Source organism: Schistocerca cancellata, chromosome 7 (genome assembly GCF_023864275.1).
Source record: "Schistocerca cancellata isolate TAMUIC-IGC-003103 chromosome 7, iqSchCanc2.1, whole genome shotgun sequence".
NCBI lineage: Eukaryota > Metazoa > Arthropoda > Insecta > Orthoptera > Acrididae > Schistocerca > Schistocerca cancellata.
In genome coordinates, this window is record NC_064632.1 from 2,056,342 (window position 1) to 2,200,520 (window position 144,179).

At 42.2% G+C, this 144,179-nt stretch overlaps 1 protein-coding gene across 1 annotated transcript; it reads right to left on the reverse strand.

The window, feature by feature from the left end:
• Window positions 1–36,456: 36,456 nt before the first annotated feature.
• Window positions 36,457–106,941, reverse strand: LOC126092464 (ARL14 effector protein). The gene is made up of 4 exons (XM_049908069.1): window positions 106,782–106,941; window positions 74,399–74,520; window positions 66,937–67,083; window positions 36,457–36,908 (listed from the first exon to the last, which is right to left on the reverse strand). Exons 1-4 carry the CDS (start codon window positions 106,878–106,880, stop codon window positions 36,833–36,835), a joined length of 444 nt encoding a protein of 147 aa, XP_049764026.1. The 5' UTR covers window positions 106,881–106,941; the 3' UTR covers window positions 36,457–36,832.
• Window positions 106,942–144,179: the final 37,238 nt, after the last annotated feature.

A 144,179-nucleotide genomic window follows, 5' to 3' on the forward strand; every position in this document is an offset into this window, starting at 1 on the left:
TGTTAGTGGGAAGTATCCAGATAACCCGGACGGTGTAACACTGTGCCAAGATGTGCTGGCCGTGCACCAAGGCATGTTTAGCCACAGGGTGATCCCCATTACCAACAAACACTGTCTGCATGTGTCCATTCATGCAAATGGACAGTTTGTTGCTGGTCATTCCCACATAGAACGCTTCACAGTGTAGACAGGTCAGTTGGTAAATCACATGGGTGCTTTCACACGTGGCTCTGCCTTTGATTGTGTACACCTTCTGGGTTACAGGCCTGGAGTAGGTGGTGGTGGGAGGGTGCATGGGACAGGTTTTACACCGGGGGCAGTTACAAGGGTAGGAGCCAGAGGGTAGGGAAGGTGGTTTGGGGATTTCATAGGGATGAACTAAGAGGTTACGAAGGTTAGGTGGACGGCGGAAAGACACTCTAGGTGGAGTGGGGAGGATTTCATGAACGATGGATCTCATTTCAGGGCAGGATTTGAGGAAGTCGTATCCCTGCTGGACAGCCACATTCAGAGTCTTATCCAGTCCCGGAAAGTATCCTGTCACAAGTGGGGCACTTTTGTGGTTCTTCTGTGGGGGGTTCTGGGTCCATCCGCATGAATGGACACAGGCAGACAGTGTTTGTTGGTAATGAGGATCACCCTGTGGCTAAACATGCCTCGGTGCACAGCCAGCACATCTTGGCACAGTGTTACACCGTCCGGGTTATCTGGATACTTCCCACTAACACCAACCTGTCAGAACTCCGGAGATGGGAACTTGCCCTTCAGCATATCCTGTCTTCTCGCTATCCGCCAGGCCTCAATCTCCGCTAATTTCTAATTTCAATTTGCCGCCGCTCATACCTCACCTGTCTTTCAACACCATCTTTGCCTCTGTACTTCCGCCTCGACTAATATCTCTGCCCAAACTCTTTGCCTTTACAAATGTCTGCTTGTGTCTGTGTATATGCGGATGGATATGTGTGTGTGTGCGAGTGTATACCTGTCCTTTTTTCCCTCTAAGGTAAGTCTTTCTGCTCCCGGGATTGGAATGACTCCTTACCCTCTCCCTTAAAACCCACATCCTTTCGTCTTTCCCTCTCCTTCCCTCTTTCCTGACGAAGCAACCATTTGTAGCGAAAGCTTGAATTTTGTGTGTGTGTTTGTGTGTCTATCGACCTGCCAGCGCTTTTGTTTGGTATGTCTCATCATCTTTCTTTTTAGATATACAATTAATACTAACAAAGAGATAGAGGGGCTGGCCAGTACTTACCTCAGCTCAGTACAGCCGATAGATACACACAAAACAAAACCGAAAATTTATGTTCCTAGCTTTCGGAACAAATGTTCCTTCATCAGGGAGGAGAGAGGGGAAAGAAAGGGAAGAAGGGAAAGGAGATTCAGTTACTCACAACCCAGGTTATGAAGCAACAGGGAAAGGAAAATAGGGAGGGTAGCAAGGATGGAGGCATGGTTGTCAGAGGGAAGCCAAAGATATTCTACTGTAAGTACTGTGCCAGCTTCAAACCAAAGAGGATGCATACTCCTCTCTACTTTACTTCTGTATGCATCCTCTTTGGTTTGAAGCTGGCACAGTACTTACAGTAGAATATCTTTGGCTTCCCTCTGACAACCATGCCTCCATCCTTGCTACCCTCCCTATTTTCCTTTCCCTGTTGCTTCATAACCTGGGTTGTGAGTAACTGAATCTCCTTTCCCTTCTTCCCTTTCTTTCCCCTCTCTCCTCCCTGATGAAGGAACATTTGTTCCGAAAGCTAGGAACATAAATTTTCGGTTTTGTTTTGTGTGTATCTATCGGCTGTACTGAGCTGAGGTAAGTACTGGCCAGCCCCTCTATCTCTTTGTTAGTATTTGTTTCACATCTCTATATGAGATTTTCCATTAATCATTTAGATATACAATTAATATGTTATCCGTATGCTAGGTTTGCAGAGACGCATAACAGCTACAAATATCTTGGTCCTGTCTACTTCAATAAATTACCTGAAAATGCCTACACAGTGCCAGTAAATAAATTTAAAACTAGTCTTTTGAGGTGGATCAGAAGTAAAGTAATTTACTCTGCTCAAGAGTCCCTTGAGTATGTGACAAATGACCCACTTTCCTTAAATAGCTGCAAACTATACATATGCCACACTGTGCAACTATTTTATTACTGTTTCATGTACTTATTGTTAATTATCTGTTTGATTATTTATTTGTCATTCACCGAACTATGTAGTTCATTTAACTTGTAATTGATCTGTTAGGAAACTTCTTGTTCTTATTGACATTTGCACTAATATGTATTGTATCCATCTTTTATTATTATATTGTACTTAATAACATTTGTCATGTCGAAGTTTATATTATTATTATTATTATTATTATTATTATTATTGTTGTTGTTATTGTGTTAACACTGACAACACCAATTGCATGTAAACATGCTCAGCGGTGCAATGAAACATTTGTGTTGTGTTGTATTGTATTGTATCCCTTTTATTTATTACATTATTTAGTACATCTCCTATGTCTTTCTCAAAATTTATCCAAGATTATAATTTTCACTACAATGTGTTCTGCAAACCCTCCCAATTTCTCACTTATATCTTTCTCAAGGGTTATTGGCCATGTGATAGGGAGATAAGTATACAGTATTTAATGCAACCACTGTCTGAAAGGATAGCTTTTAGGATTCCACATTAGACAAAATAATCCTTTTCCTTTTGATTCAACAAAGTAACTTTTCTGATAAGATACTATTTGACAAATTTAGATAAAACCTGAAATTCTCATTTGACTGTTGCAATGGACCAAACAAATCGACAGCCACCAGTTCCATTAATTCTGTGTTTTGTACACTGCACGAGTAGCCAACTTGTTTCGTTACTAACTTTAACCTTCTTACATGTCACAGGACTTAATGCTATTGTAGATTCTTTGGGACATGTGGCCAAATCAAACACTTTCTTTTCATTTTTCACGTCACTTCTTGGGACCTACATTATCATAACCAAGATGTACATAATCAGTTACCTTGTTTATGTGCTCTCTGGACCAGCAAATACTCTCCAGTGATCTGAAGTTTTATCAGTCCTCCTGAATAACACAGCTGCTGGAGTTAGCGGTCATGTGTGCATGAGGTGTGCTTGCTTTTGTGTTTCCCTTTCGCTGACGAATGCTGTGGCTGAAAGCTTAATGTAAGTGTGTGACTGTCTGCAACTTAACATGTCTTTTTTGCGGTAAGTAGCAATCTATCTTTTTCCTACATTGTTGATATCCTACCTGGAGTTTCCGTTTGATTTTGCGAATCAGTTTTTCTTCCATCCTACAACCCTGTGATGTTTTCCTTTGTTACTTCTCTCTATAAAATTATTCTTCTCAGTGTCCGTTCTTTTCTTCTTTCATGCATCTATTCACCGCCTTCCAAACCGCATCTATTTCAGAGCCACAGTGTATCAACGATCAACTGTGCACAACACAGGCTTTGCACCGTGTGAATAGTGGATGAAGCAACTGGTGCCCCACATTCTTTCCTCTGATAGTAATTATTGTATTTATTCCTATTGATCCCACTTCATCCCTCATCCTGATGCATTTTAACATTGTATTGTCCACACCTGCTCAAGTCACACAAATTTGTGATCATCAACCTAACCCCCCCCCCCCTTCCCCTTATTGCAAAACACATGCGCGAAAAAAGGAACTCTGTGTGTGTGTGTGTGTGTGTGTGTGTGTGTGTGTGTGTGTGTGTGTGTGTGTGTGTGTGTGTGTGTGCGCCCCCCCCCCCCCCCCCCCCCACATACACACATTGTTCCTTTTTCCCCACATTTCTGTATGTTCTTCACATATTTGTGCATACTTATACATGTTTTCATGCATTTTTGTGTATGTTTTTACTTCTCTCTGTGTTTCTGCATCTCCCTACATATTTTTGTGTGTCTTTCCTCTTATCCAGCTGCTCTCACAATCATCAACACCGATTTTGCTCATTTCTGTGTCATTGCCGTTTCCTTTACATCATTCCTGCCACAATGGACCCCTACTCCATATTTCTGCACCAGTGCAGAAAACTGTTCCTTTTCCTGGCTAAAACCCAGTCCCATATCCCATTTCTCAAATGCTGCCTAATCCATGGAATCCCCCCAAAAAGCCCAAACTCATTTCACCTCCATATTCTATTAACGTGGGACACATCTGAAATAATTCTGCAATACATTTCTCTGTTAGAGATTGTGTAGAAGATGACTATCACATACCTTACATTCAGAGTTTGATTTTCCATAAACCTGCCCCCTTTCTTTAGTAACAGGTCTTTTTTACCAGTATTCTTTGTTATATTCTTTACTCAAATTATTTACTTTCTTGCTCCCAGATCAGTTATATTGCCTAAATTTGGGCCCTTTATTGGAACCTGCCTGGCAACTGCCCTTCTTATTGAGATTCATTTCCATCAAACAAATTCATGTCCTCATGCTCCTCTACCTTCGTAACTAACTCTATTATTTACAGGGCCCATTTGACACACCTGACTTCATTTATACTGATTTATGCCACTGGGTCTACAATCAATGTTCCAATGGTCAATTCCCCCACTTTACACAAAAACTCCTATTTCTAGATTAGATTAGATTTACTTTCATTCCAATTGATCCGTAGTGAGGAGGTCCTCCAGGATGTGGAACATGTCAGAAAAACAACAATACATGACAAATATTTACAACTAAAACAAATAAGCTAATGTACCATTCCACAGGTCCCAAGTGTAATGATCGTCATTTTTTAATGAACACTAAGAGTCATTTTACAAATACTAATGCACTGAATTTAAAATAAAAAAGTTTTTTATTTATTTATAAGGTAATAAACATGTAATACAACTACTGTAATACTTATTTACAATGAACACATTACTGCACTGAAATTGTGCAGAAGTTATGTTGTAGCCTACTTATATACAAATCAGTTGGTTTTACTAAGAAATTCATCAATGGAGTACAAGGAGTTGGCCACCAATAAATCCTTTAGGCTTCTCTTAAACTGAATTTCATTGGTTGTTAAGCTTTTTATGGCTGCTGGCAAGTTATTGAGAATGTGTGTTCCTGAATAATGCACACCTTTTTGTACAAGACTAAGCGACTTTAAAGCCTTGTGAAGATTATTCTTATTTCTAGTATTGATTCCATGAATTGAGCTGTTGGTTTGAAAAAGTGATATATTTTTAATGACAAATTTCATTAAGGAATAAATATATTGGGAAGCTGTAGTTAGTATCCCTAGTTCCCTAAACAGGCTTCTGCAGGATGTTCTTAAGTTCACACCACATATAATTCTTACTGCACGTTTTTGTGCCCGGAAAACTTTAGCTTGGCTTGATGAATTACCCCAAAAAAGAATCCCATATGACATTATGGAATGAAAGTAAGCATAGTATGCCAGCTTTTTCATTTTTATATCCCCTATGTCTGACAAAATTCGCATTGCAAACAGAGATTTGTTAAGACGCTCCAGCAGTTCTCTGTGGTGTGCTCCTCCCAGTTGAATTTATTATCAAGCTGTAATCCCAAGAATTTAACACTATCCACTTCTTCTATCTTCTTGTCATCGTATGTTAGACATATACTCTTGGGACACCCCTTACAAGTTCTGAACTGCATGTAATGTGTTTTTTCAAAGTTTAGTGACAAAGAATTGGCTAGGAACCAGTGATTAATGTCCACAAATATTTTATTGGCTGATCTTTCTAAGACTACACTTGATTTGCTATTTATTGCAATGTTTGTATCATCGGCAAACAAAACAAACTTGGCATCTGGTAATGTTACTGATGAAAGGTCATTGATATACACAAGAAAAAGTAAGGGCCCCAAAATGGAACCTTGTGGGACCCCACATGTAATTAGTTCCCAGTTGGATGATGCCTGATAGCTTGATACATGTCTCTTTCCTAATAACACCCTTTGTTTCCTGCCAGAGATATAAGATTTGAACCATTTTGCAGCATTTCCTGTTACACTATAATATTCTAGTTTACTTAAAAGGATATTGTGATTTACACAGTCAAATGCCTTTGACAGTTCACAAAATATACCAGTTGCCTGCAATTTTTTGTCTAATGAATTAAGCACATTTTCACTGTAAGTGTAGATAGCCTTCTCAATATCAGAACCTTTTAGAAATCCAAACTGTGACTTTGACAGTATGTTATTTGAGATAAGATGGTTATAAAGAAGGCTGTACATTACTTTTTCGAAAATTTTTGAAAATGCTGGCAACAGTGAAATTGGACAGAAATTTGATGCTATTTCTTTATCTCCCTTCTTAAACAGTGGCTTAACTTCAGCATATTTCAGCCATTCAGGAAATATTCCACTGATAAACGACTGGTTACACAGATAGCTTAATATGTTACTTAGCTCAGAATCACATTCTTTAATTAACTTTGTTGATATTTCATCATACCCACTAGATGTTTTTGATTTTAAAGATTTTATGATGGACATTATTTCTGTTGGGGTAGTGAGGGTCAAATTCATATTATGGAAGTTACTTGAAATGTCTGATCTAAGGTAATCCATAGCAGCATCTACCGAACCTGACAACCCCATCTTTTCAGTAACAGTTATAAAATGTTTGTTAAAAAGTTCTGCAGCACTATACACATCTGTCACCAATGTGTCATTTACTCTTAATGCTATTTGTTCCTCTTCATGTCTGGTTCTACCGGTCTCCTCCTTCACTATATCCCATATTGTCTTTATTTTGTTATCTGATATGACTATCTTTTCCTTGTAATATGTTTGCTTTGACATCCGTATTACAGTCTTTAATATTTTGCGGTATTTCTTATAATGTGCTATAGCATCAACATTGGAAATGTTTCGGATTGACAGATACAGTTTTCTTTTTGTTTTACAAGATACCCCTATTCCTCGAGTAATCCATGACTTCTTTGTAGACTTTGCTCTAACCTTGGTAAGTTTTGGGGGAAAGCAGTGTTCAAATAAGGTAAGCACTTTATTAGCAAAAATGTTATATTTTTCATTCATGCCATGAGCACTGTAAACATCAGTCCAGTGAATGTCTCTGAGGAGTGTCCTAAAATAATCAATTTTTGGCTTACTGATTACCCTCTTGAGCTCAGATTTAACAGATTTTATATCCTGTTCAGTATTAACATTTAACAGAAGGAACTGCATGTCATGGTCTGAGAGGCCATTGACTATTGGTTTTGTAAATATCAACATATAACAATTGTTAATTGCAGGTAACTTTCCCAACAAGGTGTTAATAATGTCAGTATCAATAATCTGAAAGCTTTATTTCCTTTATCACATCATCACAACAGCCTTTCACATTTTAATCTGACTGCCTACTGTACCTGGGGTGCCCTGTTGAAAGCCTGCTTTACATCTTTCTGTTTCTCCTCTGAGCAATAACTTTCCAGAAAACTCTTGGTAATATCTTGGAATGTGTCAAATTTTTTCTAGCACATCTGATCCCCTCTCTATGCTATGCCTGTTTAATAAAGCCCCTACTTGTCCATGTTAGTCTATTTCTGCCCTCCTCCTGTCAATTTACTCCTCAGTCTATTCGTATAAGAAACAATGTAAATGACCTTTTACATCAAATTACAAGTTATTGAAATTTTTTCTCTGATGGCAATTACCTGAGCTCTGGCTCGAATTACTTCTCCTTGTGCCTTTCTTTGTAAGAGTTCTATTCTATGTTCCTCTTCTAATGTTATTTCTTTCAATTCTTCATTTCCAGTGCCCCTATATGTCATTCCTTAATATGATTTCTACAAAATTATGTAACTTCAGCTCTCCTTTGCCCACAAACATCTTCCTGGATTTTTACTTGATTACCTCAAGTTCATAACTGCTCAGACACAATCTATTTCTAATTAACTAGCAGTAAATTATTCTCTTACATTTTCAACACTCTCATTAACTTCTTCCTTAGACGTAGTAACTTTTTGTTCCAAAACCTGCTGATCCATTTCCAAATTTTTTAGTCACGTTTACATTTTTTTCTCCTGCTTTGAATACTGACACCAGGGAGCTTTAAATCTGGTTCAAATGGGTAAAGTAAGCTACTTTAATAGTCTTCCTTTATTAATATGGTAGTTTCACCTGTCACATTCTTTATCCAGGTTTCAAACCAATCTCTTGTTATTACCACTGATAGGACACTACCTTCACCTACCTTCTGTTTTACTTCTTGTTCAGCCTGCATTACGCACTTTTTGTATATTATTATAATGACCTTGACCATCTCTAATTTCCTACTTTGTTCCCCTGCTACACTTTCATGACATATAGAACAACTGTTCATTAAGTCCAGTCATTAAAAGGTCAGCACTTGTTACACAACTATTAGTGCTCAATGCATTCTTAGGACCAAATATAAAAATCCTGGCAACAGGGAGCCATTCTGATTCCTTACCTATTAATATTATTTCTGAATGATTTCTTTGGCTAATATACTTAAAAAATAGGTCACGGTTTACCATATTCACCTTTTAGATGGTATAAGATCACTTTAGCAAAGATCATCTCAATATTTATTTTGTAGAACAAATTCAATGACAGAAAAAAATGTGACACCAAGGAGTAGTTGTGCAACATAAACAAAAGTTGGTAGGCATGTTTCCACATCTGAAAGTGATACATATTTGAATTTTGCGCCAGTTGTGTACGAGTGTTGTTAGCAGTGCCACTATGAGGATGCAAATTTTGTTTGCAATAATCACCTTTGAGATTGGACACGGTGACTCGATGTTAGTCAAGAAGCCTTTAAGATGACAAAGACGCCATTATCAACACCCCACTGAGTTCGAACGAGGTCACGTAATAAGGCTACGACAAGCTGCATGTTCCTGGTGGGATATTGCACAAAGGATTGGCGGGAATGTAGCCACTGTGTTGACTGCTGGCAGTGGGTGGTCAGGGTAATGTACGGTCACAAGAAGATCAGGCTCCAGATTGCCACATGGCACTATTGGTAGGAAAGACCACTGTGTTCAGCGTATGACTGGTGCCCTTGACTGCACCTGCAGCATCAATCTGAGCAGCAGTTGGCACCACAGTGACACAACAAACTGCTACAAATCAATTACTTCAAGGTCATCTTGTGACGAAGCAAGCTGGGATATTTTTACTTCCCCTCTTGTTTTGCCAGCCTCCTTAAAATTCATTTTTTTTACTTTTAAATCATTACTATTAACATACTTGAATATAATCTGCATTTTCAAAAAAGAGAAAGGTTGGCTCTTAGTTTTAAAGAATATAACACCAGATCTAATTTTGTGCTTAGTTTTATGTATTTAATTGATTTTCTAGTTTATTTTGACTATGTCTAGTTAGTATTGTTTGTTATAGAGCGAAACCAGTAATTGTTTCGTAACTTAAATTCTATTGTTGACATATAACCAAATATAAATTCTGTAATAACTGTAAACATTTTTGAAGACGAAATATGACTAAGTATATATTCAGCTCTATTCGAAAACATGTTAGCAAAGCCAACCCTTAATTAATTCCCAAGTACTTTTCAGTTTTGTCAAAAGTATTGTTTGCATACTTATGTTTGTTAAGTTCACGATTTAAACAAATAATTCAACCTAACTCCTGTAGTAGAAGAAGCTGTTAAAAAGAACCAATTTTTTGATGTATTCAGTTGATTTAATGAGTTAAGTTTTAATTGCAATTTCTGTAAACAATGTGTAGTTTCAGCACATATTATTGTGATGATATATATGGCCCCGATTTTTGGTCACAAGATAGTCAGTCCATAGCAGAGTTTCAGTGAAATAAGTGTTACACCAATATGCCGTGTGCAAAAACAATGACATTGTCTGTTTCCATATGTACAGGGTGTTTCAAAAATGACCGGTATATTTGAAACGGCAATAAAAACTAAACGAGCAGCGATAGAAATACACCGTTTGTTGCAATATGCTTGGGACAACAGTACATTTTCAGGCGGACAAACTTTCGAAATTACAGTAGTTACAATTTTCAACAACAGATGGCGCTGCAAGTGATGTGAAAGATATAGAAGACAACGCAGTCTGTGGGTGCGCCATTCTGTACGTCGTCTTTCTGCTGTAAGCGTGTGCTGTTCACAACGTGCAAGTGTGCTGTAGACAACATGGTTTATTCCTTAGAACAGAGGATTTTTCTGGCTTTGGAATTCCACCGCCTAGAACACAGTGTTGTTGCAACAAGACGAAGTTTTCAACGGAGGTTTAATGTAACCAAAGGACCGAAAAGCGATACAATAAAGGATCTGTTTGAAATATTTCAACGGACCGGGAACGTGACGGATGAACGTGCTGGAAAGGTAGGGCGACCGCATACGGCAACCACAGAGGGCAATGCGCAGCTAGTGCAGCAGGTGATCCGACAGCGGCCTCGGGTTTCCGTTCGCCGTGTTGCAGCTGCGGTCCAAATGACGCCAACGTCCACGTATCGTCTCATGCGCCAGAGTTTACACCTCTATCCATACAAAATTCAAACGCGGCAACCCCTCAGCGCCGCTACCATTGCTGCACGAGAGACATTCGCTAACGATATAGTGCAGGATTGATGACGGCGATATGCATGTGGGCAGCATTTGGTTTACTGACGAAGCTTATTTTTACCTGGACGGCTTCGTCAATAAACAGAACTGGCGCATATGGGGAACCGAAAAGCCCCATGTTGCAGTCCCATCGTCCCTGCATCCTCAAAAAGTACTGGTCTGGGCCGCCATTTCTTCCAAAGGAATCATTGGCCCATTTTTCAGATCCGAAACGATTACTGCATCACGCTATCTGGACATTCTTCGTGAATTTGTGGCGGTACAAACTGCCTTAGACGACACTGTGAACACCTCGTGGTTTATGCAAGATGGTGCCCGGCCACATCGCACGGCCGACGTCTTTAATTTCCTGAATGAATATTTCGATGATCGTGTGGTTGCTTTGGGCTATCCGAAACATACAGGAGGCGGTGTGGATTGGCCTCCCTATTCGCCAGACATGAACCCCTGTGACTTCTTTCTGTGGGGACACTTGAAAGACCAGGTGTACCGCCAGAATCCAGAAACAATTGAACAGCTGAAGCAGTACATCTCATCTGCATGTGAAGCCATTCCGCCAGACACGTTGTCAAAGGTTTCGGGTAATTTCATTCAGAGACTACGCCATATTATTGCTACGCATGGTGGATATGTGGAAAATATCGTACTATAGAGTTTCCCAGACTGCAGCGCCATCATTTGTTGAAAATTGTAACTACTGTAATTTCGAAAGTTTGTCTGCCTGAAAATGTACTGTTGTCCCAAGCATATTGCAACAAACGGTGTATTTCTATCGCTGCTCGTTTAGTTTTTATTGCCGTTTCAAATATACCAGTCATTTTTGAAACACCCTGTATCTGTTTATGCTTCAAGAACTGTGAATTATGTGGTTATGTTTTTACTGCTCGTTGATGTTCAGAGTTTCAGGGAGAGCACAAGGGAACAATTGGCAAGAATGGGGGAAAGAAATACAGTAGAAGAAGAATGGGTAGCTTTGAGGGATGAAGTGGTGAAGGCAGCAGAGGATGAAGTAGGTAAAAAGGCGAGGGCTAGTAGAAATCCTTGGGTAACAGAAGAAATATTGAATTTGACAAAAGGAGAAAATATAAAAATGCAGTAAATGAAGCAGGCAAAAAGGAATACAAACGTCTCAAAAATGAGATCGACAGGAAGTGCAAAATGGCTAAGCAGGGATGGCTAGAGGACAAATGTAAGGATGTAGAGGCTTATCTCACTAGGGGTAAGATAGATACTGCCTACAGGAAAATTAAAGAGAACTTTGGAGAAAAGAGAGCCACTTGTCTGAATATCAAGAGCTCAGATGGAAACCCAGTTCTAAGCAAAGAAGGGAAAGCAGAAAGGTGGAAGGAGTATATAGACGGTCTATACATGGGTGATGTACTTGAGGACAATATTATGGAAATGGAAGAGGATGTAGATGAAGATGAAATGGGAGATATGATACTGCGTGAAGAGTTTGACAGAGCACTGAAAGACCTGAGTCGCAACAAAGCTCCCGGAGTAGACAACATTCCATTAGAACTACTGGCAACCTTGGGAGAGCCAGTCCTGACAAAACTCTACCATCTGGTGAGCAAGATGTTTGAGACAGGCGAAATACCCTCAGACTTCAAGAAGAATATAATAATCCCAATCCCAAAGAAAGCAGGTGTTGACAGATGTGAAAATTACCGAACTATCAGTTTAATAAGTCCAGGCTGCAAAATACTAACGCGAATTCTTTACAGACGAATGGAAAAACTGGTAGAAGCCGGCCTCGGGGAAGATCAGTTTGGATTCCGTAGAAATATCGGAACACGTGAGGCAATACTGACCCTACGACTAATCTTAGAAGCTAGATTAAGGAAAGGCAAACCTACGTTTCTAGCATTTGTAGACTTACAGAAAGTTTTTGACAATGTTGACTGGAATACTCTCTTTCAAATTATGAAGGTGACAGGGGTAAAATAAAGTCAGCGAAAAGCTATTTACAATTTGTACAGAAACCAGATGGCAGTTATAAGAGTCGAGGGACATGAAAGGGAAGCAGTGGTTGGGAAGGGAATGAGACAGGGTTGTAGCCTCTCCCCGATGTTATTCAATCTCTATATTGAGCAAGCAGTGAAGGAAACAAAAGAAAAATTCGGAGTAGGTATTAAAATCCATGGAGAAGTAATAAAAACTTTGAGGTTCGCCGATGACATTGTAATTCTGTCAGAGACAGCAAAGGACTTGGAAGAGCAGTTGAACGGAATGGATAGTGTCTTGAAAGGAGGATATAAGATGAACAGCAACAAAAGCAAAACGAGGATAATGGAATGTAGTCGAATTAAATCGGGTGATGCTGAGGGAATTAGATTAGGAAATGAGACACTTAAAGTAGTAAAGGAGTTTTGCTATTTGGGGAGCAAAATAACTGATGATGGTCGAAGTAGAGAGGATATAAAATGTAGACTGGCAATGGCAAGGAAAGCATTTCTGAAGAAGAGAAATTTGTTAACAGCGAGTATAGATTTAAGTGTCAGGAAGTCGTTTCTGAAAGTATTTGTATGGAGTGTAGCCATGTATGGAAGTGAAACATGGACGATAAATAGTTTGGACAAGAAGAGAATAGAAGCTTTCGAAATGTGGTGCTACAGAAGAATGCTGAAGATTAGATGGGTAGATCACATAGCTAATGAGGAAGTATTGAATAGGATTGGGGAGAAGAGAAGTTTGTGGCACAAATTGACTAGAAGAAGGGATCGGTTGGTAGGACATGTTCTGAGGCATCAAGGGATCACCAGTTTAGTATTGGAGGGCAGCGTGGAGGGTAAAAATCGTAGAGGGAGACCAAGAGATGAATACACTAAGCAGATTCAGAAGGATGTAGGTTGCAGTAGGTACTGGGAGATGAAGAAGCTTGCACAGGATAGAGTAGCATGGAGAGCTGCATCAAACCAGTCTCAGGACTGAAGACCACGACGACAACAACAACAACGATGTTCAACAGGAAACTATTGTAGCAGTACGTGGATGTTAACTTGCTAGCCATTAATGAGGCTTATCTAAAGTTAGAACAATAGTGCACTGGCCATATATAACCGTGTATTATTGGGGGGTTGTGAAAAGTGAATGTAAGATACTGAAATGCAACTGTGCATCTGTCAGCAACATCATTTACAGTAGACAGTACTGCATGTCCACCCCATATTTTTTCAGCCAGTATGTAGACATCCAGGACAATCAACAAAGAAATAACGCAGGCGGAATAGCTCACAATCTGGGAGCCACATGCCCTGTAGTGTGCTTTCCACTGAACCCAAACCGCTGCCATTTGTGACTTCTCATGTTGTCAAGAGAGAGACCACTGGAGGCCACTTGCACTTTCTGATGAAGGCTGGTTTTGGTTTTGTCTTGGTGCCAGCGATGGCCAGGTGTTTTAGGAGGAAGCCATCTGAGGACCTGCAACCAACCTGCCTGCCTGTGTGCTACACACACTGGAACTACAAATGGAGTTGTGGTCTGGGGTGCAATTTTGTATGACAGCAGGACGACTCTCATGGTTATCCCATGCAGCCTCACTGCAAATTTGTTTGACAGTCTGGTGATTCAACCTGTTGTGCTGTCATTCAAAAACAGCATTCCAGGGGATGTTTTCCAACAGGATAACACTCACCCATATGCCATTGTTGTAACTCACCATGCTGTGCAGACTATTGACATGACGCCTTGGCCTGCTCGATCACCAGATCTGTCTCCGATCGAGCATATATGGGACATCATTGGATAACAACTCCAGTGTCACCTACAACCAGCATTAACAGTCCCTGTACTGACCAACCCAGTGCAGCACGCACAGAAATTCATCTCACGAACTAACATCCGAAACCTATATGACATAATGTATGCGTGTTTGCATGCCTGCATTCAATATTTTGCAAGTTACACCAGTTATTCGTGTACCAGCATTTCACATTTGCAATAGCTCATCTCCTGCTTACATTAACCTGGGATCTTGCAATGTTAATCTCTTAAATATGTTACATAGACAAATATATTTCCAAAACTGCATTACTCTACATTAATTATTTTTTGGTGCTGTGATTTTTTTTCCTGTCAGTGTCTGTTTAAATTTTGTACACAATGTAACAGCATAATGACAGTCTGCACCCAACATTTCATAGTTATGGAGTACAGGATCTCTACATGGTATCTTTGGTATTACACCATTATATATCATGTGACTAAATGTTTCACGAATTATTCAACCAAGACGGCACATCTGAATGAAGTGCTACTTCTTCATAAATACAGGGTGTCCCACATAAAACCAGTACACCTCACATCTGAGATTCAAGCAACAAGGAACTAACCAAAAAAGAATAGATAACAGTAATATTACAAAGTCTTGTAGTTACCCATTTATAAGAGATGCTGGAAGTTGTAGCCATGGGCATTCAAGCATCGCTGACTTCCTATAAGATTACCAGCAACACACTGCAATTCTGATGATGTTAATTTCTCTAGTAACATTTTGTTAAGATTGTCTATTGTGCAAGGATTGTCAGCATACGCTTTTCCTTTTAGTGTGCCACATAAATAAAAATCACACTATCTTAAGTCTGGGGACTTTGGGACTACTGGCCTCTACTGACAAGTCCGTCTTCAGGGATAACATTGGCGATGTGGACCATACACTGGTTGGATGTATGAGTGGTTGCTCCATCTTGTTGGAATACTGCTTACAGCTTCTCTGCATCTGTTAAGTGAGCTTAGAAAGAATCAAATATCTCTAGTCATCTAGCATTGTTTAAGGTACAAATGAAAAATACGGGGCCACTAATGCACATGCCGGACAACGCACATGAAACACCTGTCTTCCCCAAGAGAAGAGGTTGTTTACGTAGAATATGTGGATTGTCGTGTGACTATTATCTGCAATCTTGGGAATTTATGTAACCTGACAAATGTAACCAAGCTTCATCCGATGTGTCAGATAATGACATGATTATCAGAGAGAACTGCCCAACCATAATTAACATAGTATTTTCAATATATTTGTGTAAATTACCATCTGGCAAAACAGTGACAGTTATAAGACAGTTCACTAATGACATAATATGGATGTCACATCAGCCTAGATGTACTTGACAATGGCAACAAATGGTGAAACAGTTTGTCGGAAATAAACATTAGTTATTATAAGCGTCTATTCTGGTGCATCGTACTAATAATCTTTTCCTTGATCCTCAAATTTCAACTCTTGCAGCACACTCACACAACAAGCTTTTAATTTCATATCTTTTAGTACATGATTTCATATCTTTTAGTACATGATAAGACAACGTACGAGGTACACCATCCTGCTGCAATAAACTCCTTACACAGCTTGTGGGGAATTCTTGTAATGTCCATGGGAATTCCGTCTATGGTTTCAGGGGTCTGCACTTTCTGAATGGATCGTACAGCCCACTATTCCTTGTACAGATCTTCAATAGTGCCGGTTATGCAGGTTTCCTACCAGGATATTTTGATTGAAACATTTCTTCATAATCCTTCATGGAGCCTGTCTTTTTGTAACACTCCATAATATAAATTCAATGTTGTAATGCAAACAGCTGCATTTCTGTAACAACTCATTAACACCAGCTTCTCACAACAGCTGATGCATGAACACACAGCTGCACTCAACTTTCTGATAAAATGGAGGGTACCCAACTTTTGAGACAGCACTGCCATTTCATAAGCAATTCGACTACAGGTGATTAAGCAGTACATGAGGCGTACTCATTTTATGTGGGACACCTTGTATTCCATGAATCATTAGTTACAGTGATTCCTAAAAAGACACATGTATCACAACAGTGAAAATATAGTACACATCTAACATTTGCCTCTAAAAACATTGTGCACTTAAAAAGACGTATTGTACGTAAAACAGGTGGCAAAATTGGGTTCATTGATACAAAAGGATGGAAAAATCAGCCTACAAAGGAGATTCTTCCAAATCACTCATGTGACCCATCCTTGAATATTGCTTAAGTATGTGGGACCCATACCAAATAGAACTAACAGAGGATATTGCACATATACAAAGACGGGCAGCATGAAAGGTTTGACCCAAAGGAGATTGTTCACAGGGATTCTGAAAAAAACTGACTGGGGGAGACATTTGAAGATAGTCACAAACAAACCCAAGAAAGCCTTCTTACAAAGTTTGAAGAACCAATTTTAAATGATGACTAAGTATACTACAACTGTCTACATATTACACATGTAGGGGTTGTGAGAACAAGACCAGACTAATTACAGCATGCACAGAGCCATTTAAACAGTCATTCTTCCCATGCTCCATGTATTAATGTAATGGGAAGAAACCCCGATAACCAGTAATGCAGCAGTTAAGTACCGTCTGCCATGCACTTCACAGTGGCAGTATGAATATAGATATAGATTCCTGTAACCTGCAGTATTAAGCAAAAAACTGTTCTAAACCTTCATTCCCATTTAAGGCACACACTTCGTTTACTGTAACAAGTCTTTTCTCCTATACTTTCAAAGTAACTTCTTTCAAACCACATATCAGTACACACAGAATATCTGTAAACCAGTATACACAACAAAATGCAATCTGTATCATAATAATGAAGAACTATGTCATACTAAAACTTTTAGAATGATACACCCTTACTTCAGCTTTATTCACTCATCTGTCCTCATGACAGTCAATCCCTTATTAACTGAAAAATTTCTCACTGCAATTAGTACAGCCACTCTTCTCATTCCAGCATTCAATTTTAGTAACATTATGTAGAGAACAAGTGGTTATTTTTAGGAAATATGGTGCAAAATTGTGATTTAGCGTGTTTCAGTGCGCGATGCGCCAGCCTCATGGCAGACGGCGGACGAAGGCCGGCCAGCGCGTTATGCAGGTGACACAGTTTTGCAACGAGCGTCGGTATGTGTGTACGTGCATGGCAGCCATCAACAGCCAGAACGCAGCATTAGCAGAATTATGCAGGCGCAGGCCACGTGTGGCGCGGTTGCGTTAACCAACTCATCGAGAATGTTTCATTAAACACGGCGCCGCGTAACAGGCAGATTCAGCAGCGGTCTGCACTTATTTAAGGGCATCAGAGGTGGGCGTTGGCATCGGTTTGACCGATTGGGCGTTCGGTCACTGTTAAGTCGTCGTCATCAGTGACGCTGTCCCCGAGGACCAGCCGGTGGAGGGCATTGCCGTTGCTGCACCGGCGACTCCCGGCGTCGCCACGAGCCGCCGCGTCGCCAGGGGGCGAGCTGGGCCGGGCCTCGTGCTGCTTACCTCCTACCGCCTGCGCAGCCGCTCACCGAGCACGGTGTTGCATTCCCCGAGCTGTGGGGATCAGCACGTCTCCACCACAACATGAGCGGTGGGGCTGAGCTACCTGAAAATGTATTGGAAGAACCAACAATAAAGAGGAAGATTGCTAAAAACAGCCGCTGCCTTCTACCCAGCCACGCCCTACAACCCCGACCATGTCACCTGCTCCGGTCATCCTATTACAATTATAAAATGACTCATTCCAAAACAGGCTTAAGATAAAATTCAATATTTCCTCAAAAATAATGCCTGTAGCCAAAAGCTACATGCAAGCATTATGCAGGGAGCATATAATTAACCATACTTCCCTAGCTGTGTGCTAATCTGATTTAATATGATAATTGTCACTTTTCATTCACAGGCAAAAAAAGCTTTAAATTTGTTGGTTTTTAACATTACGTAGTAATAGCTGTTATCCACTGCTTTGCTCAAATATCAGTATGTTTCATCATGATAAGTGATGGTGAGTAAGAAAGCTGGTAACTTTGTGAGATGTCTGTTATATAATGGTGTAGAGAAGTATGTTACAAATGTATGCAGTGCCAGTATGTAAATATATAATGAACGTGTTTCTATTATTTTGCTGTGTGTAGAGTCTGAGAGCATGCATTACATTTTATAATTATATTTAAAAAATGTCTCAATTTATTACATTTATGCAGTAGAAGAGCTTTTAGGTGTTTCTCTGCCTCATCTAGTACTGGATGTGAGATTTTGGCACCAGAGCAACACATACCATTTCTCCCTTCCATTTTAATGTGTTACAGTATCTACATTTTTGAACCCTCCTCCTATGATGACTAATTTATGATTAAGATAGTCAGTTAATAAATCATAATTGCATGCAGCCTCACCAAAAGCCTCCCACATTCCACAGGTGACATTCTGTTTGTCGTACAAACTGTAAAGTTGAGAGTCTTCAAGCATCTTGGGAGCTGTCAGAGATGTGTGACACTCAGGGCCTAAGATGTGATTGGATTGTGTCTGTTCTAATATCTCTGTAGCTCTTAAGCTACCTTATGCACTACATCCATGTTCTGGCAGACATTACATTGATCTAAGGTTTGTTGGATTTGTGCAACTTTCACAGTTTGAGGTTTCTTAGAACCAGGCGCTAAATTAGACTTGTGTTTGCGACGCTTATATTAATAGTTTTAAATATAGTTCTTAGGCTTACTGTCTGCTTTTATTGTTACACCTCCACCAAAACTCACAAGCTGCGTCAGGTGGTGCAGGAACTTAGTATCATGCACTACATGCACAAATACATTGGATTTGCACTGTCATAAAATAATCTATCAATACTAAGAGTCACCAACCACCACACCAGTGTTGTCTGCATGCCACTCATGTATACCATATTTTTAAAACAGGTACAACTTTGTAAAGCAGCCTATAGTCTTTCTCAGGGTTCAGGCTATCTCCTTACCAAATACCACTGTAATCAGTTCAGAGGTAGAGTCATGAAAACATAACAGACAGAGTTACTTTCTCTTTTATATTATTATTATGGAAATATGGATTGACACAGGTAGGGGACCTGTATAAGTATTCTATTGTAACCATTGCCCACAACTGTCGTCGCGTATCAGTAAAATGAAATGGGCTGGGAGACACTGGTTAGGCTGTTCAGGAGCTTGGTGTAAGTATTTTTCTCGGACACCACTTCAGTGATTTGCATGTCGATGATGATGATGGTAAGATGAGGACAATGCACACACCCAGATGCAAAAAGAAAAACTGGCATTTGTAGGTACTGAGTCTGGGAACCACGATCTGGAAACAGCAATGGTAACCACATGACCACGACCTGTCACTGAAATTAGAATGCAACAAAGAAATTATAAGAAATGATTGACACTTGGTGATTAAAATCTGATAGGTTTGTGACTGATATTAGTATGGAAGCATGGATTAAACATGTACAGAATTGTGTAAACATTATAATCGTTACATTGAATCATATTACTGAGAACATATCAAACAATAAAAGCATTTTCAGAAATATGATAGAGTTCGGAAGTCAAAGAGCAAGTAACTTTCTCAAAGACTAATTATTGTTCCATATTTTGCATTATATTCTTCAAATCAATAAATATGTTGTACTATACACTTTCTAAAGTAGCCTATATTTTTCCTCAATGTTCAAATTATTTCCATAACTTATTTTATCAAAATCGGTTCAGCAGTTTAGTTGTGAAAGTTTAACAGAGAGAGTTACTTATGCATTTATAATAATAGTCTGTATTTACCAGTTGTATTGTAGCAAAGCTTACATTATCAAGTACTGTAGTTAACTGTTTTGTAGCAGATTGTGACTGCAATAAATGATATGGAGGGCTTCAAGAGCTGTTTTTCCAGCAGTCAGGACAACGATGGCTTTCCCCCCTGGACACTGTGTGTTCAATGGGATGGCAAGGGCTACAATTGAATGTTGTGAGGAGAAGTTAGCTGCAGCAAGACAGACGGTGCACATGTGAACTGTTTATTACTCCCAACAGGCTACACCAGTTACAGGTGCTCTCTTGAATGAGATTTTCACTCTACAGTGGAGTGTGCGCTGATATGAAACTTCCTGGCAGATTAAAACTGTGTGCTCGACTGAGACTCAAACTCAGGACCTTTGCCTTACGCGGGCAAGTGCTCTACCATCTGAGCTACCGAAGCACGACTCACGCCCGGTACTCACAGCTTTACTTCTGCCATGTCTCCGCAGTATCCTTTTCTTCAGGAGTGCTAGTTCTGCAAGGTTCGCAGGTGAGCTTCTGTAAAGTTTGGAAGGTAGGAGACGAGATACTGGCAGAAGTAAAGCTGTGAGTACTGAGCGTGAGTCGTGCTTCGGTAGCTCAGATGGTAGAACACTTGCCCGCGAAAGGCAAAGATCACGAGTTCGAGTCTCGGTCGGGCACACAGTTTTAATCTGCCAGGAAGTTTCAGGTGCTCTCTTGTTCAGTGCCTGGCCCGGTGTCCGTCCACGGTGCTCATTTCAGTCAGTCTTGTGGCCCACAGTGGTGAGAATTGGTGCCATAAGGATGACAGTAGCTGCTGCCCCAATACTGTCAAGGTCTTGTACGGCATGGTCAGCATATCTTGGAGATGCTGTCAGATGTAGCAGCCTTATGTTGTTTTTATATTGCTGGCGAGGTGGTTGAGTGCGGGTCAGCTGAGTTGAGTGCTTGCAAGGGCACTATGTCTCAGTGACTGTTAGAGCATTGGTTCAACACTTGCTCCATCCGGCTGTGGCCTGCTCAAGAAGAATGTTGATGGCCCCACAAATGAGGCCAACAATATGGGACACTGATTCAAAACCCAACTGTGTCGACGTGCCCAGCATGGTCAGATGGCAAGGTTTTATTCTAGACAAGGCAGCTCTTGTAGCAATTGAAGTCACGTATGAGGCTCACCAAGAGCCACTGAAATATCTCTAAACACTTGTTATTGCCCCACGGCCTGGGTCGTGATTGTGGAGCTGCTGGAATGGCGTAAATACTGAGCCTACAGGTGTTGGCGGGCTTTCGGATTTCGGCATCAGGCCCCAGCTTGTACCTGCACTGTTACATTACTTTCCTCTTCTGGGACATTTCGTCCCCGAGTTTAGCAAGCTGCTGCTCTGAAGAATGCTAGTTAGACCAGACACTCAGCTACAATTAGCATCGACAAGTCCCTCTGTAGTTATAATCACTGGTTGGTTCAGGAAAGTATGCGCAAGTCCTGTGAACAGACACTGGATAACTGATACATGCTACCAAACTAGCTACAACGGTTACTTTTGTCCACTCCATTCACACTTCGAACCACTGTGCACAGTCCACTCACTGTTCCATGCCATGTTTTCTACACTGTCTAATTGAGTCTCTAAGCAAAGCTAGTCGACAGAATGCTTACAGACTATACAAGTCAGTTGTCCGTTCAGCGACAGTGTTAAACGATCTCAGAGGGAATGTTGTGTTGACCCGAGAGACATCCTAAACCACAATAAAACTGTGTGCTCATTCCATCTCATCCTACCTGACACTCATAAATTCACAAAATGATTAACATGTTGTTATACATAACATCAACACTTTCCTAACAGACTAAATTAATCACTTTTATGTTTTAACTGTAGACATCACAACATTACATATTCTCCATAATTAGATCTCTGGAAGTTCGTTTAACCTACTTCCCAATCACTTACTTTAACTATTACAAAATGCCTTGGTTATTTAGTTGTATAGATAAAAATTTACACGCCACGCAGTGGTAGAACACACACATAAAAGGCTGTTGTAATTGGCCAATTACAACAGTCTTTTATGTGAGTATTCTGCCACCACTTGGTGAGTAGATCTTTTTATCTATCCAATTAAATAATTTTGTCAGTAATTGATTGTTTTCATTGTCATAAAATGTCTCGGTTGTATGCAAGCCTCTTATGTAAATGCCACACCATTTACAATTTGAATCCCAGTGTTCTCTAATACATTCATCAAACATGTGCTGTTTGAGGCTCTCCCGGCGCTGCATCTGCTTGATAGGTTCCTGGGAATTATGGCGGATAATATTGTAGAAACCGCACAATATTTCAGTGAGACAACTGCCCGCCATCTTCAGGTGCTACTGTTGCGTCGCTGAGAAGCTCGCCAATTTATATGCTAACTTTCTAGAACAGCGCAGGCGCCAGTGGGGCATAACGTCATCAAAGACCAATCATAGACAGCGTTGAATACCAGAGCCCTCTGCTGGAGAAATGGGTCGCAGTCTGTGGAAGCGCGGCGCGGGAAAATGCGGCCGGGAGCGACCCACTCTGTTCACGCGCGCGATTTAAGCATCTGCGCTAAGGCTTCCCATCTGTGTTGACTCGGTGCGGTTGCTAACCTGTAGCTGACGATTCCTTAGTGCCGCCAAGGCTGGCTCCCAGGCTTTGCTCAGGTGAAACCCCGTGTCTCTGTGTCTCTGTTTATTAGGTCACTGCTTATACGTATTTCGACCACCTCTTTGATGATCGAATCCCAATATGTGGAAGCATGCGAGAGGATCTTGGTTTCTTCATAATTCATGCCGTGTCCCGTGTCAAGGCAGTGTTCAGCAACCGCAGATTTCTCTGGCTGACCCAACCTCGTGTGACGTTTATGGCAGGCAGTTGTCTCGCTGAAATATTGTGCGGTTTCTACAATATTATCCGGCGTAATTCCCGGGAACCTATCAAGCACATTCAAACATGTCCGTGCTATACACACATACATGTGCACAAGAAGAGCTTAATCTAAACAATACACTAAAAGTTAGTAATCTCTGATCGAGTCACTACAGTTGTGTTACAACACCCCTTCACATAGGAAAACTATCATTGAAACCTAAAACTGTATCATTTGCCCCAAGAGACCTGTACATTGTATTATGATTCATGACCCCTGTGATCCCACTGAGTTATTTTACCAAAGGCACTTTTCCAGCTACAACCTGTCTCTCATAGCACACATATACCACTCCAAAAAACTTCGTAGTTTCTGATATGTCCTCCCTTACACTGACTCCAACTGTTCTGCCTGGCAGGTTTCCTACTATCATGTGCACCATTTCTCAGCAAATTTGGAACAGTGACAAAGTCAAGGCCATTGTGATCTCTCAGGTTTTTCCAGTGTGACTGTTTAATAGTGAGCTTCTGGTTGTTCAGCTGACTTTTTATTTCCATTTTCTGCACAATACTTTTAAGACTGACCCAGCCACTGTCTTCAGGTGGTGTGAATTTTCAGGGTAGCTTTTCAAATCTGGGGGAAAAAAATTCCCTAAGAATTCTAGTTGTGAGGAGGAAGAGGGTGTCAAGAAGATACTGATAAATTAATGGTGAGTGGAAAGGGGTCAGCATACCACAATGTTTTCTTTCCTCTCAAATGGGCTACATACCAGGCATAAAGAGCAGTTCAACCACAGTTTTTAACCGTTAATAATTTTGTGGAATAATATTCATATAATTAACACACTTTGAAATACTAATTACTTTAAAATTTGTGATATGAAACTTAATAAAATTTCAATTCAATGCAAGATTAAAAACTCAGAATTCTCTGAGATTTTATGAAATTTCCTAAGATTTCCCTGATTTTTTGAGGTAAAATTTAATTCCCTCAAAATTCCACATTTTGCAGAAGAATCGCCACCATGGTTTTGCTATTATTTGTACTTGCTACCTGGACTCCAACCAGACTGTTAGCTATTGTTGGTCTCACTCTGCTATTCACAGCCGAGTTTGATTTACAACATCCACGGCATCCTCTTATGTTTTTTGTTAACACAGCACGGACTGATACTCTGTATAATGCAAATTCACTCACTGTTTTACAACTTTGATGGATGGCAACATTTTAATATACTGAGTGCTGGACCTCAAGTGTTATTTACATCGAAGCCTCCATCCCTGTTTATTAGATTTCCTGACATCTTTATTTTGACAGACTCCTTAATGAAGGTATCCAGATCTTGGAAGTTGCACCACGATACTGCTCTCATCATATTTCATTTCATCGTTATATTCGAGGCAGTGCTCAATGAAAGTTGATTTGCTTGTTTGTTTTAATCAAGTGTGTCACCGATATTCCTTGCATCTTTCTTCAACTGTTCTCATAGTCTGCCCAATGTAAGACATGCCACATTCGCATGGAATATGATACACACCCCACTTTCAGACACTTAGGCGGTCTTTAACTTTACAAATAATACTTGCATCTTAGCTGAAGGGAGTGAAATACACTGGATGCCACATTTCTGTAGGAGTCTATCGATCTTTCCGGATACTGGGCCAGCACAACGCAGTGCAGGGTTCAGTGGACATCGAAAAACAAACTTGTCTATAAAGAGCGGTGTGAGACCAACAACAGCTCACAGTCTGGTTGCAGTCCAGGCAGTGAGGGGACACAACAAAAAACTCACAGCCCCTGTGGAAGGCGGTACTATCGGTCTCTGAAATATTGTGCAGAAAATGGAAACAACAACTCAGCTGAATGCAAGGAAGGTCACGATTAATAAAGGCCCTCAGCTTACTGCTGCTTTGAGTCACTCCGTATGATTTAAAGACAAGAGATCCAAACCATAAGATCCTGTTGTGACACTGTTCTACCTTTCACTGTGTCAGTGCTGCCCAAAGATTTGCAACTGAATTACCAGAACACAGAGTAAGCAGTAGGAGAGCAGGACAAAAATGAAATACGAAAACTTCTGCACACAACTACGCACTCTGTGGACGAAAAACCACATATTTACTAGCATAGAGCCTTTGAGAACTCTTTAATTTGGTAACCTACATGACAACAATAAATGACGTTTACATTTGCCTACTATTTACACAACCTACTTACACTTGCCTATATCTCCCTTGCCTTCATTTCCGAGATATTCTGCACAGAAAGTGAAAAAAAGGAGACTGAAACAAAGACAAGTGAAATGGGAACAAGGACCCTACAAGCGTTACGTAAACACATATGCAGCTACTTACTTGCATTGCCGATGATAGTAGTGCTTTTGCCAATCTCACTGTTGCCACCAAAATGCAGTGGTGGAATAAGATGGATGGTTGCTTGTGCCCCATTGGGTGCCAAATGTAGCAGGTTGGGGTTCAAATGACCAGTACAGAGGGGTGGAGCATTTCTTCTAGATCTCATGAAGGCTATGGTTTTCCTTTCCCACCTGAGCACTGTGGGTTTGATGGGTTGGCAAGCACTAAGGGAGGCCGGGCTGAGGAGAAGGCGACTACAGCAAGACAGATGGCATGGTTGTAAACATATTATTACTCCAATAAGCTACAGCAGATCGTGGTTCAGGATAGCGAGAAACGGGGTCAGAGAGGTGGTGATAGCTGCTGCCCCAGTAATGCCAAGGCCTTCTGCGGTGGGCATAATGATAATGTGCCAGTGCTGTTTTTTTTTTCCCAGCTGGTGGGGCAGTTACATCCTGCCCAGCTGAGTGTAGGGTGCTGGCAAGTCCCAGCAGCTTGGTGACTTGGAGCGCATCAGTTCAACGCTTGCGCCGTCTAGCAGCGGCCTACAGCAAGAAGAAAGTTGGCAGTATCGTGGCATTAGCCAACACACAGGAGGTGCCGATTCAAAGCCTGGCTGACATGGCCAGCTTTCATGCAATGACAAAACTGTCTGTCACAGGGAGGTCACGTACGCCACTCACCAAGCACTGTCAAAATCTCTCAAAATGCCAGTTATTGCCATTAGTGCCAGGAGTATGATTGTAGAGCTGCTGGCATGGGGTAACAGGGTGTGTACATTGACAAGGAAAAAAAAAATCCCGGATTCCCTGGTTGAAAATAAACTTTTTCCATGTTAAGTGACAGTACACTTTTCCTCGGCACTGTAAAACTTTGATCGTTTATGGTTTTATTCACCGACGTAGAATTTCCCAGCACTTTAGAAAACGAAACTCGGGGAATCACCTTTTGGAAAGATCTTTGACATGCAGCAACATGTACGCTACATATTTTCGTGTTACGAGGGTATAAATTCGAATTCCACCAAACACCGCATATTACTTTCCGAAGCATAGAAATCGAGATTGCGATGTGCTTTGGTAAGCCAGTCATAGCTCATGTCACGTGATCTAGCCATCTATGACAGCATAGGACACGTGATGTAGTAAGCCAATAGCAAGAGCACTCTTAAGTAGCGCGAACACACAAATAAGAAAAGTTAATGGTTTAAATTAATATGCACAGTGTTTCTACAAGAGAAACAAACCTTTCACATATAATATTGGTCTCTAAGATTAAGAAGCTGCAAGAGAAGCTAAGCTTCCACGTACAGGGTGCGGCAGCATTCATAGTAGGATATTAAAAACACACCATCAGGCAGCAACTGTAATTTATTTATTAACTCTTATGTCAATGAATAGTTAAAGGTATGTCATTTACTAATGTGTAAGTCATTGTCCATTGCATGGATTACTTTTTGAATATGACTCCTGTCACATGATGCCCCCTCTGCACAACACATTCATTTAGGTGGTGATGGAAGCTTTCCATAACGCGGCGTAACGTATTCACATCAAAGGTCAGGTGAGCGAGGTGGCCAGGAAATGTCACCAGAACGGGAAATTACTCTCCCAGGATGTCTGAACTTCTGGGCTCTGAATTCTTCTAGATGGTCGTCCTCAAGAGTTGAATTTCATAAATCACAGAGCGTTTGTCTCATTTAAAAATCATCGTACATTCTCGCACATAGGTCATCTTGGGTAAAGGGAAATTTACTTTGGAAGTAATGATTTTTAAACCACGATTCGCAATATTTTACCATGACCTGTTAGAAATTGGTTCGTTTCAGTAGTCGTCAAGAGCGCCAGGTAACAGGCGTCACTGCGCTTGCACAGCTGCGATGACGCAGGAAGCCCGCATGTTCGTACATGTAAAACATTGAAAGATCTTTCATTATGTCATAAAAGAAACAAGAGCATCGAATTTCTTGAACCATACTAAAATGCATAATTCGGCTTATGTGCACATTAGTATGTCCAAATTATCTCATGTTTGGTTCAATGAGCTAGAAGATGGAAAACATGCACTTGAAATGCAGCCAACAGTTGAAACTAGCCACCAGTGTGAAATTAAACACTTCGTTTCAAATAAATTGACTGCCTTGGTGCAAAGGATTAATAAAATCCAAATCTCTTTAGCAAACCGACAAAAGTAACTTCAATGTTCTGCAAGGCAATTAATACTCGACTGTCAGAAACGTGGAAATAAAACCTGAAATTAGTAACATATTTTAGCCTTAGGTAATTATGTGAACATATTTTAATTCATTTGATAGCTTCCAGCCACAGAAATCCGTTTTGTTTTCATTTAATGTGAGAACAATAAATGAAGAGGAAACAGCAAAATCACTAAACGTAAACACAGATCATGTGGAGACTACCCATTTCCCCACTACAACTCTGACTGCTCTGTGGATCAGCCCCGGATCTCCGATATTTCCGAACTGGGGCAATATTGGAGTGGCGCCCAGCCACACGTCTGTAGCCAGAAGCGGGAGAAGGTACTACTCATACGCGACTCAACTGCGCGTGCACAAGAGCCCGCCCGAAACTGCTCAAACGAATCTAATGTAAACAGCTGTTGTGTCACGCTCATCGGACGCAATTTGTTGTTAGGAAGCATTGCATAGTCTTCCTAAAGCCTTTGTTACACTTTACTGTTGGCAGACACTTGTATGAGCACTGTTTTGTTGTTGTATATGGCGTATTTCCTTTGCGATGTACATTTTATTTTCGTTTTTCTCTTGTTCATGTTTGGTTGCTGCAGCATTATTCTGCGGAAGCGGGATACAGCAATATCCTTTGTCAGAGCATTGGTTCTTACCAGCCAAACTCACAAAAATTTAACTGAAAACTAAAACAATGAAAAATTCCCGGCATTCTAAAAAATTCCCTTTTTTTCCGGTTTTCTCCAGATGAAAAAATTCCCGGGTTTTTCCCGGATCATATACACCCTGCATAAGTACTGAGCTGGCAGGTGTTGGCAAGCATTTGGGTATTTGCATCAGGTTCCGTCTTGTGACCACGCTGTTACAGTTTCAAAGCCAAAGACTCCTCTTTTCTGCTAGAAAGTTTTTCTACGCATGAAAAATCCAGAAAGAATAAGATGGGATGATAGTTCTTATTTCCACTGATCTAATTTTGCTCTTCTTTCATTAAACATAGGCAACAAATTATTAATTACAAAGAACTTTTTGTGTCCTTTTCACGCTCATGCCCTTCTCCCATAAGGTTAAGATGGCTGCCATATTATTTTAGTCTAAAGAGGTAAGTGATTTTCTCCTGATGGTAGTTCCAAACACGAGGTTTCAGTTGGCCGACAGGATTGTTAACAGTAATAAGTGGTGGTGCCAGTCCTTATGGGTCTGGTCTCTGTCCTATACACAGCTCCTTGTGAGAGGTGTGAACAAGTTCTGTCACTGCAGTACACGGCAGTAAAGCTAGACAGCAAACACTGTGTCCTTTGTCAGCTCAAATTATTTTGCATTGCAGTCTAATCAGTAAGTCACGTACCCTTTCTTCACAGTCATCTCTGGCCAGTGGTGGCATCTTCTGCCTTCTTCCAAGTATATCCTGATGTTCCACCACAGGCTCGCCAGTGTGCTCCAGAAGACTGCACTCCACTTTCACACTTAACATTTCTTCTGCTGAATTTATGTTGGATGTGGTGTACTGTGAGAACAGCAAACCATTTGACAATCAATTGAAAGAAACGGGGAACAATTTTGCTTGTAACTGCTGTAGTGTCACTGTCTATTGGTGAAACCCACGTGACCAGGCAATAAAGTGAGGCCTCGGCATAAGTAAAAGATCAGGAGGGGTGTCTTTCTTCTTTTTTCTTCATACTGTCGATAGTCTCAGTAAGTGCTAAAGATTAGGGTGCTGTCAGGTCTGTATCCAAATCGACAAATGACATTAATTTTAAAAGCACAAGAATTATATAATAAAGAAACTACAGGGAAACTGAGTGCAAAGTACTGTTCAGTTGATTATAAAAAGGTCCTCGACTTTTTATTTAGACTTACAGGTTGTGCTAACTGGTTACAAGAGCTGACATTCGTGGTGATACTGGCAGAAAATTGGGCCTTTACGATTAATATGCCGATATTAGGCTAGCTAAGAGCTTTTCTGATTTAACTACATACATGTAAATTATAAGCCAGTGATGGTGTGACCACTTTTGTAGTGTACTTGAATCTTCTGCACACAGTGCAGAATTTATATAAGCTGACCAGTTAGATAGGATGAAAGGATTTTGAACATTACTTGATAAAATTGCAAATTTTTAACTAGAATAAGTCTCTTCATAATAGATTTGAAATCTTTACAAAAGAGTGTCACATCTTACATAGATATGTAGGAAAAAGAGAACAGCAATCATGAAAAAGCACTCGTTTGTATCTCAATAAAGATCTTCCATTGGTATAACCCAAAAGCTATATACTTGGCATTTTGCTAAAAATTTAAATAATGAACAAGATCACTGATATCTCTTGAGACAAAAGATGTGGCACATATCCATGGGGAGGAGCATGAAACATTCGGTTGGCAAGTAGGCCGCTAGCTATCTTCCATTTGCTCAACACTGTATTCATCTTCTCTCACTAACATACTCAGCAAATTGTAATAGTTTTAAATTTTCACCGTGTATAGCAATTTATGAATTAGAATAGTACAGTTTTCTTCATAAGATGTTTCTACAAAGGAAGCTCCAGGTTGAAATATCAACAGTGTAAAGAAAAAGAGAGGCTGGTACTTACCTTTATGATGACACATTAAGTTGCAGCCAGGCACAATTAAAAGACACTTACAAATTAGCTTTCAGTCACAGCCTTCATCACAAAGAGGAAGAGAAACATGCACACATCCATTCATGCAAGCAAGCACACCTTATTTATACAGGACCAATCTCTGGCAGCTCAGACCAAAATGCCCTGTTTTTTAGCCACCAACCTATCTAAACTAATAATAAAAACGTACAACCACTGTGTCTGTAGACTGAAGGTATTTGCCAAAACCTGACTGTGGGTGATGAGGGAGTGTAACAGAATACAATAAGACTATTTTTAAAAACTTTGTCTGGTTGTACACGCTAATCTCCAAAACTACTAGACGAATTTGCATGGGGGTCTCATAGGTAATTTGAGTAAGGCTTGGGGCCACACACAGGCTTAAATGTCACCAAAATTGGAATATGGAAAAAAAGATAATCTAAAGTTTTAAGAGTTTGCCCAGCCTAGTAGTTTGTATGTTTACCACAGTGACTATTATCATGGCATAATACACCAAAGAATCAATAGAGTGCGCCAGTGTTCGATTTGTAGAAAAGAGGTTCTCGGAAATTTAAATGTCTTAAAAAATTATTTTAATGCTTTATTTTTGTTTTAGGCACTGGTAGGCATACTGTCACATACAAAGCACTAGATGGCACTGTTAATTTTCTTTTATTATTATTATTTTTTTACCTCAGTGACAAAAGTATTTCTGGAAGTCTAAATCAGTGACAGAATTAAGTGCTGCAATCCTATCTTTATGATTACAAACTGACATTGAATTTACTTGGCTAAGATATATGGATTTACTGATTTTACTCTGTGTATTAAAAACTTAAACAGAAACGCTTTCCTTCTTTCAAGAGGTTTAATTTATATTGATCTTCTTGGGTAGGAAAACGAATTTTTGCAATTTGGGTGCCTACTTATAACATTTTAATTTCGTTTAGTTTATGAATAAAAGTGCCTAAAATGGTCAAATTTTTTTTCAGTACACTAGAATGGGTGAAAGACTGAGGGCTGTATGGTCTCAAGAGTGCAGTTAAGGTCATGAGGTGAGATTTGCTGCAGCTCAAGAAAATCAGGCTTTACCTTGTGCTTTGGAAACTACTCCCAAAAGTGAGGTGGGACACAATTCTAACAGAGTGTTACATTTTACCTTGCTCCTCACTACATATTATAAACAACTCATCTGGCTGTAGATATTTAGTGCCAACCATGTGAAGCTGCGGTAGGTTGCTTGTCGGCAATAAAGTTAGCACTTCTTTATGAAATGATAAAGTTTTTGTTAATGCAATTTCAGCATCAACTGTCCAAAGACATTATGATTTGTCATTTTGCACTTTCTATTAATCTCATTTTTTAGATGTCTACTGCCTCTTACCTGTTTTATTATTTTATTTTCCCCTTCCGTCAATTAAATTCAGTTTCTGATGTTATATGAGGATTTCTACTGGGCCTTGTCTTTTTTCCTACATGATATGCTGCTGCTTTCACTATTCCAGGGCTACCCATTCGTCTTCTATTGTATTCCATTCCCTTCTTTCAGTCAATCGTTGACTAATGCTTTCTTTGAAACTCTCGGCAATCTCTGTTTCTTTCGATTTACCTAGGTTTCACCTCTTATTCCTAACTTTCTGCAATTCTTTCAGTCTTAATCTGCAGTCAATAACTAGAACCATCTTGGTATTAGCCTTAAGCGATTTAGTGAATTCATGAAAAACAACAGTCTGGATGATTGATAGGGGATTTGGACTGTCGCCTTCCCGAATACAAGTCCAGTGAGCTAACCACTGTGCCACTACACCCTGTCTTTGCAGTTTAAAATCTGGTTTTGAAGTCTCGGTGTTAGATTAAGAAATTTATCTTAACACCAGAAAACAGAAGAGGTCAAAGTTACGTCCCACTTCTTTCTCCATCATTGCATTCAATATTTTTTACTTCAGTCATGAAATTTTAGAACTTCCCTAATTTTTCCTCCTCTTTTCAATGATGCTTAAAGATTTTACTAAATATATTTTGTTGGACATTTCATTTGCTACATCTAGAATGGTGGAAGGGGTCAATCTGACACCACTGTAATTTCTCTTGTGAATATATGTAATTAAACTAACAATGAATTTGCAACAATCAGCACTGTTGTGGAGTTGTTGCTGTTCATTGTTGTATCTTGGCACATACACATTCCAATCTGCAACAGTTTATATCTTCTAATTGGATACATAAAAAGTCTCACTGACCAGCGGCAGCAGCACGCACATATAAAGGTATAGAAATTTACAAGCTTTCGGAGCCAGTGGCTCCTTCTGCAGAATGGTTAAAGGAGAAGGAACCCTTTGCCAGCAAAAGGGGCCATGGGCTCCGAAAGCTTGCCGAGTCGCATACCTTTATACGTGTGTTCTCCTTCTGCAGCTGCTTTGTGAGTAGATTTTTCTCTCTTCAATTACATTATATTTTCAAGAACTGACAATTTGTATCGTGTCATTCAGGAAATATTCTTTGTCTACGAAAGATGTTTTTGAACACAAATCATCAGTGTGGAATTTCTCACAAAGAAATTTTATGTCTTTTATAATTAGAGAATTCCAACATTGTATTGGAAATTGACTTCACATGAAGATAAGGATTTCGTACCAAGACGACTGACGATTACGACATTGTGAACAAGGAAGGATTAATGGAAGAGGATTCAGATGCTGATCTACATCAATTCTCACCTCATCCATCACAACAGGCCCAGCTGAATGCCTCTACAAAGACAGTCACTAGGGATCGAACTGAGAGAGAGAGAGAGAGAGAGAGAGAGAGAGAGAGAGAGAGAGAGAGACTGCTAGTTTCTCATTTTCTGGATGGAGGTCGGCAGCGAATGATCTAAGGGAGAGAGGAGAGCCCATTACTCACACTTGTCTATGAGTAGAAAACTCTGTCATCATTTTCCAGCTTACTTCTGATGAAGCATATGCTCTATCTCATCATTAAATACACTGAATCACACACAGGATCAAAGTACTAAAAACAAAAATTGGACCATGTCACTTCAGGTACTGGAAAAATTGATAGCCATCGTATAAGCTCAGGGAGTAATTTGTACAAAAGGTATGTCTGTGGGTTATCTTTGGTCACTTTCTTGGGAGGCATACTTTCGTCACAGATGTTATTCAAAGGGACAGATTTCAGGAGCTTCTCACATTTCTCCATTTTTAAGAAAAATTAACCAGAGATTAATGCTAACAAATTTCCTCTCGCATTTGAAATTGCGGTAAGTTCACTGAAAACAATATTTGTTATTACCACCCTGGAGGAAGTACAATCATTGATGAACAACTACTACCACATAACCCAAGATGCAGGTTTAGTCAGTTCCTGTTTGCTATATTGCCACATCTTGAGACCATATTTGTCAGAGGTATGAGGGGCATTCAAAACTTATTTTTCTGAAAGCAAGTTGGTTTTATTCAGGATTTCAATAAACCATATTATTTCCACTTGCTGCAAAACCCTATTTTTCAACATAATCTCCGTTCAGTGCAAAGGCATTACAGCACCTTACTGTGGTGCATGGTTCTCTACTGGTCAATGTTGGAGACGTCTCGCTGCACAAATAACCTCCCCATCATCCACATATTACTTCCTGCAAAGTGCATCCTCCATTGGACCAAACAGACTGAAGGTGTGAGAACCGAGCTGTAGGCAGCGAGGAAGCCGGTGGTCACACACCTTCGAGTATACCAACTGGTGGACAAGTGCGTCAGCACTATGAAGAGAGATGTCCAGCTGTGCAGTGGAGTGTCTGTTCGTGATCCGCCTACCACACTGAATGAGACTGTCTGCACGTTCCAACATTGCAAGAGTCACAGCGGTGTGCAGCTGGTCGGACAGGTTTGTGCAACCCCATCGTGATGAAGACAGATGCCTTGTCAATGACTCACTGTGCTTTTGTTCACTGCCAGGTCTCAGCAGATGTGCAAGTGCCTATGAACGTGTGCAACGTTATGGTTTCCTGCCAAAAGAAACTCGGTGTCAGTTCTCTACTTGGAACGTACCTCCGTTATAGATGCCATTTTGAAGACTACGTATAGTGCTGCCACCTATCAGAACGTCATGAAACTACAGGAGCTGAAGTGGAAATATTCCACAATGCCTACAACACATTCAGCATTTTTTTCAATCTGAACTAGTCAAGAAAAAAAAAAGTGTTGCATTACTTATTGTTATAACTAAAAAAGGAAGGGATTAAATAACCTATCAAAGTCAGAAACTCCACCATTCTAGTGTTAAACCTTTCACAACCCGAACTTTCTTCTACATATACACTTTCCTGACGAGGCAACCGTTGGTTGCGAAAGCTAGAATTTTGTGTGTACGTTTGTGTGTGTATCGACGTGCCAGCGCTTTCGTTTGGTAAGTCAAATCATCTTTGTTTTTAAGATATATTTTTTCCCACGTGGAATGTTTCCTTCTATTTATATACCTACTTTCATTATTCTTGACCCGAGTGTTGGCAGTTATTATTTTGTGCCCTAAGCACAGTTCTACCAGGAAGCTTCACGTTTCAAAATCTTCGTTGCACAAATATGTGTTGTATGAGTAATACGTGGTGCACACCCAAATCATCTTGTAGACATCTGTTTGCAGAGTTGAGCATTCTGACTACTGCTTCGGAGTATATTTATTGCTTTATGAAGTCTGTTCTAAATAATCCACTGCAATTCAAAAGGAACAATGGTGTACATAATTACAATAACAGAGGAAAAATGACATTCATTATTCCACACTAGCAATAAAAGGGGTGCACAACGCAGCAACAAAAATGTTTGATAACTCATCCAGAGATATAAAATGTCTGACAGATAGCAAAGTAAATTTTTAAAACAAACTAAAAGAGTTTATCCTTGACAACTCCTCCTATTCTGTAGAAGAATTTCAATTACTGTAACATAATTAAAAAAGCCCTTTATAAATGCCCAGCAATAATTAAAAATTAATTAGTGATGTGTGTGGAAAATGACTCATTTCACATCATTACGAAGTATCATGCTAATGGTTCACAGAACATGAAACTAACTAACTTCCTCCCTCATGTTCTAACACGCCAGGGGGAAATGGGTGTTCAGTAAAGTAAACCAGGTTAGTAAGATATTCTAATGCATTCTTTTATTTAGCAATTTACAAATAAAAACTACATGTAGTAACCATGCTTACCCACTTAAGAGTCGCTAAATCATGCACTTTTGTCAGGACAGATAATCTGATACTGGCCACTTCCATCACGAGCTTCAAACTTTCTCAGGCAGTATCTAAACACGCGAATGCTTCGGAGGAAGCCGGTATATTTTCAGTTTCATTTTCTGAATCACTAGTCAACATACTGAGAATTTCAGACATATTCAGTTAATAATTTTAAAAAGACTCTGGGAACTCCCCATCGCACTGAAAATTTTATTCCGGGCTTTTTCGAAGTTCTGCTCCTTTCATCACCATGTACTGCTCCAAATGTGTAGGCCGCATAATTTGAATCAATATTTTTATTATTTTTTAACAGACTTTTTTCTCCCTAATTCCCCCTCTCTCTCTAACAATAACTTATAAAAACGAAAATAATAAATTTTTGACAATATAATGTAAATGGATAGATAAAAATCTACTCTCCAACTGGCGGCAGGAGAACATGCACATAAAAAAAGGTTTTACTTACACAAGCTTTCGGAACCAGTGGCCCCTCCTTCCAGCAGAAGGGTTGAAGGAGAACGAAGAGGGGTGTAGGAAACACACTGGAGAGGTTTAGGAAAAAGGGTAGAGTTTGGAAAAGTCACGAAGAACTCGGGATCAGGGGAGACTTACTGGATAGGATGAGAAGTCACCTGTACAGAAGACTTGTTTATGTGCCATATACCACCAATCCCCACTGAAGTTCGGCCTATCCATTTCTGATTTGTAACTTACTTACCCTACCCACCCAATTAAGGGCTCCAACATTTCATGCTCTGACTCTGTATTGCAGGGCAAGATTAGTCAATCATCCAGCATGTTGCCCTGAAAAGGTTGCCGATCCTCTTCAGAAACCTTGTTAGTCTGGCCTCCTCACAGATATCCCTTCAATGTGGTTGCAGCTACAGTATGATTACCTTTATGATATATGCAAGCGAGCCCTCACACAATGAGTGGATGAAATAGTTAATTATTAAACTACAGCCACTGTAATAAGTAATAGATCTATTTAGGACCAAGTAAATATACAAATGAAATACGATAATATGGGTAAAAATAAGAAGGTGCAGATTAGAGTTACATATTTATTTGTTCACATCAATATTGGAACTGACATCTCCAACTTAGATTCTGCTGTACAAACCAATAGCATATAAGATGTCACAGTACTTCAGTCATACTTTGATATATTAATTCTGTAAGAATATTCAATTCCTGTATATATTACTTCACAAAACAAACGATCACATAATTCAATTGCCTATTCCTTTTATGTGAATGAACTTCCTCATTTCAATAAAAGGTAAACCATTCCGTAATGATAAAAAACAATTTAACTTCACAGACACTTTCTGTAAATAACACAAATTTTAAAACCTGAAAGCACATTTCCATGCACGCAGATTGTAAAACTTCTTCAGAAAAAAAGGCAGCAGAAGTTTACTTTTCATTTAAATTTGTTTTTTATGACAATGTCAGTGCCTTCAATTTCTATCTGTTCATAAACAAATTTCCTGTTGACTCTGGAAAAGAAAAAAAAGTTTGTAATTTTGTTGATACTCATTACTCAGGCTTAGCAAATGAAAAATAAAATCTTAATAGCTGAAATAAAATATTTCAAATTATCTAATACACAAACTAAAAAATCGAAATGGGTGGCAATGGCAACGGGCATAGGGATCTTAGTGCACACATTGTATAAAAAAAAACACTTTACCAACTTCAGGTGCACATTATTTACACTAGAACAAGGAAACAAATACAAATAAACATATCCTCTAAACAATAATCATGTTGAGTAATTGAAGAAAGTTAATGCTGAACGTGTTATGTATCTAAAATTTTAATTGAACTTATAATACTTGTGCACAAAATACTTTTTGCCATATATCGTACTATGGCTTGCAGAATACAGACGTAGGTGCCAGAGGTAGAGAAAAGCTGAAGGTGTGTGTGAGAAAAATTAGGAAAGATGCAAATTGCAATACAACAGAATAAGGTGAGCTAAGTGAAATATGTGCTACACTCTTTAGTAAACAAGCTGAACTAGCTTTTATAAGGCACGTAAATGCTTATTATTGCAATTTTTATGTTTCAATCATTGTAAGAAGGGCCATTTTGAAGAACATTTTCCCCGCACAAGTGACTTATTATTTAACACCCCCTCCTACCACCCTTTTCCCTCGTACACCATAATCTGTCAGTTTTTGCTACTAACTGTGACACACACTGTATACTAATCTTGCACTTGTTGTCCCTCTCAACTTGGCACCTCAACCACTACAAACTGTGATACATTCTGTAAAATATCTTACAATTCTGATACCTCTAGCATCCCAAGCAATGGCTTGTCACTTGGGCCTACTGGCCCTGATTGTAACTATTGATTAATTATACTATATGCATACATAATTATCATTTTATGGAACCTATGTTTGTTAGTCATAGAAATACTGTCAGATTTCCAGTATTTTGTACTCACTCTCGAAGTGAGAACAGAGACACTGTTGTTGTGGTCTTCAGTCTGAAGACAGGTTTGATGCAGCACTCCATGCTACTCTATCCTGTGCGGCCTCTTCATCTCTGAGTAACTAATGCAAGCTACGTCCTTCTGGATCTGTTTAGTGTATTCACCTCTGTCTCCCTCTATGATTTTCTTCTTGAAGTTAGAGAGTATTTCCCCTATCTCATACATCTTGCTCAGCAGATGGAAGAGTTCTGTCATAGCTGGCCCCTCCCAAGGCCACCAGTAATTCTAATGGAATGCTGTCGACTCCCAAGGTCTTGTTTCGACTTAGGTCTCCCAGGGCTCTATCAAATTATTCACACAGTACCATATCTCCCATCTCATCTTCATCTATGTCTTCTTCTGTTTCTATAACACTGCCCTGAAGCACATCTCCTTTGTACAGACCCTCTATACACTCCTTTCACCTTTCCACTTCCTTCTTTGCTCAGGACTGGTTTTCCATCTAAGCTCTTGTATTTGTACAGGTCGTACTCTTTATTCCTGTAGGCAGCATCTATCCTTTCCCCTAGTAATGTATACTTCTAAATCCTTACATTTGTCCTCAAGCCATTCCTGCTTAGCAATTTTGCACTTTCTATCAATCTCATTTACCAAATAAATGAAAAGTGCTCCTTTGCTTTTGTTCTACAGTATTACTTTTATTGTGTTAACTGGTTTTCAGCTTACAAGGCCATCTTCAGGTGTCTGAAAAAGGGCTTTTATGCCAAAAACCGGTTAACACAATGAAAGTAATACTGTAGAAAAAAAGCAAAGTAATGTCTGAAGATGGCCTTGTAAGCTGAAAAATGGGTAACACAACAAAAGTAATACTGTAGAACAAAGGCAAACTAGGGGTTTTTATTTATTATAATAATGTTCTACCAAGAATGAGCGCAAGATTGAGTTAATGTAATTTTTCGAACATTTGTAGTCTCTTTCACTGCTTCATTTACTACATTATTGTATTTTCTTCTTTCATCCATGAAATTCAGTACCTCTTGTGTTACCCAAGGATTTCCACTAGCCCCATGTCTTTTCACCTATTTGATCCACTGCTGCCTTCATTATTTCATCTCTCAAAGCTACCCATTTGTCTTCCACTGTATTCCTTTCCCCTATTCTTGTCAATCGTTCCCTAATGCTCACTCTGAAACTTTCTGCAACCCCTAGTTTCAGTTAATCCAGGTTCCAACTTAAATTCCTGCCTTTTTGCAATTCTTCAGTTTGAATCGAAAGTTCATAAGCAATAAATTGTGGTCAGAGCCCACATCTGCCCCTAGAAATTTCTTACAATTTAAAATTTGGTTCCGAAATCTCTGAGTTACTACTATATAAACAAAAACTCCGCCAGCGACAGGGGGAAAGGGGGGTGGGGGGGTGACATAACAGGAAGATAGGGAAGCCTACACAATTGCAAAAAGAGCATTGGCAAAAGCAAAGGCTGAGGCAATTTGTTTTGTTTTGTTTTGGTTTTAGGGCGCAAAACTGCTATGGTCATTAGCGCCCGGTCCGTGACTTAGGAAACAGTAAAAAACCGAAAATGGAAACCAGCAGCAATGGGAACGAAAGTCATAAAATTGGAGAAACTAAAAGCAGAAGGAAGTCTTAAAAATCCACTACAGAAAAGGGTTGGTTGTCCCCCAAAAAAACTTCAAATGACTGACGTCATTTCACTGGCACTAATAAACTCAAGAACGCGATCGGCTGAGCGCGTGTCATCTGCTAAAATCGACGATATATCAGGCGACAGCTGTAGACGGGCGCGTAACGGATTAAAATAGGGGCACTCAATTAAAAGGTGTCTTACCGTCCACAGCTGAGAGCAGTGGGGACAGAGTGGGGGAGGATTGCCGCTTAAAAGATGCCGATGGCTAAAAAGACAGTGCCCTATCCGGAGTCTAGTTAAAATTACCTCCTCCCGACGACGCGATCGGGAGGAAGAGGTCCAAGCACAAGAAAGAGCTTTCACGTCCCGCAGTTTATTATGGGGAAGTGTCGACCAATGTGCGTGACATAAAAGAACAACACGACGACATAAAACGCTCCGTAGATCGGCGAAGGGAATCGATTGAATAGCTGGCGGAAGAAGAGAGACTGCAGCCTTGGCTGCTATATCGGCCGCCTCGTTTCCACAGATACCAACGTGTCCCGGGAGCCAGAGGAACGCCACCGAGACGCCCCCCAGGTGGAGCAAGCGCAGACAGTCCTGAATCCGGTGGACCAGAGGGTGCACAGGGTAAAGAGCTTTGAGACTGAGGAGAGAGCTGAGAGAATCTGAGCAGATAACGTACTGTATCCGCTGATGGCGGCGGATGTAGTGGACAGCCTGTAGAACAGCGTAAAGCTCCACAGTATAAACCTAACACTGGTCGGGAAGCCGAAAGTGATTTGGGGTGTCGCCAACAATATAGGCACTCCCTACACCTAACGATGTTTTCGAGCCATCGGTGTAAACAAATGTGGCTTCCGTCATTTGCGCACACAGAGCAGCAAATGCCCGACGATAAACAAGTGAAGGGGTACCATCCTTGGGAAATCGACAAAGGTGACGGAGCAGGCAGATCCGGGGACGGAGCCAAGGCGGTGCCTTACCCCAAGTTGTCAAGAAGGTTTTAGGAAAGCGGAAGGAAAGAGAATGGAGCAGTTGACGAAAGCGGACTCCCGGTGGTAGTAGGGAGGAGGGGCGGCCTGCATACCCTACATCAAAGGAGGCGTCGAAAAAAATGTCATGGGCTGGGTTAGCAGGCATGGAAGACAGATGGCTAGCATAACGACTCAGAAGGACTGCTCGCCGATTGGACAGCGGAGGTTCAGCAGTCTCAGCATAAAGGCTTTCCACAGGGCTGGTGTAAAAAGCTCCAGACACTAAACGTAATCCACGGTGATGGATAGAGTCGAGACGCCGAAGAATAGACGGCCGAGCAGAGGAGTAGACTATGCTTCCATAGTCCAATTTCGAGCGCACTAAGGCGCGATAGAGGCGGAGAAGGACCACTCGGTCCGCTCCCCAGGGGGTACCATTCAGGACACGGAGGGTGTTGAGGTATCGCAGACAGCGAGCCGAAAGATACGAAATGTGGGAGGACCAGCATAGTTTTCTGTCAAACATAAGACCCAAGAATTTAGCGACGTCTGAAAACGGAAGGTTGACAGGTCCTAGATGTAAGGAGGGTGGAAGAAACTCCTTACGTCCCCAAAAATTAACACAAACGGTCTTACTGGGAGAAAAACGGAAGCCGGTTTCGATGCTCCAAGAGTGGAGGCGATCGAGACATCCTTGAAGACGTCGTTCAAGAAGGCTGGTCCGTTGAGAGCTGTAGTAGATCGCAAAATCGTCCACAAAGAGGGAGCCCGAGACATCAGGAAGGAGACAATCCATAATTGGATTGTTGGCAATGGCAAACAGTACAACACTCAGCACGGAGCCCTGGGGTACCCCGTTTTCTTGGGAGAAAGTACGGGAGAGAGTAGTGTTCACCCGCGCCCTAAATGTGCGCTCTGCCATAAATTCGCGAAGAAAAAGGAGCAGCCGACCTCGAAAGCCCGAAGAGAACAGTGTGCGGAGGATGCCTGTCCTCCAACAGGTATCGTATGCTCTCTCCAGATCAAAAAATATTGCAACTGTTTGGCGTTTCGGGGAAAATTGTTCATGATATAAGTGGAGAGAGCAACAAGATGGTCAACTGCAGAACGATGCTTTCGGAATCTGCATTGGGCAGGTGTTAAAAGACTGCGGGATTCCAGCCACCAAGCTAAACGGTAATTCACCATACGCTCCAAAACCTTACAGACACTACTCGTGAGAGAAATGGGGCGATAGCTGGAGGGGAGATGTTTGTCCTTTCCAGGTTTCAGAACAGGAACGACGATAGCTTCCCACCACCGTCTGGGAAAAGTACTGTCGGTCCAAATTCGATTATAAAGGTGAAGGAGGTAACGCAGACTATGGGTTGATAAATGCAGCAACATTTGGACGTGGATACCATCCGGTCCTGGGGCGGAGGAGCGAGAAGAAGAGAGTGCATGTTGGAGTTCCCACATGGAGAAAAGAGTATTATAGCTTTCGCGATTTTGAGAGGGGAAAGCAAGAGGTCGCACTTCCGCTGCACGTTTCTTCGGGAGAAACGCTGGCGGGTAATTTGAAGAGCTCGAAATCTCAGCAAAGTGCTGACCCAATGAGTTAGAAATTGCGACGGGGTCCACTAATGTATCATGCGCGACAGTGAGGCCAGGGACTGGGGAGAAACTAGCCGCGCCTAAGAACCGTCGAAGCCGACTCCAAACTTCCGAGGAGGGAGTGAAGGTGTTAAATGAGCTAATAAAGAAATTCCAGCTTGCCTTCTTGCTATCGCGGATGACACGACGGTATCGCGCACGGAACTGCTTATAGCAGATACAGTTGGCCAAAGTAGGATGGTGGCAGAAAACGCGAAGAGCACGTCGTCGCTCACGTATTGCGTCACGGCATGCCTCGTTCCACCAAGGAACTGGGGGTCGCCGGGGCAAGTCGGAGGTGTGTCGTATTGAATGTTCCGCAGCTGTAAGAAGAACGTTGGTAATATGTGTGACCTCATCGTCGACGCTGGGAAAGTGACGGTCATCGAATGTCGTTAGAGACGAAAGAAGTGTCAAATCGGCTTGGGCAAACTTCCAGCGTCGCGGGCGCATATATGGCAGTTGAGGCTGCAGTCTAAGGACACACAGAAAGTGGTCACTCTAGTGTGTATCATCAAGGGCGAACCATTCGAAGCGCCGAGCTAGCGGAACAGTACCGACCGCAAGGTCCAAATGAGAGAAATTTGTCGTGGAGGCAGACAAAAATGTAGGGACCCCACTGTTGAGGCAAACTAGATCCGCTTGGTGGAAGACGTCTAGCAATAGTGAGCCACGTGGACAAGAATGAGGAGATCCCCAAAGCGGGTGGTGGGCATTGAAGTCCCAAACCAGCAAATAGGGGGGTGGAAGCTGACCAAGAAGATGAAGGAGATCAGCTCGTGCCACTGGTGTGGATGATGGAATGTATACAGTACAAAGAGAGAACGTGTATCCTGAAAGGGAAAGACGGACGGCGACAGCTTGGAAGGAAGTGTTCAAGGGGATTGGGTGATAATGGAGAGTATCATGGAGAAGAATCATATGTCCTCCATGTGCTGGAGTGCCTTCAACAGAGGGGAGATCACATCGGACGGACTGAAAATGAGGGAGAACAAAGCAGTCATGGGGACGCAGCTTTGTTTCCTGAAGACAGAAGATGACCGGCGAGTAGGATCATAAGAGGATCAACAATTCATCCCGATTGGCTCAAATGCCGCGGATATTCCAGTGGATAATGGACATAGGGTGAACAGAAATTGGAAGAATGTGACCAAGGTTGCTGTCAACTCAACGACTGCTCAGAGCTTGCGACCGACAGCATGGAATGGCATTCAGCCGAAGGCAGAAGATCCTGATCCATAGGTTGTTCAGGAGCAGCTCCTGCCACCAGCGATCGACCGGTTGATCGGCCGCCAGCAGTGCGCCACGGCGACCCAGAAGACGGCCGAGGGCGATTTCCGCCAGGTGGTGCTGTAGATGGGACACGCCTTGGAAGAGAAGGAGATGAACTGGGTTTCTTTGTAGCCTTCTTGGAAATATGACGTTTAGATGAAGGAGGAACCGATGGTTGTGAAGTTGGGGTATGTAAAAAATCTTCACGAGTATGCTCTTTTTTCGAAGTCTTAGTGTCTGACTTTTGGGCTCGAGATTTAGCAGAACCCGATGAAGGGTGAGCCATAGAGTGGGCAGGCGAAAGGGGTGAGGTTGAACGGGCGATCTTTGCGCTGGCCGATCTGACGACCGTGGCACTAAAGGTGAGGTCGCAAGTCTGCATGGCCGCCTCCTTTGTTGGCCGAGGAGAAGCAAGGACAGTGCTGTATTTTCCTGTCTGAGGCACGGTGGGCTGTCGACTGGCGAATAATTTTCGAGCAGCAAATGTCGACACCTTTTCCTTCACTCTGATTTCCTGGATGAGCTTTTCGTCCTTAAAAACGGGGCAATCTCGAGAGGAAGCAGCGTGGTCACCCGTACAGTTGATGCAACGAGGGGATGGAGGTGGACAAGCACCCTCATGGGCATCCTTGCCACACGTAACACATTTGGCCGGATTGGAACAGAACTGGCTGGTGTGATTGAACCGCTGACACCGATAGCAACGCGTAGGGTTTGGGACGTAAGGGCGAACGGAAATTACCTCGTAGCCTGCTTTGATTTTCGATGGGAGTTGAACTTTGTCAAATCAGACAATCCATCGAGGGAGCGTGTATAAATGACTTCACGCGAGGAATTTAAAGTGCGGTGCGCTTCAACCCGGACAGGGAAGGTGTGGAGCAATGAAGTACGCACCAATTTTTGTGCCTGGAGGGCACTGACTGTTTCCAACAACAAGGTGCCATTCCGTAATCTAGAACAAGACTTTACAGGACCTGCAATTGCGTCGACACCTTTCTGAATAATGAAAGGGTTGACCGTGGAGAAGTCGTGACCTTCGTCAGACCGAGAAACAACAAGGAACTGTGGCAACGATGGAAGAACTGTCTGTGGCTGAGACTCAGTGAACTTACGCTTGTGAGCAGACATAGTGGAAGGTGAGGAAACCATTGTGGAAGAATCCCCCATGATTACCGGCGTCTCCGATGGTGCACTCCTCCCTTGTGGGGGCCCTCTCTGAGGGCACTCCCGCCTTAGGTGATTGTTCACACCTCAGGTCACATCTCCCGACGAACGGATGGAGGGACCAATCGGCACTTTCGGAAGGTATCAGCTCGGGTAATCACCCCTCCCTGGGCCTGGCTATTACCAGGGGGTACGTACGTGTCCTACCTGTCTACCTGGGGCGGGGAATTACGCGTTACCCCGTCACCGGCTACGCACAAAAATGCGTGGGTCGGCCTTCAGACACACACAGGGAGGAAGAAAGAGAAAGGGAAAACAAAGAAGAGAGGTCTCAAACGCCGCAGCGGAGAAAAGGGTAAAGAGAAGAGGTAAGGAAAAGAGAAGGACAAAGGAAGGAAGACGACATACAAGCAAAGAAGGCGAAGAATGCGTTACATTTATGAGCGTCCGTCTCCGGACATAGGCACAAACCATACTCCCAGATGGGGAGAAAGGGAAGGAAAAGAAAGAACCAGAGGTGAGGGGAGGAGGGGCGAAGATGGGGGATGGGGAAGGATGCGGAAAGGGAAGGTATGCAGCCCGGAAAGGAAGGAAGGCCACATTAGCTCGGGGTCCCGTGCTCGCTACGCACGTATCCACAAAAGAGTTGTAGATCCCCTGGGGGGGGGGCTGAGGCAATGGAAGAGGTGTATGAACAGCTGGAAAGAAGACAGGATGGCAGGCAACTCCTACAGGTTGCTAAAGCACAAGATAAGGCAACCAAGGACATAACATCAATAAGGCAGATAAAGGATGAATCAGGTGTAGTATTACACGACCTTGAGAAAATCCTGAATAGGTGGTGGGAGTACTTTGAAAGGCTATTAAATGATGAAAATGTACGAGAGAAGAATGAGGATGGAGATATGAATGAAGGAATGACCCACACTATAAGTAGGAAAGAAGTTGAACATGTGATAAAGAAAATGAAAAATGAAAAGGTCTAGAGGCAGACCAAATCCCAATCGAAGCATGGAAAAGTCTGGGAGAACAGGGAACTGATCTTCTCTGGGATCTAATGCAGAAGATCTGGAAAGGAGAAAGAATGCTGCATGTGTGGAGAAGCAGTATACTGGTTCCCATATATAAGGGGAAAGGGGATATCCCAAACTGTGGCAATTATAGAGGGGTAAAACTGATGTTCCACACAAGGAAGATCTGGGAAAGAATAATTGAAAAGAGGTTGTGTCTAGAAACTGAAGTATGTGAAGAACAGTTTGGATTTATGCTGGGAAGAGGAACAACCAATGCAATACTTGCACTAAGGCAACTGATGGAGAGGCACAGAGAAGTACAAGTCTAACTGCATATGGTCTTTATCGATCTTGAGAAGGCACATGCCAGAGTGCCGAGGCGAGAGATATGGATGTGGATGTGTCTGAGAAATAAATACCTGCCAGAAAAATATTTCAGGGTGGTAGATGACATGTATGAAGGTGCAATGACACAAGTCAGGAGCAGTGCAGGTGCCACAAGGGCTTTCCAATGAAAGTAGGACTACATCAGGGATCTGCTCTCAGCCCATATCTCTTTGACCTTGTCATGGATGTACTAGTCAAAGATGTGAAAAAAAGAGGCACCTCGGAGCATGATGTTTGCCGATGATGTAGTAATCTGTGAATCCACTTGGGAGGCACTTCAAGAAAAGCTTGAACAGTGGAGAAAAGCTCTAGAGGAAAGGGGAAGGGGAAGGAGGATTTGCAGGGCGAAAACAGAGTATGTGTGTACAAAGGATGCTAAAGGTCAATATATTAACCTGCAAGGAGAACAACTGATGCTGGTCAAGAAATTTAAATACCTAGGCTCTTACATGTAAAGTGATGGAGGACTGTAGGCCGAAATGCAGCACAGGATAAATAGTGGATGAATGAACTGGAGGAAACTGAGTGGAGTACTGTGTGATAAGAAGGTTAGCTGCAGAATGAGAGGAAAGCTTTACAGGTCTGTGGTGATGCTTGTGATGCTGTATAGTGCAGAAACTTACCTATTACCAAAGCCCAAGAGAAAAAGATGGCAGTGGCAGAAATGAGAATGTTAAGGTGGATGAGTGGGGTGACACGAAAGGATAGGCTAAGGAATGAGTACATCAGGGGAACAGTGAAAGTGGGGCCCATAGGGAAGAAGATCCAAGAAAGTAGGCTAAGATGGTATGGGCATGTGCAGAGAAGAGGGGAGTACTATGTGGAGGGAAGAGTTGAAGACCTAGAAATTGATGGCTTGAGGAGAAGAGGAAGACTGAAACTGAGATGGAAAGACAAGATAGCAGGGGACCTACAGGAGAAAGGGTGGCTCAGAGAAGAAGCACTGGATAGGCATTTATGGAAGAGAAGGAGCCAGCAAAGCAACGCCAACCCCACATGACGTGGGAAAGGGCTGAGATGATGAGTACCACATAATCAGTCTGAAACCTGCCAATGTTTCCAGGTTCCTTCCACGTATATAACCTTCTTTCAAGATACTTAAACCAAATGTTAGCTATTATTAAATTACTCTGTGCAAAATTCCAACAGGCAGCTTCCTCTTTCATTCCTTTCCCCTAGACCACATTCACATACTATTTTTCCTTCCCTTATTTTTCCTACTATTGAATTCCAGTCCCTCTTAACTATCTGAATATTTCTTTTATTTCATAATATGTTTCTTCAATCTCTTCATCACCTGCAGAGCTAGTTAGCATATAAACTCTCACTACTGTTGTGGGCGTGGGCTTTGTGTCTACCTTGGCTACAATAATGCCGACACTAAAAAATAAAAAAAAGTGCCACATACATTGGTAATGTAACTGGAAAAGTAATAATATGTCTAGTTATAATTTGATAATTCATAATTGTTAAAGACAATCACAACAAAAATTAAAACTGAATCATATTTATTTCTTATTTCTGAGTATACCTCTAAGTTAACTTGCTATTAGCACTTCAACACCATGTGCATCATATTGGACGCACATCAATTTTTCCATTTTCGCCATGTCCATCATATTCGATCATGCGAGGGTTTGAGAGTATTTGCCTGTGGTGCATACACGATCACACCTGCGTTGAAATCAAATGGGCGTCTAATAATACCGGCCAGTGGGAAAAGTACTGTGATGTTGGTTTTGTAGTGGCAGCAATGGCTGACAGGCAATTGTTACCTGTTTATGATGTAGCATCAATACATGTTCCTTGCTGGCACTGACATTTTGTTTACAGATGTGGTGTGAGTAGTGCTTGTTTTCAGTAATATTTTGTGGATGTATGGTGAAAAATGGATTCACATGAGGACAGAATCCAAAAATGGTTGGAGGAATCGAGTTTATCAGGTGAATCACTGAGAAACTTCCTGGCAGATTAAAACTGTGTGCCCGACCGAGACTCGAACTCGGGACCTTTGCCTTTCGCGCGCAAGTGCTCTACCAACTGAGCTACCGAAGCACGACTCACGCCCGGTACTCACAGCTTTACTTCTGCCAGTACCTCGTCTCCTACCTTCCAAACTTTACAGAAGCTCTCCGCAATATCCTTTCTTTCAGGAGTGCTAGTTCTGCAAGGTTCGCAGGAGAGCTTCTGTAAAGTTTGGAAGGTAGGAGACGAGGTACTGGCAGAAGTAAAGCTGTGAGTACCGAGCGTGAGTCGTGCTTTGGTAGCTCAGTTGGTAGAGCACTTGCCCGCGAAAGGCAAAGGTCCCGAGTTCGAGTCTCGGTCGGGCACACAGTTTTAATCTGCCAGGAAGTTTCATATCAGCGCACACTCCGCTGCAGAGTGAAAATCTCATTCAGGTGAATCACTGTTTGGAAGTGGTAGCAATTCCGACCCAGATTACTGTGCTCATTCCTTGATCAAGAGTAGTAGTGAAGATGAAATAATTCCTCTGAAGAAACAGAAGGTACATATGCAAGTTACGAATAATACCTCTACAAATGGCGCAAACAAAGTTTCATCTTCCACTGACAAAAAACGTGAAAGTGAGACGTTACCTGAAGAGATCTCTTGTGCTGATGGGTTCCCTACTTCATGAATAAAGTGGTTTGATGTACAGGGAAACCTAAACTTTTTTTTCTGGTAACTGTGGAATAAGCAATGCACTTTTGGACAACCTACCTGCAAATAGTCATCCCATTGATGTTTACATTTTTTTTTCTTGGTGAAGAAATGAGCAATTTCATAGTGAATGAAACAAACCATTATGCTGAGTGAAAGATTGTTAGTGGAATAGCTGCATGAACATTATCACCATCATCCAGACTGACTTTATGGAGTGATATCAGTGTTGATAATTTGAGGAAATTTATGGGGCTTGATCATAAACCAAGATTGGAGGATTCTCGGGGCCAGAATCCACTTTACAAAAAACCAGGTGTCTTCTATCACGTCCTGAAATATGTTTCATTTGTTCCTCAGTTGCATACATTTTTGCGACAAAACAGAGATGAACGTAACAAGGTGTCCAAAATTAGGAAGCTTGTGAATTCTCTGAACACAAAATTCCAGGAAGCTTTCATTCCACGTGAAGCTGTTTGCATCGATGAAACAGTGGTTCGATTTCGTGGAAGGTTACGATTTCACCAGTACATTCCTGGAAAACTGTTTTTAATATGGAGTGACATTATACAAAGTGTGTGCTGTAGGTGAATATACTTGGAATGTTAAAGTGCATTGTGGAAAATAAATTATGCTATAGACTTAACAACAGCAACTTTTTAGAGTTAATGGATTCACTTTTGAATTCTGGAAGGACACCCTTTGTAGACAACTTTTACACTCCTATGAAGTTGGTGCACATTCTTCTAGAAAAACGAACTCATCTGGTGGGAACACTATGCGCAAAGAGAAGGAGGAATCTGAAAACGTTCATGACAAGAAAGTTGAAGGGGGAAACAATGATTGCAGAAAGCAATTCAAAGGTGGTTGTTACAAAGTGATGTGACAAGAGTGACACAATTTTTTGTTTGGCAACCAAACACAAACCTGAGCTTGTGGCTGTGAAAACAAGGAGAGGAAGTGAAAAAACCAAATGCAATTGTGGATTACAATGTAGTCAAGCGCTTCATTGATCTTTCAGATCAAAAGAAAACCTATGGCTCATGCTTGAGAAAGTCAGTGAAGCGGTATCGCAAAGTGGCCTTTCAATTACTATACAATACTACTCTTGTAAATATATATGAAAACAGTAGCTGTTCTTTAAAGAACAGATACCATTGATGACCGTGCAGCTTCTCTAGAATAAATGATAATTAATTGAAACACTCAGCTGCCGACAGGTGTTGTTGACATACTGTACCTCGATGGGGGCAGCTGAAAACATGTGCCCCTACCGGGACTCAAACCAAGGATCTCCTGTTTACATGCCAGACACTCTATCCATCTAAGCCACCGAGGACACAGATGAATAGCGCGACTGCAGGGACTTATCCCTTGCATGCTTCTCGTGAGACCCACATTCCCAACTGTCCACAATGTACATACATAATGTTCCCAATAGGTACTTTGCCCAGCAAAATAATGGTAACCGTGAGCGGAGCCCCACAACCATAAAGGAGGAAGGGGGCTCATGGCGGAGTAAAAACCAATGGGTGGACCTAATATGGCCAATACAAAGATGGCAGAGGATAGCAGATACTAACCAGGAGGGGCACAGGGAAGAATGCCACATGGTGGGAGTCTCCTTTATGGTGCCAATTTCATTACACAGGGGAGTGACTCCTAAGGGTCAGCCCACGATTGAGCAAAAAGATATTTGATGTAAAGCCGCGAATCTGTCCCCAGAGGGGTCATGGAGAATGGGGGATAGGTGGTCGTGGCCCTCCGCCAGATGATCAGCAATTTCATTACCTGGAATACCTACGTGGCCAAGAACCCAAAGGAAAGCAACTGAACAAGCAACATCACGATTAGCTAGGAGGTCACGGATGGCACAGACCAGGTGTGGCGGAAAAACACCGAGTGAGAGCCTGAAACCCACTCACTGAGTTTGTAGCTAACAAAACTCGGGTGAGGTAGGACTGTTTAATAATCAGAGGCCCCAATAGAGGGCTATCAGTTCCACAGTCAACACCCCACACGTGGCAGACAAGAGATGGTTTTCTGTGCCAATAGAAGACATACCCCCAGGATCATCAGCGGATTTAGAGCCGTCAGTGTAAGAGAACAATGTCATCCTGAAACTCCTGTAAGAGAATTTAGAAGAAACAATGGGACACCACTGGAACAATGGAGGCATTTGGTCCTGAACAAATCCATCTGAACCCGAGGCTGAGGAACTAAGCAAGGCAGGGGTGGGGGTGGGGGTGGGGGGGGGGAGGAGGGTTGGGGAAGAACGTGGGGAAGAGTATAAGGAGGGGAGATGGAAGTCATGGTGGAGAGAAGTGAGGCAGAGCCCAACTGGTAAACACACCTGAAAGTGGGCTGTGGAAGGGCAATGGCCTGAAACTGAAAAAAATAGAATAGGAAGAGTGAGCAGGGGAAGAGTGATACTGGTGGCATAGGAAACCAGGATCTGGTACTGCTGAATCTAAAGGGGAGCGATCCCAGTGTCGACCAGAAGACTATAAAACAGGGCTAGTGTGGAAAGCACTAGAGGTTAAACAGATATCACGATGGTGAACTGGGTGCAAGAGCAGCAGCATGGAAGGGGCAGCTAATCTATAAACTTGACAACCGTAGTCCAGATGGGACAGAACTAATACCCAGTAAAGGCCGAGAAGGGTTGAATGATCTACATCCCAAGAGGTGTGGGCACGGAAGCAAAGAACACCGAGTTACACAACCAACCAACCTTCAGATGACTGATATGGGGGCAAACAAGTAAGCTTGTTGACAAAAAGAAGACTCAAGAAACAAACTGCAGGACCACAGCCAGGTGTTGGGCGTCGAGGTAGAACTCTGGAACAGGATGAACCATAGTATGCCGACAGAATGCACCATCCTCGACTTACTTGATAAATGCGTGTGAATGTCCACACGGAAGCACGCCGGTTGGCATCCTGGACCTGTTGTTCTGCTGAGCTCACCGATTGGGAGCTAGCCCAAATACAGAAATCACCCACATACAGAGCAGAGTGACCAATGATTTGGCAGAGGTCAAAAGTCCATTAATTTTGATTAGAAAAAGGGCCTTAATACAGAACCCTGTGGAATGCCATTCTCCTGGGTCTGCGGAGAACTAAGAACAGAGCCAACCTGGACTCTGAACGACCGGTGGAACAGTAACTGGGAAACAAAAACCGGGAGGGAGCCCTAAGATTCCACTCATCGAGCATAAGGACGATGTGATGGCGCCAAACTGTGTCTTAGGCCTTACAGAGATCGACGAAAATTGCAATAAGATGGATAAGATGGCAGTGCTAAGAAAAGGCCTGCTGAACTGTGGCAGATGATCAATTGGAGACTGTCCCTCCTGAAAGGACAAAAGAATCTCGAGGAGGCAAAGCGTTCATGCTCCACCACGGAACTGGTCGACGGGAACAGGGCACTTCAAGTGAGGAATGCTGGCAGCACGGATTATTTATCAGACACATCACAGACGATTTCATCGATACAACCTGAGAAAGAAGGTGGAGAAATGACCTACGAGGTCAACTGGCACAATGGGAAGTCCAGTGGCGAAACCTGGACACTGGGAGGCAGGAAGGGAATGAGAGAATCAATGGAAAGTGGTCACTACCACACAGGTCATAGTATGGTGACCAGTGTAAGAAAGGAAGTCGGGGAGAAGAAGAGAGCAAAAGCGTAACTGCAAAGAATGTGCCTTACGCAGCACTAAAATGAGCAGGGAAACCATTATTCAGAAGGCACAGGTCGTGGTCCACAAAAAATTGGACAATGATGAGCCCCCTCCTAGATGAAGAAGCACTGCCCCACAAACGGTGATGGGCATTAAAATCCCCAAGGAGAAGGGAGGGTGAGGGAAAGCGGGAGTTGCTGAAGAAAGGCAGTTAGGAGGGAGACTCAGACTGAAAAACCGTGACCACAAAAAGTGGGACCACACAGCAACCACTTCCGATACGGTACGAAGTGGTATCCGTGTACTGACAATACCTGTACGGATCAATGCACAAACATCGCCAGTAGCCCTAAAAGCACTGACCCGGTTCTGGCAGAAAGCACGAAACCCGTAAAGGGTTGGTGAGTGAGCATCAGTAACAGGAGAATCCTGGAGAACAATAGAAGTTGCCGAGTAATAGGCAATAAGAGATTGCACCGAGGCGATGGTGGTATCCATTACAGTTCCACTGAATAATCGTGGAGTGGGTATCCAAATTGGAGGCAAACGGGCTGGAACCAATCACACTGCTGGGTCATCAGCCTTCACCGACGACAACGGGGTGACATCCGTAAGACAGATGTCAGACTAAGCTTGTGGGTGGAGGGGTGGGGGAGATTTATCATCTGAGGGGCAGAGGGGGGGGGGGGCTTCTCCTGGGGCTTGGGTTTCTTCTTCTTCTCCTATTTCGTAGGTTGAGGAGGGCAGGGCACAATGCGGGAGCAGGCTTCTGTGAGATCCCGAACCGAAAGAGAGTGGGTGACCTTGGGGTGCACTGACTGTGCGTCCTGTGTCCGAGTTGTGGTAGCAGGCCTCCGACCTGAGAGACGCCGAGGGGAAGCGTCCTGGGAGCGAGCCCCATCACCAGTGGGCACCGAAGAAGGGGGGCACTTCTTTGGGCGGGAAGGTAGTGGCACCCAGAGGGGATATGGTCAGTACCAGAGGGGAGGGGAGGGGAGGGGAGGGGAGATGGGGCAGGAACGGTGTAAGGAAGAGGGAGGAGAGGGAAAGGACGTAACAGAGGCAAATGCAGAAATCATTGATACAGGCTGGAGTCTGTCTGACAAACCTCTTTCTTGTAAGCCGGGCAATCTTGTGAGCATGGAGAATGACTGTTGTGACAATTTACACAAATGGCTGGAGGAACATAGGGGCACCCTTCATGGAGTGTGTCTCCACAGTCATCATTCAGAGGATACGCCATACATCGGCAAGACATGCCCGAAATGCAAGCACCTGAAGCACCTCATGGTTGGCAGGATGTATGGCGATAACATACAACCTTTATCTTCTTCGGGAGGATATCTCCCTCGAAAGCTGGAATAAGGGTGGCAGTATCGGTCCAATTGTCCTTATGACCTTACTGCACATGTCGAACAAAATGAAAGCCGTCATTCTAGAATAGCCCGGCAGTCCTTCTAAGTTTTAAGGATGAGGTCCCAATGAAATTGGACTCCCTGGACCATATTGAGAGACTGGTGAGGTGTAACAGCCACCCAGATGATCATGAGCACAAAGAGCTGCAGAGGGGGCGGCAGAATAAGCTTTGATCAACAGGGAACCCAACTGCATCTTACTGAGACGCCACTTCGCTATACTCTTCTTCGATGTTTTTTTAAATAAATATATATAGTGACTTTGTGGTGGTGAACGCGCCCCCCCCTCCCCTCCCCTCCCCTCCCCTCCCCTCCCCTCCCGGCTGTCTTAGTACAGACCAGGTAAAGGAAAAGTGTGTCACTCCAAGCTGATGACTCAGGCCCTCCTCTCCGGCAAGGGAAGGCCAAAGAGTAATAAGAAGCAGAATTCGGTGATCCACATTACCACTCAAAGAGACGGCTGTCGAAGAACGATAAGTTTTTTGGAGCTTAATACTCTTCATGCGCAAAGCATTTCCTGATACCACCCTTTCCTATCAGAAGCTCTCCCCGTGGGTGCCACCCAGCCACAGTAAGGGCCACCTAGCCTGGAGGCCGTTGCTAGAAGTTCCTATGCTCCAGAATACCAGGAACCATTCTTGGGCATACCTGGGGTGGCAACAGCTCAGGTATTGGAATAGAGATCCCTGTGTTGTCAGAGGCTCAGCCAGATGGGTACATAAACAGCCCCACCACATGGACTGGTTACACATGCTGGTGACCTAGCGGGGCGGAAGGGGGCTACGGTGGAGAAGGAAGAGGGAAAGTAACAGGGGAGAAGAAGCCACGCCATAGATGCTAAAGAGTGAGTTCTTCGACCAAAGGCTCACATTACAGAGGGAAAATTTAGAAGAGGGGATCAGACCCCTAAGGGGACCAAAAACACAAAAGGATGAAAGGGAAAGTGCTTGGGAAACCAGGTGGATGGCCCGGTAGCCATAAGTAAGAACACCGAAGGAGAGGAAGGTGGAGGCAGCCGTGAAGGAATGAGGATGGGGAAGGAGAGCCACAAAGAAGCAAATGCAGCTCGAGTAGGAGAATGGGCTGCAGTAGCTTGGGGCCCTGTGAGCGCCACGCAAGAACTCACGAAAGAACCGTGAGCCCCCTGAGGGGGTCAATGAAAAAATTAATTATTCTGCCTCAGAGACCTCCATTGTCAGTCTTCTCTGTTCACTTGATTTTTGATTCAGAAAGTGTAACGATGGAGAGAAACTGCAGCAGCAAGAACAAAGTTTTGTCTACAATGCACTTACTGCATGCAGAGACCAATACTCTTTGTAGTGCACTTTGATATAACTTGGGTTTTACAAAACCACATGCAAAAATACATTTTGTTCATTTTCAATGGCAATACTGGCTGAAAGTAGCAAGAGTTACTTCTGTACAATGTACTGAGTTATGGGTGCAGTGACGAGGGGTCAGTGAGAGCTGCAAATAAAAAAAAATTATTTAGGTAGGGAATATTCTCGGTACTATTTAGGCCAGCTGTCTGAACTAAAATCCTGGCAGCAGCATATCCTATACTTGTGCACTGTTGTGCACAGAGTCTCTTTTAAATAAAATGTGTTCATAGGTGACAATACGGTAGTGATATCCTGGCAGCAGCATACGTTATACTTGCGCACTGTTGTGCACGGAGTCTCTTTTAAATAAAATATATTCATAGGTGACAATACAGAAGTGATATCTTGGTGCGACCAACATTATATTCATAGTTTTCTTAACAACATTCTCACTGGAAGTTTCTACAAAGTCCAACGGAACAACACATTCATTTTTTGTTACACAGGCGGATCAGTTTCCCACCTCCTTTGGTATTTTATTTTTTAATTCTGAATACTTTTACGTTCTCATGATAAAAGATGGATCACATGCATCTATAAAATCTGAGACTGTTTGTATATTATTTTAGTCAAAATATGTCAGTTCTGCTTCCAGTTTGACGAAAAAATAATTTTTTCTTCAAAATTTCTTGTAACATTAGTTTATATATTTCTTTGTAGCAGCTAGCGAGAGTGTTCTTACGGAAAGTACCCCATCAATTCTAGACTGAAAATGCAGATATCTAATATTTTATTCACAGCTTTTACTAACATTTGAAATTACCACAACTGATAATGCTGTATGACAGTGAGATGGCCTCCGGGCGCCTGTTCTCGTGATACTGCCTCAGCAAATCAGCTATTCGAACTGTATGCAGATTCAAGAATACATGGAAGTTCTAACAGCAGAAAGCAAATCTGGGAAAAAGAGCTCAATTTTGTCATGAATTCTTGGAATGTTACATGCAAAGCTTCACCATTTTCGTACTGCATGGGATAATGTAGCAACAGCTGACAAAAATGTTGACATTATTTGAATGTTTGAAACTGGAAGAACATAGATTAACTGAGGCAAAACAGTCAAATATGTCCCAAAATACTTTCATCTCTGAACAAATTAAGCAATCTGTCAAAACAAGCCAACAGGAAAAGTTTACAGTTCTGTGTTTCAAATGCAACAAAAAAGGCGCATGTAGAGAAAAATTGCAGAAATAAACCATATAACAAATATTTAGCACATTGTAAGCAAAGAAAATCAATCTGACAGCTACAAACAAAAAGGGTCATTTTGCCAGATAATGCCAAACATATTCTAAAGACAGAAATTGGGCAAATGAAAAACCCAAAACTGTACAGAATCAAAAGATTTTAAACACGAAGCACTAGCCACTGCTGTATTATCTACTGCCAATATAAATGACAAGTTTACAATCAGACTGAGAAAAATATTTTGGTGCAAAGATTGTAGCGCCACGCAACATGTGACATTTTGGACGGACTGGCTAATAAATTACATAAAAATAAATCAGTATATGAAAGTTTTGATTGGCGACACTATTGAATTAGAAGCATATGGAGTTGGGGATGTCAAATTAGAGGCCTTTGATGTAAAACTAGTGTAACATAGTGGAAAATGTTTTATTTGACTGAATATAAACTTTATTTTCTGTTTCTCAAATCTCATGCACAGGCTATGTTCACACTGCAAATGCAGACATCTCAATTTTCAAAACTGCTGACATTCTGGAAACTGTAGGAACAGGCAGACATGAGTGACAGCTGTAAAAAACCTTGTTTTGTAAGAGAGAAAGTAACAAATGTTTGACAGCAATCTCAATTAAAATGTGGCACATCAAAATGTGATGTACTAAAAAGATATGACAAAGGTTATATTGGAGTATATATTGTATGTGTGTATCTACTGCAAACAACATCACAAATATCATCCAACAAATATGAATGTTGTTAAAAATACTCTGCATGCAATTCATGTTGACTGGTGTGAAATGAATCTCATACGATTAAGCGGAACAAGGTATTTTTTTGTTATGTAAGATGATTTTACCATTTCTGGACTGTTTATTTTCTGAAGACTTAAGAGGAAGCTGTCTCCAAATTAGAAACTTCGAAAAAAAATTGTGCAGTAACAGCCAGCAGTGTTAAGCCAAGAGCCCCATTGTGCAAAGACAGGCTGAGTAGGGAGGGGCCAGTGAAGATGCTTGTTCTTTGAATTTCTGACCCATAGCTGAGATATCACAGAGATTTTCTCGCCTCAGGGACTACGAGGGGCATTTGAAAAGGCCGTGCAAAAATAAAAACTGCTTATGTGTTTAGGATAAATCTTTTTATTTTTTGACATTGTCTCCTTTTAGACTTTTACACTTCATCCAACACTGTTCTAATCAGGATCACCTTCTCGTTTGAATAAAATCTTTGTCCCACCTGCCATTTCTTCAAATTGGGGAGCAAATAGTAGTCCGAGGGAGCCAAGTCTGGAGAATAGGGGGGATGTGAAATGAGTTCCATTAATTTTGCGACCACAACTGCTGACATGTGTGCTGGTGCATTGTTGTGATGAAAAAGAGCTTTTTTGCAGTCCAGTCGCCTGTGTTTTTCTTGCAACTTGGTTTTCAAACGGTCCAATAATGATGAACACTATGCATGTATAATAGTTTTACCCTTTTCCAGATAGTCGATGAGAATTATCCCTTGCGAATCCCAAAAGACAGTCGCCATAACCCTTCCAGCCGAAGGAATGGTCTTCACCTATTTGGGTGCAGATTCTCCCTTGGTAACCCATTGTTTAGATTGTTGCTTGGCCTCAGAGTACAGTAAAGTATCCATGTTTCATCTAGTAATGAATCGACGCTTGAAGTCCTGCGGATTCTTCCTGAACAGCTTCAAACCATCGTTGCAACAGTTCACAAGATTCCGTTTTTGATCAAGCGTGAGCAGTCGTGGAACCCATCTTGCGGATAGCTTTCTCATGTCCAAATGTTTATGAAAAATATTATGTACCTGTTCATTCAAGATGCCCACAGCACTAGCAATCTCATGTACCTTAACTCTTCTGTCATCCATCACCATATCATGGATTTTATCAATGATTTTTGGAGTTGTAACCTCCACAGGGCGTGCAGAACGTTCAGCATCACTTGTGCTCATATGGCCACTCCGAAAATTTTGAAACCACTTATAAACTGTTCTTATCAACGGTGCAGAGTCATCGTAATGTTAGTTCTCTTTAGCCTCCTGAGGCATTTTGCCTTTCATAAACTAACATTTAACCACCATACGAAATTCTTTTTCGTCCATTTTTTGACAATCACTCAACTTTCTTGATTCACACAAATGCCAAACACAAAGAAATAGACCAATATGGCTGAAACTTGGTGTGCGTTCTTTCGAAAGATGCTACTAACTAAACATGACCTTGATACGCACCGCGCCGGTGGTGCCATCTCTCGAACTTTGCACGGACTTTTCAAACGCCCCTCGTAATTTGTCTGCATCAGGGTAATTTGATTGCACCTCTTCTGCAAGGTGACAGACATAATACGGGGGTAGGGAACCTAAAGCCCCTTAGTTGCTCTAGCTATGCATGAAGCACCATAAGTTACTAGCAGCAAAATATTGCCTCTATTCACACACTCTGGTTACAAGAGCTGCACAGACTTGTCAAACAAAATGGCAATTAAGTTGTTTACTCTCTTGAGAGCTTCACTTGCTAGCATACGGATTGACACGAGTTCCCACACTTTTGTTTGTCGCACCCCTCTACTGCCAAAAATGGAAACTTATGGATTCATAAAGACTCACCATTAGAGCTCGAATTTCCGTGCCCTATCATATCTTAAACGTGTGTATTAAGTAACTGTCCTAAGATCAAAATAGCACAATGAAGCAAAAAACAATATAAATACACAGTATCAAAATTCAGTTTCAATTTCATATTTATATTTATTTCACTTGGCACATGCTTTTATCCAAAACATTGGCCAATGGGCATCAGTTCCATTCTGTAGGAAGTATACACACCTGTGGGTTGACAGCACCTATGTGGAGTCAAGTCAACATACCCCTCTCACAAACACGGACGTTAAACAACACACTCCCTCTGCATCACACACGCCTTTGAGGTAAGTGACTCATAAAATGGCACAAACAACAACGTCTGCTTTTAAAAACTTTTTCCTCAATTCGTTTTGGGACAAGGTTTCATCTTGCAATACTAGAAAGTGTGATGAGCGCACTTCACAGTTTTACACAAATTTATACTGATGTTTGTGTGTTCATTGGATTATGAGCGGTGGAGTATTTGTTACAGTACAAACATTAGAAGTTACTGTTTTACCTCAAGGGCATGAAATTCGAGGAGAGCAAGAGAGTACCAATATCGCTGCAATAAGGGGAGGCTTGAGAGGGGGAATGTCTGTCTGTCTCTGGTTTGGAACTAACAGACACGAGTTCGTACACACTGTAGCAAAAAGCTACAATGGTATAAATTTGAAATGAAAGAAACAGGTTTGAGATTGCTCATTATACACATAGATGTTGATCTTCAAATGTGTTACTCACATGGATAAAGGAAAGTGAGACTGTTTTAAAGGTGTTATAGCATTAAGAATAAGAATAGAAAAATGACACTTCAAAACGATCTGACCATTCTAAGTGGTGACATAATCTTATCAAAATACAATTATTACCACTAGTAATTATCACTCATTTTGTTATTATTTACACTGTCAATGCCAGACACTACACCATGGCAAAGCACCACTTCCCTCACATCTTTAGTGCCACAACAGTAAGATTTTGACTACAGCGCCAATGGAAAAAAGAGGTTTATTGATACAAAATATTCTGACTTGTTCTGAAAAGCCATGGGAATAGCTGAAAATGTGTGTTCTGTACTTCTGTCGGCCACTTTTCATTGTGGGTGACAAGGAAAAAACTTTTGTTTTGTCAATTAACATCTTAACATAGATGCAATAAGAAAATGGTTTAGGCCTATTGTGCTATATTTTACACACAATTCTTTGAAACAAAGGCCTCCAGAAATTGCCAAAATTTCTCAGTTCTAAAATAATAATTATTACCATAAATTTTACATAATCTTCAATTTGATCATAATTTACATGAGAAATGAGAGTACCTATCATGTCTACGCAAGCCAGGAAAATTAACTGTATCCCTTATAAATGTCTAGATGAGATATTAAATTAAAAAGTCTGTGACATAAGAATTTATTCCCTAAAATGGTCAATACATGCATTTGCTTGGAAATTCGGGCTCTGGCTGTTATAGAGCTGGCCAGTTTCAATGTGACACTTATTTGTAGCAAATATTGTGGAAAAAATTAAGGCTGTTGGAATACATCACAGTGAATAGAAGAAAATGATAGATCAGTGAGGCTGCAAACAGTCAAACACAAGACAGCTCACACAAAGTGCTTCAAATGGGGGCGATATTGGATGACAGGAATATGGATTGTCGCAACTATTAGTGCAGCTAAGGGTAATAATAAAAAATTGTAAGGGGACGGGTGAAGTAAGGCAAGCGATTGTTCACCCTCCAGCGGGGTACACATATTTCCGTCACCGCTGATTCCGCATTGCCGGGACGCTGCCCGCGCGAGTCAGCCAGCAACGCAGAATAAAAGCGGGTCTTTCTGTCGGCCGGGTGGCTGTTGTCATCAGACACCCTGCTGCGTTGTCAGACACCGGGCTCCCGCATCGTGTTCGGGTCGGTAGGCTGTGAGGACACTGAGCACTTCTGAGTATGTAAGTAACGAGTTTTTAATAAAAGTTAAAGTAAATTATTCGACAGTGTTCAAATGCTGATCACCGGCTCGCCCTAAGACTATCATGCCCACCCGCCATCATTCTGACCAGTCAAATACCTTATAAAATGGTGTCAGAAGTGGGATCCTCTGGAAATCCTTTCCTGGGGAGAGAAGAAAACCTACAGTCTTCCAATAGGGTATAGCGATGATTGGCATTGTCGCAAAGTTCGTGTTTCGTATCCGAATGTGGACGCAGCACAAGGCAGATACTATCCTCCGTCGGAGCACATCTCTGCAAACGATGCAAAGGAACGAGACCCAGCACTGAAGGTAGGACTGCAGCAGATACTGGCTTTGCTTGGTTATTCAGTATGGTAGAGGCAAAACAAGATTTGCAGACTGTTATAGAACAGTTATGAGAAGAAATTCAGTGATTGGAAACAGATACAAAAAGTAGAAGGGATGTGGGACAAGTGAATAGTAGCGTTTGGAATGTAGCCAATGAAAGCACAACACATTCAGCAGTAGTTAAAAAATTTTCTTTGATCTCCACAGTTCCAGTCTTTCGTGGGAAGTCTGATGAGGATATTCACGTGTTTTTTAGTAAACTGGAAAATGCAGCAAGTGACTCAGATGAAGTAACCGTGGCGAAATTGCGAATTCAAGATGATGCACTCTATTTTGTTACGTGTGATACCACGTGCACTCGAGCAGCTACCAATGACGTTTTTAAGCAGACACTGGTGCAATGGTACAAAGGGAAGAAGACAGCAAGATTTTACAGGGAACAACTGCACAACATGCATATATTGGACGGAGAATCTATTGAGCATTTTGCTGATCGCATTAGAAAAGTTAACACTAATACGTATGAGCTCAGCGAGAACGATTCGCACAATGAGGAAAAATTGTTTGAAGCAGGAAAAAGGGCATTAGATATGTTTTTGAATGGGTTACAGGGTGAAGTCGGTTGTGCAGTCAGATTGGCACGTTGTGAGACATTTGAAGAGGCCATACAGATGGCAGTTCGATTTGTGGAAGAGCTACGGAGACCTCAAATGGACTGCAAACCGGATCGGCATGTGTTCTAAGCTTATTTGGGAACCAGTTATCATGGGAATGGGCAACAGGCAGCCAATACTGCGTGGAGTACGTTTAACGACAGAGGGGACGGGAGGGGCACCACTACTTCCATCCCCAAGAAGCAATAGTTACTGCGAGCTCCACGAATGACAGTTCTGAAGGCCTGCTAGTTAAGGCAATTTACAGTGGACAGAATGTCCGTTTTCTAGTTGATACAGGGGCTCAAATTTCTCTAATGTGGTGCCATGTAGTTAAAGAGAGAAGCTGGAGGCAGCCGTGCTGTACCATTTAAGGTTTAAATGGCAACCAGGTGCACAATTACGGAGAAGTTGTGGTTAACTTCGTGATAGGCCAAGATGAATATGAGGCCGGAATGAAAGTGATACGAAGTAGAGAGAAACGATATGAAGGTATACTAGTGTTGGATTTCCTGTCAGCTAATCATGCTCAGATCGATGTAGCAAAGAGACAAATTCGACTCCGTCATAATGATTGTGGCTGCAATGGGAACTCTAAGAGTCACACTCAAAAGAATATTAGGGACGCTGAGGTAATGCGCAAACCGAGTAGCGGCACAAGTATACTGTTCCGAGTCGACGTACATTTGACTGAAAGTGAGCGCATCCCCCGGGAACAGGAAAAACACTGTATATCGACGTGAAGATACCGAAGTGCCGAAGAAGTGATTTGTTGTTAACAGAGCCATCAGTAAACGGTGATTTGCTAGACCAGAAGCACTGTTATGTAGCAAGAACTGTCAGTGTTATTGAGGACGGACCAAATGGGAAACTGCAAATTGCTAACATGAGTAATGCGGAAGTGGAATTACCACGCGGAACTACTGTGGCAACAGTATCGAACTTAGATCCACAAGACGTGATAGAAATCCCTACAAGAAGAAAGATGTACAAGTAGTAACTTATGGTCCACCGAATGTCAATACAGGAGAGGCAACTGTCGAAGCACATGGATCAATCGAACAAGAGCTGGTTACTAAATTATACCATTTATCGCCGGAGGATCGGGAAATAATTTTACCAGTGCTACTTAGCGACTCGCATCTCTTCCGTGAGCGGGAGACTCTTCCAGCAACTCCATTAGTTCAACATAGAATACATACCGGAGGAGCAGTACCCATCGCTCAACGACCATTCGGAATTCCTTATAGCCAACAAGACTTAGTCTGTTTGAGTAACCCCATGTTGAAGAAGGGTCACGTTAAGAAATTTAAATTGCATTGGAAAGGGCCATATAAGGTCCTTGAAATTATCTCCCCGGTCACATTAAAAGCAATTTGCTAAACTCTCTCGTGATAGTACGTCCAGGTGACGCTTGCAACAAATACAACCTACGGGTGAACACTTCCGAGTTTGGTGTGACAGATCGCAAGGAAACCAGAGACCGTTCGTACCTGAGAGAGTGCGACAACAATTATTTGATAGCATCCATGGACTGGCTCATCCGGGAATAAACGCCAGCGTCAAAGTAATGACAGACAGATTCGTGTGGCCCAGTATAAATAGAGACTGCTGTAATTGAGCAAAAATGTGCCTGGACAGTCAGAGGGCCAAGGTGGGACAACATGTTCATGAAGCGGTAGGAAACTTCCCATTTACCACACGTTTCAGACATGTGCACCTGGACATTGTGGGACCGCTTTTGCCATCGGAAGGATACTGTTATCTCCTCACTGCGGTGGACCGCTTCACCAGATGGGCAGAGGCAATTCGGTTATCGGATATTTCAGCAGAAACGGTGGCACGCGTATTTCTTTCATCTTGGATTGCACGTTCCGGCTGCCCTTTACATGTCACCACAGACCAGGGGCGTCAGTTTGAGTCGATGTTGTTCTCAGAATTGGCCCACCTCTGCGGGTTCCAACACAATCGCACCACAGCGTACCACCCGGCAAGCAATGGGATGGTGGAATGCTGGCATAGAACATTAAAAGCTGCATTAATGTGCCGTGCACAATCTTGGTCGTCAGCATTACCACTAGATTTGTTGGGCCTATGCACAGCATTGAAAACGGATTTAGGGGCCATCCACCACAGAATTGGTTTATGGTGAACCCTTACGACTGCCTGCAGAATTCTTCACCGATAAAGAAGGGGCACGACAGACCAAATTGCCGTTTACATTGCAAATGGGATGCGAGCATTTGGCCAGACTTCGCCCATCTCCTGTCTCGAGACATGGAGCAGTAAATACATTCGTGCACAAAGATCTACGCTCATGTACACATGTGATGCTGCGGACGGACACTGTCAATTCAACGCTGCAGCCTCCATATTCTGGACCTTACAGAGTGCTCTCACAGGATGAACATACCATGCAGATAGATCTAAATGGAAAGAGTCAAGTGGTATCATTGGAATGGCTCAAACCTGCACTATGTTACCGACTGAAGAGGACACAGAGGTCAGGCACCAAGTGCCACCTTCCACACCACTGGACCAGGAGGACACCACCTCACCACCACAAGAGGAAGTGGTACCGTCACTACCAGCAACAGAAGCTGAAGAAGTTCAACCAATGCCTTCAGTACACACAAGAGCTGGGCGTCGGATGAAATATAAATACCCCTACATTCCCAGAGCTCCGCTCTATCGGAGGGGGGGGGGCTGTGTGGGAGTCACCAGCAGAACATCCAGACATACACAGTGAAGGATAGCATTATTCTGTGGCGGCACGCACAAAGGACAGACTGTTTATTCTTTGATTATATATAATAGTTCTGTTGTTATTGATTCAATGTTAATATGAGCTTTTCGTTGCAATTAAAAAAAAGAAAGTATTATAGCCTAACTACTTCGTGAGTCTTTCTGAAGATTGTAATAAGTAGTAGGTGGCTGAAGGATTTTTCCTCCAAAATCATGAACAAAACCTTGAAAATTCATGCTGTCTGAGCACTTTACTTTCAGCACGTTGAACTAGATTGAGTCTGTATTGAAATTGAAAAGACACAACCCATGTGTGATGTTTATGTTTTTAGCCACCTTTGTTTGCTTTGTTGAAGCTGCACAACAATGTCTTACATCAGTGAATCGATTACCGAGTTTACTCTAAAATTCAGGAAGAAAATAAGACTGGTCATTAAAATCCGGGTCCTAATGATGAGCCATTGGGAAAGACTGAACTCTACTGAAGCTTTAGGGAGTCTATTGCGACTTGCAACATCATCTTGCCTGGATATTAGTTTTGCTATTAATTACTTAAGCAGCTATAGTAATAAACCAATGGTTTGTTACTGGAAAATGGTGAGATATCTTTCGGTGCCTATAAGGAACTATGAAGTAAGGTATATTCTTTGATAGAAGCTCAACACTGCTTTGACTATACTGATTATGATCATAAATGCGATATTTCAATTAGAAGTGCCATCAGTGAAGTTCTTATCATGTGAGGAGGACCCACTGTCTAGTACACTCTAAAGCTCAAGAAAAATACCTAACTGCCTTTCTTTGATTGATGATATATATCAGATATGATGCCTTGTACAAGAACTTGGAATTTCAGGCTCGAATCAACTGACAAAAATGAGAATTGCCAATCAAGCTGTCATACATAGACTAATACCTATGAAGTAAAAATAACGAGCGTCAAGAAACATACTGAAATTACATGGATGTTTATTCAACAACATATGGAAATGACTATCAAACTGAAACATGTGGAAATTTCAAGTCAATTTGCTAACACACTGACTAAACTACAGATTTGTCAAGTCTCTAAGAATTAAGAAGAGAGATAATTAAGGAGTATAGAGAGTTAATTATTTTTGTATGTTTTATTTTTTACATGTTTGTTCGAAGTGTTTCTATGTTTGTTCCAAGTATTTTTTTAAAATTATGCTGTAGTAATCACTCTTTGCTCTGTCAATTGTTTCTTATCCAGGCATGTTGTACGTGTGTAGGTTGTACTGAAGTGCTCACCTTTAAACACCACCAAAACTAATTACTTATCACCGAAACTAGAATTTATCAAGACTGTATTACTTTTAATTAACATACAAATACTTCAGCAGCTGCACCCACTAAAATAGTGCAAGTTTAGATCAGAGGACTGCAAGACCAATGTAGCACATCATCAGGTTAAAACTGTCTTTATTTTAAGAAAAATCAGTGAAGAAATTTTGGAAAATCATTAAATTGAGCTTTAAGCCACATTTTTGGGCATGTGTTATTATTTCGGAGTACTAAAAATTCCAAACTTTAAATCCGGGACACACTCACTTTTCAACCACAATATCCTTCAACTGCGGCAAGTTTCATAATCTCGTAGAAAGTGCAATTGATGAACATTTTTGTTTCAATTACTGGCAGGGGAGTGTTACAACAAGCAGCATAGATGACACAGCTGGCAGAACAGTGCCAGTTGCAAATCTTGTGCACTAAAGGAAAAACTGCAAGCAGCATGTACAAATGAAACACAGAATGATATGAGTCCCTCCATCAAATTCGTGACAGTTGGTACATTGCCAGGCAGTAAAGACTTCAGTCTGAAATGGCAGCAGTCCATGAATTATCCATAAGAAAGCTTTCATCTCAGTTGATCACATGCCACCAATCTTTATTCCCATTACTTTCGTGACCACAGAACCTCTGTAAGGGATAAGGCTGTGTTCAGAGTACGATTGTCTTGTTTCCATGTAATAGCCGGTGAAAATACCTTGTCTAGCCCCTGCAGATTTTTTTGGCTGTAGAATACATGCGAGTCATCAGTTTACTATCTACTTTAATTTGACAGTGTTTGAGATTAGTTCTATAAAAGCTTTAACCACACTGGCTTGAATTTTATAGATCCTTTTTGTAAAAGAAAATTATACTTCACAATACCCATAAGAGATGCTAGTAAGTGCAAGATAATTTTCACATGCTACAGTTTGATCATCTGGTGGCGATAAAGCGTTAATAAACATCAGCTTGTAATTTCCTGCAGCTGTTGTTTGATATTCTTTCTTCACCGTGGCTTTTACAAATCGTATTTCTACTTACAACTTACCTGCACTCCTGCCCACATTTGTTTGAACGACATTTTGGGCATGGGAAGTGGCAGCCAACACATGTCTCATCTAGGCAATCACAGAGATCCTTTCCAGTGGCAATATAGATACCTCTGTCATCATATAAACTGGCGGCTTGCCTGCGCCTGTAACATAAATATAAATGCTCCATGTCAAATGAATTTATTTTATAAGAATAATCAACAGACTGGACATATTAAATTATACTGAAAGGTAACTTAAGTCTTTCTGAATATAATTATTAATCATACATTTAATTCCATAATTACTTAATACTTATATTATTAGTAATTATCTTCCATTTTCTGCACTTATTGATTAAACATAAATAGTATTTATCACAAATGAATGTGGGGCAGTAGAAGATTACCATCAACTATGGTTTAGATACTGCCTGTTTTAAAAAATGTGGCTAAGGTCTTATCTTTACTCAAAATGGAAAGACTGAGCTAGACAAAAATTGTAACCACCAAAAGGTACTCACTGACATTTCCATATGTACAAATGTTTAAGAATCCATTTTCAACAGTGAACGACATATTTTGATCAACTTTATAAAGCTGTACCAAATATCCTGATACAATGTAAAGCATCTAAGAGTGAGGCCACACTGGAGTATGTGATACTCTATAACTGGGTCAAACAATATGATGTTAAGCATATTCTACAGAAAATACACACTGCAGCTGGTTCAAATCCAATAACCTGAATCATTACCTTATCACACTTTGAGGCACACTTATAAACAAACCTTTTTCCTTAAATGCTACACTGCTCCCAGACAATAACAGTTACATGTTAAGGGTGATGAGCACCAGTCAGGAGTAATTGAAACTAAAGTAGTACGTTACAAAAAGAGAAGGAAATCGGTGACTTCCGGGTGGAGAGCATGATTGGAGAGTGTGCTACTACATTTGTAACTTCAGGAGAATAAAATGGTAAAATTTACTCCTAGGCAGTAGTAGCTACATTAGTAACTTCAGGAGGATAAAATGCCAAAATTTACTCCTAGGCAGTAGTAGGAGTAAAGTAAGAGAGTAAGGTGCAATCTGAGTTCTGTGTTTTAAGCATAGACTTCTATAGATTACATGGATTACGAAGAATATATAGAGATGGAAGAAGAAGTGAACATACCAAGAATGAGGGTTGTAATGGAGAGGAGAGATCCATTTGTGATATATAGCGACAGTGATTTCAATGAGTGGTTTGGGTTTCGTAAGGAATCTTTTGAGTTGCTGCTTGGTATGCTGGAGCCATTACTGCAGCATAATTCTGACAGGAACTGTGCTTTGTCTCCTAGGCTCAAACTTCTTCGTGGACTGCAAATCTTTCCCACAGGTACTTATCAAATTGTAGCAGGGGATTGTACTACTGTTGGAAGAGTTTTTAACAGTGTGATAAACTGTGTCCCTGCCTTAAAGCCACTGCCACAGAGCTAAGAAAATATACCAAAGAATTCTATCTAACGGGTGGATTCCCAAATGTCATAGGGGCCATAGACTGTGTACATATACCCATACTTTGTCCTTCTGGAGTACAAGCAGAACTATACAGAAATCTCAAGGATTTCTTTTCCGTCAATACACAAATCATCCGTGATGCCAATAGGAAGATTTTAAACGTGGCAAGCCGTTGGCCAGGTTCCACGCACGATGCATGTATTTGGGACATTAGTAGAGTTGCCGCAGAATTTGAAAATGGACAATATGATGGGTTGCTTATTGGAGATAGTGAATACGCTCTCTGCAAACATCTTACAACACCCGAGGTCCGAGCCCACACAGGAGGCGAATGGAGCTACAATAGAGCCCATATTGCTACCACATGTGTAATAGAGCGAGCGTTCGGTGTCTGGGAGAAACGTTTCCAAATTCTTACTAAAACAATGCAATTTAAACCAAACAAGTGTAGGAATTTTATTGTGACTGGTGCAGTTCTATACAGCTTTGGAATAGATGTTAGATATATGTTTCACCCTGATGCTGTGGAGATGAATGACATCAAACATAATGCATTTCAGCCAGAAGCAGATCACGTAGGCCAACCTGTCAGAAGGTCTATTATACTTAATTACTTTAATTAAAAATTGTACCTAGTTTGCTAGTAAAATTAGAAGTAAAATAAGCCATAGGATTGTTATTACTGCAGTGAAAAATGACTATTTTATTTATGTGCAATCTATAGTTACATTTTTTTTCTTTCTTTGTCTTTTTGCTAGGGAATTAACATTCTCATTTTATTTTGTAACTGAGTCATACAACGTTTCAATTATTTAAAAAAAAAAAAAAAAAAAAGCTACTTCTATAATATTGCAAATTCAGATAAATATTAGAATGTGTTATTTACAAAAATTAGTACCGATGCTGAAATGATAAACAGAAATATTATGCCTTACAAGAAACAAGGACATACTAACCATTTGAAAAAATACCAAGGAAATAAAAGATGTTTTATGCATGTTACTATTTTCTTATTCATTCCATAAAACCCAAATTTCTTGAGCACATTGGCTGAAGAACTGGAACCTGAAGATTGCACCATTATGTTCTTGAACTTATTCATAATTTCCATTTTAAGGTTAAGCTCTTCTTATATGATTTCTCTTTGTCTTTCTATTAATAACATTTTTGCATTGTATTCCTCTTGTATTAAACACATTTTTAAGGAATGACGCTCATCTGATTTTTTCAACAACTCTCAGTTCTTCACTACAACTGCATGTTCTCTCCCTATTTTGCTGGGTGCATCTTCTGATAAGCTCCCGCCTGAGAATGCAGGCTGAGGTTCAATGACTATGGGATAAAGTTCCTCCTTCAGCAGTTTCATAGCTACTTTCAGAGCAGTTATCATCAAAATTGCTTGAAAGTATCACATTACCTTCAGGTGTGTCACTGTCATTAACTCCAGCTATTCTCTCTGAAACTTGTGGAATCATTTCACTAATTATTTGGCTTATATCGTCTATCTTCATCTCACTTACTCCACTGCCAGTTTGAAATTGTTTTCGTATACTTCTAGCTTTTGCTTTCTTTGCTTTCACTTTCATTTCCTTCCACATTACTGTAAGCTGCTCTTGAGCGCTTTGTGTAAGAGCTTCTGTGCTGTATTCAACATGTATTTTTTCCCAAGCATACTTTTTCCTTTTTAGCCTGTTGACATCGTGCTTTTTAGATTTAATAGTAGTTATGTACTTTTTCATTATTTCACGAAACTATTCCTTTTTCATTTTCTAATATGGCTTTTGAACATTTCTTGCCTACCTCCATTTTGCTGCTAGCTTGAATCTCAAACTGGTGCTTAAATTAACACGTGTCACCAACCAACCATGGACAATGGTAGCTGTAGATGGCGGGATTAACAACAGATTCTTCCATTAATATAATGTTTCTTTTTCATAATACACAGATCGTGTCTTTAATTAGTAAAATAGCATTTAGATTTCCCAATTTTAACAATACAATTTAATAATTCTGTCTAGCTTCTAAAATTATAGCGATGAAAATAAGTTACGCAAAAGGTGATGCAATAATGTCTGCTGACAATATTTTCCGAGAGGGAATGTAATGCATGTGCCAGCAGTGTGCAGAAATGGTTTACTTTTTTAGTAAAAAGGTGTTACTACTTTAGTTATAACTACAGAAGTAAATAGAAATTGAACTCTCAAACAGTTACTAGAAGAGTATATTACTACAGAAGTAATTTACTACAGTAGTCCAGAGTAAAGAAGGAGTTACTACAAGAGTAATTTATACTCTTGGTGGTATAAATAGCAAAATTTCTTATGTCGCACACATTATTCCACTGACCATTGCAACTGTTTTGATGGAATTGAATGAAGAGTATGGAGACTTTACGTGTTGCTGCAAAGTACATCAGTTAAGTCAAGGGGCAGGTTTGGAATGATTTTTTGATTTAAAACTTGGTATTGTTGAATTTAAGCAGGAAAAGGAATGCAGGAACTAAAATTAAAACATCCAAATGGACTGCAGACCTCGCATTTTACATGGACTTAACTGCACACTGCTCACAGTGAAACACTGCAAGGCGAGGAACAACTTCTTTCCGATTTGATGGGAATGTCTTTAAAAAGGAAAATTGCGTTATAGAAGGGACACATGCTGACAAACAGTCCAATTCCTTAAGCCCACTATAGTTAAAGAAAACACAAGGTTCGAAGAATTCATTGTGGCCTTCAAAGAACTGTAAAGCTAGTTTCCTAACCACTATGAAACTGTCAATTTTCCAAATGTTTTCCAGACTACTGGCCTTTCAGTTTAAAGCGCCCTTATGCAAGTGCAGACACAACTGAGTGATATGCAAGGAATTCCCTTTTAACGACAAATTGTTTTATATTAAAACTGTTCAGGATGTCTACATTATGTTCTTCATGTAGAGTTCCCACATTTCATAATGAGGTTCCAAAAAGTGCTACATATTTCAATCAATATCTCTGTGTAAAAGACCTTTTTCTGATTATGAAACTAAAGAAGTCATGGTTAGTGGCAACAAGAGGGTGCAAATCTGTGAAATTGTCTGTGCCTGTTGATATGACAACAGTTTGTACCAGAGAAAAATTATTCATCTTCAGCGCTCCGAAAATAAATAATACCAAAGATTTGTTTTGTTTGTTATCTAGGTTGCTGAAGAACATGAAATATAAAGCCAAGTCGTACGGAGTGTGACTGCATTGCCATTTGCCATTTAAATGCTTCTCCCCTCTCCACCAGCTGAGAGAGTGTGTGTAATGTGGCGGGGCGGGGGGATGTGCAGTGAAGCTGAGCACTATGGCACTTGTGACAGGCCACAGCCCAAGAGCCAAAATCTTAGCCACCCCTGCTTTGAAAGAAGCTTGCAAAATAAATAATCACTTATTCATTATCAGTGCAATTTAATATAATTAAGTGAGTACCTGTTCAAGGGGTGCGACAGGTACCTATCATATTATACGTAATTGTTTCATTATGAGTGATAACAGGAATCTGTGTTGATAGTGTATTAAATACGTTGATTACCTAAGTACTAAAAGACCAGTTATTTTCCAAACCTTTTATCCACACTGAATCTCTATGCCACAATGCAAAAACAAATACATTTTTAAATTTGAAAGCAAAACTGAATTAAGAGAAAATATTTGATATTGAATACTTGAAAAGTACTGTTTTATTGTAAAGCAAACTGCAGGTTGTTAGAAACAGTGATTACCTGAAGTCAAATGTACCCTGTCAAGATATTGGAAGTCTAATAAAAGTGCCCTCAGTCTTACATGGTGAACCTGCCACAGTGTCAGGCACACAGTCACAATGATGTCAGGTGCTGTAATTTAGTGGATAAACACAACTTGTTGGCAATAAGCATGCCAGTATAGAGAGGCACCTTTGCATTTACAAAGGCCATCATTGAAAACTTGATAACTTGGCAATGGCTGCTGCTGTCAACAAAACAAAGTGACACCACATTCAATGTTTACTGTTGGCAGGTAATGAGATACAATGTTCACTATCCTACTACAAACTTTACATGCCTACCACGCCACTGAGATGGCAACGTCCTGTTCACACATACACATTATCACCATCTTAATGCAAAACATTCACTTTTTCTTCACGGTGCCACAGTTTTCACAAACAATTATATTATCTGCATATCATATCTCATTATAGTTGAAACATCTAATATACGTCACCTCACTTATTGGCGACAACCTCAATGTTCTAGCATTGGGTTACTTATAACCTATCCAACACAGTTGCAGTTTTATTTTCACAGTACTTCACTTCTGGTAATTGACTGGTTTTCTTGTTATTTTTTCTTTCTTTTGAAACCATTTCTTCCTTTACTCGACAGGTAAAGCTGCTTCAGTAAGTTATTTGCCCATCATTGTTCCCACTCGAAGCCTTTTCTCTATCTATGTGTTGATGTGTTAAACATCAATTAACAAAATATCCTTCACAGAGGATGATCTATTTTCATAGTTTCATCTTGGTCTCCAGAAGACTATTTTGACAGTTTCTCTGGTCCAGTCTACATACTACTTTATTAATTTACTGTATTTGTTCCCAACAGAATACACAATTAGGATGGATGAGCTGCTTTCCGCAAAATATCTCTTGTTAACAAACACTTCTGACCAGCCACCTACAGCCAAGCTCCCCATATTAAAGACACAAACCACCTCCTTCACTGACTCAAATCATCCTCACTCCACGTCCCTACTCTACATTGTTAATGTCATCTCCCTACACACCAAGATCCGCGTACCATAGCTTTGCCACTGTCTAAAACTAACTATTACAATGTCCTTCCAACTCCAAACACAACTCCTTATTCCTTATACGCCTAGCTAAATATATCTTCACACATTACGTTCCTCATTTTGCAGGATTGAAACATTAAAAAATGAATTATGGCATGGCCATGGACACTGTCATGACACCCTTCTATGATAACCTATTTATTGGTTACCATAGGAAACCTTTCTTGTCTTCCAAATCAAAATCATTGCCTAGTTCAAGTTCATTAATGATATGGCCAAAGCCTAGCCCCCCCCCCCCCCCCCCCCGACACACACACACACACACACACACACACACACACACACACACACACACACACACACACACACACACACACACACACACAGAGAGAGAGAGAGAGAGAGAGAGAGAGAGAGAGAGAGAGAGAGAGAGAGAGATGCTCTCCGTGCAGTCAGTGCTTTTATACATTATCCATCAATCAGCTACAGATAAATGAGTACCCTTTTTATTTACATAGTGAAATTTCTGGTGTTATTACGAACAAATACTTAAGTACTGACAAAAATCAGGAAGTGGTAATACTACTTAGCTTCTTTTAAAACAATCTGCCTCCAAGTTTCAGTGTACTTTGAATCAAAGGTTATAAATTCAAAGAAATACATTGTTAATGAAGCTGCATTGCACACAACCATTTCACTGTTATTTTTTTTTCTTTTTTTTTTCTTTCAGTCAGCAGTGTTGTGCAAATAGTGGTGAATTTAGCCACACTTCTCTCTTCATCTAATAAATACAACACTAAGCTATCTTTCATCCATTACTATCCTGTAATCAATTCCTTTCAGCTGATGTGACAACTAAGGTCAGTGAGCTGGGAAGAAAAGACCACTATTACTCCAAATGTTCTCTGAATGACTCTTCTTATTTGTAATTCTCCATCCCACATTATTAGTTAACAGCATTTCCAATTATTGTTTAATTCATATTATTTTAAGTATTTCCAATTATCTTCTTTTTGTGACTTTCCATCAGCAGCTTTTCATCTCAGTTTAGTGCTGCACATTAATCCAGTTTATATTTTTGTTATTGCAATCCATGAACTTTTCTTGTTGAAGTAAGTTATAATCTACGTATGATGTCGGCAGTAGAAATCCAAAAAATAAAATCAATAAGAACTTGCACTGCTTACCCTCCATGACTGATTTTTCGTGTCAGTTTCCGTTTCTCTCTGTTACTAGTTTCAGGGTTGAAATTTTCCATAAATTTCATGTCCTGGTTTCTTGTCAATTTCTTCAATACAGGATTTGACTTCTGAAACACAAATTTTGACTTTTTGTCATGTAAAATGCTTATTATGCCACACAGACACACGATATAAATTTATTTCTACTTTGCTCAGTTTCTTTTGTTGCATGGAGAACATTCTTTTCATGTGCAATCATATTCCAAAATATTTCGATGGATAGTCAAGATAACTTTTTACAGAAACAAGAAGCTTATCTTTTTACAACACCAAAGTTCTTACGTGGAATGTCAAGATCACTGGTATTTCTATTCTATAGTGATCGCTTAGGTATCCAGAGTATGATGCACAACATGACACTGCTTCCTACACATTTTTATTTCTGCTCGGATAACAATTTTGTGCATTTTGACTGACACGTGATCAGTAACATGGATCTATGTTGGTTCTACCAATAAGGAAAACTATAAAATTGGAAAGAAGTACCGTAAATCTGCAATTTTTTGAAGCCAGCAAACATTGCACCAATACGGATAGTGCTAAATACTCTGGACATAATAAACAAAGAGAATAAACTCTTACATGTGCCTGTTTTCTCTGCAATCCATCATCATTTTGCATAGTGCAGTTCTATCTTTATCGACATCACATCAAATGTGTTTTGTTACTCTACTCGAGCAACATTATGCAACAAAGGTCTTCTTACAGGTTCTGTTCAAGTTACTTGCAATGTCTCACTGCAGAGGAATGTACGGGAAATTCTGCAATACATTCAGTGTAAAATTAAAAGCATATTTAATCTAATGAGCCTCTTTTGCATGAATAACTGTTCATTATAAAGAGAGGCCAATACTCATGAAATAAAAGAGTCAGTCAGTCAGTAAGCACACACACTAAATGACAAAAAACTGTTACTAAGCTCATCTCAGTTTTCCTCCAGTGCTCTCACACATCCTCCCTCCCTTGTCAACCCATATCAAATTCTGCATTACAGGGGAAACTGGTTGTAGCAGTTACTGAAGTGGGGTCTATTACAGTGAAATAATAAGGTATTTAATTTAATTTATTTATTTATTTAATTTATCAAGTCATAGAACAAGTCACTTCATCATTCACAGAAAGCTTGTAAGAAAATTTAATACAAAAACAATATATTTACAATAGTACTGACAAATATGTTACAGTAAAAGGCACTAAAATTGTATTAGGAACTCTTTTACAAAATTAAACAAGCTAATGCCAACACAAGTGAGCTTTACAGCTTACATATGAATGTTTTAGGTTTATTGACTGAAATTTTTCCATTCTGCTGGCAGCCAGCTGAACAAGAAATTTACAGAATAGTGAACACCTCTCTGCACACTAAAAGTGTGATCCAAATACAAATCATTTCACAGAATAAGGTCATTTGGATATGTGGAGGAGACCAGTGACTTTTTATCAGATTAGATATAAAAGTCAATGTATTGCTCACATGCTACTTTGTGGACTCATTAAATGTGTGAATAAAGTGAACAAGTTAACACAAAAATTACAACAGCAACACACAGTTGCACAGTCAATACATGGAAGAATAAGAGCAGGAACTGCATATTTATACAGAGGAAACATGTTTTTCCTTACTGACTAACTGAAACAAGATTTTATTTTTTTCTAAAAATTTTGCTCTCACTAACAGTTCTTTTAGTACATTTCTGAAATCTACATACCTTAATTAGGTTCAGAAAATAATCTCATGAGATATGATCTTTTTGCCAGACTCTCCTGAATGTAATGGTTGGCTCTCTCGAACATTTCATTTGGCATAGCTTCAATTTCCTGACAAACTAATATCTTAAGGTCATCAACTGTGCACGGCTTGTTCATGTACATACTCGATTTAAAGCTGCCCACAAAAAGAAGTCACAGGTTGATAGATCACATAAGTGTGGGGGCTGTGGAACATCACGATATTGTGAAATGACATTTCATGGGAACAACTGTCAAATCACTTCCAAGAATGTTCTTGCCAAGTGAGCTGTGGCACCACCATCTCTGAACCACATTTCTCTCATGTGTACATGACACCTTTGAAGTTCTGGATGAAGAATGTTCTTTAACAAGTCAATGTAGCATGCTGAAGTCTTAGCAAATGCTGTTCCCCTGTCTTTAAAAAAGTAAGGTCGAACAATCCGTATTTTCTAGGTTCTCTGCTAGGACATCACTGGCTAAAATTAAGGGTAATGAATCAGTTAGTCTTATCACAACAAAAGTTAGGCACACTATTAAAATACGTGCCACGCCACTGATAAAGGGGCACCACAACTGCAGTAATGGGGAGCTTTTTGAGAATGTATTTGCGAGTCAATCCATACTCCAATTAAAATTACTTTGCAATTGCTGTTGCAGCGAGTTGAGTGTTCAGACTAGAGACCAGGCACCACCCAATCTTAGTTCTTTCTTGTGCATCATGTGCTGGCTGTGTTGCTTATTTTGCAGGTAACATGCAGCGCGTTGTGACGACTGGCTGGCTGCACGGTGGCAACACTTCACCCCTGCCACTGCAGTCGCTACACGTTTAATCTGAGTATAGTGTGACCAAGACAGAGCTGGCAGTGAATTTTAGGTTCTCAACAGGACGAACTGCATGAAGACGTCTGTGCAGTAGTTTTTTATTTTATGGTACATAGCTGGGTAATGGTAGCTAAAGCACACTTCTCTAATAAATAACACTAGGAGTTGTTGGGATAGGGTCCTACATAGGTCAGGAACCAGTATCTGCAATTCTAGGGTATTCTTTTTCAAAGGCTCTTGTCAAATGATCTGCAAATTTGTTTTCTGGGATTTTGATGTGGCTAGAGGCCCAGGTAAATAAAATCAACCATCTGGCACTTTGAAGCTCGTGGGAGAAGTCTTGACTGACTAAAACAAATTAAGTGTCAGGGATAGAGTTTGAACTTGTAAACTGTTCAGAGCTCCAATGACCTAATGTGAGAGAAGTGCAACTGTATCCTAAGTGCACTATCACGTGCAATACATGGGTGCGAGATGTCTTTTGGCACGAAGGCTGGATCTAGATGAAGTTGTGAGCAACAGATCCTCTTAACAGGGTGTCTGCGAGGATGACAGAGAAACATCTCAGAAAGTGTTCTGTGTAGTTCAGAGGCTGGACCGTAGACAAGCTGATACTGAGACAACGGACAGCATTTTTGTGCACGCCTTGTCCTTTTATCCAGGAAGAGAACAAGACGATTTGGGTGTTCTTTGACGCCTCATTCATGGGCAACACAGATAAATAATAGTTGGGGCTGTCTCAGTATGGTCACCTCTGTCAAGTTGTTATCTACAGGGCTCTTCCAAAGGTGGTGTTGCGAGTCTTCTAATCCATGAGCCAGGCTACCGTAGTCCAAGAGGGGTGGTATGAGACCCCTTTGAAGTCACAAAAAGGTGGTCTGATCAGTGTCCCAAGAAGAGTTGGTGAAGCAGTGTAGGATATTAAGTTTTGTCTGGCATGTCTCTTTCAGCTGGTGTTAAGTTAGCATAAACATTAATTCTATAAAGTGATATGTTTCTACTACTATAAGTGGTTTATCACGGAAGTAAAGGTTCTGCTGTGGGTGGACAATTTTGCAACAGCCAAAATGCATTATACATTTTGGAAGCAGTGAATTGGATACCTCTGGTGAGGGTCAATCCGTACGATATACTGAAGTTAGCATTTTACAACACTTACAACTGAAAAACTAATTTATACTACTAAATAGATAAAACTGTCAATTGGTCCCACAAGCAGGTTGCCTATCTAAAGGCTTGGTAACACAAATTTTATTTTCAGCATTTCATACAATTATTGACCAAATCTAAAAATTTGTCAATCTACTCATTACTAGGCATACTGTTACATTAAAGGTTTCACGCAATACACAAAGTACTAAAGTTAGAAACTGTGCCTATATCTTGAGGCAGCATAACATCAGACAAATTACACAGCTGTATTCATTCAGTTCAGTAATTGAAAGTGAGAGCACTTAGAACACTTGTGAAACATTTCTCACTGACACAACCTACTAAACAATGAAACGAAAAAAATTTACCAGTTATTACAATTTTGCTTTTCAAGCAATAAAATTTCATCAACAAGCAAGATGTTTTATTACTTCTTTATTGTTAATTTTATTTGCACCACATTTTGTAGATAATATCCACACTGTGTGTACCGGCAAAGTCGGATCATTGTACGACATATATCTTACGGAGATATGATGTCATGATCACAGATGCGTGATGAACTAGTTTGTAATGCAATCAAGTCAATAAGAGTACGAAAAGCACAATACCATTGGATACTGATATCCTCAGGTGGGTATAAATAAGCCTGTATATTCACATTATACATACCTGAATTAATGTTGAAGCATTTTAGTTGAATTTATGTAAATTCATGTTTATTAATTGTTTCAAAGATGCACCAACAATTATTATCAACAAAGTTGTAAACTCTTCGACCTTGTTAAGTCTCTGTTCTTGAATGTGCACTGTCTTACTGGGAGAGTAGTTTTAAACGGACAGTCTTGGTAGGAATGTGATATGAAATGGACAGTCTTGGCAGAAGAGCTATTGTAAATGGAGCAAATGCGTTTTTGTGATAGTGCTGAAGGCAGAAATATTTTGTACTAATAATCCAATGTGAGGAAATATTAGTGAATATAATTATTTCAAAGTTTAGAAACATTATTTCATTAAAGAATCACTGGAAGCCATCTGACTAACACAATCCCTTAACCAGTTAATATTTCTTCATAAAATAACGAGGTAAGTGATATTTTATAACTCTAGATGTGGATGAGAGATTCAATCCAAGTACTTAAAATAAATGATCAACATCTTGTTAAGACATAACTGAACATTAAGCACTGAAGAATCCCATCACAATCTTTTCTTAAAATGGAGTGCAAAGTAACTGGACTATATTAATCTATATACGCGGGGTGTTTGAAAAGTCTGAGCAAAGTCCAAGAGATGGCACCACCGGCATGTATCGAGATCATATTTAGTTAGTAGCATCTTTGAAAAGAACGCACACCAAGTTTCAGCCATACTGGTCTATTTCTTTGTGTTTCGCATTCGTGTGAATCAAGGAAGTCGAGTGATTGTCAAAAAAATGGACAAAAAAGAATTTCATATGGTGATTAAACTTTACTTTATGAAAAGCAAAACGCCTCAGGAGACTAAAGAGAAGCTCCATAAACATTATGGTGACTCTGCACCTTTGATTAGAACAGTTTATAAGTGGTTTCAAAATTTTCGGAGTGGCCATATGGGCACAAATGATGCTGAACGTTCTGGCCGCCCTGTGGAGGTTGCAACTCCAGAAATCATTGATAAAATCCATGATACGGTGATGGATGACAGAAGAGTTACGGTGCGTGAGTTTGCTAGTGCTGTGGGCATCTCGAATGAACAGGTACATAATATTTTGCATAAACATTTGGACAAGAAAGCTATTCCCAAGATGGGTTCCGTGATTGCTCACGCTTGACCAAAAACAGAATCATGCGAACTGTTGCAAGGATGGTTAGAAGCTGTTCAGGAAGAATCTGCACCAAAAAAGGCGAAGACCATTCCCTTGGTCAGAAAGGTTATGGCGACTGTCTTTTGGGATTCACAAGGGATAATCCTCATCGACTATCTGGAAAAGGCTGTAACTATTACAGATGCACATTTGTTGTTGTTGTGGTCTTCAGTCCGCACATTATTCATCATTATTGGACCATTTGAAAACCGAGCTGCAAGAAAAACCCCGGTAATTGGACCGCAAAAAAGCCCTTTTCCATCACAACAATGCACCAGCACAAACCTCAGCAGTTGTGGTCGCAAAATTAATGGAACTCATTTCACATCCCCCCCCATTCTTCAGACTTGGCTCCCTCAGACTAGTGTATGTTCCCCAATTTGAAGAAATAGCTGGCGGGACAAAGATTTTATTCAAAGGAAGAAGTGACTGCAGCAACTAATAGCTATTTTGCAGACTTGGACAATTTGTATTATTCGTAAGGGATCAACAGCGTTGGTTGAAGTGTATAAGTCTAAAAGGAGACTAAGGCGAAAAATAAAGAAGGTTTAACCCAAACACGTAAGTAGTTTTTATTTTTGTACGGCCTTTTCAAACGCCCGTTGTGTATGTTCTCATTACGCGAAAGAGAAGCTGTTTTATACATGGGAATTAAATGCTTTAAGTGTGTGTGTGTGTGTGTGTGTGTGTGTGTGTGTGTGTGTGTGTGTGTGTGTGCGTGCGCGTGTGTTTCAAGGAGGCACTTTTTTACAGAATCGTTACTGTTCACATGTGGTATTTATTTGCAGCAAATAATATGAAATCAAATTAATCCAGTCCTGACAAAAATATTCAATGAGTAAGAGAGGAATAACATTTAAAATATGCATTAAACTTTTACATCACAAATAGTGTAGCCTGGCTGTGTGATATAAACTGAACATCGAGTACGTATGTACATAAAAATCAGGATAAAATCAAACTTTGATGTTAAATCAGACTTAATCAGAATCAGTAGCTAGTTTTCAAATTTAGATTCTGATGAAAGGATATCTAGGCTACATCTTTCAGTTGGAAGCAAGTCGCTGTTTATCAATAATCAGAGCTTCAAAGTCTGGCTCGAATGAGCTCAACTTGACTCAAGTCCTCAACACACAGCCTGTTTCTGCATTTATTTATAATGTACAAATCAGAAAACTTGCTTTCACACACATATGTAGTAACAAACAGCACCAAAAATCAGACTGCTTGTTTGAAAAGAGAATGTATTCTGTTTTTGGTTACCACCTAAATAAAGAAAGCAGAGGTTCCTTCCTGAAAGCACCTCCCATTGAATGGTCACTAGTCATGCCCAGTGAAGTGTATTTCCGGATTATTTCTTCTAACACTTTTCCTGAAAATCGATTTCTTATTCAGTAATATTTTGTGTTATCTTTGGGAAAGTACTTTTCAAAACTTTATAGGACCTCTAAAGGAGTGATTATGTGTCTAATTATATCTTCTATGGGACCTAATTCAATGTTTTCGAAAAATGATGCGAGAAAGTTATTGCTCAGTACTTGTGAACTAAAATGAGTTAACTTTCTTTTAAAAGACGGTATTTTATTACCCGTTACGAAATCTGTTGTGCCACGCCCTTACAGGCCAATATTCAAAATGTGAAGTCCGTCAAAGATATCAGCTAAATGCCTAAACGTGGTAACCACTGATCATCGGTAAAAAAGTTAATGTCATTATTTTGTCACTGAGAAATGAAACCTCTTAGTTTAAATATTCACTTTAAAAACTTGCCGCTAGAGCGCCATCTTATTTCAGTATCAAGAAGCTAATTTTTAAATTTACCTCCCATATCCTCACACAATAACGTGAACAGTCGTATGTTAGGAGCCTTTGTGTTTTCAGCATCCGTCGGAAAAGAAAGAAGAGTTAGGCCATATCTTTAGAAGCCAATGATTTCGGTGTATTACATGTTGTGTGCTTCGACAGTCAAATCCAACTTTCTTCACTTTTGATGTTACGTGACCATATACTGCCTTGACTTTCGTCTATGCACGTACCACATCGTTTTTGGCAAGGAATACCTAATTTTAACACACAAAGGGCATACTGAAAATGTTTTGTGCTGTGGCATTTTACTCGAGCTGTCTGCAAAATAAAATCTGGTATATTGTCAGGATAATCAAAACGTATAAAAACGAGTAACTGAGGCATGTTTGTCACATTTGTACTCTCTTCTATTTGAAGAGCGTAAGACGTGACCTCTTGCAGTTGTAATCAAAATGTTTCTTCAATGCTGGAAGTCGTATTTTCCATTCTCCTTTTCACAGTACTGAAGGACAACTAAACTATTTGTATTTCTTTGGCCACTTTTCCCCAAAACTGCTTGGGCCGTGTGTGTACCCGCGGGCAGTAAGAGACTCGCCAACAGTGTGAGATTTTCCTTCCTTTGCAATTCTAAAACTAACCAGTATGAGAATTTTATAAAGATTGTATTAATAAAATTTGCTGTACGTTTGAATTTTTTCAAAACGCAGATTTCTTTTGAAAAAAGTCAATAGGTTTACCAAGTAACTCCTAGTGATGAGTCTTAACGACACTTCAATAGAGAAGGCTTCATGCTTTGATATGTGTGGGTTTCTAAGTACACTACGCGTTGGGGAACTGGTGTTTCTATACCGGCCTTTAAATTCACACTGTAGGGAGCTTTCGCCGTACTTGCGGTAAGGTGGTGGTGTTTTCGGTTTCTTTAACTGCATCCTTGGAGGTAGAAGGGCCTTCCTGGCTTAAACGACGCTTCGTGGTTAACTTAAAACACGATCCTGTATAAGTCACACAATCAAAATAAACTTCACATCACAATTATAACACTCAAGAATCTGCTTGTTGCAATAAGTTCACTCCCGTTCTATACGCAGGCTTTCTTCCTTCTTATAAGAGTTGGGGCGTGGGGGTGTCACTCCCGCGTAAGCGCTTGCTATTGGCTGGACGCCACTGACGTCATAGCAAGCAGCATTGTGATTACACGGGAAATTCGCCGCACCACAAACACTGTGGCCGCCTGGCGTGGTAGTCATTCATTTCGGTTTAGCTCAGTACACGGTGTCTGACAGATTTATTACACACTAGAACAAAACAAATGATAATTAAGATTAAAAAAATAAGTCACTCGTTTGTTGAAGAAGCAGATTTTTATGTAGCATGTACCAGTTTTCTATTGCTGTTTACCTGTTTAAGACGCATTACTACTTCCTCCTTGGGAAAATTTCTTCATGGCTTCCCTCTTTGCTTCTCGATTCAGATAACCTAATCTTTATAAATGTTCTTGTTCTTAGATGTAGAGCCATAACCGCGTCATGAACCTCACAAAACTTTCGTTACAAAATAGAGCACAGAGACTTTACAGTATTTCTTTGGCCAATCGATTTCCATGAAAAGCAGCATCATCTTCACTTTTTGTTGCTGGAAAACCTAACGATTTATGGATGTTTTGCACTTAAACGCAACATAGGCTGCAATGTATTTCACTGCATCTGGAAGAACATCTGAGATTACAGAGTCGTCGCACATTATTACTACATCTATTAATAAATTTTCTTCGATGTTCACAGCTTCTGGGATTTCTAGTACTGCCTATTCATCATCAACATAGAGCTCACTCATAATTAAACTTGGCGCAGAATCTGAAGCGGCCCCTAGACGGCCAATAATATTGTGCAATATTATTGATTTTATCCTTACCCTGCTCAATAATATTGTGGTTTGGACTGTTGACGATAAAGACGATGTTTCTGTGACAATTGATCTACTCTGTTGCGAGCAGAAATAAGAGGATGAAAAAATTGGGCCAAGGAGTGTCGAAGATCAGTCACGGAAACATACTGGCGGAATTTGGGTTAAAAAAAATAATTATCGTAACTTTTTATGAGTTGATTGTCCAACATCTGATACACTACTGTGAATCATTATCAGCATATTTCGGCGTTGCCGTACATAGGAATTCCCCCACACTCAGGCGGGTCTTCATGGCGCAGGAGGTGACCGTGGGTCGACCAACTGTGCCCAATGCAGCTGATTCCCTGCAAGAGGCCCGCATGGAAGACTTGCGCACATTCGTAGTCTCCTTAATGACGCGCAGTTTGTTCTGTGTACCCTTATGCCATTCCGTCCCTCAAAGCCGAAAAACCCTACAGCATAAGTCAAAACGCAGGTCAGGTTCAGAGATGCGAATCTCCAGAAGCAGTTTTTGCATAACCTGTTTGGCCAGCCTGTCGGCAAGTTCATTGCCTGGGATGCTGATGTGTCCTGGGGTCCACACAACCACCACTGAACGACGGGACCACGACAGGACCAGTCCAGGCATAGATGGACTCCTGGGTGGACGCTCCCAAAGGATGGCAAGGGTAGCACTGGTCGATAGCTTGTTTGCTGCTCAAGGAGTCAGTACACATAAGAAACGATTCCCCGGGGCATCAATGGATATACTGAAGTGCACGAGAGATGGCCACCAGCTCTGCAGTGAATACACTACAGCCATCAGGCAAGGAATGCTGTTCAAAATGTCCTCTGTGCACGTAGGTGAAGCCAACATGACCATCAGCCATCAATGAGGCGAAACAAAGGCGTACACAGTCATGGTATTGTGATCAAGGTGGTAATTAATTACACAAATAGATTTGCATCACACTTTGTCCTAATTTTTAAAGTAGGTGACAAAAGAATGCAGTGGTGGTTGTGTTTTAGTCCAGTGAAAACTTTGAATTTCATCCTGTAATGTAAATGTATAGTTTTCTGCAAAATTAACAATCATTTCCTTGAAATATTGGGTTTGAGCTTTTATGATAAAGTGGTGGGATTTTAAAAGCACCAGCTTATCAACAAGAGAATGTAAAAATTCATCACTGGGGATTACCTGTGTAGTGAGCTTGGCTCAATTGGTTTGTACCAGTGTTGGAAAATTACTTCATCAGGCAAGATGTCAAGTTCCTTTTTTAAGACGCCAAGTAGGTTATTTGGTCCAGGACATTCTCCACAGGTGCCAAGCATACATTTTTCACTGTTAATGTCACATATCATGAAAGCTACCATGTCTTTATAATTTGCATTAAGATGGTTGTTTGGTTTGTGGGGGTCGAAGGGACCAGACTACAAAGGTCATCGGTCCTTTGTTCCACGACCATAAAAACTCTCAAGGCATAAAAACAAGTAAAAGAGGTAACAAGGGATGACACAGAACAAGAAAGACACAGACAAAGACCAGAAAACAAGGAAATAAAAGCACATAGAGATTTACAGTGGTTGGGTGACCATGGAAACAAAAAAGGAAAAGCCAACCGCCAAGAAACACACTAAAAACCACAATCTAAAACCGTAGGCCAAAGGCCAGACTTAACACAAAAAAAAGGACACAAACCCTTAGATCGAGCGATAAAAGCCCCCTGCACGAATAAAACTCAGAACTAGGTATGCCATTGCAGTGTCATCCGATAAAAGTCCACAGGGAGTGTAAACGTATGCCTAAGTGCAGTTAAAAATGGACACGCCAACAGGATGTGGACCACTGTCAACACTGATCCACAGTGGCAGAGAGGTGGGTCCTCATGGAGCAAGAGTTGACTGTGCGTCAGCCAGGTGTGACCAATGCGGAGCTGGCAGAGAACAACTGAGTCCTTGCGGAAGGCTCTTAAGGAGGACTGTCACACACTGGTCGTCTCCTTGACGGCCCGAAGTTTGTTGGGTTAAGGCAGGGTGCACCATTCTTCACCCCAGGTGCGAAGTACCTTCTGCCGCAAAACTGACCTGAGGTCACTCTCCGAAAGGCCAATCTCCAAGGCTGGTGCACCGACAGCCTGTTTGGCCAGCGTGTTAACACGTTCATTTCCTGGGATGCCGACATGACCTGGAGTGTCCGCACAAAGAGCACAGAGCGGCCACAACGGGCAAGAGTATGGAGGGACTCCTGGATAGCCATCACCAGACAAGAGCGAGGGAAACACACACCTGAGCAGGAGCAGATACACTCTAGGGTGCGAGAGATGATGACCAGCTCAGCAGTGAAAACACTGGAGCCAGCCGGCAATGTGTGTTGATCATATGATCCCCTAGAGTAAGAGCATAACCGACACGACCGGCAACCATCGAACTGTCAGAGCCTTGAAATGCGGCAAGGATTGAAAGTAAGCAGCGGCGGAGGGCCTCAGGAGGGACTGAGTCCTTCGGGCCATGTGCCAAATCGAGCTGAAGGTATGGGTGGGGGCACACACCATGGGGGTAGACACATATGGGCCCGGAAAACAAGAGGGAGAGGGTAAAACTCAAGCCCAGAGAGAAGAGCCCGGACACAAACTGAGATCGTACACCCTGGTCAGGGCCACCACTCTGGTAGATGGACAACTGAGTTGGGGAGTAGCAGACGGTAATTGGGATGCCTGGGCGAGCTACAAACACAGGCAGCGTAAGTGGCCAGTAATCACTGTCGCTGGATCCACAATGGAGAGACACCAGCCTCCACAAGTATGCTAGTGACAGGGCTTGTGCGGAAAGCTCCAGTGGCGAGTCGGATTCCATTGCGAAAGATGGGGTCAAGCAACCGCAACTCTGAAGGGGATGCCGAACCGTAAGCCAGGCTCCCATACTCTAGATTGGACTGGATTAAAGCCTGGTACAGGCGTAAAAGGGTAGACCGATCGGCACCCCAGCTGGTGTGACTCAAGCAATGAAGAGCGTTAAGATGCCACACACGCGTTTGTTTAAGCTGCCGAATATGAGGAGCCAAGTCAACCGGGTATCAAAAACCAATCCCAAAAACCGATGTGTGTCTACCACTGATAGAGGTTCGCCATCAAGATAAAGCCATGTCTCAGGGTGAACAGTGCGAAGCCGGCAGAAATGCATAACGCAGGTCTTGGCAGCTGAAAACTGGAAGCCATGCGCTACAGCCCAAGACTGCACCTCGCGGATAGCGCTCTGCAGCTGCCGTTCAGCAGCTGCAACGTCTGTGGAGCTGTAGTATAGGCAGAAGTCATCAGCATACAACGAAGCTGAGACAGACGTTCCCACCGCCGCAGTGAGCCCATTAATTGCAACTAAAAAGAGGCAGACACTCAAGACGGATCCTTGTGGGACCCCATTCTCCTGAACTCAGGAGAAACTATGGGAGGCCACAACTTGCACATGGAAGGAATGAAGAGACAGAAAATTTTGTATGAAAATCGGGAGCAGACCCCGAAGACCCCACCTATGAAGCGTGGCGAGGATGTGATGTCGCCATGTCTTATCATATGACTTCTGCATGTCAAAAAAGACGGCAACCAGATGTTAATGGTGGGCAAAGGCCGTACAGATTGCAGACTCCAGGTACACCACGCATTTGAGCAACTTGCAAAGAACGTTCGTGAGGCTAATGGGGCGGTAGCTGTCCACCTTCAGTGGGTTCTTGCCAGCTTTCAACACAGGGATTACGATGCTTTCCCACCATTGTGACGGGAACTCACCTACAACCCAGATACGGTTGAAAAGGTCTAGGAGGCGTTGTTGGCAGTCCACCGAGGGGTGTCTGAGCATCTGACAGTGAATGCAATCTGGCCCGGGAGCCGTTTCAGGGCAAGCAGCTAGGGCACTTTGGAATTCCCACTCACTGAATGGAGTATTGTACGAGTCAGGGGAGTGCGTGTGAAATGAAATGCTCTGACGTTCCAACCACTCTCTCAGGGAGCAGAAGGCCTGCAGGTAATTCGCAGAAGCGGAACTCTGAGCAAAATGCTCCGCGATGTGGTTTGCAACTGTGCCTGAGCCAGTACAGACTGCTACATTCAATGAAAGCGCAGGTACTCTGATGGGGGTCCAACAGCCATAGAGTCGCCTAATCTTGGCCCAAACCTGCGATGGAGAGGTACGGAGGCCAATGGTGGAGATATACCTTTCCCAGCACTCCTGTTTGCGTCAGCGAATGAGACGGTGGGCTTGCACACGGAGCCGTTTAAAGGTGATGAGGTGTTCATTTGAGGGATGCTGCTTATGACACTGGAGGGCCCACCTGCGGTCTTTAACAGCCTCAGCGATCTTGGGCGACAACCAAGGCACAGTCCTCTGCTGAGGGGACCCAGAAGAACAGGGAATGGCAGATTCTGAGGCAGTAACGATGCTGGTGGTGACCGAGTGAACCACCGTAATCAATGGCATCATTGGAAAGAGGCTCAATAGTGGCAATGGAGGTGAACAAGTCTCAGCCAGCCTTCTTCACAGCTCATCTGCAGGGGCACCCAGAAGAGTGACACTGTGGCAGTGACAGGAAGATCGGAAATTGGTCACTACCGCACCACTCATCGTGCACACTCCACTGGACAACGGTGATAGGCTAGGGTTGCAGATCGAAAGGTCGATGGCTGAGTATGTGTCATGCGCCACACTGTAATGGGTGAAGGCACCATTATTTACAAGAGAAAGGTCGAGCTGTGCCAACACTGGCTCAACGACGCTCCCTCGGCCTGTTGCCACTGATCCACTCCACAGAGTGTTATGGGCATTGAAGTTGCCTAGTAACAGAAAAAGTGGTGGCAATTGGGCTATCAGCGCAGCCAGGACATGATGTGGGATGTCACCATCTGGTGGAAGATAGAGACTGCAGACAGTAACAGCCTGAGGCGTCAACACCCGAATAGCGACAGCCTCTAAAGGTGTTTGTAGAGGGGCACGCTCACTGTAAAGAGAGTGAAGGACATAGATGCAGACGCCACCAGATACCCTCTCATAAGCTGCCCGGTTCTTATAATAACCCCGATAGCCACGGAGGGCGGGGGTTTGCATTGCCGGAAACCAAGTTTCCTGAAGAGCAATGCGGAGGAAAGGGTGAAGGCTGAGAAGTTGTCGGAGCTCAACAAGATCGTGGAAAAAACTGCTGCAGTTCCACTGGAGGACATTGTCCATGGCCGAGAAAGGCGCGAAGGGACTGAGGAGGCAGATTACGCGGCTGGGTCACCTGCTGCCACTGATGGAGTACCTGAGTGAGTGACATCTATTGTGTCTGAAGGTCTGGCGAGATCTAGGTCCTCACCGGACGCCAGAATCTCTACCTCGTCCGCAGACACCGAGCTTGTAGGTAGCAATGATGTGGGTGCCACCGCAATTCCCTTGGTCTTGCAGACCTTCTTTTTGGATTTCTCTCACTGTTCCTTGGGTTTTCCTGGCTGGGAGGACTTCGCTGATTCAATCTTCAGGACTGAGGATGAGCGACCAGCTGCTTTCGGGCTCATCAGCCACTGGTGGGTGTCATCTTTCCCACTAGCAGAAGGGGAGTGACCCAAGGGACCCCTTCCTAGCGAGAAGAGCTGAAAAAGACTTACGCTTCTCTGGCTAAGAAGTGGGGACTGATATCCCCGATGGCCGCGGGAAGGGGGGGGGGGGGTTGCTCCTGAAGTAGGTGCTGCAGGAGCAACAGGGAGGGAAGTGCCCCCCCCCCCCCCCCCATCATCAAGGGGGCAGGTGTAGTCTTCTGATTCTGAGAGGCGATGGGAATGCAATGAACCGATGGGGCGACAACTGTTATCGTAGCGGTGGTGTAAGAGGAGGTCGTAGCCACAAGAGTAGGTGCTCCAATTTCCTCTTAGCCTCAGTGTAGGTCAGTCGGTCCACGGTTTTATATTCCATGATCTTCCTCTTTCTGTATAATCCTGCAGTCTGGCGAGCAAGGTGAATGATGCTCTCCACAGTTGACACAGATGGGAAACGGGACACAAGCTCGACATGTGACACTGCAAGTACAGTGGGAAGGCATATGGCCAAACTTCCATCACTTAAAGCACTGCATCAAGGGAGGGATATGCGCCTTGATTTCACTGCAGTAGACCATCACCTTGACCTTCTCGGGCAATGTGTCGCCCTCGAAGGATAAGATGAAGGCACCAGTGGCAACCTGATTATCCCTTGGACCCTGATGGCTGTGCCAGATGAAATGAATACCTCACCACTCTAAACTGGTGCGCAGCTCGTCGTTAGACTGCAAAGAAGGTCCCTGTGGAATACAATACACTGGACTATATTAAGCTCTTATGGGGCGTGATGGTAACAGAAACATCCCCCGACTTGTCACAAGCGAGTAATGCCTGTGACTGAGCAGAGGATGCTGTTTTTATCAAGACTGACCCAGAGTACATTTTGGACGAGCCCTCCACCTTCCCAAACTTGTCCTCCACATGCTCCACAAAAAACTGAGGTTTCATGGACACAAAAGATTTGCCATCAACTCTCGTAATACGAGGTACCACGGCAAATAAGCTTCACAGCCAACCTTAGCCTGGCATTCCTCCCATGATGTGGCCAGGGAGGGGGACAAATTGGGGTCATATTCCTTAGCATTGAAGTTAGACTTTGCCCACTTAGAGACTGCTGGTGGCGGACCACCAGCAACAGATGACATACTACGCTTAATGGCATGTCATCTGCACTGACGCCACCCACTCCGACCAGGGGCCCTCCCCACAGGCGAAACCCAGCCTCAGCAAGGGCCACCTGGCATGATGGCCATTGCTGGGAGTCCTGATGCCCCAGGAGATGGGCATCTACTCCTTGGCATACATGGGGAGTTAACGGCGCAGGCATCAGTAGAGCGATCCCTGTTTGTCAGGGGGCTACAACCAACAGGGTACATGTTGGCCCCACCACAACGGACTGGCTACCGTGCTGGATATTAGGTGCAATGAAGGCCATGGTCATAGTCTCAGCAGAAAGTAACACTGCACAGTGCATGGTGGAAATCACACCCATGAATGTATCCTCACCCAACAGATGGAGAACGAGCGGGACTGCAATGAGACGGTGAGAAAGCTGGCTAAAGGTTTCAATGCACGATGCACACTATGCACCATGTAAGGCACCCTTCCCCAATTAGCTTGCTCTTTGGGAAAATTTCGACAGATGGATTGGTTGGTTGGTTGGTTTGGGGGGGATTAAAGGGACCAGACTGCGACGGTCATCGGTCCCTTTTTCCAAAAAAGTAAAACCACCCAAAGAGAATAAAAAACGAACAACAGGAAAGACGTCAGACGACACAGGACAAGAAATACCCCTACAGAGATCAGACGAAACAAATTAAAATCACACAGAGTGTGACAGTGGTTGGCCGACCATAGAGATAAAAAGGAAAAGCCAACCACCGAGAACACATTAAAAACTCAGCGTAAAATCGTAGGCCAATGGCCAGAATCAACACAAACGAACAGAACAAACACTCAGAGTAAATAATAAAAACCCCCTGCCCGAATAAAACGGAAAACTAAGTCAGCCATACCAGGGTCATCACATAAGAGGGCAGGGAGCGTATCAGGCAGCGCAAATGTCTGCCTGACCACAGCTAAAAGGGGGCAGGCCAACAAAATGTGGGCCACTGTCAAAGCCGCCCCGCAGCGACATACAGGAGGGTCCTCCCGGCGCAGTAAATAACTGTGTGTCAGGTGGGAGTGGCCAATGCGGAGCCGACAAAGGACGACAGAGTCCCTGCGGTTGGCTCGCAGGGATGACCGCCACACAGTCGTCGTCTCCTTGATGGCACGGAGTTTATTGGGCATGATCCGATTGCGCCATTCAGCGTCCCAAAGCGCAAAAACGTTTCGGCGGAGGACTGCCCGCAAATCAGTCTCTGGGAGGCCAACGTCCAGAGACTGTTTACTCGTGGCCTCTTTCGCCAGGCGGTCAACATGTTCATTGCCCGGGATACCGACATGACCGGGGGTCCACACAAAGACCACAGAGCGGCCGCAACGCGCTAGAGTATGCAGGGACTCATGGATAGCCATCACCAGACGAGAACGAGGAAAACACTGGTCGAGAGCTCGTAAACCGCTCAGGGAATCGCTACAGATAATGAAGGACTCACCTGAGCAGGAGCGGATATACTCTAGGGCACGAAAGATGGCGACTAGCTCAGCAGTGTAAACGCTGCAGCCAGCCGCCAAGGACCGTTGTTCGGAATGGTCCCCTAGAGTTAGCGCATACCCGACACGACCAGCAACCATCGAACCGTCGGTGTAAACAATTCCAGAGCCCTGATACGTGGCCAAGATGGAATAAAAGCGGCGGCGGAAGGCCTCTGGAGGGACCGAGTCCTTCGAGCCCTGTGCCAAGTCGAGCCGAAGGCAAGGGCGAGGAACACACCACGGGGGTGTACGCAGAGGCGCCCGGAAAGGAGGTGGAACTGGGAAAAACCCAAGCCCGCAGAGAAGCTCCTTGATGCGTACGGCGATCGGACAACCCGACCGGGGCCGATGGTCTGGCAGATGGACGACTGACTGCGGGAACAGGACACGATAATTTGGATGCCCGGGCAAGCTAAAAACATGGGCAGCATAAGCGGCCAGCAAACGTTGGCGTCGGAACCGCAGTGGAGGTACACCTGCCTCCACTAGGACGCTGTCCACAGGGCTGGTGCGGAAAGCACCAGTGGCAAGGCGTATCCCGCTGTGGAGAATTGGGTCCAGCACCCGCAACGCAGATGGGGATGCTGAGCCATAAGCTAGGCACCCATAATCCAGGCGAGACTGGATTAACGCCTGGTAGAGCCGCAACAGGGTAGATCGGTCGGCGCCCCAGCGGGTGTGGCTCAAACAACGCAGGGCGTTGAGATGCCGCCAACACGCTTGTTTAAGCTGCCGGATATGAGGCAGCCAAGTCAACCGGGCATCAAAAAGGACACCCAAAAACCTGTGGGTCTCCACCACAGCAAGGAGTTCGTCGGCAAGATAAAGCCGCGGCTCAGGATGGACTGTTCGGCGCCGGCAGAAATGCATAACGCGGGTCTTGGCAGCCGAAAACTGAAAACCACGCGCTACAGCCCAAGACCGCGCCTTGCGGATTGCGCCCTGTAGCTGACGTTCAGCTGCTGCAATGCTAATAGAACTATAGTAAAGACAGAAGTCGTCAGCATACAGGGAAGCGGAGACAGAATTTCCTACTGCCGCAGCGAGACCGTTTACTGCAATTAAAAACAGGCAGACACTGAGGACAGAGCCCTGGGGTACCCTGTTCTCCTGGACGAGGGAGGAACTATACGAGGCCGCGACTTGCACGCGGAAGGTACGATACGACAGAAAATTTCTGATAAAGATCGGCAGAGGGCCCCGAAGACCCCATCCATGAAGCGTAGAAAGGATGTGATGACGCCATGTCGTATCGTACGCCTTCCGCATGTCGAAAAAGACAGCGACCAGGTGCTGACGGTGGGCAAAGGCTGTACGGATGGCCGACTCAAGGCTCACCAGATTGTCGGTGGCGGAGCGGCCTTTACGGAACCCACCCTGAGACGGAGCCAGAAGGCCCCGAGACTCCAGCACCCAATTTAAGCGCCGGCTCACCATCCGTTCAAGCAACTTGCAAAGAACGTTGGTGAGACTAATGGGACGGTAGCTGTCCACCTCCAGAGGGTTCTTTCCAGGTTTCAAAATGGGGATGACAATACTTTCCCGCCATTGCGACGGAAACTCACCCTCGACCCAGAGACGGTTGTAAAGGTCGAGGAGGCGTCGCTTGCAGTCCACTGAAAGGTGTTTCAGCATCTGACAGTGGATGCGATCTGGCCCGGGAGCGGTATCAGGGCAAGCGGCAAGGGCACTCTGAAATTCCCACTCACTGAATGGAGCGTTGTAGGGTTCAGAAGCGTTGGTGCGAAAAGAAAGGCTCCGACGTTCCATCCGCTCTTTAATGGAGCGGAAGGCCTGGGGGTAATTCGCAGAAGCGGAACTCATAGCAAAATGCTCTGCTAAGCGGTTTGCAATGACGTCGGAGTCAGTACAAACTGCTCCATTCAGTGAGAGCGCAGGGACGCTGGCAGGGGTCCGATAGCCGAAGACCCGTCGAATTTTGGCCCAGACCTGCGATGGAGTAACATGGAGTCCAATGGTGGACACATACCGCTCCCAGCCAGCACTCCTTCTTGCCTTGGCGGATAAGGAGGCGGGCCCGCGCATGCAGCCGTTTGAAGGCGATAAGGTGGTCCATGGAGGGATGTCGCTTGTGACGCTGGAGCGCCCGCCGGCGATCTTTAATCGCTTCAGCGATCTCAGGCGACCACCAAGGCACAGCCCTCCGCCGAGGGGACCCAGAAGAACGGGGAATGGCAGACTCGGCGGCAGTGACAATGCCGGCGGTGACCGATGTAACCACCGCATCAATGGCATCAGTTGAGAGAGGCTCAATAGCGGCAGTGGAGGAGAACAAGTCCCAGTCAGCCTTATTCATAGCCCATCTGCTAGGGCGCCCAGAAGAGTGACACTGTGGTAGTGACAGAAAAATCGGAAAGTGGTCACTACCACACAGGTCGTCATGCACACTCCAGTGGACAGATGGGGAGAGGCTAGGGCTACAGATTGAAAGGTCAATGGCGGAGTAGGTGCCATGCGCAACACTGAAGTGTGTGGAGGCACCATCATTCAAAATCGAGAGATCGAGCTGCGACAATAAATGCTCAACGGTGGCGCCTCGACCTGTTGCCTCTGACCCACCCCACAGAGGGTTATGGGCGTTAAAGTCGCCCAGTAATAAGAAAGGTGGCGGCAATTGGGCTATCAGCGCAGCCAGGACATGCTGCGCGACATCACCCTCCGGTGGAAGGTAAAGACTGCAGACGGTAAGAGCCTGCGGCGTCCACACCCTAAAAGCGACAGCCTCTAAAGCTGTTTGTAGAGGGACAGACTCGCTGTGAAGAGAGTTAAGGACATAGATGCAGACGCCACCAGACACCCTTTCATAAGCTGCTCGGTTCTTATAATAACCCCGATAGCCACGGAGGGCGGGGGTGCGCATTGCTGGAAACCAAGTTTCCTGCAGAGCAATGCAGAGGACAGGGTGAAGGCTGATAAGTTGGCGGAGCTCAGCTAGATGGTGGAAGAAACCGCTGCAGTTCCACTGGAGGATGGTTTTGTCCATGGCTGAGAAAGGCGTGCCGGGACTGGGACGGCAGATTACGCCGCTGGGTCACCTGCTGCCTCCGATTGAACACCCGTGCTAGTGCTATTGCTATTCACGGCGTCTGAGGGACCAGCGAGATCGAGGTCCTCAGCGGACGCCAGAATCTCCACCTCGTCTGCAGACGCAGAGCTAGAAGGTTGCGATGGGGTGTCTACCACCGCGCGTTCCTTGGGCTTAGAGCTGCTCTTCTTTGATTTCTCACGCTGCTCCTTGGGTTGAACTGCCTGGGAGGGCTTCACCGATTCAGTCTCCGGGACTGAGGAGGATCGGGAAGCCCTTCGACCTGCAGATTGTGGGCACTTACGCCACTGTCGATCGTCAGCCTTCCCGCCGGTGGAGACCTGGGAAGGGAGGGACCCAAGGGACCCCTTGCGAGCGTGAGAAGCCGAAGAAGTTGGACACTTCTCCGGCTTAGAAGCGGGGACCGACGTCCCCGATGGGGGGGATGGTGTTGCTCCTGAGGTAGGTGGCACAGGAGCAATCCGGTGGGTAGAGCCCCCCACTGGCAAGGGGGCAGGAGGAGTTGTACCACTCGTCGATCCGGCCGGAAGGCGCGAAACTGATGGGGCTAGCACAGGTGTTGTAGCAGCGGCGTAGGAAGTTGTCATTCTCACTGGATGTAATCGGTCGTATTTCCGTTTGGCCTCAGTATAAGTCAGTCGGTCCAGGGTCTTATATTATATGATTTTGCGCTCTTTCTGGAATATTCTGCAGTCTGGCGAGCAAGGTGAATGGTGCTCCCCGCAGTTGATGCAGATGGGAGGCGGGGCACATGGAGTATCGGGATGAGATGGGCGTCCGCAATCTCGACATGTGAGGCTGGAAGTGCAGCGGGAAGACATATGGCCGAACTTCCAGCACTTGAAGCACCGCATCGGGGGAGGAATATAGGGCCTGACGTCACATCGGTAGACCATCACCTTGACCTTTTCCGGTAACGTATCACCCTCGAAGGCCAAGATGAAGGCACCGGTAGCAACCTGATTGTCCCTCGGACCCCGATGAACGCGTCGGACGAAATGAACACCTCTACGTTCTAAGTTGGCGCGCAGCTCGTCATCAGACTGCAAAAGGAGGTCCCTATGGAAAATAACACCCTGGACCATATTTAAACTCTTATGGGGAGTAATAGTAACGTTAACATCCCCCAACCTGTCACAAGCAAGTAACCTGCGTGACTGGGCGGAGGATGCCGTTTGTATCAGTACTGAGCCAGAGCGCATTTTAGACAAGCCCTCCACCTCCCCAAACTTGTCCTCTAAATGCTCGACGAAGAACTGAGGCTTTGTGGAGAGAAAAGACTCCCCATCAGCTCTCGTGCAAACTAAGAATCGGGGCGAATAACTGTTACCGACATCCTAGGACTTACGCTCTTCCCACGGCGTGGCCAGGGAGGGGAACGTTTTCGGATCGTACTTCTGAGCATTAAATTGAGCCCGAGAACGCTTAGAGACTGCTGGCGGCTGGCCGCCAGCGAGAGATGATGTACCACGCTTCATTGCGGGTCATCCGCCCTGATGCCACCTACTCCAACCAAGGGCCCTCCCCACGGGCGCCACCCAGCCACAGCAAAGGCCACCTGGCAGGATGGCCGTTGCCGGGAGTCCTGATACCCCAGGAGGATAGGCATCTACTCCTTGGCATACGTGGGGAGTTAACGGCGCAGGCATCAGTAGAGCGATCCCTGTGTTGTCAGGGGGCTACAACCAAGAGGGTACATGGCGGCCCCACCACAACGGACTGGCTACCGTGCTGGATATTAGGTGCAATGAAGGCCATGGTCATAGTCTCAGCAGAAAGCAACACTGCACAGTGCATGGTGGAAATCACACCCATGAATGTATCCTCACCCAACAGATGGAGAACGAGCGGGACTGCAATGAGACGGTGAGAAAGCTGGCTAAAGGTTTCAATGCACGATGCACACTATGCACCATGTAAGGCACCCTTCCCCAATTAGCTTGCTCTTCGGGAAAATTTCGACAGATGGAGGTCGAACCTGACGGGGGACCATCACAAAGGCCGAAACGTGAGAGACTCCTTTTAGTCGCCTCTTACGACGGGCAGGAATACCTTGGACATATTCTAACCCCCGGACCCGCAGCGGGGCCATCAGGAAAGTGGCAGATAGTGTGAAGTTATACTGCTGGAGCAATAGCCGAAAGTGAGTTCCAGCAGGTAGAGTAGAGGGACGCGCCCCATACTGGTTGCCAAAGGAGTTATCAAAGAAGGAAGCGTATGATGAGTGGTCAGGCATGGCATGGCAGACAAACGGCATAAAAGTCCACCATACCAGTATGACAGTGACAGTTCAGCTGCTTCTGCATAGGGACTCAACCGGGCTAGCATAAAAGGTGCTGGTGGCCAAATGGATTCAACGATGATGGAATATATTTAGATGGCATAAGATGGACAGACATGCAGATGCATAAACGAAACAACTGAAGTCTAGTTTTGAACAGGCAAGGGAGCGGTACAAAAGGAGGAGTGTGGTCCAATTCACTCCCCTGGAAGTATTACTTAGGACACATACGACATTGAGGGACTGGGTACAGCAGGCAGCCAATATGGCATGTGGGAGGACCAAGACAGTTTCCTCTCAAGCATGAGCCCGAGTTACATTGTTTCTGCGAATGAAAGAGCAACAGGCCCAACATATAAAGATGGTGGAAAAAACCTACTGCACTGCCTGAAATTCAGACAAACAGGTTTGCCAGTGGAACAGCAAAAGCCCTTGTCAATGCTCCATGAGTAAGGATGATCAAGACATTGCTGAGGACCCAGCTAAAGGAGACAGGTCCGTGGAGAACTGCAACTGATCACAAAATCATTGATGAAAAGGGAGCGGGTGATGCTTGGCACGAGACAGGCCATAATAGGGTTAATGGCTACAGCAAAGAGGACGGCGCTCAGGACAGAGCCCTGTGGCACGCCATTTTCCTGAATAAAGATCTCTGATGAGGCAGAACCCACATGCACCTTGAAAACTCTGCCTTTAAAAAATTCCAGAAGGGAATGGGGCAGGCGGCCTCGGAAGCCCCACGTGTAGAGCATATGGAGGATACCGGTCTTCCAGCATGACATGGGTCGACAAAGTCACAGGATGGTCAACTATAGAATGGTGCACCCGGAAACCATGTTGTGCAGTGGTTAGTAAATTGCAAGAGTCGAGCCACCATACCAGACGGGCATGAGTCATACATTCTACCACCTTACTGGTGAGAGAAATGGGGCAGTAACTAGAAGGAATGTTTATGTCCTTACTACGCTTAGGTAGGGTGATAGTGGTTTCATGCCAGTGTCTGGGAAATGTGCCATGTGCCCAGATGCGCTTGTACATATGAAGGAGAAAGTGCTTGCCTGTTAGAGAAAGGGACTGCAACATTTTAATGTGAAAATTGTCCGTCTCTGGGGTGGAAGGTCGAGATGAAGTGAGAGCTTGATAGGCAGCACTGTCACATTCACGATTCTGAGAGGAGAAGGGTATCACCAGAGCTGCCTCCACTTGTTTCCAATGGAAAAAGGCAGGGTGCTAGTGGTGGAGCTTGAAATCTCCGCAAGATAGTGGCTTAAGGTGTTGGAGAAAGCTGTTGGGTCCATATGAAATCATCTGCTATAGTTGGGTTGGAAATTGGGGAATGGACCTTGGTCCCAGAGAGCCGCTAGAGGTTGGCCCACACAATGGAAGGAGTGGAACTGTTGAAAGAACTAGTAAATGAAATAGAGATAGTTTTCTTGCTGTCCTGAAGAATGTGACAACACTGCGCATGCAGCTGTTTATATCGAATAGGGTCTGCCATCATAGGATGACTGTTAAAAATGTGGAGAGCACATCTCCATGGGTGAATTGCATTGCGGCATGCCTCAATCCTCCAAGAGACTGTGACATGGCAAGGTAAGGATAACATTTGTGGAGTACTCTACCTGGTCATCATGACTCAGGAAATGTTGTTTGGTGAAGGTTGTAAGGGAGGAGTAAAACCTCCATTCAGCATTAGAAAGCTGCTAGTTGGGTTTACATGTATGTGGGGTAGGACCAGCAAACAGATAGCCTAAGTGTCAGAGAGAATGGACCACTCAAGATGACAGGCAAGCTGTGCAGTGCAGAACGAGAGGTCCAAATGGGAATATGTGCATAGAGTCAAAGGAATGTGGATGCTTCAGTGTAAAGGCAGATGAGGCTGAGTTGATTGAGAAAGTCAGCCAAGAGGGCACCTCTCAGACAGGTTCCAGAAGAGCCCTGGGGGATGGTATACAATAAAGTCATCAAGCAGCAGAAAGGGGTATGGGAGTTGACCAATAAGCTGGAGGAACTCGTCCCTGGTGACAACAAATGATGGAGGAATGTAGACACTACAAAAAGAAAAAGTGAAGCAGAAGGAAAATATGGACTGCAACAGCTTGCAGCCGGTTTGACTATGAATGTCATTGCGGATGAACAGCACGACTCTCCCAGGACATTCTATTTGTTCTTGAGTGGGAGGGTGTCAAAGTGGACCGGAAAGAAATTTGAGAGATTAAAGCGGTCGTGAGAACACAAATTTGTTTCCTGGAGGCAGAAAACAAGTGGACACTCCTTGTGGGATCTAATGCTGTGAACATTTTACTGGATGAGAGGCATGATGGAAAAAGGGGATGAAGGAAAAAATTGAAGACTGTCACCTCAGCAGCTGATGAGTGCCAACCTTTGAAGACTCAATGCTACAGGGTACAGAGGCTGAAGGATCCTGTTCCATGAGGTCGAAAGAGGCAGTGGCATTTTCCCTGGGTAGTCCTGCAGATTCCAGGGCAGAGTAACGATTGGCGGTGTACATTGGTGAAACAGAGGTCGACTGGGTGAGGGCTATCACGCAGGACACCATTGAAGAGGATCATCGAGTCAAAAGTAGACGACCGTTTGCCTTTGTTTGATTTATTGGAGCCTTTCCAGTTGGCAGTGGAAGACTCAGATGATTGTTGGCTGGAGGGATGTAAAAAGTCTTCATGGGAGTATTCCTTCTGTCCTTTCTGGCCTACCAGTTTTGTAGCAGTGATTTCGCCATTGCAGGCAAAGGTGTGGTAACTTATGGCACAGTCAACAGGACAAAAAATGGTTCAAATGGCTCTGAGCACTATGGGACTCAACTGCTGTGGTCATAAGTCCCCTAGAACTTAGAACTACTTAAACCTAACTAACCTAAGGACAGCACACAACACCCAGCCATCACGAGGCAGAGAAAATCCCTGACCCCGCCGGGAATCGAACCCGGGAACCCGGGCGTGTCAACAGGACATTCAAATGTAGTTGTAACACTGATACTGATAGCGTTGCCATTGGGTTTGGAATGTTTGGTCAGACCGTGATGACTTTATAGTCTGCTTTGATTTTTGATGGAAGCAATATCCTATCAAACGTGAGAAAAAGAGTGTGTGTAGGCACCAAGGTTACATCAACCTTTGTCATTACCCAATGGACTGCAATGAGCCCTGATGAGAGGCAAGTTTGGGTTTCTCCCCTGGTCACACCATCAAGAAGCCTAGTGTTAATAACATCACACAAAGAATTCAGCATTCTATGGGCCTCAACATGAACAGGATAGGCACGGAGGAGTGAAGCTGCAAGCAGTTGTTTGCTTGAGACTTACAATTCTCCTCCAAAAGCAAAGTGCCATTTTGTAAATGAGAGCGGGATTTCACTTGACTGGCAACTGTATCAACACCAATCTGAATATTAAATGGAGTAACTGTAGCAAAGGACTGACCTCCTTAAGTCCATTGTACCATGAGGAACTTAGGTACAGCTGGGAGAGTCTCTGAATCTTTAGCCTAATTCCATTTAAATTCCATACATATAGACTGAGAAGGCGATTGGCTCATTGCGAGAAAATCCCCCACGATTGCCAGCATCTCCAGTGGCAGGCTCCCTTCAACTGCAGGGGGAGCACTCACCCACCTTAGCCAATTGTTCACACCTCAGGTCACACCTACCGAACTCCTGACAGAGGGACCAACTGGAAATTTGGGAGGGTAACAGCATAGGCAAACATCCATCCCTGGGCCTGGCCTTTATTAGAGGGTACATGTCAACAGTACCTGTTGACCCAGGGCTGGGAATTATGTATTCTGATGTCAGGCTACTGAAAATTCACAACACTTTCCCAAAAAGTATCATGTTCCCAAGGGAGTGGAAAAAGAGTAGCAGGAGGATAGACATGCAGCACGGAAGGGAAAAGTTGCTGCAAAGTTGTGGTAACCAAGAACGAACTCGCCAAAGAGTGGTGAGTGCCCTGGGGGCACCAAAAGACTGACAGATAGCCAAATATCATTTAATAACAAATAAAAAATTTCTGAATGACAACACCTTCTATTCAATGCATGAATTTTTAGAAATAAATTAAGAAAAGATCTCGGGAGCAAGTATTAATCTAATCCAAAAAAAAGGACTATCTGTTCTGGAACAAGTAGCATATTTTCTCTTTGATTAATGTATGTGTTTTCCTCCCATGGCGTACCCACAGGAGAAAATGTATTTGGATTATATCTCTCAGCATTTTAACTGCCTTATCTTTTGAATGACACTGCTGCGGTGGAGGGGGGGGGGGGTATGATTAGCAGCTTGCGATAGTTTTGGTCTCTTCATTATGAGTTGTCCATCTTGATGCCACGCACTCAAGCCCAGCGCTCTTTTGATGAGCAATGCCATGACAAATTGCCTCCTGGTATGGGTATTTGTTGCACGGAGTTCTCTGGCTCTAGATACGATGAACACATACTTCTAGGCGCACAGGGGCACCAATAGCAGTGTCATCCCTGTGTGTTTGGACAACAGTCAAGCAGGTACTTAATAACTGGTCTGATTTCAGCCTAGGTTCTGATGTCTACTTACAAATTATCTTTTTCTTATGTTGAAATATACCACAAAACACTGCCTGGAATAGCCTCTCAGCACCCCGCATTTTGCAAACATCTACCCAATGTTTTTCAATTTTTTTGAAGTGCATAATGTTTCATTTCCAAACGTTTGAAGTAAGATGCCAATCTCTGCACAACTTTGAAATCTTAACATCTAACTGAATAATTATGTGGCTTTTTTCAGACAGTACTTCATTACAGATAACTGCATGATCTGCAGAAAATCTGCTGTTACTATTAATTTTTGGAGTAAAGTGACCACATCAAATGTTCAGTCCCAAGGTACCACATTGCTGTCCTTAATGTTCAATATCTCTACTATTGTTGTCACATCACTTCATAAGGCTAGCTTTGATGCGTGCGCACACACACACTACAAGAGTCTGGTCAGAATCAATTCTACTCAATGATGCAATAATCAGAAATGCATAACAGATACAGTTTTTCAATTAAGTGGGTTGAAACAATGCACAAAGCTATCGCAATCCACAACACTTTTAATTGTTCTGTTTATTTGAGTATTATTTACAAAAGATTTCTATCCTTTTATTTATTAGTACAATGTGGTTCTTTTAAGGTGAATGAGCACCACATTCTGCAGAGAGGCAATGTTGTGAAGTTACAGATTTGCTCAGTTTCCCTTAGCCCCCAATCACAAGCTGTAAATGCTGTCTCCTGGCAACAAATAATAATGATTGTATGATTTATGCGGAACCTGTATCAGCTCTGCTGCTGACTTTAAAAACTTACATAGAAACAATGCAGTACGGCAGCATCACTCCAACAAGTAGTTTCCACCACTACAGAAAAATGTCAATATGGCATTCAATGTAAAAGACATAAAACTAAATGTTGACAGATACTTGAAGATTAATCAGTTGGTTGAACACTGTAATAGCCCTACAACCATATAAATTGAGTAGACTATCAAATAAGACTGGTTGGTGATCCTATGACATCATTGGTACCATTGGCAGCCCTGCAGCCAGGCGACTAGCGCGAGTTTTGGTGTTCTCGTAAAGATAAGTCATTTTAGATTATAAATTAGTACTGATTATGTGGTAAATAGGTGTATTAGTGTGCCGTTTAAGTGCACCATTAAAGGTTTCATTTTTCTTTACGTAATATAGCAGAAAACACGAAAAGACCGTACAGTCGTATTTTCTGTTTACGTTCTGCTGCAGCAAATCTATAGAATTTCTTTTAGTTGTTCCTTGCTCTCTCCAGCAACTTAACTTAGCTTACCTCTTCATTATTTAACTAGCATTTCCGGAAAGTAGCATAAAGTTTAAGTTGTTGTTTCAGAAACTTTGCACTTTTGTTTTTGTTTACACACAGTTGCGTGTAGGCCAAATTTGTGTAACCATATTTTCATATTTATCTGTTTTTTAACTGACTTATTCTTAATAAACTATTACGTTTATCATGAGCGAAAAGTGCTCGACTTGCCGTAGAATTGTTAGGTCGGGGCTTTGGTGTGATGGGTGCTGTAGTTTTTTCCATGTGGGTGACTGTAGTGGCGTGGGAATAGGGGAAGTAAATGAGACTCATCAGTGGTTTTGTAGGATTTGTAGTAGAGATAGGAAGATACTAGAACAGGAGGGGAAAACTGCCGCCCTTCAGGCTGAGTTAGACAAGGCCAGGGGAGATCTTGACAGGTTAAGGAGGGAGAAGGGTAAAGAGAGGTGGGAAGTGGCAACAGGCGGAACAGGCCTAGAACTTTGTCCGACAGCTTTATGGTGAATGTGGAAAATAGATTTGACCTGTTGCTTCAGTTAGAAGCTGGTGAGCCTCAAGCAGTTGCAGGTGTAGACAGGGCACAACAAACTTTCAGCAGCAAATTGAAAAGTAAGAATGTAGGGAAATCAGTAAAGAGAAAGAAAGTGTTGTTGTTAGGTAGTTCTCATGGAAGAGGTGTTGGCCAACTTTTGCAGGAGGAACTAGGATCAGAATACCAGGTCACCAATTTTTTTAAACCTAGTGCTGGTCTGGAGCAGGTAACAGAGGATTTAGGATCACTTTGCAAAGATTTCACTAAGGATGACACCGTGGTTATAGTGGGTGGGGCAGGTAACAGTATTGACAGAGATCCTGGGTACAGTATAGAGTGTGACCTGACGAAGATTGCATCAGCAGCGAAGCATACTAGTGTTGAGTTTGTATCTGTTCTTGGGCGCCATGACCGACCTCATTTGAACTCTTCTGTCAAGAGAGTTAATTTGGAGCTGGAACGGCTGCTCATGTCGGGTGCGAGGTCACACATTGGTGTGTTCATGTTGATTCTCTCAGTAGGTGGCATTATATTAGGCATGGCCTTCACCTCAACAGGAAGGGGAAGGGTAAATTGGCTGGGGGAATAGCAGGAAAATTAAAGGGGGGGGGGGGGGGCACTGTCATGAATGAATACTAGTGGTTATAGGATTCAGAAAAGACCCTTTTTTAGGGTAGGGAGGACAGAAAGAAAGCAAATTTTAAGAGAGGTTAGAACTGAGACAAACCTTCAGTTTGAGAAAGAAATCAAAAAACAATTCCAGCTTATTACATCAGCATAAACAGCCTTTCATCAGTAACATTACCAGTTGCGAAGTTTGTTTTGTTTGCCGACAATACAAACATTGCAATAAATAGCAAATCAAGTGTAGTCTTAGAAAGATCAGCCAATAAAATATTTGTGGACATTCATCACTGGTTCCTAGCCAATTCTTTGTCACTAAACTTTGAAAAAACACACTACATGCAGTTCAGAACTTGTAAGGGGTGTCCCAAGAGTATATGTCTAACATATGATGACAAGAAGATAGAAGAAGTGGACAGTGTTAAATTCTTGGGATTACAGCTTGATAATAAATTCGACTCGGAGGAGCACACCACAGAACTGCTGAAGCGTCTTAACAAATCTCTGTTTGCAATGCGAATTTTGTCAGACATATGGGATATAAAAATGAAAAAGCTGGCATACTATGCTTACTTTCATTCCATAATGTCATATGGGATTATTTTTTGGGGTAATTCATCAAGCCAAGCTAAAGTTTTCCGGGCACAAAAACGTGCAGTAAGTTATATGTGGTGTGAACTCAAAAACATCCTGCAGAAGCCTGTTTAGGGAACTAGGGATACTAACTACTGCTTCCCAATATATTTATTCCTTAATGAAATTTGTCATTAAAAATATATCACTTTTTCAAACCAACAGCTCAATTCATGGAATCAATACTAGAAATAAGAATAATTTTCACAAGGATTTAAAGTCACTTAGTCTTGTACAAAAAGGTGTGCATTATTCAGGAATACACATTTTCAATAACTTGCCAGCAGCCATAAAAAGCTTAACAACCAATGAAATTCATTTAAGAGGAGCCTAAAGGATTTATTGGTGGCCAACTCCTTCTACTCCATTGATGAATTTCTTTGTAAAACCAACTGATTTGTATATAAGTAGGCTACAACATAACTTCTGCACAATTTCAGTGCAGTAATGTGTTCATTGTAAATAAGTATTACAGTAGTTGTATTACATGTTTATTACCTTATAAATAAATAAAAAACTTTTTTATTTTAAATTCAGTGCATTAGTATTTGTAAAATGACTTAGTGTTCATTAAAAAATGACGATCATTCCACTTGGGACTTGTGGAATGGTACATTAGCTTATTTGTTTTAGTTGTAAATATTTGTCGTGTATTATTGTTTTTCTGACATGTTCCACATCCTGGAGGATCTTCTCACTACGGATCAATTGGAATGACAGTAAATCTAATCTAATCTAATTGCAGACATGATAGAAACATCATAGTGAGAATGGCACAACAGGTTCAATTGTGTGAGATTCTGGCAACATCTTTATTGTGTCAACGTGACATCTCATAAAAGTAACAGTGAAGGTGATGTCAATCACATTTAATCATAGAAGGCATCAAGAAACAGACTCTGATATAGTGTTTTGTGTCCTCTAAAAATGATTAACAAACATACACTGAAACTCTTTTTAGCAACAGAAGACAAAAGATTTGTAAGCTTCCATAAGATTTTGTGGCAGAGGGTCAAATAAGAATATATGAAAAGAGAACTTTAAAAAAGTTAGTTGTGTCTGTAACAATTACATGTATTTCATTGTAAAATGTTTCAGAAGAAACTGAAAACAACTCTTTTGTGTACGCTAAAAAACTTCTAGTGAGAAAGAGTGATTTCGTGCAACTTAACTACAAATAGGTGCTGCACATCCAATTTTACTAACACTAACTTACATCGATATTACAAAACTTTTCACTAGCGACTCCGAACTCTGATACTAAATAATTTCTTTTCTTTCACAATGCTGTACGAAAAATGATTAAATTATATCTGTACCAATTTTTGTAGTTTACCGCATGTAGCCTACCATACGTTAATGGGGAACCACATATTGTCATACAAGGTACGAAACTTCAAAATGCAACTTTTAATCTGAGCTGCTTTTTCCGACGGCTGCGTTTCACTGCATTTATTGCTATTCTATGCTTCTGTAGACCGAATACAAGACCATGAATGTAGCAAACGTCACATGATAAACAACACCGTACACTCAAACTAAAGACGCTCGTATCAATTTCACATAAAGTAATTAACTCTTTAATAGACAGTGTTCCGTATCATCATTTGACGGTGTTCGTCACTTCTTACACATAACGTTCCAAAAATTTACATGCAGCAGTGTGTTGCGCAAATGAGAGACAACCTCGCCACATCGAAAACGAGCGTTGCCGCCGACATTTTTGCTACCTACAGCATCAAAGACTTACGCACGTATATGCAAACGATGAATGAATTACATTCTGTCAAACAATCAACAATAATAACAATACCAACACAATGTACAGTACGAACGTTTCAAACAAAAAGCTACGTATGAATACACTCCACTGCAAGTACAATGCTTACACCTAGCCGCTACATTTATATGTGTTGACTGAGTATTACCGATTGCGCTGACTTCGTAGTGTTTTCATTGCTGGCCTCACTCAAGTTAGAGGAGTCTTCACATGAATCAATACTCAGAGCCCTGAGTGATCTTTCCATCGCATTCACAACAAAACATCCGAACTCGCTCCTTTTTCCCAACGATACCACTTCTTCGGAGTTAAAATTTCACGTATATCGATTGTTAACATCGTTGAGGGAGATGCTGTGAAACGTTTGTTCATTGGGATTCCCGGTTTCTCTATACCGCTGCCACACAAAGTCTATAGTTTAGTTTTGTATTATTTTTTGACATTGTTAAATAGGGTGACAAGCGATCTGTTATGTTGAAATGTATGGATTAAAAATTCTAGTTCACAATCGTAAAAACATATTTACTGACAACTTGTTTCAGCTCATGAGCAATCTTCAGACCTCGAACAAAAAAATTACCAAGGATGATTGAAGAAAACTGCCCATGATATTAAGGTGTCCCATGTCTGTCCTACAGAGGCGCTTTGATCACTACAGGGACAGTTTTTGTACGTGGGTTTCCGCCTGTATTATCACACTTACGATACGGATGGTTTGAAAATGGACTTTAGATGGCCGAAATTAGTCATTGTCAGGAATAAGGAAGATACTTTTTAATGCATATTATGACGGATCTAAAACCATTTATTTCAAACATAAATTGCAGTCAGGCACTCCGTTTGGCTTCAGGAAGCAAGTTTCCACAGAAAATGCTATTCATTCTCTTGTATATGAGCCACTATTTTTTGTATGAAGTACTAGCAGGTCTAAATGATAGGCTGAAGACAGAGTTATTTTACTTGATATTTTAAAAGCATTTGATTGTGTGAACCATAAAATATTTTTGGATGAGTTTGAACAACATGGGGATAGGGAAAAACTCAACAGTTGTTCACTTTGTATCTATAAAGTAGAAAGTAGATGATTGTCCTCCATTGTCAACAAATAGGGAAGAGGTCTGAATACGACTAGGGTCTTGTAAAGAGGGAGGACACAACAAAAGTTTTGATCTGGGCCCATGTCTTTTCTTCATATATATCAATGGTCTTCCACTAAACATAAAATATGACACAAAAATTGTTCTCTTTGCATGTTACTCAAGTGTTGTAGTGAAAGATTGTGAATGTAATATAAATAATGTATCTAATAAGATAGTCAATAACTGCAGTATGTGGCTTTCAGAGAATAGATTAATGTTTAACTGTAACAAAATGTATGACATTCAGTTTCATGTAAAAGCAATACTTTACTATACAAAAGTGGACAGTCACTCATGTTAACTATCATATATCAGATTCACATTCAAGATACTCTGTAGAAGCTGTAAGCTACCCTCTCTATAAGAATTATCTACAATATCTCTGGCACTGAAACATGTATGTTGTTATATTTTGAGGCAACTCTGTGGACCCAAAAAAAAAATCTTTTAGTCCAGAAATGGGCAGTCAGACTCATCTACAGGGTCAGTTAGCGAATTTTGTGCAGTTAGTGGTTCAGGTGTCTTGAAATTTTAACTTTTCCCTCACCATACATATATCCCATCATCAGATTTCTTGTTGACAACACTAAGTCATTCAGAAGAAACTACAACATTCGTTCTGTGAACACTAGATAGAAAAACCATTTACACTTGGATAACACTCCCTTAAACAGTGTATAGGATGGTTTACACTATTCAGCATGTTCCATTTTCAGTAAAACTCAGCAGAACTTATAAAAAATACATATGAATCCCAAGCATTCACAAATCCAGGACATATTGTCCCCTTGTGGCATATTTCAATTACTCTGTACATGAGTTCTTCACAGTAAATGGTTATTTGTTCCATGGATCAGATTTGCAATAAAAATTATTATGTGGTACATGTCAACAGAACAAATGAAACACTTATATATGCAACCAAAAATAAAATATAATATTTACATTGCTACATGTCAACCAATTACATGATTTTTCTTTAAAAATTACTAATTACTTGAAGAATTTGCTATGGTACAGAAGGAGCTGTTAAGAAGAAACTTCTTTAATCTACATTTGAAGATATAGAAGTAACTTTGAGTGTGCCCCAGGGAAGTGTGTTGGGATCCATTTTGTTCATGTTGTATATTAATGACCTTCCAGATGAAATAATAGTAAATTCAGGGTTTTTGCAGATGATGCAGTTATCTGTAATGAAGTGCTCTCTAAAAGAAGCTGCATAAATATTCAGTCAGACCTTGATAAGATTTCAAAGTGGTGCAGAGATTAGCAACTTGCTTTAAATGTTCAGAACTGTAAAATTTTATGCTTCACGAAATGAAAAATCGTCGTATCCTGTGAATATAATGTCAACGAGTCGCAGTTGGACTCGGCCACCTCATACAAGTACTTGGGTGTAACACTTTGTAGGGATATGAATGGAATGCTCTCGTAGGCTCAGTCTTGGGTAAAGCAGGTGATAGACTTCTGTTTATTAGTAGATTACTGGGAAAGTGCACTCAGTCTACAAAAGATATTGCTTACAAATCACTCGTGTGACTGATTCTAGAATGCTGCTCAAGTATGTGGGACCTGCACCAAATAGGACTAACAGGAGATATTGAACACATACAGAGAAGAGCAGCTCAAATGGTCATAGCTTTGTTTAATCAATTGGAAAGTGGCACAGAGATACTGAAGGTACTGAACTGGAAGATTCTTGAAGACAGATATAAACTATCCTGAGAAAGTCAATTAACAAAGTTTCAAGAACTGGCTTTAAAAGACTACTCAAGGTAGGAATATACTACAACCTCTTATGTACCATTCACACAGGGATTGTGAGGATAAGATTAGAATAGTTACTGCATGAACAGAGGCATTCAAATAATCGTGCTTCCTGTGTTCAATATGTAAATGGAACTGGAGGAAACCCTATCAACTGGTACAGTGAGCTGTACCCTCTGCCATGCATCTCAAGGTGGTTTGCAGAATATAGATGCAGATGTAGAGGAAAACACTGCTATCATGCAGATATTTTATTTCCAATGATAAGTTATCAAAGAGTTCTATAGTTCTGTATTTTTGCCAGTTTCTGCGCCAAAGTTGGATTCCTTAATGGGTAAGGCAGATCATTTTTCCTTTTAATGTCTTTCTTGTGAATATGTCTGTTGATCTCAGACTGACTGTTGATAGCAAATTTCATAACTGAATAAGACTGTGGTTAATATTCCCAACTACTTAAAGAGCAAGTAGAACTCCACACACAATTCTAAATACTTGTTTTGTGGAATGAACATTTTTTGCCTATGTGAGCAATTACTGAAGGATATTATCCCTGAAGACATCAGTGAATGAAAATATGCAAAATATGTTTACTTACAAGACTATATCCCCAATATTGGCCATTATTCTTATGGCAAAAATAGTCATAGTGTGGCAGAATGCCACATATATTTGTTAAAAAATAAAACAAATGGAGTTATTGCATTCTGATGAATAATTCGTCCTGTGACGCTAGAAGTGTTAAAGTGAAATATGTTTTGCGCAACGAACATTAACGTTTGGAAGAAAAAAAAAGTATTTATAGAGAACTAAAGATAATGATATCGAACCTTCTTTACTTTATCTGTGTTGGTCAATGAAAAAGACCGGATAAATTGTATCATATTATGCTCTTGTCTTCGATTCTTGTATGAATGATAGGGGCCATTGTGTACACTGAATAGAACTGTGTGTGAGTTCTGGAGTATAAATAATATTTTCATGTAATAACATTTACTTTTGTACAGCTCACACCTCTCATATCAGTGAATCAACATTTTGTGTAAATTTGTTGTTTTATCGTGTGCTCTGTAGGGGACCATCATTTCTACATCTACATCTACATTTATACTCCGCAAGCCACCCAACGGTGTGTGGTGGAGGGCACTTTATGTGCCACTGTCATTACCTCCCTTTCCTGTTCCAGTCGCGTGTGGTTTGCAGGACGAACGACTGCCAGAAAGCCTCTGTGTGCACTCGAAGCTCTCTAATTTTACATTCATGATCTCCTCGGGAGGTATAAGTAGGGGGAAGCAATATATTCGATACCTCATCCAGAAACGCACCCTCTCAAAACCTGGACAGCAAGCTACACCACGATGCAGAGCACCTTTCTTGCAGAGTCTGCCACTTGAGTTTGCTAAACATCTCCATAACGCTATCATGCTTACCAAATAACCCTGTGACGAAACGCGCCGCTCTTCTTTGGATCTTCCCTATCTCCTCCATCAACCCGACCTGGTACGGATCCCACGATGATGAGCAATACTCAAGTATAGGTCGAACAAGCGTTTTGTAAGCCACCTCCTTTGTTGATGGACTACATTTTCTAAGGACTCTCCCAATGAATCTCAACCTGGTACCCATCTTACCAACAATTAATTTTATATGATCATTCCACTTCAAATCGTTCCGCACACATACTCCCAGATATTTTACAGAAGTAACTGTTACCAGTGTTTGTTCCGCTATCATATAATCATACAATAAAGGATCCTTCTTTCTATGTATTCGCTATACATTACATTTGTCTATGTTAAGGGTCAGTTGCCGCTCCCTGCACCAAGAGCCTATATGATGCAGATCTTCTTGCATTTTGCTGCAATTTTCTAATGCTGCAACTTCTCTGTATACTACAGCATCATCCGCGAAAAGCCGCATGGAACTTCCGACACTATCTACTAGGTCATTTATATATATTGTGAAAAGCAATGGTCCCATAACACTCTGCTGTGGCACGCCAGAGGTTACCTTAACGTCTTTAGACGTCTCTCCATTGAGAACAACATGCTGTGTTCTGTTTGCTAAAAACTCTTCAATCCAGCCACACAGCTGGTCTGATATTCCGTAGGCTCTTACTTTGTTTATCAGGCGATAGTGCGGAACTGCATCGAATGCCTTCCGGAAGTCAAGGAAAATAGCATCTACCTGGGATAGCATCTTGCAGCATAGGTCGGCCATTACGCTGGCAAAAGAATTATTCATATTAAATGATTTATTCATCCTATCCCCTACTGTAAACACACCAACCAGGATCACAAAAAATTCAAAAACAGCTCTAGACCAGATTTTCATAAATGCAGACAAGCTATGCCACTCAATCAAAGTCACCAGCACAGGTTACAGTGACCATGAAGCCCAAATACTAACGGCGAATTACATAGGACAATATCCCACAATAACTAAAATGCAAAGGCAATTTAATGATGATAATATAAAGCTTTTTAATTATCTGTAAAGGGCCGAAAACTGGGCAGAGGTCTATAAAGAAAATGAAGTAAGCTACATATTTAATTCCTTCCATGAAACATTTCTCCACCACTTCAATACTGCATTTCCACTGAAATCCAGGAAAATCGGAAAGAAACACACAAACTCATGGGTAACAATAGGGATAAGGATTTCCAGCCAAAAAAAGCGTGACTTAAAAAATCACATGAAACACCATGAAGTCGATGATCAGTTTAGGTCATATTGTAAGACCTATTTTGCAATCTACAGAAAAGTAATCCAACAAGCAAAACGATTATACAATGATAAATTTATAAAGGAATCTAACAATAAAATGAGAGGCTTGTGGACAGTTGTAACAATGAAACAAACAGTAAGGAGCATGTTATTAAGAAAACATTAAAACTAAACCTAAATAATGAAGTCACATCAGATCCCCAAAAAATAGTAAATTGTTTTAATGACTATTTTAGCAAAATAGTAGAAAACCTGATAAAGAAAAACTGCCACAGGGCAAATACTCAACACCAAACACTAATAGAAACCATACCAGTAGAGGCATAAATGTTTCTTCACAAACTTTCCAATACTGAAGTACTTACATCTATAAAAGGACTAAAGAATAAGTACTCCAGTGACAGTGACAACATTCCTGATTTATTTGTAAAGAAATGTGGAGAATCCATTGTAGAACCCCTAACCCACATAATAAATGCATCCTTTACAAATGGAGTTTTCATTGACCTACTAAAGACTTCTAAAATTACCCCACTTCACAAAAAGGGCCCTAAAATGATGTAGCCAATAACACGCCCATTGCACAACTCAGCACATTCTCAAAAATATTTGAAAAATTATTTTACACCAGATTGGAAGACTTTACTAATAAACTATCCTTATTAAAAAAAACACCAGCATGGTTTTAGAAAGGAAAAGACAACTACCACAGCTATTTATGAGTATCTCAACAAAACCTTAAAAGCACTGGATAATAAGGAAATCACTACTGGTATCTTTTTAGATTTATCCAAAGCCTTTGATGTAATTGACCATACCATACTCCTTAGGAAGTTAGCAAATAAAGGTACGAGGAATTGCAAACAAATGGCTAGAATCTTACCTGTCAAACAGATTTCAAAAAGTTGAAATTAATTTTGGAAAAGAGAATACAGCCACCCATCAATCTACTGTCCACTCCTATGACACAATCCTATTAGATATGGTGTGCCACAAGGCTCAATCCTGGGACCCCATTCTGTTTCTGCTATACATTGATGACTTAAGCATTAAGCTCGCTACAGGACATATCACACTATTTGCCGATGACACAAGTATACTAATAACAGGTAATGAACAGAGGACCACAACCAAAAATTTAAACCGCTTATGTCGCCACTCAGCAAATGGTTCGATGAGAACAAACTGATTATAAATATACAGAAAACAATGTACATCAACTTCAGACTCTCATCCCAAAAACAAGAAATGCCCGATGTGATTCTAAATAACCAAGAGCTTATGTGTGTGGAGTCTGTCATGTTTCTTGGCATATGGCTTGAAGAAAATCTTAAGTGGGAGACACATAAATTGTTGTTCTTGTTGTGGTCTTCAGTCCTGAGACTGGTTTGATGCAGCTCTCCATGCTAATCTATCCTGTGCAAGCTCCTTCATCTCCCAGTACCTACTGCAACCTACATCCTTCTGAATCTGGTTAGTGTATTCATCTCTTGGTCTCCCTCTACGATTTTTCCACGCTGCCCTACAATGCTAAATTTGTGATCCCTTGATGCCCCAGGACATGGCATACCAACCGATCCCTTCTTCTAGTCAAGTTGTACCACAAACGTCTCTTCTCCCAAATCCTATTCAATGCCTCCTCATTAATTACGTGATCTACCCACCTAATCTTCAACATGCTTCTGTAGCACCACATTTCAAAAGCTTCTATTCTCTTCTTGTCCAAACTATTTACTGTCCATGTTTCACTTCCATACATGGCTACACTCCATACAAATACTTTCAGAAACGACTTCCTCACACTTAAATCTATACTCAATGTTAACAAATTTCTCTTCTTCAGAAACGCTTTCCTTGCCATTGCCAGTCTACATTTTATATCATCTCTACTTCGACCATCATCAGTTATTTTGCTCCCCAAATAGCAAAACTCCTGTACTACTTTAAGTGTCTCATTTCCTAATCTAATTCCCTCAGCATACCCGACTTAATTCGACTACATTCCATTATCCTCGTTTTACTTTTGTTGATGTTCATCTAATATCCTCCTTTCAAGACACTGTCCATTCCGTTCAACTGCTCTTTCAAGTCCTTTGCTGTCTCTGACAGAAATACAATGTCATCAGCGAACCTCAAAGTTTTTATTTCTTCTCCCTGGATTTTAATACCTACTCCAAATTTTTCTTTTGTTTCCTTTACTGCCAAGTGTATTTACTGTTTTGTTAAAGATAGCTAACTTCCCCATTACAAAATAATGTAAAATAAAGAAGAAAATCTTAAGTGGGAGACTCACACAAATTATATCTCAAAAAAGCTATCAACTGTGTGTTACATTTTAAGGATACTCAATACTCAAAAAATCAGTCACAAAATCTGTTCTCTACATGTATATTATGCTTACTTCCATTCTACATTATAGTATGGAATCATATTTTGGGGGAACTCACATTTAGGTAGATATATTTTCAAGATGCAAAAAAAGGCAATATGCATAATATGTAACCCAAGACATAACGAATCATGCAGACAACATTTCAAAACAAATGGCATTACGACACTGCCCTCTTCTTATATTTATAATATCGTCTCATTTGTCAAGTTGTACCTGTTAAACAATGACTGCACATTAAAATTCACTGGAGATATTCATAACTATGCAACAAGGCAACAATCTGACCTACATATGATTCAGTCCAGAGCTACCTGCTACCAAAAAAGTGTTCTAAATGTTGGGATACAAATGTATAATAATTTAATAAATGAAATCAAAGCAACAAAGAACCTAAGAGCCTTCATACATAAGTTAAAAAAATATCTCTTGGACCATTGCTTTTATGCAGTTGATCACTTTTTTGAAAGGGGTTAAAATTGTAAACAATTTTGTGATAAATGTTCAATTAGGTCTGAAAATTATATACTGTGCATGTCTAAGAAATATACTGGATTATTATATAATGTGCGTGTCTATGAAATATACTGGATTATTTTACTATTTCATTTGTATTGGCTGTTTGTATTTTACTATACAACATTTGTATTTACTGTTTTGTTAAAGATAGCTAACTTCCCCATTACAAAATAATGTAAAATCAATTTATTAAAAATTACTTGCAAATATGTTCTCATGACCTGTCCAGTATCATATGTACAGCTGTACAATACTACGATTGCCTGTATCAATAAAAATACAATACAATACAATATTAAATGTAAATGTGAATGCAGGAGAGTGTGTTTTTCTCATTCAATGTACTAAAGCCAGTAAAATTAAATTAAAGCTTCAATCATTAGTATTTTCATTGCATTGAGTTCAGTAAACTTTCGACTGGCCACTTAATGGCAGATGACGAGAATCTCCATGGCTTTGCCTTGCTAACAAAAAATAATCAAAGCAGTTTATTACTTTTCATGAATACAGAAATATCTCAGGTATTAATTGCCGTTTTATAATTGGTACATAATTAAACTAGTTGCCAAAATTCCCCCTGATAACTAATTTTTATTACAACATTGCGCATAATATATGCAGATTTTTACTAACAATAGCAGACACTCAAGCAAACATAACCGGAGGAGGCAGTGAGTCATGCACTGTGTTTCAAAAATTGTTGCATACACACTGTGGAAAATCCAAGGTCTACGTAAATGCTTGTGGTAGTATAAAGTTTGCTGAACAGTCTCATGCCAGCCAAAATCAGAACCCAATGCTAATGATGACCATTTCTTTTTAAATCAAGTACCACAACAGAAATAGGAAGTTACAATATTACATAATATTATCATCCACCAAATAAAAATATTATTTTTTATATATACCACCACAGTACCTAAACATTTTTCTCCGTTAAGTTTTCTTCAATATGCACATCTAAGAACTTTCAGTTTTTTACCATATTTATTATTTCTTGTTGGTATACTGCATTTACAAGAAGTGGGAAATATTTGACAGTGTAAAACTGTGTGAGCTGCGTTTTTTCAACGTTTAAAGTTGGTAGATTTGACCAAAACCATTCAGTAACTTTCAAAAAAATCATCATTTACTATTTTCTGTGTTGGCACTTCTTGCTTAGCTTTACAACAGTACTTCTATCATTCTGCCTCATGACTAAAATAAAATGGCCAATCATTAACATAATTTAACAACAGTAGTGGGCAAATGATTAAATCCTGAGGGACTTCCATTGTAATATTTCCCTGTGCAGATGATGTTGCAGCCGTCTTTGTACTACTTGAACAGCCTAGCAAAACTTACTGCATTCTGTTTCGTAAATAAGAACTGAACTACGAATTTGCTGATTTATATATTCCATAAAAATTTAACTTCTCTAATGGAGTATAGTGCTTGACACAATCAAAGCCTTAGATGAATCACAGAAGATCACAACTGGTGACAATTTATCGTTTAAAGTTTTGTAGTAAATGCTCAGTAAAGTGATAAATAGCTGCCTCAATAGAAATGCTCCTTTGAAATAAAACTGTGATTCGCGAACTGTTCCACACTACACAGGTTGGTGACATTGTGGAGTACAAAGTTTTAGAAAAATGAAATAAGTCATAGTTGAGAACGTTTGTATACAGAGTGAAGCAAAATTCGCACACTCGGGCTTTATAGCATGACTCCTTACATGCCAGCGATAAAAAAGTCTGTTACGAAATTTCGTCCGGCGCATACATCTAGCAGAAAATGGACATTAGTGTATGGCAATCTGGCAACACTGTAACCACATGTATGGTAATGAGCTCTCTCAACACATATTAGTCATGCTGTACAGTGGATAGAGTTTTGGGTTAGCATGCCGGATGTCGATGGTTCGATCCTGGGTTGATATATATGTTTTTTATTTGGTAAATATAGACCAGGTGGTATGATATCTGGCATCTTAATCGTCAACACCAATTGTAGTGGGTCCTCTAGAAAACATTTGCGCTTACATACTACAATCGTAGTATTGGATGAAAGGTCAGCTTTGAAAGAAACCCTTTCACACCACTTCATCTACTATATGCGAAACCCGTTTTCTTTATACTCAGTTACTGTTTGTATGTGTTACTACCATTGTCCCACTAATTATGCCTTTCAACATTGAGTTTGGTAACCGCATGCAGTTTAGTACATATCTCAATGCATTATTATTATTATTATTATTCGATCAATGGGATTGTGTAAACATCACGTCTATTACCGATAGGCAAAAAGTGTAATTTGATACCAAACATTTCACAATTAATGTTGTTGGGATGAATGATGCAGAACAATATCTGCCAGAAGGGTAATGGGCATTAGATGGAACAGTGCGCAAGACCCTTGGTGTATCTCATAACCAGACTGGTGCTGCAACTCGTGAATATGCTGCTAGATATCGTCATTGATGCCATCCAGATAAAAATGTGTTTTGTTGTCTGGTGCTGCGCCTTCGGGAGTCAGGCTGTTCCCTTCCACCATCGTGTGACTGAGGTCATCCAGGGAATCGCTGTACTCCAGCTACTGAGGAAGCTGTTCTGAAGCCCATACACCAAGAACCTCAGCAAAGTACACGTAGCGTAGCAAGGCAGCTGCTTGTCTCACAATGCACGGTCGTTAACATGTTGCACGAGCATGGGCTGCACCCTTATCATTATGCTTTCATGCAACATCTGCATCCTGTAGATTGCCATCAGTGGATGCAATTCTGTGAATGGTTACAACAACAACAGGAAGCCAACGGTGACTTTGTGAACACCATAATATGGTCGGATGAAGCAGCATTCACTCTTGAGTGTGTCTTCAATATGTACAATGCCCACCATTGGTGTGAGGTTAACCCACACGTCACCTGCGACTGTGGATATCAAGTTCACTTTGGTATCAACGTCTGGACCAGAATAATAGGTGACAGGTGTTGGGCCCCTACATGTTGCCTGACCGGTTGACTGTATGAAGGTATCATGCATTCCTCCCAAACTATCTGCTTGATGCACTCACTGGAAGATGTTCCACTACATGTACAGCAGAGGATATTGTTCCAACATGATGGTGCACCTCCGCAATCCGGAATTAATGTGTGGCAATATTTGGACAGAACATTTCCAGGGAAATGGCTTGGATGTGGCGATTCAGCTGTGTGGCCACTGTGTTCACCTGACCTAAATCTCCTGGATTTCTTCCTGTTGAGGCGTTACTTTCGTTTTGCCTCAGGTTACAATAGGAAGAAATTATGTTTTCTATATCGAGATATAAGTTTTTCTTTGATTGCTAGCAGCTTCAATACTTCGCTGGGTGAAAGGAATATTTGACACATTTGTTTATTTCTTTTCATCATTTCACAAAGAAGTCACACGCCGTTTATATGTATACTCCTTGTTCCATCCTGTATGAGTGTGCATGGGTACGAATGGAAGTCAAATGTAGTGGGAGCATGGACCAAAGGGACAGTTTAAGGGAATAGCAGTCATTGCCAACATTACAAGAATAACGGCAGGTGGGCCAGAGCAGCAGGCAAAATGAAAACAGGCAAGAGGGTAGGTTATAAAGTTGGTGCAGGGGTGAGGTGAGTCTCCCCACCACCGCGTCTGAATAGGAACGTTGGTTGGATTTTGGCGCTTGGAGGGCACTGTGGGGCCAGCCAGGAGGCGGACCGGAGGCGAGAGCACAGCAGCTCGCAGATTTGGTGGGATAGAATTGAGGTAATATGGCTAAAAATTCACGACAGGGTATGCTAATAGCACGCATTTAACATACCTTCATCGGTACAGGTTACGGTTTTAATTTATTTGCAATAGTTTTCTCTGAAATGTGTTTGTGAAATTTTGCTTTGTGGTAGTGAGCATGCAACAGGAACCATCAGTTCATGTAGCTATTTCCCGAGTTATAAGCTTCACTTTTAGCTCGTTGAGTGCAGATTGCGTATAGGATGGTAGATCGAGAAATTTCTGTCGCTAAATTTAATTATTTTTGGTACTTTCTTTGTGAGTTCAGTTGGCACTTCATTTTGGCGCCAATAGTACATCATTTTTGCCCAGAATCTTCTCTCTGATAGAGGTCATCTACCTTCAGCAGTGGCCTACCTTAAATTTCTAGTGGTGTAATTCATGCATGACGATACGTGTGTCTTAAAAAATGAATGACGATTTTCCCGCTAAAGATGGCGTGGCCCACTTATGTATTTTTTGTGTTATTATAAAACTGTGTGTCATATATTTTTGTGTTATTATGAAATTATGTGTCATATATGAAATTATTCGTGTAGTGTTTTCGTTTTGTCATTGTCCTACCCATGAGAGATAACGCTGATTCAGACATAAGTTTTGTAACTAAAGAAAAACTGTAATGTGTCGGCTTCTAAAGTTTTCATCAAAGTAGAAAATAAATCTATTAAATGAGAGTCAGCATTTCAGTTAAGAAATATTCCCCCGGTCATCTGACACATGAAATGGGTAGGATGTATCTTATTCAGTTCGATTTTCTAAAGTTAATGAAAGACAGAAATAATCTGAAATGTGAATTTAGATAGGCTACCAGCTGCTATAGTGACGGCTTTGAGTTCAACCACCCCAGAACGTGTTATCTTAGAGAAACTCGCACCAGTTTCCATTGCACACATTTCAAAAATAATTAATTTGTTTATCAGGTTATTCAAAAAAGGGTCACAATATAGACACCATTTCTTATAGGCCTGGTATATTAGCAGCCAGGATGCAAAGTCGATTACAATTCTCTGAGGTAACACAAGGAGATGGTCACACAGTCAGAATATATATATATATATATATATATATATATATATATATATATATATATATATATATATATATATATATATATATATATAAAGAACCAGGATACAGCCAACGAGCAGTCATATAGCACTGTGGGAACACCTGTAGTCTACTCCACCAACGAATGTGGAAAGAATTGGTAGCACGTGAAGATGCTGCTCTTGTTACTGTGGACACAGCATTGCTGCAAAAGGCCCAGAGCTGTATGATCCGGTGGATTGGGCTATGTTTGGACATGTAGGGAGGTTGCTTTGAGCATCTGTTGTTCTGAGGAAGATGTATTCTGTCGTGAAGGTCATGCAGTCATTAATATGGACATTATTAATTTCACTGGTTGCTGATGTGAGTCATCTGAGCACTTGTATTACATGTGTCATAAATGACATGTAGATGTTGTGTTATTGTAATGTGCTATAATCTTTAGCATCTCGAAATTGATATTGTTTTTGTAGTTATTCTGTCCTATGACAGGTCATTGTTTCAACTGTCTATTTCTTATTTGTCTAACCACATATTTGTTGTGTTCAGCATTACAAAATGTTGTAAATTTAGGATACATGCGACCTAAAAAGGCATATATTACAATATGAAATGTCAGAATGAATTTAGCAAATAAAAAGAAAATGCGCCACAATGCAGGATCGAACCCTCGACCTCCTACATGCTAACCCAAAACTACATCCACTACACTAGCTGTACAGCACAACTACCGCATGCTGACAGAGGTAGTTCCCATACTTGTGGTTACAGTGTTGCCAGATTGCCGCTCTTTAACTGCCTTTTTCTGCCAGATGTACTCGCTGGACAAAATTTTGTGCGAGACATTTTTTTTATCACTAGCTTGTGAGGAGCTGTGCTGTGAAGACCGAGTATAATGTGCTATTTATTTGTTTACTCTCTGTTTGTTGGTGTGTTATTAATTCTTTTGTTCTTTGTTTTATAATGCTTCTAATAGCATTCTGTAAACCATATACTAACTCGTTGCATGACCAGGTAGCTTGGCTAAAAAAATCCCATGGAATCTCATATATAAATAAACAAATTAAATACCAGTTGTACAGCACAGCATTGAGGACCTTTTTCAACAACTCTCAGTCTAAGAAGTACATTAATACTTCTTAGCTGGTCTATATTTCTATCATCATGTGAATGGACATATGAATTTTTTATTAGCAAATCATTCTCTTTTACTAATGCACTGTTGTTATCTACTTGCATATAGTGTGAAGTGTCAATAGTTTTAGAATTTGGAATGTTGTTTTCCACAAGTCACTTTATTATACATTATCGTCCTAATCGTCCTTTTTACAACACAAAAATTATTCTTAAGTTAACTGCCATTGGTGGTTTCCCACTCAGTAATTCTCTATATTGTAAGTATGGTTTGGAAAGGTCATAAGTACATTGTACACGGAAGTTGTTTATTTGGGTAATGGTCAAGCTGTTTCATAATAAATATGGCAGTGATTAATGTGCAGCATACATTGTCTAAATGTTGTCCTGTAGATGCTTATTGTCTAACACAATTCGCAAACAACCACACAGGTAGCATGTTCCACTCATGTATAATCCATAAATATATCTTTGTTATCTTCTTTTCTTTATAGGTGAACATCACAAGATCTTTTTTAGACTTATAATTAAGCCATTCTGAATGAGACACTGAAGTGTGTTATCCACAACAGACTTTCTTGCTTGTCACAGAACTACATATATCAACAAATCAGAGATTCTTCTCCAAAGAATAATCCAATAGTCTCTCATATATAACAGGTATCTCATTCTGGGACAGAGTCTACATTTAGTCTATTATTGTCCAATTCCTTTATAACCAGTACAAAAGCGAATAAGAAGGAACAAAAAAATTGAATGTTGTTGATGTGACATTAGTAAATGTAGCAAATTCTGGAAACAATGTGTATGTTTCAAATGTTTCCAGAATTTTTCTACATTTACTAATGTCACATCATTAGGATTCAGTTTTTTGTTTCTTCTTATTCACTTCCATACTGGTTATAAAGGGGCTGATCAATAATTGACTAAATGCAGATCCTTGAGGTATATCATATTTAATGGTCGTTATTGGAGATCTTCATCCTGTCTCTTTTTGTCGCACAATGAGATACCTGTTTTGAATGAGAGACTATCTGACTGTCCGCAGCTTGTGGTCGTGCAGTAGCGTTCTCGCTTCCCACGCCCGGGTTCCTGAGTTCGATTCCCGGCGGGGTCAGGGATTTTCTCTGCCTCGTGATGACTGGGTGTTATGTGATGTCCTTAGGTTAGTTAGGTTTAAGTAGTTCTAAGTTCTAGGGAACTGATGACCATAGATGTTAAGTCCCATAGTGCTCAGAGCCATTTGAACCATTTTTTTGACTATCTGACTAGTATTTGGAGCAGTATCTCTGACTTGTTAATATATGTAGTTCTGTGATGAGAAATACAGTTTATTGTAGATCTAGTACACATTGTTGTTACTGATTTTCACGGCACAGTATTTTTTGACGTCGAAAGCTGGAAAGTAGTGAGCTGGGAAGAAAAGGACAGAACTACAAAGGCGAACTGGATAACAAGAAGAGGCATGCATTTCTTGTACAATGCAGATAAGCACGACTACAAAACCATAATATTTTCAGAATACTATACAGGGTTTATGACAGTAATAAGGTAATTTGATGCTCGGTATAAAAGTGAGATACTGCGCATCGTTTGTCTGTTTCCGTTATTGTTTACATCAAAAGGTTGACTCGTTCCTATCGATAATATACGCTATTCTGAGTGCGCATACAAGGAAGCTAGAAAATATTCTAACCTCCTTGTGCTCATATGGACTAGTGCTGCCTCCTGATGGTTGTTTACTGTACTAAATGGTGCTGCTATCGGACTAGCGATTCTCAGATAACGCTGATTCAGGAACAGTTGATTGCGGGTCGAAACAGTCATACATTTTCGAAGAACGTGGAAGATTGGACATGATGGACAATTCGGGAGCACAATTACACGGCCCTAAGAGGAAAGACACGAAAGAAAGAGCGAACATTACACGCTTCGTCACGGAAATTGACAGGTTGTCAGATACTGCGGAACTCGCAGATTATAAGTAGAGGAAATGGTACAAATACGAAATACCAGTTTTCTTTTCCTTCCTAAATTTCTCAGTTTTTCACATTAAGCAAACAAAATACCTGTAGTAAATTATGATAAAATCTTCTCGGGTTGACAGCTGAGTCAATGCGTCGTTTTCTGGCAATGTTTCAGTAAGTTTCTTACTTTCCGTCTTCAGGCGAAGCGTAGGGATCTCTCCTGGCTCTCTATGACTGACAGGCTCTCAGAGGTTGCCTAAATGTGGAGTGTTTGTCATTCGACATTTACTCCAAAAGTGATGGCGTGAGGATTATTTGCTGGGACTAGCGAAAAGACTGAACTTTCCTGAGCGACGCAGGATTAGATAACTGGTTGTGCTAGTTGGATTAGCGGTTCTTCTTCTTAGTCATCGCTCTCGGCACCACATCTGTGATGTGTCCCGAGGTGGGAAGATGTGATAAGAACTGATCAAGGCTAGGTCTTTCTCGGAAACGATGTTGTGCATGTTTACAGCTAATCAACGAAAATGGTTCAAATGGCTCTGAGCACTACGGGACTTAACATCTAACGGCATCAATCGCCTAGAACGTAGAACTACTTAAACCTAACTAACCTAAGGACATCACATACTTCCATGACCCGAGGCAGGATTCGAATCTGCGACAGTAGCGGTCGCGCGGTTCCAGACTGAGGCGCCTAGAACCGCTCGGCCACAACGGCCGGCTGATCAACCGAAATCTTACGGTTGGTGGGGGAGGGAGGGTTTAGGAGTGTCAGCAGGGGTGAAGGGATGTAGGTGAAAGTAGTGTGGGTACGTACCATCTCGAAGTGGTTTCGCTAACGTGTCCGTCACCATCTTTGCGGCTTTCGGGTTGTCCGGCAGCGGCAGGTGGTCGTAGGGGGCGGCAGCCACTTCTGCAACTTCAGCAGCGGCTTGCGCTGCTTCTTCCTCCTCTTCTTCCAGCTCCTGCTCCGCCTCCTCCACCTCCTCGACCACGTCCCCAGCAGCCCGAGTTCCCGCGTCGGTCAGGGAGGTGGTCTTCTGGGTCTCCACATCCACCCCCTTCCTGGTGGGGGTCGTCGCCGCTTCCTTGCGAGGCGTGAGGGTCGAGGCTTCCATCACTTGGCACACCCGGCGGCACGCCTCCTCCAGTTCCGCCCTCAGGGCCGCCTTCCTCCTCCGCCATGGCGGATTTGAGGGCGGCGACGGCGTCGTCAGTGGCTGTCCGTAGTGACTCACGGAGACCCTCGTCGTCGTCGCCTTGGCGGCGGCGCGGCCCGCCTCCCCTTCTTGTATAGGGGGGCGGAGCGGCCGTCTTGTCTCGTTTGGCCGCCTCTTCGGGTTTGCTCCAGTTCTCGATATAGCTGCAGCGACGATGATTTGCAGCGTGTGTACCACCACAGTTCACGCTCTTTGGAGCAGCATCCCGCGGCTTATTGCAGCCTCGTGTATCGTGTGTTGCCACAGAACTTTGCTACGTGGCCGAGCTGTTGGCACTTGTAGCACTCCTGCGTCTTCTTCTTCTCGCTTTTCTTTCCACTTCGCACTTCTTCGGCCAGGTGCTCCAATAGGGCGGCGAGAAGGCAGGATCTTGATCTTGTCACGTCCAGCAGTGTCTTCGACGTACACCAGCGGCAACAGTGTCCGGTTCTCTCTCTCTTTGCACTTGAATTCCTCTTCTTGAGGAAGGTAAGGAGGAGTCTGTTGTCACTGGACATTTACGCCACTTGGGATGGGTTGAAGTATGCTGGGACGTTTGGGAATAACTGAGACAGTAGTAAGTAGTGAGTACTACTGATTGCCGGTCAGGGACAGGCGGTAGGTCACGTGAATAACGGCGATGCGTCGGCTAGGGGCCTTAACTTGACTGGCCCTGTTGACGTCTGGGACTGCCAGTCAGTGACTGACAGGGCGAGTGGTCGACGATGGTGGGTGCCGGGCGCGGTAAGGAGGAGAGTCCTCTGAGCCCTCCTGGCGCCTGGGCGCTTCTTCTTGTCCTTCTTCTCCTTCCTGTACGTGTCTGCTTGTGACACTTCGGGATCTGTCACATCCTCCCAGCTGGCGGCTGCGGCGTCTTCGGCGCTCCTCGGCCCTCGTTCTTTGCTTGCCTTCTCGGCTTGTTCTATCGAGGCGACGAGAACTTCCCACTCGAGTGAGAGGGGGGCGGGCGTTGTAGGACCTGAGAGTGTCCAAGTGAATGGACACGTATTTCTGCAGCTGCGTCTCGGAGAGGAGGCAAGGGGCCTCCTCCACGACGACCTGGGTCGCCTTGTTCTTGTCTGTGCGGCTGCGTCTCGTGCTCCCACCCTCGTGGCTTCCTGTATTGCTACAGGCTGCAGGGAGTCGGCAGTGTGCGTGTCGGCAGCCTTCTTCTGCGCTGGGCGGGGCTGGCCGGCCAGTGCACAGTGCGTCACGGAGACTGCGCACCAGCTGCCGAGCCTCGGCTCGGAGTGTTGCCCTCTCTTCCGCCATTGCGGCTCTGAGGGTGGCGGCCCCTGACTGCGTCCGGTGGGACAGCCGCGTCATCGGTCACCACGGATCCGCCAGAGGCGAGGGGTGGCGAGGACGCGACGGCCCCCGCTGCATCCGCCTTCTCTTCTCGGTGGTCTCGTGTCTCCGTCTAGCTTTGTCACCGCGACTCCGGTTCTTGATGTAGCTGCAGCCGCGGTAATTCGCCGCGTGAGAGCGCCGCAGCAGCGTGTGGCGTCCTTCTTCGTGCAGTGGCGCGAGTCGTGCGCTTGCGCACACCGAAGGCACGCCACCGGATTCCGACAACGCTTGGCGACGTGACCAAGCTTTTGGGGGTAGCGTTCATCTCACGCTAGGTGAGGAGAGCCCTACGTCATAGTGGCATAGGCACGCGTCATCATGAGTTTCACGAGCTGTCCTATCGACTGTTGTGTGCGTCTTGAATCTGCATTGTTATTTGTTTATGACTTTATGTGCTTTCATTGTTCTATTGTCCGGTGTTGCTAGCGTGTACGTCGTTCTGAACATGGGCTCTAACGGAGATGAGAGAACTTTCGAGTAGATCCGTGAAGATAGTCTGAAAGATTTCACTATCTTTCTTAGCTGATTTACAACACGAAGGCAAAATTACATGGAACTAGATGGTTTAATGTTTCTAGCAACATTCGTAATTATCTTCAGAACCACTTCAATTTCTCAGTTTAACGTTTCTGCCCACATGAATTGTGTATAATTCATTGGATTTTATAAAAATACGAAACACTTTAATTTCTTCCTATTTCACGTTTTTATCCACATGATTTATTCAATATTAATCGGATTGAAAACACTAGGCACTTTTTTAACTTTCGTTATTGCTATGATTCGTTCATTCAGATATTAGTTACGTTCACGAAACAGACAATATCATCCCACATTCTTTGGATTGCAGCATAATAAGTAATTACTTCACTTTTCTGTCTACACGATTTATGCACAATTCATCGGATTTAAAAAGAATGACAAGCTTTTCGTTATGGCTCCTTCGCTCAGACATGAATTATGTTCATGAAATACACAATAACATCGCAAATTGTTGGGATTACATTTAACAATTCATTCAACTTGGATGAGCATATCACACAACTCCTGCCACTTCGTTTGTACACATGTATTTACATTTAGCTTTGACGTTATCGATACAACTGCAAACATCGATATACGTACTTAGTCGATTTAGGTTATTTACGTCACGATGTCGTAGCGGTACGTCATTATGACGTAGGGTTCTCCTCTCCTAGCGTGAGATGAGTGCTGCCCAGCTTTTGGCAGCGACAGCGCTGCTCCCTCCGCTGCGCCGCCTTCTTGCGTCCCCCGCCCTCCGATGCTGCGCCCAGCAGCTGCAGCTTGCCTCCCTTTCCGCGTCGTGCACACACGCTGGGCAGCGAGCGCTTCACGTGCAGCGATCAGCTCACCTCCGCAGCCTGAGCGGGAATGCCGAGTGTCGGGTTCACGTGCCGTCCGAGTCTTTATAGCCGCTGGACCACGGGCTTCTCTGCGTCCTCGGCGCCAATTTGGGCCAGTCGGGTGTGACTTAATCGGCGCGGCGGCGCGTGGTGGGGGGAGCCGCGAGCGCTGGGTCCTGGCATCTAGTCTCGGTGCGGCCTGTTTATTTCGTCATCCACCACCGCCCTGCCTCCATCGGTGCCCTCTCGTATTCTTGCTAATGTCGTGTCCCACGCGGTGCTGAGTTGGACGCCGCTGTCCCGGTTGACCAGGTAACCATTGACTCTTATCTCCAGTGCCTCTTTAATAATGGAGCCCCAGCAACCTTTCGCTCTACACAGAATCTTGGTTTGTTCAAACTGAAACGTGCATTCTTCACTGAGGCTGTGCTCCGCTACCGCGGATTTTTCCTTTTGTCCGAGGCCAACGCTTCTCACGTGTTCAGACATACGCAGCGTGATGAAACGCTGCGTCTGTCCGATATATTGTTTTTCACATTCACAGGAAGTGCTGTAGGCACCCGGTGTTCTTAGACCCAAGTTGTCCTTCTTTAAGCCCAGCACATTCCCGACTTTTGCTGGAGGACGGAAGATGGTTTTGATCTTGTTCTTCTCCAGTATCTTGGCAATCTTTGCCTTGGGCGGCCCCGCGTACGGAGGGAACACGAGGCCCTTTTTGTCTTCTTCTTCCTGGAGGGCCTCCTCCTTCTTCTTTCTCATCTTGAAAGAGTGTCTAATGTGCGTTTCAGTGTAGCCGTTCTTCTGGAAGGTTTTCTTCAAATGCTGCATCTCAGTAGGTAGACTGTCCTCGTCGCATATGTCATGAGCTCTGCGGACAAGAGTAGTGAGCACGGATTTCCGTTGTACTGGCTGATGGCACCTGTTGGCGTTGAGGCGTGTGTGTTTTCTTTCTGTAGACCGAGTGTCCCAGTGTGCTGTCCGCTGTCTTCTTTATCAGGATATCGAGGAAGGGTAGGCATCCATTTTCTTCTGATTTCATTGTGAACTTGATGTTCTCGTGTATGCTGCTCAGATGGTTGAGAAATTCTTTTAGGGTGTCCTCGCCGTGCGGCCAGACCGCGAAAGTATCGGCCACGTACCGATAAAAGACCTTAGGTTTAAGGTATGCTGTTTCCAAGGCGATATCCTTTAAGTATTCCATGTACAGGTTTGTGATGTATGGTGCCTGCATTCTCATATAACTGTAGTACATAGTTTACGGTGTACTTTAATGCTTCCTATATTTTCAGACACATACTACGTTAGAAACATTTCTAAATTAGGTTTTAACACAAAGTCTGGCACTTTTGGCTTAAGATTATAAAGTACAAATATAGAATGATTCATTGGCATCAAATTTGTTGAAGTTAAAACAAATCATGGAAAATCTAATAATTCACTGTGAAAGAAAACACTATAAAACACAACAAAACACTAGGAAAACACACGAAACGTGCCATTTTGAGTTATCAAATTCCTTATTCTAAGTAATTTCACTTACAGAAGTCACACACATATCGTCCTTTATAATAACCTGCACATTCCATGTGCGCACACATTTTGCACATTAGACACATTACCCATTCTTTCCCAGCCTCGTTCTGCGAAAATTTATGCGAGCAAAAGTACAATCGGCATCTTCATTTGTGGGTACACTGCTGTCCAGAACGATGCTGAGGGTGAACGAATGATTTCTCGCTCTGAAAACACCCTCAGAATCAAATGATTCTTGGTTCTTAGGCGCTGCTTCTTTGTCTACTGTTTATTTGTTGCTGTCATCGATATTTCAAGGGATCTCTTGTATGGAGACGAGATTAGGACTGCTGAGGAACCGGCTTTTCTTTCTCTGGTACATGGCCTCTTCTTTATTTGTGGAACGGGCGAGTTAGACCAAGGTGTAATTACAGATGTAGTGGAAGATGTTCCTGTCTCGACTTCAACAGTAGCCATTCCATTTTTAGAAGGCACGGCTCCTCCAGATGGTTCATTGACTGAATCATTGGTTAAATTCTCAATTATTCCTTCATTGTTGGCAGTAAACTTTGCTTCCGTGAAGATATGAGGTTTCAATGGGTACATTACTGTCATCCTAAACCAATTTACTGCTATCTCCATCGTCTGGTTCTTGAGTTAAGCCTTCCCACACAGTTCGGAGATGTTCATATTTGTTATTGGAGCGCATTTTCTCCCATCCATACACGTATCTACTCAGAGTAATAGGCTTTCAAAGGACTCATGAAAGTTCTAAGTGCATCTTGTGGGAGGCATGAGGCGGCAGACTCAAGATGCTGAGATGGTATTCGCTTGCGAGATTTATAACAGCCAAATTTCTGAAGTGGTTGTAATGCCCATTCAGAGTCAGAAGCACCGGTGATTCTACTGTTGGCTTCACCTCTCTCAGGAAATGCTGAAACTGATCAGTGAAGAGCTGGCTTTGAATTCATCCAGAGGGATAGCATGGAAGAAAGGACTCGGATGGGGCGCCTCTCATTAGCTGACTGCTGCGGTTCGTGCGAGGGAATATCATCATGGAAGGGACAAAATTTCCTTTAGCACACACGCAGGTGACAATGGTCACAAGTGATTCACGCTCTACATAAGAGTAGGCTGCTACTTGTCGCTTTCCCTTTTTTGCAACAACGCACAGCGGGTCAGAATCTGGCTACAGTAATGTTGAGACTACTGAAACCGGATCAGCTGTTCATTTCATCTGTTATATTTCAAGTCAAACGTGGTAATTCATTGTTAGAGGCTACAAAATAGTTTTGTGGTTAAAGATAAATATTTGTGTTTTGTGTAAATGAAGCGAACATTTACAATATGGAAGGTGTTCCAGGAGGTATGTACTAATTGAAAACATTTATATCATTATTAAATCATTAATTATACGTTTTTTAAAACTAAAATGCACAAGACAAATGTAAGATGTGCTTAAAATTAGAGATAAATTACGAATTCCGCGACATCCCGCTTTCTTTTGCAGTGAGTTCGCAAGTATATATAATTACCTTTGTAAATTAATCTTCAAATCCACCTACTAGTGCCAGAAACAACGCTTTCTTCTTCAGAGTGGGATGAATAACTTAGAAAAGGACATAGGTCGCCACGCTGCAGTTACTGTTATCCAATCTTCAAGAAATAATTGCATTCCGGTTTCATATGTTAAACTGAATATTCTGGTAATTTTTTAAACGAAATTATTAATATTAAGTAAAATTTTCATTAATAATCATGAAAAAAGAGCATGTTTATTGAAACACGAATATTGTACATACTTTGTGGAAACACTTTTTTAATGCTTTTAATTACTTGTGAAGAAATAAGTATTAAATAAGCGAGCAAATAAATGAATGACTAACTAAATAAATAATAAATAAGTAAATAATACATGAATTAATAATTAAAATTAAAATTTCATGCATAAATAAATTTTGTAATTTAAATATATATTAAGTAAATAAATATTAAATACAGAAATAAATTCAAAACAAATTTTTAAACTCATGACCTTGATCAGCAGTCTCAATAACTTCTAAAAAATTCCATTGAAAACAGCGGAAACCGCTTATGGAGGTCTGCAGTGTGCATTCCATCAAGTGATCATAAAACCAGACACTAGACTAATGTACCGATCAAGAAACATTGTGTTCCTAAGTACACAACTCTCTAGGTACAATACTCTCACCTAACATGTGTATTACCATCTGTTCCTAGTACTTTAAATTAATGTGCATATTTACTCTGTGACAGAATTGTGTTAACTGTAGTTTAAGGACCAGTTATTCTTACTACTGTGAGACTTAATATTGCTTCATTCTCTGTGTTTGGAACTGTGCTGTAAAATTCAGATGCTTTAACCTATCGTGTCAAATAACATGTATAGTATGATGATATCCATACAATTTTTATAAGTAGTCTCTCACTGCAATGTAATGTTTCTATACAATCACGTTGCAAAATGGGGAACTTTGCTCTGCGCAATACTGAGACCAGTTTCGTCCAACTTGTGTAGTCTGCCGTTTTTTTCCGTCACTTGTGGAAGGGGATAGAAAAATTTTGCCTCATTGTCTTTTGTGAAACCTAGTGATCTATTAAAATCCTTTCTGTGTCGCTTCAAGGAAGGTGTAACCACCTTCTTCCAAATCGTTCACTCAAAAATGGATTCTGGACATTACTGGCTTTGGCAAACTGAAATGTCATCTGTTGTACATACTTCTGGGTAAGTCCAAAAATTTTACTTTCCATTGTCATACTATCATTTTTCTTGTTCAGGAGGTACAAGAAATTTTCTCTTAAGTTTGGCTAAGCTAGATGGTAAATCTGATTTTAATAGCTTAAACTGACTGGCCCTGGGAACTTCGACAGTTTTTTCCAGCTTCAGGATGCCCATCTTCTTTTCTCTAACATTTTTAATTGCTGTTTGTGCAGCATACTCATCCTACTGCTTTCGAGCTCATGCAGTCATTTCTGAAGGAATATCTATAAACAGAACTGGCTGTGAAAGTACAGTACAAATACGGAATACTAGGGTACAAATATGGAACAATATACAAATATGTAATAATAGTATTCCAAATCACCGACACAGCCACTTGAAATTCAAAGATGCAAGCAAAAACGAAAATTCAATTTAAATAGGAAACAAACGCGCCATGTTGCAGCTTAATGTATTAACTAAACGACTCTTTAGAAAATATAGTAATAATTTAAGTATTATGACAAGAATGAAACCGAAAAACAGCAACCCACAACAATTGTTACTCCTAGTCCATTTGTTAAAACAGCTTCACTCACCCACAGTGGCTGTCAACTGCAATATGAATGTATCCTAAAGCAGTCTACAGTTGCTGAAAGTAGTTTTCATGTAGCTCACCAGAATACAGCACTTACGAGGCAAGACGCCAAAGTATTTCATATTACTAGCCCTCGTCCACAATTGTACCTCTTCCTCTTCTGTACAGTGAGAATACAAGACATTTTGGCACGGTTCACCAAACTAGATGAGGGGATCCATGACCTATTAGACACTAACGAATACGAGACAGACGTTCGAAAATTGAAGAGTAATATAGACGCCACGAAATGCACCATTTCTCGAATCTCACACGAAATAGAGAAACAGCTCGCAAAAGCTGTCACATACTTAAACATTTCCGAGGCCCCATGATAAAACATGTAACAACGAGTGTTATTTCAACTTTAACAACATTTCCTCCGATCGTGCTTGAGCCCTATTCAGATGATCTGGAGAGCCAAAGCATGTAGTAGAAGATATTGCGGTAACGGCTGAGACATACACAGAAACAAAGATGATCCTCCAGTGTCGTTATGGTAACGAGGATCGGATAATCCAGGCCCACCTGGATTAAATAGTTGGCATAAAACCCATTTAATTGGTCATCCCATCGGAACTCAATTCATTGAATGCCACGGAGGGGAGGGGGGGGGGGGGGGAATTCAAGTTCTCCAGGCTCTCGGTGAAGACATGAATAGATATGCCTCAACCCCACTGTTAAAATTCTCTTTGCTTTTCTGGATAATTCACGCCAAGCTTATGAGACTATCCAAAGGGGACATTTTGCAGTTGGTCGGTTTTCTGAGTGAGGAAGGGGCCGAGGCAATCACCACGTGTATGATACACGGTGATCTTTCCATCACCTCTAGCACCACTCTACAGCTGTTGCCCTCTAAGTGCAGGCGAAATCTAAAAGATCTATCCTGAAAAGTACTAGAGTACAAGAAGCATTCTGAGTCTTTTGTGAACCTTGCGGCATCTAGGTGCAGGACTCTAAGAAGATCATTTGTGTCGGTGATCGAACAGATAAACTGAAATGAGCAAATAGATATTTCCTTTGACTTTAACGTAGGCCTTAGTCTCAGATTACACGAAGAACAAAAAGCATCTGTGTGCTAAGTATAGAAACCTTCATAATAAGCCCGTTTTTAATGAAGGAAAGGATACTTAGGCTCCTGCAGCTTAGACAGACATTACTTCTGAGGGTAGTTGACCTTGAACGTGAATAAATGTAACATATAGCACATACATCACACATAGGAAAAGAAACCCACTATCTTACTACTACACTATTGATGACAAACCACTGGAAATAATGTTGTTGTTGTTGTTGTTGTTGTCTTCAGTCCTGAGACTGGTTTGATGCAGCTCTCCATGCTACTCTATCCCGTGCAAGCTTCTTCATCTCCCAGTACCTACTGCAACCTACATCCTTTTGAATCTGCTTGGTGTATTCATCTCTTGGTCTCTCCCTACGATTTTTACCCTCCACGCTGCTTTCCAATGCTAAATTGGTGATCCCTTGATGCCTCAGAACATGTCCTAACAATCGATCCCTTCTTCTAGTCAAGCTGTGCCACAAATTTCTCCTCTCCCCAATCCTATTCAATACATCCTCATTAGTTACGTGATCTACCCATCTACTCTTCAGCATTCTTCTGTAGCACCACATTTCGAAATCTTCTATTCTCTTCCTTCCCAAACTATTTATCGTCCATGTTTCACTTCCATACATGGCTACACTCCATACAAATACTTTCAGAAACGACTTCCTGACACTTAAATCTATACTCGATGTTAACAAATTTCTCTTCTTCAGAAACGATTTCCTTGCCATTGCCAGTCTACATTTTAAATCTTCTCTACTTCGAACATCATCAGTTATTTTGCTCCCCAAATAGCAAAACTCCTTTAATACTTTAAGTGACTCATTTCCCAATCTAATTCCCTCAGCATCACCCGACTTAATTCGGCTACATTCCATTATCCTCGTTTTGCTTTTGTTGATGTTCATCTTACATCCTCCTTTCAAGACACTGTCCATTCCGTTCAACTGCTCTTCCAAGTCCTTTGCTGTCTCTGACAGAATTACAATGTCATCGGCGAACCTCAAAGTTTTTATTTCTTCTCCATGGATTTTAATACCTACTCCGAACTTTTCTTTTGTTTCCTTTACTGCTTGCTCAATATACAGTTTGAATAACATCGGGAAGAGGCTACAGCCCTGTCTCACTTCCTTCCCAACCACTGCTTCCCTTTCATGCCCCTCGACTCTTATAACTGCCATCTGGTTTCTGTACAAATTGTAAATAGCGTTTCGCTCCCTGTATTTTACCCCTGCCACATTTAGAATTTGAAAGAGAGTATTCCAGTCAACATCGTCAAAAGTTTTCTCTAAGTCTACAAATGCTAGAAACGTAGGTTTGCCTTTCCTTAATCTTTCTTCTAAGATAAGCTGTAAGGTCAGTATTGCCTCACGTGTTCCAATATTTCTACAGAATCCAAACTGATCTTTCCCGAGGTCGGCTTCTACTAGTTTTTCCATTCGTCTGTAAAGAATTCGCGTTAGTATTTTGCAGCCGTGACTTATTAAACTGATGTTGTTGTTGTTGTGGTCTTCAGTCCTGAGACTGGTTTGATGCAGCTCTCCATGCTACTCTTTCCTGTGCAAGCTTCTTCATCTCCCAATACGTACTGCAGCCTACATCCTTCTGAATCTGTTTAGTGTATTCATCTCTTGGTCTCCCTCTACGATTTTTACCCTCCACGCTGCCCTCCAATCCTAAATTGGTGATCCGTTGATGCCTCAGAACATGTCCTACCAACCGATCCCTTCTTCTTGTCAAGTTGTGCCACAAACTCCTCCCCAATCCTATTCAATACTTCCTCATTAGTTACGTGATCTACCCATCTAAACTGATAGTTCGGTAATTTTCACATCTGTCAACACCTGCTTTCTTTGGGATTGGAATTATTATATTCTTGTTGAAGTCTGAGGGTACTTCTCCTGTCTCATACATCTTGCTCACCAGATGGTAGAGTTTTGTCAGGACTCTCTCTCCCAAGGCTGTCAGTAGTTCTAATGGATGTTATCTACTCCCGGGGCCTTGTTTCGACACAGCTCTTTCAGTGCTCTGTCAAACTTTTCACGCAGTATCATATCTCCCATTTAATCTTCCTCCACATCCTCTTCAATTTCCATAATATTGGCCTCAAATACATCGCCCTTGTATAGACCCTCTATATACTCCTTCCATCTTCCTGCTTTCCCTTCTTTGCTTAGAACTGGGTTTCCATCTGAGCTCTTGATATTCATACAAGTGGTTCTCCTTTCTCAAAAGGTCTCTTTAATTTTCCTGTAGGCAGTATCTATCTTACCTCTAGTGAGATAAGCCTCTACATCCTTACATTTGTCCTCTAGCCATCCCTGCTTAGCCAATTTGCACTTCCTGTCGATCTCATTTTTGAGACGTTGGTATTCCTTTTTGCCTGCTTCATTTACTGCATTTTTATATTTTCTCCTTTCATCAATTAAATTCAATATTTCTTCTGTTACCCAAGGATTTCTACTAGCCCTCGTCTTTTTACCTACCTGATCCTCTGCTGCCTTCACTACTTCATCCCTCGAAGCTACCCATTCTTCTTCTACTGTATTTCTTTCCCCCATTCCTGTCAATTGTTCCCTTATGCTCTCCCTGAAACTCTGTACAACCTCTGGTTTAGTCAGTTTATGTAGGTCCCATCTCCTTAAATTCCCACCTTTTAGCAGTTTCTTCAATTTTAATCTGCAGTTCATAACCAATAGATTGTGGTCAGAGTCTACATCTGCCCCTGGAAATGTCTTACAATTTAAAACCTGGTTCCTTAATCTCTGTCTTACCATTATATAATCTATCTGATACCTTTTAGTATCTCCTGGATACTTCCATGTATACAACCTTCTTTCATGATTCTTGAACCAAGTGTTAGCTATGATAAAGTTGTGCTCTGTGCAAAATTCTACCAGGCGGCTTCCTCTTTCGTTTCTTACCCCCAATCCATATTCACCTACTACGTTTTCTTCTCTCCCTTTTCCTACTGACGAATTCCAGTCACCTATGACTATTAAATTTTCGTCTCCCTTCACTATCTGAATGATTTCTTTTATTTCATCATACATTTTTTCAATTTCTTCGTCATCTACACAGCTAGTTGGCATATAAACTTGTATTACTGTAGTAGGTGTGGGCTTCGTGTCTATGTTGGCCACAATAATGCGTTAACTTTGCTTTTTGTAGTAGCTTACCCGCGTTCCTATTTTTTTATTCATTATTAAACCTACTCCTGCATTACCCCTATTTGACTTTGTATTTATAACCCTGTATTCGCCTGACCAAAAGTCTTGTTCCTCCTGCTACCGAACTTCACTAATTCCCACTATATCTAACTTTAACCTATCCATTTTCTAACCTACCTGCCCGATTAAGGGATCTGACATTCCACGCTCCGATCCGTAGAACGCCAGTTTTCTTTCTCCTGATAACGACGTCCTCTTGAGTAATCGCCGCCCGGAGATGCGAATGGGGGATTATTTTACCTCCGGATTATTTTATCCAAGAGGACGCCATCATCATTTAATCATACAGTAAAGCTGCATGCCCTCGGGAAAAATTACGGCTGTAGTTTCCCCTTGCTTTCAACCGTTCGCAGTTCCAGAACGGCAAGGCCATTTTGGTTAGTGTTACAAGGCCAAATCAGTCAATCATCCAGACAGTTGCCCCTGCAACTACTGAAAAGGCTGCTGCCCCTCTTCAGGAACCACACGTTTGTGTGGTATGGAGGGGCATGCTCTCAGTACACTCCTCTCGTGGCTGCTGTCAGCCTTACAAACCTTTTGAGCAGCTTACTCTCGTTTAAGTGTCTCTTCAATTGTCCTCACACAGCTGAATGGACCCTCCTCCAGTTCTCCCACCGGGGAAAGGTTCCTGGCACTTCTGTGAATTGAATCTGGGTCTTACGAATGGTAGTCAGACATGCTGACAACTCGGCTATGAAGGTGGACCCTAACAGATGAGTAGCACTATGAAATTATGTCTTAAGAAATTAGCAGATGTAAATAACCAAAAACTGTTAATGTGATTTTCTTGTTTCCACACCTAGTAGTTAAGCATATGGCAAAAGTTGCTGAATAACATCTACCGTAAAGTATCCAGGAGTAACTATCCAGAGCGACCTTGAGTGAAACGACCACCTAAAACAAACAGCAGGGAAAGCAAATGCCAGACTGAGATTCATAGGAAGAATATTAAGGAAATGTAACTTATCCACGAAAGAAGTGGCTTATGAGGCGCTTGCTTGACCGACTCTCGAGCACTGTACATCAATATGATCAATGCGAGGAGAGTTGTGCAAGCGGAGGGGTTCACTGTTGAAATTTCAAGAAAACACTTTCTGAGAAGAGTCGGACCACATATTAATCCTCCTACATACATCTCGCGAAATAACCACGATGAGGAAGTTCGAGAAATTACAGCTGATAACAGCTGATACAGAGGCTTACCAACAATCATTCTTCCCACTTGCCATTAGGGACTGTAACTGGATAGGGGGTGGGGGAGGGGGTGTTCGCTTAATGGTTGCAGATAGTAGCAGAAGTACCCTCCGCCAAACGTTGTTAAGTGGATTGAGGAGTGTGAGGTAGACGTAGAGAAATAGCAGCTATTCCTCATGGATTCACGTACTTTTAGACAGCGCAAGTATGTCTCAGGACATACAAGACTGGGTAGGACAACTGGATGTGTGCTGGATTTTGGAAGCCAATCCAGCTTCATAGTAAAATCGCTGACTGGCGATATGGAACTGCGGACTCTATATAGACGAGAATTAACTGTTTGTTCATTTGAATCAAAGTCTACATCCTCACGTCACTCTACACTTGTTCATGTTAATATGAAGGGGCTTTGGAAGAATTCTTGGGTGTCACTCACTGCCTTTGAAAGCCTTCAGATGATCGCACACCAGCCCCATGGTCCATAACATGAAAAGAGTTATCATACGATCATTCCATTACGCTAACAGATCGAAAAATCGACTCAGCGGAAGATATTCCCTCGAAGATTCTCATAGGAGGCGATTTTTATCGGAAAATAGCGAAGAAGAGAACGCCAACAAGCGGCTCTGAATCTTTAATGTCAGTTCCTTACCTATTTGTCTTGATACTTGGTGGGAATAAGTCAGGAGCCTGTATGCAAGCAACCACGGTGAATTTGGTTCGTTCTGACTGGTCTCCTCTGACCTTGGATGACGACCTCAGACACTTTTGAGACCTAGAGGCTACAGGGATTACAACAATCAAGATAGATCCTTGAGCAACAATGATACGAGACTTCTTAAGAAATTCAGAGCGTCTTTCTGTATGAAGGATCAACGAGCCTAAGTTTCACTGCCCAAAAGACACGATAAAGCCCTTTCAAGTAACAGACTGAAGATAAGATTTCAATGCCAAGAAGCCTTTATGCGAATGTACAACGACTTACCACTAGACTACGCTGTCAAGGGGCAGACAGAGGTAATTCCAGCTTAGCTCTTAGAGAAGGCACTGTTTTATCTCTCTCATCAAGCAGTGAGGAGAAAGAAAAACATGGAAAGACTAAGTGGAAAGTCTTCAATGCCTCATCCCCCAAAAGCAATGCTCCTTCTCTGAACGAGGTACTATATGCAGGACCGAATCTGCTATCTGAGATATGAGAGATTTTACTGAGCTTCAGACATTCCACTGTTATTGTCACACACATCACGCACGCTTCCATTCAACTGGTCTTGAATGAAGAAAAAAAGACTGAACCAGATACTTCCGGTTCAGAACTGCTGTTGTTGTTGTGGTCTTCAGTCCTGAGACTGGTTTGATGCAGCTCTCCATGCTACTCTATCCTGTGCAAGTTTCTTCATCTCCCAGTACCTACTGCAACCTACATCCTTCTGAATCTGCTTAGTGTATTCATCTCTTGGTCTCCCTCTACGATTTTTGCCCTCCACGCTACCCCCCAATACCTAATTGGTGATCCCTCGATGTGTAGGAACATGTCCTACCAATCGATCCCTTCTTCTAGTGAAATTTTGCCACAAGCTCCTCTTCTCCCCAAGTCTATTAGGTACTTCCTCATTAGTTATGTGATCTACCCATCTAATCTTCGGCTTTCTTCTGTAGCACCAAATTTCAAAAGCTTCTATTCTCTTCTTGTCCAAACTATTTATCGTCCATGTTTCACTTCGATACATGGCTACACTCCATACAAATACTTTCCGAAATGACTTCCTGACACTTAATTCCATTATCCTCGTTTTGCTTTTGTTGATGTTCATCTTATACCCTCCTTTCAAGATACTGTCCATTCTGTTCAACTGCTCTTCCAAGTCCTTTGCTGTCTCTGACAGAATTACAATGACATTGGCGAACCTCAAAGTTTTTATTTCTTCTCCATGGATTTTAATACCTACTCCGAATTTTTCTTTTGTTTCCTTTACTACTTGCTCAATATACAGATTTAATAACATTGGGGAGAGGCTACAACCCTGTCTCACTCCCTTCCCAACTACTGCTTCCCTTTCATGCCCCTCGACTCTTATAACTGCCATCTGGTTTCTGTACAAATTGTAAATAGCCTTTCGCTCCCTGTATTTTACCCCTGCCACCTTTGGAATTTGAAAGAGAGTATTCCAGTCAACATTGTCAAAAACTTTCTCTAAGTCTACAAATGCTAGAAACGTAGGTTTGCCTTTTCTTAATCTTTCTTCTAAGATAAGTCGTAAGGTCAGCATTGCCTCACGTGTTCCAATATTTCTACGGAATCCAAACTGATCTTCCCCGAGGTCGGCTTCTACCAGTTTTTCCATTCGTCTGTAAAGAATTCGCATTAGTATTTTGCAGCTGTGACTTATTAAACTGATAGTTCGGTAATTTTCACATCTGTCAACACCTGCTTTCTTTGGGATTGGAATTATTATATTCTTGTTGAAGTCTGAGGGTACTTCGCCTGTCTCATACATCTTATTCACCAGATGGCAGAGTTTTTTCAGGACTGGCTCTCCCAAGGCCGTCAGTAGTTCTAATGGAATGTTGTCTACTCCCGGGGCCTTGTTTCGGCTCAGGTCTTTCAGTGCTCTGTCAAACTCTTCACGCAGTATCGTATCTCCCATTTCATCTTCATCTATATTCTCTTCCATTTCTGTAACATTGTCCTCAAGTACATCGCCCTTGTATAGACCCTCTGTATACTCCTTCCACCTTTCTGCTTTCCCTTCTTTGGTTAGGACTGGGTTTCCATCTGAGCTTTTTATATTCATAAAAGTGGTTCTCTTTTCTCCAAAGGTCTCTTTAATTTCCATGTAGGCAGTATCTATCTTACCCCTAGTGAGATAAGCCTCTACATCCTTACATTTGTCCTCTAGCCATCCCTGCTTAGCCATTTTGCACTTCATGTCGATCTCATTTTTGAGACGTTTCTATTCCTTTCTGCCTGCTTCATTTTTACGTTTTTATGTTTCCTCTTTTCATCAATTAAATTCAATATTTCTTCTGTTACCCAAGGATTTCTACTAGCCCTCGTCTTTTTACATACCTGATTGTCTGCTGCCTTCACTACTTCATACCTCAGAGCTACCCAATCATCTTCTACTGTACTTCTTTCCCCCACTGCTGTCAATTATTCCCTTGTGGTCTCCCTGAAACTCTGCACAACCTCTGGTTTAGTCAGTTTATCCAGGTCCCATCTCCTTAAATTCCCATCTTTTTGCAGTTTCTTAAATTTTATCTGCTGTTCATAACCAATAGATTGTGGTCAGAGTCCACATCTGCCCCTGGAAATGTCTTACAATTTAAAACCAGGTTCCTAAATCTTGTCTTATCATTATATAATCTATCTGATACCTTTTAGTATCTCCTGGATACTTCCATGTATACAACCTTCTTTTATGATTCTTGAACCAAGTGTTAGCTATGATTAAGTTATGCTCTGTGCAAAATTCTAACAGACGGTTCAGAACTAACCTGAACAAAATGGGAGATCTTCGAACCATGGATGACATTGTGGGTATTGTCTCCCTACCTCTCGGAGGAAGTATTTGATACCAGATCAAGAATGAAGCTGGCATAGCAGTACCCATATGGGCACGAAAGCACGTCGGTCGGAATATTTTTGGTACGAACTTTGTCACCCACCAGGCTCTGTAGCAGGTGTGGAGACTGTGTGGCATGGGTGAACCTTCAAACTCGCTGACGAGTGTCTAAACCTCAAGTGTGTCGCCACACGGTGTGTCCATCAAGACGCAGGTTCAGGGCTACAGTGATGCTGACAGCAAGACGAGAAGAACCAACTGAGTGAAGCTAGGCTGGCGGAAGCCTCGGCAGACCCTGAGATACCTTCTTTGGATCGGTAGTGACCCTAGTGTCCAGATATCCTGTTGAGTGGCAGAACTGACAGCTGGTGGAAGAAGTTGACACGTGCAGAAACACTCGCTGTCACTTAGTTTCCCCTCTCTGTGAGAGTGGAGCTGAGGTGATGAGTGAGCTGGTGACGATGAAAGCTGTCACTGATGAAATGGTGTCTTCTAGCGGCGAGGCCTTGGCTGGTGGTGTCGACGCTGCCGGTGCCGATCAGGTGACGGAGGCGAGCGCCAGATAACGGAGCGCCATGTATGACATAACTGGACAACTGGCTATCAGTTGTGTTGGGTCACTAGATGACAGCGAACTCTAGTGCTGTGCTGGTGGTGAGTCTTAGTGACGAGAAGCTGGTAGCGTGGGGGTGTAGAGTGCCAGGCCTGTTCGACTTGGGGCTGTGTCCCATGCTTCACACTCAGCTTTGAGTAGGTGTTGGAAATGGTTGCTGGCATGAGGCAGCGGAAGGAGGATTGTGCCGGCATTGCTGGGTGGCTGCAAGCAGGGGCAGACAAGTGGGTGGCCGCATTTGACAGATGAAAACACGAGTGATGGGTACTGTGGGCATGCACCACCAGTGCCTCCAGTGTGACGACGGATGGTGGCAGATATGGGGGTGGCTGTGCAAGCACATGAAATAAGACTACTTTGGGAGAGGCAGGGGTGCTGATGTGGCTTAGGGGGCGCAGTCGGCTGATGGCAGTGGAAGAGGCGGAATCGTGTGAGGAGTATGCCGTAGGGACATGGAGGTTCATGAGGATGAGTGTCCTAGGCGTCATGGGTGCTGGCGACTGTGTTGTCGACGGCTGGTGAATCAGAGGCAGTGCTGATGTAGCAAGATTAGTTTCCCACAATGTCCCAAGCTATAGTGTGATAGGCAGGTATCTCAAGGGCCTCATGGCAGAGGTTCTTGACTCAAAGTTGGCAGTAGTTGGCGTTGTCAGCAGCACAGGCATTGGCAGCAGGGTACTGACAAACGTGATAGGCAGGCTGCATGGCGTGAGATTGAGCAGTATATAGGTAGGCCTCAGCCTAGCAATTTAAATGCTGGTAGGGGAGCCATGTAGATGCAGAGTAAACATCTTGGAGCTCCACTTCAAGATCTATGGGGAATGGAGTACTGTGGAGGCTAGCGAGCATTGGTGCACAGCATAACATGGGTGCACGAGGTGAGGTCGCCATGAGTGAATGTCAGGCATTTGCCATGGTGCTGGGAGATGTGGCCCACAGAAGGTTTATGCAGTCCTGCAAGCTGGCAATGAATTCAGCAACATGTCATCCATGGGATGGTCAGTGGGCTCTAGGATGTCGCCTGGCACAGCGAGCTGCAGGTTGTAAACAAAGTCAGCAGCTGGTGTCTCAAGGTCCATCTTATGAGTAACAAGGAGGCTAAGAACTACTAGCAGCAGAGCAGCAGTCGACCTGCTGTTGTGGCAGGTGTGGTGGAGCCATTCCACCATGCTGTTGGTGATAGAATGGTAGCTTAACATCAGATGCAGAGGTCCATAAGGGCCTGAAAAAGGGTTCCTGATAAAGGACTGATGTAAATTGTCACCTGTGGGCAGCTGACATGGACAATGGAGATGAAAGTAGTTGCTGGTGTGGCATCAATGATATCAGGTATTGACATTGCTTCAGGCCAGTGGATGAATCTGTCCATCATGGTGAGGAGGTAGTAGCAGCAGTCTGAGGGAGATAGAGGGCCATTGATGTCCAAGTGAATGTGGGCAAAACGATACTTGACATCTGCAAAGGCGGTGATGGGGGGTGCATATGTGATGGCCAACATTGGCATGCTGACAGGTGAGGCAGGTGTGGGCCCAGATCCTCTAGTCCCTGTACATACCTACCCATACGAAACACTGTATTACCACAGTGATGGGGTGTGCCAGGTTGTGCAACCAGTTGAATGCAGGTTTATGGATGGCAGCAGGAAGCAATGGGCATAGTGAGTCGATAGATACATCATGCTAGATACAGCTGTTTGACCTGGAGGCTGATGTACATTGGACGTGGAGTCTGTAAGGGGTGGCTAGGAGTAGATGGGAGGGTTCTGGGTGATGCTTCTGGGTGGAGCTAAATGCATCATAGCCCAGGGAAGAGGCGATGGTGCATGTGTGTCTGAGGCGGTTGGTGATGACATTGTCAGTTCCGGCACTGTGACTTATGTCAGTTGTAAATTCAGAGATGAATGACAGTTGCTGCAATTGATGTGGGGAGCACAAGTCACAGTCTTTTGCAAGGGCGAACTTGGTATGCTTGTGGTTGGTGAAGACTGTGAAGTGATGGGCCTCCACCAACAGCTGAAAGTATTTGATTGCGTTGTGGAGGAGGTGAGGAGTTCTCCATCATATGTGTTCCAGAGTAGTTGTGTGACAGAGAGCTTCTTGGAGGAGAAAGCGAGCAGCTGCCAGGTGTCACTGGCATGTTGCTGCAGGGCAGTGCCAGTGGCCATCTGGCTGGCGTCGACAAAGACACCGAGTGCGGCGGTGGAGTGGGGGTGGGAGAGCAGGGTAGCGTCCAGCAAGGCGCACTTGGTGGCAGAGAAGCTATCTTCCATTTTCAGCATCCGTGGCACTGTCTTGTTGCCTTTTGTTTTGACGCCATGAGGGGTGGTGATGACTGGCTCCTGCATAGTAGCGGCACTCCTCAGATGATGTCAGAAGAAGTTAAACATACCACGGAAGAAATGAAGGTCCTTGAATGTCTCTGGGCGCGGGAATTCGAGGATAGCTTGCACCTTGTCTGGCAGGGGACGTGAACTGGCGGCGGAGATGATGTGGCCACGGAATACCATCTCACTGGCATCTATAACGCACTTTTCTGTGATGATAATGATGCCAGCATCCTGGGGACATTCAAAAATATTGTGAAGGTGGTCGCAGTGTTCCTCAGATCGTGGAAAAACGAGTACAT

Coding starts and splice junctions, on each gene's coding strand:
- LOC126092464 (XM_049908069.1), bottom strand. CDS start 106,880: ATGGAAAGATCACTCAGGGCTCTGAGTATTGATTCATGTGAAGACTCC. Junction 74,521..106,781: donor CTACGAAGTCAGCGCAATCG/GTAATACTCAGT, acceptor TTTGTGTTTCAG/AAGTCAAATCCTGTATTGAA. Junction 67,084..74,398: donor CGAAAAATCAGTCATGGAGG/GTAAGCAGTGCA, acceptor TTTATGTTACAG/GCGCAGGCAAGCCGCCAGTT.